Source organism: Coptis chinensis, chromosome 3 (assembly GCF_015680905.1).
Source record: "Coptis chinensis isolate HL-2020 chromosome 3, ASM1568090v1, whole genome shotgun sequence".
In the NCBI taxonomy this organism is placed as follows: domain Eukaryota; kingdom Viridiplantae; phylum Streptophyta; class Magnoliopsida; order Ranunculales; family Ranunculaceae; genus Coptis; species Coptis chinensis.
Genome location: NC_141458.1, coordinates 24,658,073 through 24,786,323, shown reverse-complemented (window position 1 = coordinate 24,786,323; position 128,251 = coordinate 24,658,073). Strand labels below are relative to the sequence as shown.

Below are 128,251 nucleotides of genomic sequence, written 5' to 3'. Positions count from 1 at the left end.
GGTATGCATACGGTTTTTACGGTGGATCATTTAGCACCGTTCATGTAAACAAACAAGTTGAAAGAAGCGCGTATATGCAGCATTCATCGTCAAGTCTTGGCTAGGAACTTTTGACATTTCAATAACGATGATGAAGTCAAGAGGTTGAATTTCCTAACACACTCGGCATCTCGTAGACAACTGGTTAATGGAAAGAAAGAGAAACTATGCTGTATGACTATTAGAACTTTCTTAATGGAGAACAAGTCACAAATAGTGCGGAAACTTCTATTAAAACAAGGACAAAACCGACGAAATAATCACCCCTAGAACCACTTTTTTTTCACTAAGCCAGAAGGATCGGGTAGATGAAATCTCCCGTCTACCCCTAAAACTTAAAAAGCAAACTTAACCACCCACCATTCTTCGTCTGTTTTTCAAAACCCCAAAAAATTGGAAACTCTCCAAAATAGCACCCACAACCCAAAATAATGAGAACCCCAAAGAAATTGATGCACAATCAACTAATCATTCTAAAGTATTCAAATAAACCCCCACATATGGCTGTGCTAACCACTATGAATTCAATTAAGGGTGTGTTTGTTAAATTTTAACTCGTGGAAAGGAAAGGAAATAAAATAAGTGGTCCACTTGGAATGGAATGGAAAGGAAATAATTTTAAATGGTATGTGTTTGGTAAATTGGGGAAAGGAAAGTAAAAACTGTGGAAAGGAATAATCATGTTTGTTTGCAAAAGCTATGGAAAGGAATAATTGTATTGTTGGGTGGGGTGTATTAGTAGTAAGTCCCTATTTATCTATTTCTTTTCCTTTCCTTTCTACAAAATTTTCAGGGGTTAGCTAAAGACACAAAATCTTTTCCATTTGTTTCCATATGGAAAAGCCCGGGTAAACAAACCCCTTAAAAACTATGGAAAAAGTGGACCACTCTTATTTTCCTTTCCTTTCCATAGTGTTTCCATCATAACAAACACACCCTAATTCTTAAAATTGAGAATTTTTGTTGATTTTCCGTTATTATATCACTCGTCGGAGCCGTATTTGCAATTTGCAAGCACAACCGTCACAGCTTTTGGGGAACCAGAATTCTATATTTGAAGGGAGGCTTTTTTACAGTTATAGAGATGATCTTATAGTGTGAGCAAATGTTTTCTTTTCTATAGAGGAGGGAGTTAGTGGCATTTTCTCGCCTAAAGCGAGAAGAAAAAAGAATACACAATGTTTACTTCAATTTGAACATAATATATTTCTAAAAACTTTGTAATATGCTCACTGTCTATTTGGATTATGAACAATGATTGTTAACACTGAACAATCATTGTTCATACTCCTAGTGGACACTGAACAATCATTGTTCATAAGCCTAGTGGACTATAAACAATCATTGTTCATACCTATTGTACTATGAACAATCATTATTCATACCCCCTAGTGGATCAACTATGAACAATCATTGGTCATACCCCTAGTAAACTATGAACAATGATTGTTCATACCTATTGCACTATAAATAATCATTGTTCATACCCGTAGTGAATTGACTATGAACAATCATTGTTCATACATATACCTATTGGACTATGAACAATGATTGTTCATAATCCGAGTGGACTATAAACAATCATTGTTCACACTAAACAATAATTGTTCATACCCCTAGTGGACTGTGAACAATGATTATTCATAGTCCTATTGAACAATCATTGTTCATATCTATACATATTTGACTATGAACAATGATTGTTCATACCCCTACATACCCCTAGTGGACTATAAACAATCATTGCTCATACCCCTAGTAGATCGACTATGAACAATCATTGTTCATACCTATATCTATTGGACTATGAACAATGATTGTTCACACTGAACAATCATTGTTCATACTCCTGGTGGATCGACTATGAACAATTATTGTTCATACCTATACCTATTGGACTGTGAACAATGATTGTTCATAGTCGGAGCGGACTATGAACAATCATTGTTCTCACTGAACAATAATTGTTCATACCCCTAGTGGACTATGAACAATGATTGTCCATACCCCTAGTAGATCGACTATGAATATGCATTGTTCATACCCCTAGTGATTGTTCATACCTCAATAACATGAAGAATGATCAGTAAGAAAACTATTAGATTATGAACAATTATTGTTCATACTCATATTAGACTATGAACAATAATTGTTCATACCTCAATAACATCAAAAATGATCAGTGAGAACACTATTAGACAGATTATTCATACTTAACAATCATTGTTCATATCCATATTGGACTATGAACAATAATTAATTCATACCTCAACAACATGAAGAATGATCAGTGAGAACACTATTAGACTATGAACAATAATTGTTCATACCCATTGTTCCGGCCCCCACAAATGTGGCCCAATATAAGCCCAATTCAATACAAGCCCACGCTCAGAGCCCATGCTCAGAGCCCAACTATAAACAAGCCCACGCTCAGGGCCCAACTATAAACAAGCCCACGCTCAGAGCCCAACTATAAACAAGCCCACGCTCAGAGCCCATGCTCAGAGCTTAACTATAAACAAGCCCACGCTCAGAGCCCAACTATAAACAAGCCCACGCTCAGAGCCCATGCTCAGAGCTTATCTATGAAAAAGCCCATGCTGAAAGCCTACATTCCACGAAAGCCGGTTCTCCCCCCCGGTTCTCAACTTCAATCCACGAACCGACAGCTTCTCCCGCCAGATTCTCAACTTCATCCCACGAGTTGATGATTCCCCCAGATTCTAACTTCATCCTACGAGCCGATAGATGTCCCAGTTCTCAACTTCATCCCACGAGCCGACAGATGTCCCGCCAGCTCTCAACTTCATCCCACGAAGCCGCGGTTCTCCCCCCGGTGAAACTAACTTCATTCCACGAGCCGATGATGTCCCGCCAGGTTAACTTCAATCCACGAACCGACAGGTTCTCCCGCCAGATTCTCCATCCCATCCCACGAAGCCGACAGTTCTCCCGCAAGTTCTCTAACTTCAATCCACGAATCGACAGATGTCCCGCCAGTTCTCCAACTTCAATCCACGAGCTGACAGTTCTCCCGCCAGTGAAACCAACTTCATTCCACGAGCTGACAGATGTCCCGCCGATTCAACTTCATTCAACGAAGCCGATGATGTCCCGGTTCTCAACTTCAATCCACGAATCGACATTCTTCCCCGATTCTCAACTTCATCCCACGTGGCCGACAGAGTTCTCCCGCCAGCCTCTCCAACTTCATCCCATGATTGACAGTTCTCCGCCATTTCTCCAACTTCAACCCACGATTGGAATATTGGAGAACGAGGAAGTAACTATCACAATGCTACCTATAAAATCCAACCTTCGTCATTTTCCGAACTATTTAATCGAGACTTGATCCCAAGCAATATCTTTGGGTACGAGGGCAACTTCAAAACCGAAGTCCGGGCCTCATCTTTCCCCAATCACCATCTCCTTCACCATCTCCAAAAACATTACTCACAACCCTCAACCGGTGTGTTTTGGCAAATCTTCTTCGAAAACATATTTGGCCGCCTCAGGTTCTACCCTCAACCACAAAACAAAAGTTACGCCAATGGCTTCCGAAAAACAAACAACGGTGAAAGTATCCCTTTTACCGCACAAGTTCAAGATTCACCTTCTTCACGCTGCGAATTCATTTTCCAAGTCCGATGGTCCTCGCCATCTCGCGACCGAGAGAGTGGGTATTCACGCATCTGATCCATCAACTCGTAGACCGTCGCCTCTCCGACAATTGGAGAGCAAGAATAACAATCAAGAAACAAATTTACGGCTTCTCAAGATGATTCAGCTCCACTCCACGCAAAAGTGTTTGGGATCGTTTGAACATCAAGCATCTCGTCAAAGACCGAAAGTACAAACTCCCGCACTAAGAGAAACCGCGGCGAAGTCGCTATTTAAAGGCTTCAAGCAAGAAACAAAATGTGCAACGAAAAGCCTACACTTTCCGGTGTAATCGTAGTTTAATCCACAAACTCCTCTCGCCGACCTAGATGCGTAGACCACCCGGAGGGATCACCAACTCACAAAAGATCTCATGACAAAAACCGGTTTTGCCGATTCGAACCGCGTGCTAAGAGAGATCGGCAAAATATCCATATAGGTCGGCAAGATAGACTACCCAACCAACGAAAAACCAATGAAGTTCCTACCCCAAACTCTAGGAGGGTAGGCAAGCTAGTGCAAGTCCTCATCGCATGAATAGCAATACGCCGATCTCAACAAAGAAGACTATTCACTGCAGTTCCAGTTCCACAACCTAATCGCTCAAGTTGTAGTCCTAATCCAAGAGCTCATTGTCGGCCAAAGTATGTTGACAATGGTAGCGATGGAGATGGAGACTCACTTGCAACAGTCAAGAAAATGGTTTCGATACCCAAAGAGACTCGTCCAGATTCTCCGATATTCACCATAGAGAAGAAGGAACCGATCTCCACTATCGCTCGGTCACCTTCACTGCATGGACGGTCGACGGGAACTCACTCCCCTCCTCCAAGAAATCTTGGCCAAAACGCCCACAGTTGGGTCGGGACCATCGCCGAGAATGTTCCATTTTCTGAACGACGCCTCCATGAGATGATATCGGGCGTCGTTAATGATAAGGAGTCACGAGAAAACAAAATTCAAATCTCGCTATAGAAAGTGGTATCGATTCTCCTTTCTCTCTCGAATCCAAACAACTGTTTCATCACAAGGACTTCAAGCGACCGTAATTCGAAAAGTATGATGAGATTGATGGAGATCCTTTGATGCATCTTGTTAATTACGTAAACAAGATGATCTTATGGACTTTCGACGATGCTCTTCTTTGCAAGTTATTCCCGGCCCACACTCATTGGAATTGAGTCGATGAGATGGTTTAACATGCTTCCGTAAAGATTCATCCACAATTTTTATCGATCCGCTTACAAGTTTTGCCGAGCATTTTCGTCACAACCGGAAAGAACCAAACATATTGATTCTCTATTCAGTATTAAACAACAAAAAGAAGAAAAGCTCAGTAAGTTTGTTGCGAGATTTCGGAAAGCAGCTGTTGAAATCCCAGATGCATCTGATATTCTTGTCATTTATGCCTTCAAGGAAGGCATTAATTATGATAGGGACGGCATTTACAACTCTATTGTAAAAGACGTCCCAACAACTCGTTATGAACTTTTCTCTCGAACTCAACAGTTTATTCGAGTTGAGGATGATGCATCGGCACGGGTTCACAGAGCTAGGGATCGAATAAGCAAGCCGCAGGAACAGAGTCAAAAATCGAAGTTTCAACAAACAACCGATCAAAAGTCCAAGAGTGATGGTAGGCCACAACAATGGAACGGCAAAGAACAAAAGAAACTTCCAGAGTTAAAGCTTACCGCCCTCAACGAGAAGTACGCTGTTATCTATGAGAAGATTAAGGGAAAGAATATCTTATCTCCACCTTTTCCTCTCTCCGAAGATACCAAGGCTACACGTGACAAATCCCTGTGGTGCAAATTTCACGATGATTTTGGTCATGAAACTGAACAATGCCGATCTCTAAGGGGTAGAATCCAAGGTTTGATCGAGAAGGGTATGCTCCAGGATTATGTGCTGGGTAAAACGAAACAAGCTTTAGTCGTTACCGCACACAATGTAATCAAAGTCGGTCATGCCAGAGTTGATTCAATGTCTAAATACCAAGTAAGAATTTCAATCACTCCAAGATCATCGATCTCAGCCACCACTATGTTTATAGTGGATATGATTTTTCCACGGAATGGGTAATCAAAACTTATGAGGAAGGACCTCTGTTGACGACAATGACCGATAGGAGTGCACCATCCTCATTATGATGCCGTTGTAATACAAGCTTTTGTTGGAATTCACCGTGTGCAGAAAATCATGATCGATACAGGTAGTTCGACAAGTGTGATCTACAAGCGTTGTTACAAAGGACTCAACCTCCCCGATAAAATGATAGTTCCCGATCCAAATCCTATCATTGGCTTCGATGGGACAGCAGCAACATCAGTTGGTAGATGCTCTCTTCCGGTGACATTAATGAACAAGGAAGTTACAATTGATTTTCTTCTCTTGGATTGTAACTCCTCCTACAATGTCATTCTGGGAAGAGATTGGATTCACTCAATGGGAGCTGTCGCTTCGACTTTCCATCGCTATCAAGTTCGTGTGATGGTAGGGTATGCAAAGTTCGGTGATCAGATAGCAGCTTTGAAGTGCCATGAGTCTGTACTCAAGATTATAAAGATTCGGAAGTCAAGGGTAACACCATCCTAAATGTCGATGGGAAAAAGTAGCAATTACAGAATTCCATTGGCCGGGTAAACGCTATGGAGCAGCGTTTAGGTGGCCCCCCGACCATCGATAGACTCCTCGAAGTACAGATCGGCAACAAGGAAGAAGAAACCACTTTTATTTTCAAGGAAATTTCCAAGAAAGAACAGGATAATCTCATTGAGCTTTTGAAGAAAAATTGCACACGATGTTTGCGTGGACGGTCGAACAAATGCCCAGGATTGATCCTTCACTTGCATGTCACAGTCGGATATCGACAAAACACAAAAAGTCATCGTAAGCCTCGCCGAATGGCTCCCCGATCGAAAAGCTCAAAGTGAAAGAAGAGATCGACAAACTTCTAAGTGTTAATTTTATTAGGCTCGTACTATATCCAAAATGGATATCAAATGTAGTAGCAAATTCCTAAGAAAAATGGGAAACTTAGAATCGTGGTTGATTTTATCGATGTCAATAAAAATGTCTTGTTCACCCGTGATCCTTTGCCTCGTGATTTCTGAAATGGTTGATGCCACTTCGTGGTTTAAACGAATTTCTTTTATGGATGCCTCAACGGGATTTTATCAAATTGCATTAGCCAAGATGAACAAGAACTTACAACTTTCATAACAGACCAAGGCTTATTTTGCTATAAGGTAATGCCTTTCGGTCTAAAAAATGCACCGGCAACATATCAGAAATTCATTAATACATCATTTTCAGACTTCTTAGGCAAATTTATGGAAGCTTATATTGACGATATGGTCATCAAGTCGCATGAAGAGTCATCACACCTTCATCACTTGCAAAAATATTTTGATCGGCTGATACATATTCGAATGCGTCTAAATCCATCAAAATGCGCATTTGGATTAGCATCGGGAAAATTTCTTGGATATCTTATGACCAAACGAGGCATTGAAGCTAACCCTGATCAAATCCGTGTAATTACTGAAATGCCCTCGCCAAAAACCAAGAAGCAAATCCAGCAACTTACGGGTAGGATAGCCGCTTTGGGTAGATTTATCTCAAAATATTCAGATCGGCTCCACCCCTTTTTCCAAGCCATTAAGGGATCCCCAAAATGGACAGATGAGTGTGACGTAGCTTTTCAGAAAATGAAAGAATACCTAGTACAGCCACCAATTCTTGCTAGTCCGACCACCGGACAAACAATTGGCATCTATTTGGCAGCATCAGAAATAGCTGTGAGTGCCGTCTTATTCATTGATGATGAAAATGAACAACCAATTTTCTTCATAAGTAAGACCCTTACAGCTCCAGAAACAAGGTATTCACAGATTGAGAAAATAGCTCTCTCACTTGTCCATAGTGCACGAAGATTGAAGCCTTATTTTCAAGGACGATCATCAATGTCTACACTAATCAATACCCCTTGAGAAAAGTTCTTCAAATGCTGATTCGAGCCGATTAGCAGAATGGGAAACATATTTGAGTGCCTACTTAAATTATCTACAAAGCTCGATCATCCGAGAAAGGCCACGAATGGCATCACTTATGGTCGATTTTCCGTCGATGACATACCGACCATGGAAGAGCAGTTTGACTAACCTCCTCCTAATCCACAACAAGGATCGGCCGATCCATCCACAAGTGCCGAACCCTACTTTATGGACTATACACACGGACGGTTCCAAGAACAAATCAGGTTCAGCCTTGGTTGTGTTTTGATCCGACCGATGGCGAGAAAATTGAAAAATCTGTCCTTCGGATTTTGGCGATCAAACAATGAAGTGAATATGAAGCGGTTCTTTATGCAATGCGAACGGCACTTGACCCGGGGCGACAAAAATCGAAGTTATTCATCGACTCAAAGCTTGTTCGCGAATCAATTTGGCGGATCTTTTGTTGCTCGAAATGATAGGATGGTCGATATGTCCAAAAATGCATGAGCTATCCATTCATTTCAAATCCATTGTTGTTCACCAGAATGATAATCGTCATGCCGATACCTTAGCCTATCTGCGCGCATTGATGTTAACAATGAAAGAAAAATCTATATTGATTTCCAACCTTTTCCAAGCATAACCGTCATAGAAGAACATGTTCAAAACTTATATATTGCTCATCTATGCTATTTCCGCATCGACATCTCGAAATTCGAATTCGAAGCAAGTGAATGCCGTGAACAACAAGGAAAAGAAAGAGAGAAGAGCTAGCTCAATCGCCCGCACAAGTTCAGAATCTCACTCGAGGAAGCAGCTCAAGAAGATTTAGCCGACCATCAAGGTTTGGCCGATCATCGTGTTGAGAGTGATTCTCCACCCACACATGATGCCGACCAAATCAATGTTGATATGGAAGATGAGTCCCCGGGCGGATAATTCTCCGTACCACATTTGGATCTCCAATCTATCAACGGTGACACTTCACCGGATGATTGGAGACCTATTTATTTAGAATTTCTGCAACATGGAACTCTACCCGAGGATTCGCCGCTTCCTACAAAATTAAAGAGATGCCCGGAAATTTGTCATAATTCCAAATTCTAAAGGAAATCTCCTACTTTATAGGAAAGCAAATAATTTCAAGTCCTCTTTTTCGGATGTCTTTCCAAAGATCAAGGTCATCTAGTTCTCGAAGAGATACACTCCGGACTTTGTGGAAACCATTCTGGGGGACGTAGTCTTGCACATAAAGTCATGACTCAAGGATACTGGTGGCCTAGCATGCAAAGACACTCAACAGAATTTGCCCAAAAGTGCATACCATGTCAAAAACATGCAAATATGTGCAAACTTCCAGCAACGGAACTCCACCCAATTCTAAGCCCTTGGCCTTTTGCGAAATGGGGCTTGGATATTGTGGGACCCCTACCAAATGCTCCTGGAAGTGTACGATTTTTATTAGTTGCGACTGATTATTTCACTAAATGGGTAGAAGCTCAACCGCTTGTCAACATCTCAAAGAACGGATGTATGGCGTTTCTTATGGAAAGACATCGTTTGTCGCTTTGGAATTCCATCTAACATCGCTCTCGACAACGGTAAACAATTCGATGCGGAAGAAATTCACAAATTTTTGCCTCACTAAAAATTCAAGATAATTTCTCCGCTCCATATTATCCACAAGCAAATGGACAAGCGTATAAACCAATAAGACGATTCTCTCGACTTTAAAGAAGAAGCTTAATGAAGCAAAAGGAAATTGGGTTAAAGAGTTGCCCAGTTGCTTTTGGGCTTATCGCACCACTCCAAAGCATTCTACCAATCTTTCCCCTTTCAATCTAGCTTATGGCATGGATGATGTCCTCCCTAATGTAATTAATTGCACCAACTACAAGGACGTATAAAGATAAACCGGTAACAATGATGTTTGCTCTAACTTTGGTGGCAGACTCAATTGATAACACTCGAGAAGAAGCTTTACAGTGTCTAATAAAATATCAGGCAGCCATGAAACGCAAATATGATAAAAAGCTTTGCCTTTAGAGTTTTGAACCAGAAGATTGGGTACTTAGCCGCAAACAGAAGCTCATTGAATCTGGGAAGCTGTTAGAGAATTGGGAAGGACCGTTCATTATTGATAGACCAGCATCCAAAGGGTCTTATTTCCTTCGTCGAATCACCGGAGAAAAATTTGCCAAGCCATGGAATGCTTTTCATTTGAAAAAGTTTTATCGTTGAATGTTTGTTTTTCATTCATTGTAATCATTTTATAATTAAATAAAATTCGATCCATCTTTCGTTTTAACTAGAGATCAAATATCCCAAATTATGTTATCATTACATGACTCCCCAAATTTCATTATGTTATCATTACACTATGGGGCGGTGACCCCCAAATTTTATTATGTTATCATTACACTACGGGAAGGATTCCCCAAATTTCATTATGTTATCATTAAACTATGGGGCGACACCCCCCAAATTTTCATTACGTTATCATTACACTATGGGGGGACGACACCCCAAATTTCTTTTTACGTTATCATTAAACTATGGGGGCGACACCCCAAATTTCATTACGTTATCATTTACACTATGGGGACACCCCAAATTTCATTACGTTATGGGGGGGACACCCCAAATTTCTTTACGTTATCATTACATTACACTGGGGGGCGACATCCCAAATTTCATTATGTTATCATTAAACTATGGGGCGACACCCCAAATTTCATTACGTTATCATTACACTATGGGGGCGACACCCCAAATTTAATTACGTTATCATTACAATGGGGGGCGGCGACACCCCAAATTTCATTACGTTATCATTACACTATGGGGGCGGCGACACCCCAAATTTCATTATGTTATCATTAAAATATGGGGGCGGCGACACCCAAATTTCATTACGTTATCATTACACTATGGGGCGGCGACACCCCAAATTTCATTACGTTATCATTACATGGGGGCGATACCCAAATTTCATTACGTTATCATTACACTATGGGGGCGGCGACACCCCAAATTTCATTACGTTATTATTATATTATGGGGGCGGCGACACCCCAATTACGTTATCCTTAATACTTATATCCTACCTCAAAACCAGATTACACAACTATTATATATTTTGACCGACCTATTCTGATTACCAATCTAATAAAAAATAGATAAAAACCAAATATCATGAATACAGTGGAAAAAAGAAACATAATTGAGAAAGAAAAACCGTGAACCTAACCTCACATCATCATAATAATAAAGAATAAAAACTTCACTCAAGAAGTCATGCATAATGCTATCCTCCATCGAACTGGAACACCTAATAGATCTGACGGAGATACATCTTCCAACTTCCTATAACACATAGTATAATAATTTGACAGCTGCTGCAATTTTTCACGTTTCTCAGAATCTCTTGATTTCCAAAGTCCAACACTTGTCGATGCTTCACTAACAACACCCCCCAGATTTCTTAATTTCAACTGCATGCTTCTCAATTATATCATCCTTCTCTTCACACCCTACTCTAAAATTTTCCACCCTCTCATGACATTCATCTAACTCCTTTTCAAAAATGCATTCTCTTCCAATAGTACCTTGTAGTCTCCTCTAATCCCTCACCTCATAAACTTGTTTTGACAATTCCAATTTCTCACATTTTAAAATTGCAACTTCATCACTCAAAACCTTCGCTCCTTGAGAACAACAATTTCTTGATTCTGTTTTCGACACTTCAACTTTCATGATATTCATTTTCATCTCATAGTCGTGCAAAACTACTTCATTTCTCAAAATGACTCCTCTCAAATGTTCATTCTCCGAAGATGAGCTCTCTCTCTTTCCAAATATTTCTCAATCTCAAGATATTCACTGGTTTTAATCTTATAATTTTCTTTTTGCTTCTAAGATTTCTTTGGCACAATCCCCAAGCTTCGGCCTAATAGAAAAAAAAATAATGTGTTACTAAAAAAAAAAAAAAAAAAAAAAAACACACACACACACTAAAAATTACCTCCGCAAGCTTTGAATTCAACATATTAACGGTTTTTCCAAAATCTACGCCGTTGATAATCCAAACACAATAACTCTGGATCTGAAATATTAGACAAAAGGTTTTAAAATAATAATATATAATAATCAGTAAATACTATTTAAATAGCTATTCAACATCTAACCTTCAATTGCCAAGGCTTGACGCCCGAGTGATGAGCATAGGTGTTGTAGAACAACCGCTCATCCCCCGGCTGCAACGAAGAAGGTACAGTTGATCCAACAATAATGTCGGCACTAACAAAAGTAGACACTTCGGTTGACACACCTGCATCAGTGTCAGCAGAAGTCGGCAATCCAGCATTTGTACCAACAATCGTTGACACTTCTGTTAACATACCTGCATCGGTATTAACAACAAAAGTCGGCAATCCAGCACTAGTGCAAACAACGGTTGATACTAAACTCGACACACCAGCAATGGTGCCATCGGCAGAAGTTGCTACACCAGCTTTGGTGCCAACAACAGGTGTTGGAACTCCAATACTACTTCCACCAAAAGAAGTTGGCGGTCAAAATTGATTTTGACAAATGTATTTGAACCCATCAGTATCTCCACCATCGTCAACTTTTTCCATCTACATTACCAAAAGAACCATTAAACAATAAATAACGAATATTATTCAAAATCACAGAAACAAGATCAACACTAACATCAAGTCCAGATATACTGTTAGTCATCGCTTCCCCACCGATATCATCATCATCATCATCAATATCAAGCACATCAGTAGTTTTATGTACAGGAAGACAAAAAACCTGTGACAATGAAACATCATTCCAAAACATATTATAGGTATTACATATATGATATTTTAAAAGAAATATTATATACGTACCAGTTCTCGACTATCAATCTCTTCCTCAATTTTACTTGAGTTATCCCCAGTTTTCTTTTCCTTCTTTTTTGGACGTACATTTCTTTTCTTCTTTCTAATATTTTCTTGTCCACTATCCTCAGAGTCATCTCCTTCTACTTCTTCGTCATCTTCACTGCTATCATCCACAATAATATTCTTTCTCTTCTTTGAGAGCCACGAAGGTGCTAATTCCCTAGGCTCATTCAAAGATCTAGTTTCTAAATCATGATAATAATCTACTATATCGTCTGGAAACGAAAGATCATAGACATCTGCATTATGACTAAACAAACTAACAAATTTCTTTTTTATCATCTCGCTGCTAAACACTGATTTATTTGGAAACTTCAGAAAATCCCCTATAAAAAAATTAAAAAAAAAATAATAATCAAAATGTGATGCTAACTATTTAAAATTATAATTATAAGAATATTAAGTTTATATCTTACGATATATTGTTAGGATAATCAATATCTTGAACCTCCAATTGCCTTTAATCTTAAAACCATACAATTTCAAGATTCTTGTAGTTCAAGGCATCCCATAAAACCGATAATTCTGGTTGTGATGGTTATGATATCCCAATGCATAACTTTTTGAAGAGGCCTTGTTTTGCCGCAGAGGCTTCAATAACTCAAACAAAAGGTCTGACGACATACTATTTTGATAAACCTTACAAATTCTCGCTACACGTGCAAATATAGCCCAATAGCCAGGAGATAATTGTAAGGGATGTACTCTCCATCGAGCTAATAACTCGGAAACTGATTTCCGAAATGGAACACTACAACCAAGCCAAAAATGTGAAAACAATAAAATTATCTCATCCTTTTCACATTTTTGGTCGATATCGCTACCAACATACTCAATTGAAACATCATCTCCGATATCATACATTGCTCTCAAACTATCAGCATCAATTCCCTTCGCCACCCTATTCATATTAAAATCTCCTTATCACCCCATCTCCTCTTCAAGTTATAATTCTTCTCCATTATCAAATATTTTCAATTACTGTCAAAAAAATAGAATAGTATCGATTAATCCTTCTCTTTCTTTGATAATAAGATCTATACACTTGTTTACTGTCTCGCGATCACTACATAGATACAAATCCTAATATACATTTCCTCAAAAAAAAAAAAAGTGTGAACGGTTAATAAAAACATACCTTACTGCCAAAATAAAACAAGAACACGAAGGAGATAATTTGAACTTTTATTCTTCTCTTCTCAATTCTATCTATCTCTATCTTTTAAGTCTGATAATTATTCTACTCCCACGAGTTCTCCTTTTATAGATATTCTAACTCCAAAGCCGTATACCAATAGGACTCTCTTCTCTCTGCTAAAGCCCAATACATCCAATACTTGGTTTACTAGTTCGCCTCTTATTAGCGATCCGTATTCTATCCGCTCCTAATCCTCTTAGTATTCTAATGTGTCTAATCCAATTCATTAACAAACCAAACATTATATAACAGCTGCCGACCTATTAATTTCCTTGCATTGCCGATCAAAAAGAAGTTTGAATTTGGGCCAGAATATGCATGCTTCGTCAACTCCAACTCCAACCGAAAGCAGATCAAATAAAGACTTTGGGAAGGGTTTAAAACATGTTTTCTAGTTGGGAAACAAAGACCACTGGAGACCGAAAAGCTTCGAAAGAAATTACCAGTATGTCACCGGGCTATAGTAACCTTGATTTGCACGCCAATAGAAAACTCGAATTGCCGCTCTTGTTGAATTTGCCGAAAGCATATTCTTTGAAATAGTGGTGGGTCGATGATTTGCATCAACTTAAAGTGATGAGCATATTCTTCAACATAAAGCATCCTTATCGGTTCTAGCATCAGGGGTTTAGATTTTTAGAGTCGCCATTTGGAGTTGCTAGAATAAACCGTGTTTTTAGCTTTACGAACGATAGAAGCAAGACTTTGATATTCATAAAACATAAAGTACGTAACTACTGGATAATAAACCATCAAAGCTAAACTTATATTGCAAATCTCTCTTCATATTGTAATCGAAAGCAATCTCGAAGTCGTCTTACGGTTTTGGAAGAGGAAGCCCGTGACCAAATGATGAAGAAAAATGGCAAGTTGAATCCTAGCAAGCATGTTGCCCTTGACGAGCCTTTGTCCCGCTCCAAACAGTCTTTGATCTTTTCGTTTATCATCTTTCACATTAGGCTTTGTAGTTCCATCACATCATCAAGATAAACGACACTTTCTCGGAAAAACAAGATGGACTTTCGGATGCACTCTAGTTATTTTTTCCACCTTATGTTGTAAAGTGGCATTAGAAAGCGTGTGCTTGATTTGCTTTTTCCTGGATTGCTCGGCATGGAATTCTTTCGGGGAAGCATTTCAACTTCATACAATGTATCGATTCGTCATGGTTCTCCATATTGGTGAAGCTTTCATGGATCAAGTCGAGCTAAACTCTGGACATCTTGGGTACTAGGTAGAGTCGTGGTACCACCAATCCGGTACCTATATTCATTTCAAAACACCGTAAGGCGGAGGGCTCTTATATATTTTCACTCCTCTTGTTTCTAATAATAATTTCTTTTCCTTCTTCTTCTACTACTTGTTTTACTATCCCTATATTTATCAAGTTTACATGCACTTTTCAGCTAGATGTAAGCGCAACTTTAACGGTGTTCTTCTTCTCTAGTCCGCCGCTTCTTATTCTTTCTAGTAAATTATTTGGAAGTGCAAGAAGAACAGAAGATGAACATGTTTGAGGTTTTATTTGGTGGAGAAAGGCATCTAGATGTAAGAAGGCGATAAGACGAAGTTCGATTGTCGATTGAAGCTATTGAAGAACAAAGAGATTCGATTGTAAGACAAATACGCCAAGATGTAGTTCACTCATTAAGGATGGGCATGAGGATTGTGCATTGTCTCGGATTGATCAAATATACAAGGATCAAAGTCTAAAAGAAGTTTATGATCCGCTTGACAATTTTTGTGGATTCATTATAGTCAACCTATCTTATATTCGAAACACGAGGGGATCGCCCCTAACGACATCAACGAAGCAATTGTCAAGTTTATTATTTATTTATACGCAAGATTTGGTGATCTTCCGAGCTAATAAAGCGGAAACTCTTTGGTGAGCGTTATGGGCAAAGGTTTTTGATGGGATCTGCGAGTTGAATTGAGCTATGGAAATTTAGTGAATCCCGGATAATTGAGAATCTCGCACTAAGTCAATACCGGATCATTTGAAGCTCGACTTAATGAAAGAAATAGCGAGAGATAATGGCCTTGAACTAGACTATCCTGAAAATGGAATTGAGTTTGAGAATGCAACACAATCACAATCGACTTTTCTAGATTTTGTACTTCAAGAATCGAATCTTAGAAGATATACTTCTTCTAGATGATATGGCGGCCGAGGAAACTTTACTGTGTTCGAGATTGATTTTGGTTCTTTCTTTGCCGATCCCATAGATTGAATTTCACAGTTATTGGCCCGACCCATTCGAATTAAAATGCCGAGAGAATGTGTGTTGCCGCTGAATCGAATGATGTTGCCATTTGAATGCGCTTTACTTTTTTTTGCCTTTGGATGTGTATATATTCACCGCTACTATGACTCTTACAATTTTATCTTTTCATTTTGCCGCTTGCATTTGCCGATCCCAATGCCGCCGCATTGTTGCATTGCCGAGCCCAACCACAAAAGCGTTGTAACTGTTGGAGGTCCAAAACATTTTAAGTTTGAATCATCGTGGTTTGAAAAAGCGGGCCCGATCTGATCTCGCTATGGTGTATTGGCCCTTTTTCACCACCCTCGAACAGGAGGAGTGATGGAATAGCATCCATTCTAGTGTGCATAAATGCCGCCCTCTCCTATGCTATTTATCATTGTGGTGGAGGGCTTATTAAATTGGTGATCAAGGATGAAGAGCATGTGGAGAAAAAGTGGAATTTGAAGTCGGTCTTCATATGGTTTGAGGTTGTGTTGGTTGGTCCGCATGCAAACTTCGCAAAGAGTGATGTCTATGCAGTGAATCTTCCCTCGATCCGATAGTATAGTGTATCGTTCATTGATGTATCGAGTTATGAAATCATCGCTGGAAGAAAGCCTAGGACGAGATACATTGACAACCCGGCCCGGTGGAGTCACTTTGGACACCGACCCCATTTGGTGCAACAATCGTTGGATTGCTTCCATGCTTTGTAACAGTTTAGAAGATTTTTGCCTTAAATCCAAGCGGTCTTTGTTCTATCACTACGATGACAAGCTTACATTTGTAAAGGGAGGAATAAATGGAGAATCTTTGAAGTTAGTTGTTTAGGATCCGATCTTTCGCAGAACCAACTTATTGTGGATTAGCGAACACGGACTCGGCGTCCGGTTTTCCTTCTTCAATTTCAAATTATTTTTTGTATAGGACTACAAGTACAATGTGATCAATTAGACTCGTCCACCTCAATTTCCACTATCCATTTACTATTTTACCAATCAATATAACAATTTACAAAAAAAAAAAAAATCTTTGCCACCACGGGCTTTGCCCATGTAACAAAGAGAGGCGATGTTAGGCCCCCACAAATGTGGCCCAATATAAGCCAAATTCAATACAAAGCCCACGCTTTCGAGCCCAACTATAAACAAAGCCCACGCCAGAGCCCATGCTCGAGTCCAACTATAAACAAGCCCGCGCCACGAGGCCCAACTATAAACAAGCCCACGCCGAGCTCCAACTATAAACAAGCCCACGCCGAGCCCATGCTCGAGCTTAACTATAAACAAGCCCACGCCAGAGCTCCAACTATAAACAAGCCCACGCCAGAGCCCATGCTCGAGCTTATCTATGAAAAAAGCCCATCTTTGAAAGCCTACATTCCACGAGCCGTTCTCCCCGGTTCTAACTTCAATCCATTAACCGACAGTTCTCCCGATTCTCAACTTCATCCCACGAGTAGCCGATTCTCCCCGCCAGTTCTCAACTTCATCCTACGGTGACAGATGTCCCGCCAGTTCTCAACTTCATCCCACGAGCCGACAAATGTCCCGACTCTCCAACTTCATCCCACGAAGCCGACAGTTTCCCGCCCGGTGAAACCAACTTCATTCCACGAGCCGACGGCGGATCCCGCCGGTTCTCAACTTCAATCCACGAACCGACGGTTCTCGCCAGCGATTCTCAACTCCATCCCACGAGCGGTTCTCGCCCGATTCTCAACTTCAATCCACGAACCGACAGTTCTCCGCGATTTTCAACTTCAATCCACGGAGCGGTTCTCCCCCGGTGAAACCAACTTCATTCCACGAAGCCGACAGATGTCCCGGTTCTCAACTTCATTCAACGAAATGCGGATGTCCCGCCCGGTTCTCAAATCCACGAATCGACAGTTCTCCCGCCCGATTCTCGACTTCATCCCACGAGCCGACAGATTCTCCCGCCTCTCTCCAACTTCATCCCATGATTGGACAGTTCTCCCGCCATTTCTCCAACTTCAACCCACGATTGGAATATTGGAGAACGAGGAAGTAACTATCAGCAATGCTACCTATAAAATCCAACATTCGTCATTTTCCAGAACTACGCAATCGAGACTTGATCCCAAGCAATATCTTTGGGTACGTAGGCAACTTCAAAACCGAAGTCCAGTCTCATCTTTTCCCAATCACCATCTCCTTCACCATCTCCAAAAAACATTACTCACAACCCTCAACTGGTGTGTTTTGGCAAATCTTGCTGAAACACCCATATTGGACTATGAACAATAATTGTTCATACCTCAACAACATGAGGAATGATCAGTGAGAACACTATTGGAATCTTAACAATCATTGTTTATACCCAGAGAAAAATGTTCCAACTACGAACGGAAAGCAACCTTTGTTCACGAACCAAGAACCAAGAACTGACAATGGCTAGCAATAGAGGTTACCACTTATGGAATCTCCACGAAAAACTAGATTCTTCTTTAGAAAACATTGGAGGCCACCATTAAAGGGAGAGAGAGATTTGCTCGTTTTTGGGATGATCAATATGTGGGGTGGTATTTATAGAGCTCTCCCACCTCCTCAAATTAGGCTAAGATAGAGTCTCATACTTATCCAAAATCGGCTAAGGATAGAGTTCTATACTCATCCCAATACCTGGTGGTTATCTTTATTCCGGTGGTTTATCTTTATCTTGGTGGGCGCTTATCCATATCAGGTCTGACCCGGTCTTATTTCCAACATCTAAGAATTACGGCAACTGGCAGGTAACAAATTCAGACGCATGCACTAATGCACAAAGACTATGGAACATTGGAACCTTACATCATTGGAAGTCATGCGTTTTGAAAGTAAGTAAAAAAAATAAAAAAGATAAAATAAAAGTAAAAAAAATAAATAAGAACAGAAATAATATTGATGAGAAAGGAAAATTATATTTCCATGCATTAGAAATACTCCAAGCCTTTCATCAGGTCTTCCCTGGTATGAAAAGCAGATATACAGATACGTGCCCTGGCTAGCGGTAAAACAGTTGCAGGAAAGCCAACTATCACAACAGCAACCTACAAAAAACCAACTAATGTGAACATGGAACCACTTTATGTTCCATTAACAAAATGTGCAAATTGAAATCATTCTAGAGTTTCTCAAGTCAAAATTCATCCCAATTCGAAATGTAAATAGCCCTTTGCAGGAATGATTAGAAACAATCTTAAAAATGCAAAGATGCCTTTGCAAGAATGATTAGAAACAATCTTAAAAATGCAAAGAATATCTGATGGCTTCAAGTAATAGTTTAAGTAAAAAAACGTTGAAACCGGCCAATTGTAGTTAATAACCTAATATCCTCCTACTAGATATTTAAACCTTATTTGAAGGACTCCGTAAAGCATTATACCTATAGTTCACTAATGCATCACAACATCAGTTTGGGCTCAACTTATCTAAAAGGGTTCAACACTTTTCTCCATAATTTATAAATGATGATTCCATTCTTAAGAAAATTCTCAGCATCTCATATAGAGTTCTGAAGTTCCTAGCTGCATAATTACTACGAGTCGATCTGGGAGACTAGGACTAACAATTTTATTAAATAAGTACCACGCAGTACAGTGAATCTCTACGACAATAATGCGGGAGTGCTGATTACATGGTCTTCTTGATCGTGCGCAGGGGTTCACTACCATAAAGCAACATCTAAAGAGTAAAATGAAATGCTACTTAAACAGCATAAAAATAAATTGTACTTACATTCTGTCTGAGACACTCTCGAGAAAATGCAGGAATTTTCCCCGGATTATAAATCATTATCGGAATTACTGGCGAGTCATTATCTCCAAGAACCTTGAATCCTATCTTCTGTACTTTAGACCTAAAAAAGTTGCTGTTCTCACGAATTCGTGTAAGCTTCTGAGCTCCTATACACAACCAAAATTTGTTCAACCTATAAAACATTTGCCAAAACAAGAAGGCAGAACTGCGGAACGCTCACTTTCACACCACAGAAGCTATAAACACAGATACAGTATAAAGTTTTTAGAGAGGAGTGTCATTACATACCTCTACGAGAACCATCTTCTCCTAGAATAACTTTAATGGCTGATAAAATTTGTTGTGCAGCAGGAGGTGAAATTGTCGTGCCATAAAGATGAGCAGGGCAAGTGTACTTCAGGTATTCAATAAGCTCCTAAAATCAAAATAAAAAGTACAAGTAGTCACAAATTTGAACACCACAAGTTCATAGTTGCATACTAACATCAAAGCCAATCCAAAAGTGTTTCCTGTTGCTCTTAAATAAATTACCTCAGCCAACTACCAACCACTTTTTATTGGTTTATCGTTATTCATTACCAATGTGGAAGTAAATAGGCTCAAGGAAAAAGAGAAAAATAAAAAAATAAATATTGAGCAGAGCCAGTGTTTCAGATGGAAGACGGTGACCTGGAGGAATGGGCATGTAAATAAAATTATGAACTAGCATCAGGGAACGCCAATGGTGGGACACTCAACAATTTCTTTGCAACCAGTTAACAAAGCACTAGGTCCACTTTCCTTTAGACACTTAATCTAACCAGAAAAAAAAGGATTGGAATAGTGACTTGCGGACACATCATCGTTCAACCTCACTGCTATGGCATACAGATGGCCCACCCATTATTGGTCTGATATTTAGTTAGAGGGTCAACTCATGATGTTGCTAAGTTTGTTGCCAAAAAAAGGAATTCATTTCGCAATCAAAACTAAATCCATTGTCACCCATTATATGAATTGAAGTTTGCTAAGCAGACTCATAAAACTAAAACCTCGCTCAGTTAAGAAAACAGGTTAACAGAAGATGCATGATCCACCATATAATTTAAGCATTCAAAACACCAAAACCCTGTCAATTATGGGGTCCTGTAAGTATATATATCCTATATCTCCAATAAAGATGAGCAAGAAGATCAATAAACCTTCCGCAATATAGCCACCACATGAACCAAACGATTTCGTGAAAGTTCCCATCATGACATCCACATCAGCAGTATCGACACCTAGGAGCTCACAAGCACCCCTTCCTGTTTTACCAACTGCTCCAATACTGTGTGCTTCATCCAAATATGTATATGCCTGTTTCAAGGAAATATGATTTTAAAAAACACGCAATGAGAAAGGCATTGAGTCAGTCAAATCTATTGTGAGAGTTCTAAGCAAGGACCAAAATATCGCCGATATATATAATATATATCTTTTTTTGGTACACTGGTATCGATATTTTCGATATATATCCACGGAATATTGAACTTTTTTTTTGATATATATTAGAATTTTCGATATAAAACATTATATCACTGATATAATCGATATATATGATATTTACAATATATATCGTTTGACTTTTTGACATTTTTTAATATAAATCTGATATTTCTAATATATTTTTGATATTATATTTCCTGTATATCTGATATTTTAAATAGTTTAGACTGGTCACACAAAAAATAGATATATTTGATATATATTATTTTTGGGTACACCGATATATTTACCGATATCGATAGTTTAGTCCTTGTTTCTAAGCAGACAGAGTAAGCATTGGACCTGCAAAAACATAATAACTTATAAAGTCTACAATCTACTAAGTGGGGTATGTGCTTTTGTACTTTTGTAGAACGTAAAGAGATTTACAATGTGCTGCTTCAAGTCTATGTTATGAAAGGATCTTGGCAGATTCCAGATGCGGGTATGGGCATCCTCGATCCACATTCAACAAAGCAAGTTGCACAGAGAACAAAAGGAAGATTACTATTAATGAAGAACAGAAAATAAACTGGTATAACTTTCTAATATATAATGTAATGTGTAGGTACAGGAGTGAACTGACATGAGAAATGTACTTTAAGCTCCAAAAGCAACTAAATTACAACATATTTCACATTTCTCTACAACATATTTCATATTTCACATTTTTCTTATTTGGATGCCAGGGATGTCTCTCAAACCCATCTTGACTGCCGTTTTCCTGAAAAGTGCAGGAGGCATATGCAAGCCAATTGAGTCACAGTTACGACTCGCCAGTTCTACTAGTGTAGTTTTTTCACGTCCTATCTCCTTAATTGAATTGTAGTATCCAAGCCAAGCGTGATATGCAGCTTCCTTGATGCTAAAATCCATATTCACCAATGCATCCTTGACCTGCATGTGCATGTACAAGCAGGTTCAACAAACTAGAAATCAACTTGGACATGCCCACATCTCTCTTATCTCTACTACTAGTATAGCCTATAATGATCGTGGCCTCTTAAATTCATCCGGGACTTTTTCTAATGCATAATACCCTTGATGAATAATAAAATCATATGCCTATCTATTTATTAATGAGGACTATTTTGTCTTTTGATGTGTTTATAAATTTTCAGTACCAATATTGTCCTTAAATAAAATAATTGCTTAACACCTTTAAATAGGGCCAATTAGTCTTTTCATATGGGAATATATTCTAAAACCAAATCCACGCAATGCTCAATTGTACGCATTACTATAAATGTCATTTACTAATTATTAGTAATAATTGGGTTATTTAATAAGAGTTTTATTTAATCAGCTAATACGAACCGTCTCTTCTCCCTTCTCTCCCATCTCTACTGTTTCTCATCATTTTTTTACCAACAAAATTCGGTCTGCATTTTCAGCAAAACCCCACTTCTTCTACATCTATCTCTCCCAATTGATATAGCCAATTCACTTTGTTCTAATATCAATACCACCCATATTTTCTGTGAAGAGACAACATTTAGTTCGTTTGGCTGCACAAAGGGGTCAAGTACCCGTTCAATTTGATCTTTGTGATATGAAATGCATATCTTTTTCTGATTCTCACAACTTTACATTTCAGTTCTAGCAATATTGACTTTATCGGTGCGGTTCTCATTCCGGTTCTTACGCCTCGATCTCTCTAAAGAATCGATAAAATTTGGGACTAAAATTGCTCAAACAATCACCAAAGGGGCCTTTAACGACCTTGACAAGTTATCCATGGCAAATGTGGAGGTAAGATTTGTTTTCTCCCTTAATCTGTCTTTCATCTTTCTTCGTTCTGCACAGACTAACTAAATAAGATAATTGTTGGATTGAAAATTTTCAGGTCTATCCCTAAAACAATCTCTACGGTTTGGTCCAGAAGAAAGAAGTGATCGAGGGCATCGAAACTCATCTGTAAGTCTTAATATTTCTGTCATCATCATTTAAACATTTGATCTTTTCGAATTTCAGCATATTTCATATATCTAATTGCAATTTTACTCCAAATCCCTTATTCGTATGTAAGCAGATTGACCACGTTGACTAACAGTCAACAAACAAAATTAGGACTAAAGTCTTCATCTTGTAGGTTCTGATCAGCTTCTATATGTGCCTTTAACAAATCTGCTTGAGCTTTTCTTATATTGAATCACATAGTTATTCTTAAAAATTGCTTTTGCAATGTCGATAGAAATTCGCAACAATTGAAAATTTGAGCGTGATGATATAATTTATCCTTTTGATGAGTGAGGAATGCAAAGATACGGAAATTAATGTTGAAATATTTGTCCATGTTTTTTGAGCTTTTGTTAGTTGATTTTTTTAAAAGTTACTTGTATATATAAACAATGTAACATGCATATATGTTGCACTTAATAAGGTTAATGATGGTTTTGGACGGTCTAATTATTTTTTATATATATATTTTTTCAATGCAAGCATTATTCTATGGGAAAATCTACCTCAGTCATGAAGTCAATGGCAGGTGTGACTTTCTTTCTGATTTTATTTTTTTATACTTCATTAACCTCTATCTTCGCGCTATTATGATTATCCAACGTATATCATGTCTATCATTAGTGAAGTTACCCGGTTCTAAGTCTTTGTCCAATCGCATTCTTCTTCTCGCTGCTCTCTCTGAGGTAATCATTTTATTAGTTCGGGTAGCATACTTGTGATAGAATTGGATGAGAGGTGACTTGATTTACTTTTTCCCTCAGGGAACCACGGTGTTGGACAATTTGTTAAACAGTGAGGATATTCATTATATGCTTGGTGCTTTGAAGACTCTTGGGCTACACCTGGAAGTAGACGAGTGCTAGTAATGTGATTGTTGTTGAAGGATGTGGTGGACGGTTTCTGTTGGGAAAGAATCGACAGAGGAAGTTCAACTTTTTCTAGAGAACGCAGGAGGGGCAATCGTCCATTGATCTGCTGCAGTTATTCTTCTTTGGTGGAAATGCCGTACTATGTCTATATATCTAAACTCAATACATGAAATAATATTTTTTTACAAAGTCCCTCAGCCTCATGCTTGGGACTCCCAGTCCCAGGGTACTGGTGTTTTATGAACTGTGATAAAGAATTCTCACTTTGTAAACTTATTTTTGAAACACTGTTGGTTTTGTAATCTAACGTATGGAGACATTTTTGCTTGTAATATATTGAAAGTAGTTGCTTCTTGACAAAGGAGATCCATAAATTTACCGGCTTTGGGCTTCTTAAGTTCACTTATGTGTCTTCTGCAGGCATTCTTTTAGCTGACACCTCTTTTTATGTGACTGCATTCAGATATGTCCTGGATGGAGTCCCAAGGATGAGAGAGAGACCAATTGGCGACTTGGTTGTGGGTTTGAAGCAGCTTGGTGCATATGTTGATTGTTTTCTGGGCACTGATTGTCCTCCTGTTCGTGTAAATGGAAATGGAGACCTTCCTAGGGGAAAGGTGAACTTTTCCTAATTAATTTGGTTTGTTTGGAAATCAACCGCAAGATTTATCATCTCTTAGAACATAGTGGGCTGTCGATTTGTAGTTATCTTCTTTAGTGTATGTAATTATTTTGTGTCTGTCAAAAGAATGAAAAGAAAAATAAATGAAAAAATAAAACTATTTCTTAGGTTTCATTATGATTAGGTGAAACACATGAACCTAATTTAATGGCCCTATTTTTTCAACTGGATTGTTCCTTTAGTTTATTTAGGTATTTGTCAATACTCTTAGATTCACTATCTTGATCCATAAACTGCTCATCCGTCCTGGTCAAAATGCTTGTCAGGCATGAAAATTGCCCATTGATAAAATTTACTAAATAGTCACTGCCTTCTGTTCAGTAACCACTTCTCTTTATTGGGTCAAAAGAGTACCTGTTTTGTTTGGTAGCACTCAGTAATTATTACCTTCATATGTGGGGTACCTCTATGTTGGTCCTCCGATAAACCCATATATGTTCAAAGGGTTTTTATGAGAAAGAATCTTATATTTCGCCAAGTATCTTTGTTCATGCTCAAGAACCCCTTTACAAGTTACAACCTGTGTATAAAGTCTCATTTGTTTTTCATAAAGATAAACTGCATAACGATAAGTTGTTCTCTTCTTCATGCATTTTACTATCTTTCTGATTTTCGTATGGGTTCATTTTTGTTGATTCTTTAGGAAGAGAGTTGGCAATTGTACCTCTAATAATGTCTCCTTCTTCCCTTTTTGTTATTGTTGTTGTTGTTGATATACCCGTTTTCAAGTTACTCAATACACATGTGCTTTTCAGGTGAAACTCTCGGGGACAATCAGTGGTCAGTACTTAACTTCGTTGCTCATGACAGCTCCTTTGGCTCTTGGAGACGTGGATATTGAGATTATTGATAAACTTATCTCAATTCCATATGTTGATATGACTTTCAAATTGATGGAAAGGTTTGAGGTCAGTTTTGAGCATAGCGATAGTTGGGATCATTTCTTGGTTCGAGGTGGTCAAAAGTACAAGTAAGTCTCTCAGATTTGTGATGTGGTAGCATTTTATTCAAGCTTATTTACAATTGATTTGATTGAATAAATTGTAACTCGTCAGGTCTCCTGGAAATGCTTTTGTCGAGGGTGACGCAAATGGTGCATCTGAATTCCATAGTCATTAGAATTTTTTTTTAAATTGTTGATTTGGGGTGCATGCGATCGATCAAAGGATGGTGACTACTTTGAGTTTCTTATGCATGCATGTTTCCCCCAAACACCTAATTTGACCCCAAATTGGTTAGTGTAAAACACCCATAAACTATTTAGAAGCACTACTTTGTCTTTTTAATCTTTTGTAAATTCTCGGTTCCCATATTGCCCTTAAATTGAAGTATTGACTAACACTTTAAATAGAAGTAACTGGTCCTTTCATGTATTAGTGAATTAAAATACTAAACCTACGCATCAATTTTAATTGTACGCCACCATAAATGACATTTAATTAGGAATTTAATTACCAATTTAATTTGATGGTTTAGAAAAATGAAAAGACAAGAGAGAGAGTCTGAAGGGACAAATTAGAGCGACCTACTTCTTATTGTTATTGGTGTACTTTAATTCTTATATTGATGTAATATCCTATGTAGACTGAGTATGCCGTTGTGCCGCATATGTCATTGTAACTCTATTTTGGATGATTGATTAACAAACCAAATGACTTAGCTTTAGGAGGGTATGTCCCATTCTTCCAATTCAATACCTACGGTTGCATATTACCTATTTATCTAATGGTTGGATACTGATTTCAGTGAATAACGTTACATAGATTTTTTTGATGCACTAACCTTTTATCTTTGTCATTTGCAACATGCACTTGCTATGATGAGAGGCTCAAAATACATGTTATTTGGAGCTATACTTAAAAATTTATTGTTTAGGTTTGTATGGAAATCAAATAGGAATAGAATTATATTCAATTCAAAATTTAAACGGCTACCAGTGGGTCTGCTCAGACATAATGTCAATTGTAAGTGTGCTCACCCAAATTATGTTTACACTTTTCGGCAAATTTTGTTTAACATCGCGTGCATAGCACGTGCATTTTGCTAGTCAAAGTAAACCAAATGACAATTAATGACTGATGGCAATTGATAATGCAATCAACAATTTATCAACTCAACAAGATAAAATCCAGTTCATCAAGAACTATGAAAAAAACACAAATTTCCTAATTCACATTCAATTTGCAACTTTAGATAACTAATTAATATGATAAAAATTTTGGTCCATCTATAGAAATTAGCTCAATTGTGTGAAGGAAGATTAACCATATGAGCCGCTCATTACAGCCAAGTTCAATATTTAGGGTTATTGTATAGGACCTATTGATGACATGTGGAGTCAGAGGCAAAAAAGGGTCGTACGCAGTATTGTGAAGAGAGAGCCTGTTGCAGCATATCAAGTCCGCGGAAACATAACTGCCGAGAACTGCCATATAGGGAGTGGGACAGGTGGAGAGCTAAGGGGCGAGGGATGGAGTGGAGATGAACGAACTTGATGAGAGGAGGAGTTGGAGAAAAGGGAGAGTATAAAAAGAGGAGAAGAGGAGGAGAGAAGAGGTCGAGAAAAAAGAGATAGATTGTAATTTTTTGAGTATACATTTTTGGCGCCGTCTGTGGGGAGAGCGAGATAAAATGGCCACCATAACAAAAAAGGGAGTAGAAAGACCTAGAAAAGAAGTTATTCGAGAGGTAGTAGAGGAATAAGTGAGTGAAGAAAGAGAGGTGGGGGGAGAGGAAGACATATCTGATGTGGCGGCGGACGCCACCAGACTTATGCAAGAAGAAATAGTCAGGTTAAGAAATGAGAACGAGGAGTTGAGAAAGAAAGAGACACCGCACAAGATGACATGGAACATGGGGATCGTCGGGGCAGTGAGATGGAAGGGGAGAATGAGGTATACCAGTCTCGGGGAGTAGATACAGTAGAGGGCATCACGCTGGAAGTGGTACAGGCCATGATCGAGAAAGATAGAGAAGCTAACCGTGCGGTTGAAAAAGTGAACCAAAGTACCGCTCAAAAGGAAGTTGCTAACCTCAACAAGAATCCACTGGCGGATTCGATCTGGAATTCAGAGGTCCCTAAGAGATTCAGTCAACCAAGATTCGAAAGGTATGACAAGAAAGGCGACCCAACTGATCATTTGCATCATTTTAGACAACAGATGCCATTGTGGCAGGAAAATAAGTATGACGGACTGCGCTGCATGATGTTCCCTGCAAGCCTTAAGGGGGGCGCCTCGGATTGGTATTACCGCTTATCTTCGCGGAGCATCAGTAGGTTTGAAGAACTAGAGCGTGCCTTCGTGGACCATTTCATCCACCAGAAACGGAGGGTAGTAGATATCGCGGCATTGTTCAACATCAAACAGAGGTCAACGGACTCATTAAGGGAGTTTCTGTGCAGATTCAAAGAAGAGACCCTGAGGGTGGAGAATCTGGAGGAGCATACTGCGGTCATTGCATTTCAGCACGGCTTGAAACAGGGGACTAGGGTTCACGAATCAGTGTCCAAAATCGAAATCACCACTCTGCATGCTCTGTACCCAAAGGTAGAAAAATATATTCGGTACGAAGATATAATGCAAAGAAATGCGAAGGAACAAAAGAGATCGGGGAAGGCAGTGCAGGCAGTGGATAAAGATGATAGAAGAGATAGGGGAAAGGCGTGGACCCGACAGATCGGGAGATCGGAACAGGAGAGATATTCGTGAAAGAAAGCCGTACCGAGAGATAGAACAAACACCTCTTAATAGGCCATTAGAGGAAATATTGCCACTTATCAAGGGGTTGCAGCATTATGAAGGACCGCGGAATACACCTGGAGAGATTGAGGGGAAACCTTTTTGTGCCTATCATCAGGTTAGAAACCACGCCACTAACGAATGTTATGCTTTGAAGTGGCTGGTGGAAAGAATGATTAAGAAGGGGATGCTTAAAGAGTATGTCGCGGAGGTTCGTCATGCGGAGAGAGGACAGGCCCCTGCTAGGATCTTGGGAACAATAAATGTCATTTACAGTGGAGAGACACTCGGGAGGAATGCCCACCGTGACAAGATGAGAAGGACAGCGAGCTTACAACAGGTAAATGAGGTGGCAAGCATGACGCGGTTAGTTTCAGGAACCGCGATTGCCGAAGGGAACATAACGTTCACTCCGAAAGACTTGGAGTCAGTGATTTCGCCGCATGAAGATGCGTTGGTGATTACCATAGCAATGGGTAATTATCTAGTGAAGCGAGTGTTGATAGATCGCGGAAGTTGATGAGACATGTTGTTTATAGGGGCCATGGAAGAGATGAATATAGATAGGGATCAGTTAAGGGTTTCTCAGACTAATTTGTATGGCTTCAATGGAAGCATGACAAAGCCTATGGGGGAGATAACATTGCCAGTAACAGCAGGTCCGACGACGGTATTCACCAGGTTTATGGTGGTGGATACTGGGTCCCAATACAATGCCATTCTAGGGAGAAGATGGATTCATGAAATGAAGGCTATTCCGTCGACCTATTATCAGGTGATCTGCTTCCCCGCGAAGGGGGGGGGGTGTACGAAATAAAGGGGGATCAAGTCGCGGCTCAGAATATACACCAAGTGACGGTGAAAAGTATGGTTCATGGAATAGGGGGTGAAAAACCGACGAATGATAAGGGAGAAGCGTAGCAATTACAGGAGGCGGAACTCACTGAAGAATGCGAGTCTCATCAGATGCCAAAAACTCTGGATGAGATTGAGATCGTGAACCTGGGGGTGGGAGAGGAAGAGAAGTTTACTTCGGTTGGATCGGACTTGCCAAAGGAGTGGAAATTCAAACTGACGCAATTATTAGCAGAGAATGCTGACATATTTGCATGGGCGATTGAAGATATCACAGGAATAGATCCAGAGTTCGCTTGCCATCACTTACATATGAAGGAGAGTGCGAAGCCTGTAAGACAGAAGATGAGAAGCGTGAGACCCAAATACGCGGAAGGGATTCGCGAAGAAGTTATATGGCTTAGGGAGGCGGGTATAATCAGGGACGTAGGATGTACGGAGTGGCTGTCCAACGTGGTCGCGGTTCCAAAAAAGAACGGCAAGGTTCGAATGTGTGTTGACTTTATAGACGTAAATAAAGAGTGCCCTAAAGACTGTTATCCTATGCCGCGAGTGGATGAGTTAGTAGATAGAACCGCGGGTTTCAGGGTATTCTCTTTCATGGATGCTTCCATGGGATATAACCAGGTCACTATGTTTGGCCCAGATCAAGAAAAGACTACATTCGTGGTGGAAGGAGGTACGTATTGTTATACAAGAATGCCTTTTGGGTTGAAGAATGCGGGGGCTACATTTCAGCGGTTGGGGGAAAAAATGTTCGAAGACAAGATTAGGAAGGGCATGGAAATATATATTGATGATATGGTGAAGAAAAGCATGTCGGAAGAGGAACATTTGAAGGGTCTCCAAGAAACCTTTCACATACTGCGGAAGCATAGTCTGAAGTTGAACCCAGAGAAATGCTCATTCGGGGTATCTTCGGGGAAGTTCTTGGGTTATATAGTCACGTATCGTGGAATAGAGACCAATCCCGAGCAGATCAGATCCCTACTGGAGATGTCGTCCCCTCAGAACGTAAAAGAAGTGCAACGGTTGGCAGGAAGAGTCGCTGCATTGAACAGATTTATATCTAAATCATCGGACAAATGCCGACCGTTGTATCGCTTGTTGAGAAAAACGCCAGATTTTCGATGGACCACTGAGTGTGAGGAAGCCTTTCAGGAGTTGAAGGTGTATTTAGGGAAAGCCCCTCTGCTATCGCGGCCAGAGGAAGGAGAGATATTATATCTATATTTGGGGGTTTCAGAGTACGCGATAAGTTCAGTCCTTGTGCGTATTGTAGAGAAGATAGAGAAGCCGGTGTATTTTCAGAGTAAAACCATGCTAGCCGCTGAGACGCGATACAGTTGAATTGAGAAGTATGCCTTAGCGTTGATTTTCTCTGCATTAAAATTGAAACTCTATTTCGAGGCACACTTTCGGTGGTAGTGATAACAAATATGCCTCTCAAGCAAAGCGTTGAAGGCAGAAAAGTCGGGGAGAATCTTTGAAATGGGCGGTGATGATTAGTTGTTACGAAATCCAATATCGAGGTTAGAACGGCGGAAAAAAGCTTAAAGCCATGGCGGAATTCTAGCGAATTTCCGGCCGAGGATCCCACTTGGGGAGAGGAAATGGTCATGGATCGGGAGGAAGAATCTAGGCGTGATCCCTTGGACCCTGGGATACTGCGCGAATGGATGGAGAGTATTAGCGGACGGATCATTCTGAACACGGTAATGGGATTGGCGTGGTTTTGGTGACTCCTGACAACACAAGGTTGGAGTTATCAATGAAACTAGGATTCGCGGCTTCCAATAATGAGTTCGAATATGAAGCAGTGATAGCAGGTTTGAATTTGGCACAGGATCTGGGAGTAAGCGAGCTATCGGTGTTCTCTGACTCTAACTTGGTTATTTGTCAAATGAATGGGGGGTTTGTGGCGCGTTGTCCAAGGATGGCACGATATTTAGAAGTTCTGCGACATAAAGCAAGCAAGTTCAAAAGGATTCAGTTTGCTCATTTGGGCCGCGGTGAAAACAGACATGCTGACGCGTTAGCATTTGTGGCCGCGGTGCTTCCAGGAACAGAGGGTCGTTCTATTGAAGTCAGAGTTTTGAGCAGGCCTAGTACGTCGGAAACTGAAGGTGTGTGTCTCGCCATTGAAAAGGAGATAGGATGGATGACGCCCATTAAAACTTTTCTTATGGGAGCAGAGATAGAAAATACCAAGGAGAGACGAAAGATGGAGCAGGTCAGTCAAAGATATGTTTTGTTAGATGGGGATTTGTACAAAAAGAGTTTCAGCGGACCATTACTGAGATGCATAGGGCCACAGCAGGTGCAAGAAGTGTTGGCCGAGGTACATGAAGGGAATTGTGGAAGTCACTTCGGGGTCGAACCACGACCCATAGATTGATATCGCAGGGATATTTTTGGCCTCATATGAAGAAGGATGCAACAGAGTATGCAACAACTTGTGAGAAGTGCCAAAGGTATGCGCAACTAATCCATTCCCCGGTAGAGCCACTGCATAATGTGTTTAGTCCGTGGCCATTCGCCATGTGGGCACTGGATATAGTGGGGCCTTTGCCCATGGCCAGCGGCAAGAGAAGATTTATGTTGGCCGCCACTGATTATTTCACCAAGTGGGTAGAGGGAGTGGCACTACAGCAAGTCAAAGATGAGAATGTGAAGAAGTTCCTCTGGGACAACATAATATGCAGATTCGGTTTGCCCCATACAATCATTGCAGATAATGGAACACAATTTACTGGGGGAAAGGTACGCCAATTTCTTCAAGCCTATAAAGTGAAACAAAGGTTCTCCGCGCCATATAATCCAGAGGGGAATGGCCAAGCCGAGGCATCAAACAAAATTATCATGGACAATTTAAAGAGAAAATTGGAAGACCGAAAAGGCGCGTGGGCTGATGAATTGAATCATGTTTTATGGGCTTATCGTACTACACCGCGGACTTCGACGAATGAATCACCATTCGCAATGGCATATGGAGTAGAGGCTGTCATACCGGTGGAAATGATAGAGAAAACGACAAGAACCAAAGCCGTGGAAATGGGTCTTAATGAAAATATATTAGCCGCTGAGTTGGATATAATTGAGAAAAAATAGACACGGCTACCGCGATAATTTGGAGGAGTATCATAGAAGGCTACAGAGACAGTATGATAAACGAGTAAAGCCGCGGGGATTCATGGTTGGGGATTTGGTGCTGCGAAGGGTTACTCCGGCCACTAAAAAGGAGAATGACGGCAAACTAGGACCCAACTGGGAAGGACCGTATGTCGTGACAGCAAAGGGAACTATGGGTACTTACAAAATAGAGACACCGGGAGGGGTCACGATTGAGAAACAATGGAATATAAGAATGCGGAAAAAATTCCATGAGAGAAGCAGTGTGTAGCTTTCAGTGGAACAAGCATATTTTGTGTAATGTATATATGTTATGTGCGAAATTCTAAGTCAATGAAACAAAGATTGCATTTTTGGGGCAATGGCATGCATAGTGGTTAATCAAAGAAAAGCGGGGGGGATGAGCCCTTCGCGGACTCACGTCCGAATCAAACCAGGGGCAAAATGAGCTGCCCCTGTCAGGCTTCACAGCCGGTCAAAGACAGCGGGGGGGACGAGCCCTTCGCGGACTACACGTCCAAATCCAACTGGGGGCAAAATGAGTTGCCCCTATCAGGCTTCACAGCCGTCCAAAGAGAGCGGGGGGGACGAGCCCTTCGCGGACAAAACGTCCGAATCAAACTGGGGGCAAAATGAGCTGCCCCTAGCTGGCTTCACAGCCATTCAAAGAAAAGCGGGGGGGATGAGCCCTTTGCGGACTCACGTCCGAATCAAACTAGGGGCAAAATGAGCTGCCCCTGTCAGGCTTCACAGCCGGTCAAAGACAGCGGGGGGGATGAGCCCTTCGCGGACTACACGTCCGAATCCAACTGGGGGTAAAATGAGCTGCCCCTATCAGGCTTCACAGCCGTCCAAAGAGAGCGGGGGGGGACGAGCCCTTCGCGGACAAAACGTCCGAATCAAACTGGGGGCAAAATGAGCTGCCCCTAGCTGGCTTCACAGCCATTCAAAGAGAGGGGGGGGGACGAGCCCTTCGCGGACAAAACGTCCGAATCAAACTGGGGGCAAAATGAGCTGCCCCTAGCTGGCTTCACAGCCGTTCAAAGAGAGCATGGGGGACGAGCCCTTCGCGGACTACACGTCCGAATCCAAATAGGGGCAAACTGAGTTGCCCCTATCAGGCCTCACAGCCGGTCAAAGACATCAGACAAAACGACTCAATAAAACTTAGGGCAAATAACCCACTGGACTTCACGGTTTATTAAAACAGCAAGAGGGGAGCCTGTGCAGACTGAATATCCAAATTTAATTATGCAACAAAATTTGATAAAAAGAACGCCAACGATAGAGAAATAAAAAGTACATTCAAGAGAAAGAGATTTGCTAAAGACTGATATTAAAAGCCTGCTGGGTCTACCCAGAAATACAGGTGAAGTATATCATACAAAAGGGCAATTAGTCATAGTAGAAGGATTACACCACCACAAATACACAAATTTTGATTAAACATGGGCATGAAGCCAAATATGTTACTGCTTCCCTTCAGGTGCATTTTTCGAAGTGGACGCCAAATCCCCTTCACCAGAGGAAGGAGGATCATTATCCAAATCAATGGGAGAGGTAACCACCCCGGCTGTGGGTAGAGTTATCCCTTGAGTAGCAGCATCATCGAGAGAAGGGTCCTGACGGGAGTTGGGCAGGGAACAAAGGTAGTGGCATATCTGGGCGGAAGTGGTAGCCGGAAGAAGACGGCCGACGCAGCGGTGAGAGCTTCTAGTCTCTTTGTTTGAGTTCACGGCTAATCTTCTTCTCGGCTAAACTACGAAACTGATCAGCAACCTCCGCCACAGCCTTGTCTACAGCGGCTTGGATAGCAATCTTACCCGCCGCTTTTTGGCCCTCAAGTTTGGAGGCAACACCGGACACAGTCGCGATGTTTTTCTTCAGCCAGTTGCAGCGCCTTTTGGTTCTTCACAGCTATTATACGAAGATCGTCACGATCTTTCTCCAGAACGGCGTACTTAGCCTTCCACCCATCAGGGCCTTCAACCTCATGCTTCAAGGTCTCCAGTGATTCCAGTGTGTTGGTTAGACCGCGAACCACGTAGCCAATGCCCAAACTCAACTGAAAAGAAGGATTGGTTACTAAACAGTACAAATGAAAAGTTATTTTGCAAAGAAAAATTTATACCTTTTCCCAGCCATGGTAGATGGAAGCTCTGTGCGAAGCAAACGAGCCAGAATCTCCATATATCTTTCGGAAGATGCGAGCTGAAGAAAAGAGAGGCCGCAACAGTGGTGTTTTCTAAGGCAGAGTCACGGGTTGTTACATCCCGTTCCCGGGCCCTGAATTGAGGGCGCCATATGTCCATGGCCCCAGATGGCAAAGACCCAGATGGGTAGGGCTCTTTACCAGAACGTCGTGGAGGACCAGAGGGTCGCAGTGATACAGAGGCAGGTTCAGAGATGACAGGAGCGGCGGTTCTAGCCTTTTTGGCTGGAGGACTCTTGGCTGCAGCTTCGGGGGCCTCCTCACCGTCCGAGTCACTTTCCCAAAGTTTGAGCTTGTTTGTGGCCATGGCAGCGTCGGATACCGCGGACGAGGGTTGAATAAAGTCGTCTTCCCAATCAGCCGTGGCAGAGTAGGAAGAGGGGGCAGTATTAGGTGTAGTGATGCGAGATTGGGCGGCAGCTCGTTGGGCAACGGCTTTGGAGTGAGATATCTTGTTGGTATACTTGAAGGACTTGAAGGCTTTTCTTTTTAGGGAGGGAGGATTTGGGAAGTCTTTCTTTGGGTGGTGCTGGTCGGTAGAGCGGACCTTGATAGTTACCTATGGTTTTCAATGAAGGATCAAGGAGAAGAGGGTTGCCCTTGTATGTATCTATACCAAGAACTTCACACTGGGCACTTCCTAAATCACGGAGCTTTTGGAAAATTGCTGAGGAGACGCCGGTGTAAATCTTAGATCACGAATCAGGTCTCCAACCTGTATCACAGAAGAAAGAGGAGTTAAAAGCTAGTTAGGAAAAGACACTGCGAACCGAAAGAGGTTACGTACCACTAGAAAGGAAACTGAGATGCCGTAGAGAAACGTCAGAGGGAAGATCCGCGGATAGAAAACTACCGGACACATATAACGGATAATAATGTCATACTTTGTCAGAAGTAGTAATGTGGAGGACAAAGGACTTTTTCTGTGGTCGGGTACAAAGGGATTGGTATCCTACGCTACCAAACTTGGTACTTTTCTTTATATAGTAATGAGCTATTATGTCGCAGAGTTGGATTTTGGGGGAATTGGTTTTGTTGTAGAAATTCGCGGCGTATAAGATGCGCCAAAAGTTACCAATGCCTTGGCAGGGGGGGATGTTGAAATGGTTGCATACCGCAACATCTAGAGGAGTTAAGGGAAACCGCAAACCGGCGGCTATCTGACCTACGGTAGCGACGAGACAGCCGGACCGCGGTGTGACTAGATGGGGAAAATGGGTAACGCTAGGCACGTGCTCAAGGATCACTTCGGCGGGGATGCCATAAGCAGTTTTAATGGCCTCTAAGTTGGGTCTGCAGCGATAGGAAGGCGGGGGAGGAAGAGGGGCTTTCCTTCCTGAAGTGGAAGGTTCCGCGGCAGGGCTAGAAATGTCAGAAGCCGTGGATTCAGATCGTTCTGCGGTATGACCGCTAGATCTGGAGGTGGAGGACGCGGATCCCCTGGAGTGAGTGCTTGAGGCACTCATAGATTCGGATTCCGACATAATAGAATCCGATAAGTTGGAGAGCTCCAACGAAGGGAAATGGAGGAACAGTTACACTAAAAAAAGCGTAATCAGGAACAAAGGACAGAAGCAAGGAGGATGAAGACAAACCTGAGATACAAGCAGCAAAGAGCAACGAAAATGAAGAAAACTTGAACCTTGAACGGCCAAAAACCCACCGGAAACGAAGAAACAGTAGGAAGGAGGAGCAGAATGAGAAAATTGAGAGAAGTGAGAGAGTTTAGAGGCAAAAGAGGGGTTTTGAAGGAAGAGAGAGGTTTGAGCGGGATACTAAGCGACAGGGATAAAAGCGTAATATCAGCAGAAAAAAGAACCAGAGCAAAAAAGACACGTGGGTCCTCGAAAATCGAAAGGGCAGGTTCGATGCGCGTGCGCCGAAAAGACAGCTTTCATACACGTGCTATTGGGCCACGTGGATGAGGGCGCATTACGCGCATACAAAGGGGTGCATGCCAGAGATGGAATATTTGGAGGAGGAGGTTTGGGATGATTCTCGGAACCGTATACAGTCCGCGGACCATAAATGATACCGCGGAATGTCAACGGAACCGAGAGGGGCATCTGTGTAGGACCTATTGATGACATGTGGAGTCAGAGGCAAAAAAGGGTCGTACGCAGTATTGTGAAGAGAGAGCCTGTTGCAGCATATCAAGTCCGCGGAAACATAAGCTGCCGAACCGCCGAGAACCGCCATAGGGGAGGGGGAGGTGGAGAGCTAAGGGGCGAGGGATGGAGTGGAGATGAACGAACCTGATGAGAGGAGGAGTTGGAGAAAAGGGAGAGTATAAAAAGAGAAGAAGAGGAGGAGAGAAGAGGTCGAGAAAAAAGAGATAGATTGTAATTTTTTGAGTATACAGTAGGGGTGCAAGTGGATATCCAAATATTCGAATCCGATTCGAATTCGTATTCGAAAAATTAGATATTATCCGAAAATTTCGGATTCGGATTCAGATTCGGATATTTTTTTTATGTCCGAACTGGTTTCGGATACTGCCATATCCGCATCCGATAATATCCGATCCGATTTAAAAAATTAATAGTTATTATATATAATTAATTTATTCATTTTTTATTATATAAAATATTATATAAAATCATAAACTAATAATATAAAACTATAATAACAAAATAATAATAATAAATAACAAATATATATATTTATACTAGTTTTTATAGTGGTAAAATGAATTATTTAAAGCAAATAAAATTTTAATTAATTTTAATTTTCGGATCGGATATTATTCGATATCTGTTTCGGATATCCGAAATCGGATTCGGATAATTTTTTTAATATCCATCAGATTCGGATTCGGATTCGGATATAGGCATATCCGCATCCGAACCTATCCGTTTCCACCCCTATTATACAGTTATCTACTTATCTATGTCACTATGTCCGTCAATAAATTAAAAACAATGTCAAATGAGGACATGCGAAGTTTTTCGTATACAGAGTGGAAACTCATTCTCCACCTACTACAGATTTCTCAGTTAAATCTTTGTAATGTTGGAGGGACTACATGAGTCACTTCATTTCTGTTATATTTGCAATTAACCTTTAGCCAAAAAAATTAATAAAAATTAAACGTGACAACTTTAACCCCAGGCTCCATTGCTCCAAGCACGTTCAAGTGTTCAACAATGAATTTATGAGCTAATGTTATAACAACGAAAAGTTCGATACTATAATATGTATCATCTTTATATATATATAATAGCAGTCCCTTTTGCTGGTCTGTGAGGGTGTCCACGTAGGCAAATTTTAAGTACCCTTTTTACTCACTAGAAATCAGGAAGAGAAACAGAAGGATTACTAAAAAAGGGAAAAAAATTGCGATAGATGTCTCCAACTTATATAATGGAAACCCACCTCAAAACCCACTAATCGTTCCAAAAAAAGAAAAACCCACAACTAAAATTAAAAACAACTCTTGAGATTCTCTCGATGAGTCGACCAATTCTCTGCCGGATGAACGAAACCGTTAACCGAGACACGTGGATTACTGATTGTTGACCAATTCCTCTACCCGCATAAACTAAACCGTTAATCCGAGACCCGTGGATTACCCGAAGTGTGTCGATGTGCAAGACTTAATGATTGTTTACTCGCTTCATATGTCGAAAATGTTAATGGATCATCACAGAGTTCTCGAGTTCTCATCCTACTTAACATTAGAACCGACGCGGCAATTGATGTTCTATGGAGCAGAGCTTCGGTATGAAAAAGAAATTACATTCTCTCGGTTTTATCCTTATTATTGTTTTCGACCGGTTTGAATCAATGGAAGTACCGCGATGCACGCTACATGTTCAACTAATTAAAACCTTCCATCGGGTGTTTTGTCTCTTTTACGAGAGGTGCAACCTGATGGTAAAGAATTTCAGCATCTATCTTTCGAATGAGAATTATTTATCTCCAAATAGGCGTAATCGAACATGGAATTTAAGGACGCAACATTTGCGTAATGTGCAAAACTCTTGAGTCTCTGAAAAAGGGCAAGTTTTGCTGCTAGGGCTGGAGCAGAGCTGTCAGGCTTCGGAAAGCAATATTCCACAGGATCTCACAAGCCATTGATGCAGTTCGTGTATGCTATACCTTAGAATCACATCTCTGCAAATTGAATTTTTTCATCTGTTTTCAATGCATTATATGTAAATATGTTCAAAAATAATCTGTTAAATTTATTATTCGTATATTTTAATGTTTATTGCATGTGATTAGTGTGGATAGAGCACTCTATATTAGTTTTGGTTAATTACTGTTTTCTCAAGAAAACATATGTCATTACTGTTTTCACTTTCAATGCGAACACAATACCGCCATTATTGAGAGCACAACGATGTCAATGGGTTTAAGGAGTCCAAATCCTAAAGCTTCATTTGGGTTCTTGGATAATAACTTATAACAATAATAGGAATTTTAAAATTTGTTTGTGTTCTTGCTGGTAAGTTTTTGTTTTCACTAAACTGTACTGCTAGGTGAAGATATCAGATCGTACACAGAGCTTCTTCCTGTGTTTGTGTCTTCGAAGAACTTATAGATGGTGAAACTTTCTAGAATCAAATTGTCTATGAGACTATGATTATTGTTTGTAATTGCAAATATTTTTGGTGTATTAGTTTGTATTATGTCTTATTGAAGGTCACCCTTGGGTTCGGGTCGATGGTGTAGCTCCTAATGAGCGAGCCTCTTGACTCAGTTGTCTTATCTCGCTGAAGCAATTCTCGGCCATGAACAAGTTCAAGAAATTAGCAATCATAGTAAGTATTCCGTGCCTGTTTTGCTAATGACACTTCTTTGTCAAATAGCTCAAATTAAGTACTGAGATTAAGGTGCTTTGAGGGTCTAGAGCAAAAAACATTTACTTGAAGCATTATATCTATCACGAATGTCTCAAAGTGTATGATATATTCATCTACAATAATCAACTTCTATTGATTTAAACTCTTTCATGTTATTCTAAGTTCAAACTGTTTTCCTTTATGTTCAATATCACTAAACAATCTCATATCCTTTTTTGTGTCTGCCTTTCAATCACTACAAGCTCAATGCTGGAAAAAGTTATAATGTCAGCGATTATACAATGATTCGAACAAGCTTAACACAATTCTTGAAGGATAATTGGTATGTACTTTATTTTTTTTCTTTCTCATTTCTTATGCACTTATTCATTTTCAGCAAATTATTGATGCATCACTGACTGCATAAAATTATAAGAATTCAATTCGAATGATTGCAACCCCGAAAACCTAACAGTGTGTTTCCATTCTAAATTTCTAATATAACTCTTTGATTTTTATTAGCGCAACGCTTAGCTACCTTAACTCTTTAGTGGCTCAAATATTTGTCCTTCCACCAGTAGCTTTCCACCAAAATCCCTTCAAAATAATGAAAACATCTTGATAAAAATTCATGAAGCAGCCACAAAACACAACTGGATGGAGTGATAAGAAAAAACTAAAGAGACCTTTAACCAGATTTTTCTAAAGAATGGATGAGAACACTACTAAACCATTGATCGAATGCTTAAATTACATAGCAAGATGCATGATATCAGTGCAAACTCCAAACTAATTCTTTTATTTTCTTTTTACAAGTAGAAGGGGGGGAATATATATAGACTGTTAAAGTGGGAAGTCTATGGAAGTGTTTTTTACAATAGCACTCTCGAAGTTTTTCTACAATAACACTCCCAGTATTCAAAAACTCAAAACCTTGCCAAACTTACTACACACTACAAGAGTGATATCAGTCGATAAATTTGTAGTACTACTACTTAGTATGACACTTAACTTAAGGAACGTAATAATCATTTGCTTCCAACTGTGTGTGTGAATAGAGATCTTTTATGATTAAGTTTGCTTCAGGAATATATGTTGTCCTTGGGTATTGTCGGGTTTCCAGTTTCACGAAATTTGACTGAACTTCTATTTTATAGTGAAGTAAGTATGCCTCAATGTTCAGATCGTTCTTTAATCATTCACTCTTTTCCATATCATTTTTTTTTATTAGCAAAACCCGCAAAACCTCAAAACACTAACCGCCAACTCCAATTACCCACCCCCATTCGATGACAGTGATGGATTTTTTTTTTTTTATTTTCACGTAGCCAGCATAATCTTTATACTCTCCTAAGCATAGAAGGTTCAAAGAGAGGTGATATAGAATCAATGGACCAAGCCTACCGATTTTTTTAGCAAGGTACCTAAATCTTGCTACAAGTTTTTGAGTTCTTTAGAAATAAAAAAAAAACAAGTTTCAATTTTTTTCCCCTCGAAGTTGAGTTTTTAGTGGTTACTCAGTCACCCTGAGTTCCTCTCACATTCAATCTACATTGGCGGTGGAGATCTACTTTATAGTGCCAGTACTTCCATTTGTAGCTTAAAGTAGCTTTTTGTGCGATATGATAAAGTAGATGGTAACACACACATGGTCCAGTTATAGTTTAACCACATTAATGATATTATAAAGTATCATGTTATGGCTCAGATCTTTATGAAATTCGGGTAAAAAGAGGTGTCTCACGGGTAAGAAAGTTGTAATTTTTCTATGTAGCTGCTCCAGCATTGGTCTTATAGAGGTGTATTTTTTCTAGAATCAATAGAGAAACGATAAAAGAGGCTAATATCGGGTCTATACTACAGTGTAAGAAAGTATCCTGTTAGAAACTCAAATCAAGCGTGTAATCAACCTCCATTAGGTATAATTCAATGACTTTTTATATTACCTTAGTAAAAAGTAAAGAATAGCATGCCTAAAAAAAGTGCTAAAAGTTGTAAGCTATGGGGTCTAGCAGTGGGTACATGAAGAAAAAAAAGAGGTAGTAAACCCATCTCTCTCTCTCACGTTAGCAGTGGGCACTTCATGTGATTTGTAGCTATTCCGTTGTTGTTAAGGTCTTCTACCATATTTTTAGGGGTATAAAAACAACTCATTAATAATAGGCTAGCATAGTTTGGTATAGGAGAAAATGTGTACTTTAGCTATTCGTCCTAATTATTTACATTTTTTTTCCTTAATTTTGGACAAGTCCTCCTACATTGGAGTTGATGTACGACGATGATGGGGGTTTGCATTTAATTTGAGTGGTTGCCTTGGATCACTTCATTCAGGTATGTCTGATAAAATTAATGGAAGTCATACTTGAGCTTATAATTAATTTGCCTGTAGGATGCCCACAAATGGAAAATAGCTTAGATTTCCATTAGTTACCAAAATAAAATAGTTCAGATTGCCATTGCTTTTTTATTTTTCTTCGTATAGTACGCCATGTATCTTATAATATTGGTTGGAAGAGGAAAGTAGGAATCAAATGGTCTGTTCCAGTTGAGTACAAGTTCTTGATGGTGGTAGACCTTATCTCTGAATAATGTGATTACATTAGTCTCTAAAGCTTGGTTCTAACTATCACGATCCCTCCGATTTTTTGCCACACCTTTAATTAGCCAAATACACGTATGTTGTGATTGAAATTTGTTGTTTAAGTTATTTTTTTTTCAATTACCAATTGAATCATGTGCTTAGTTGTGACATGTATATTAAAAGGAGTAAAAGAAAACCCTTTTGTAGCTAATCTTATTGGGAAAAATTGTAAGGCTCAACATGAGGGTAGAAAACGGTACAATGGTAACTTGGTCATGGGGATCTACAGCTGTTTTTAAAAAATATATGGGCCTAGCCTATTGGATAACGCTATGTTAAATCAATTGTCAAATGTTTTTCATAGATTGGAAATGCAATCGATGGATTATCGACAGATCAAGAAATGATGGATTATGCTTGGGTGCATGCTTTAATATCGATGGAGTACATGAAGCAATTGTGAAAAATTGTGATTTTGCTAAATTGGGTCGCCAAAACGTAAGAATGTGAGAATGCCTTGGACGATTATTATGGCTTATATGATATCATGGACATGTATAGTTTGTATACTCCTATGTATCTAGAGGGAAGCCCACTCAACAAATCTTTAATGGTTTCTCAGAGTACTACAACCCCCAAATCATCTAGACTGGTAAGTACTTCACTGTTCAATTATTTACCTGAAAAAAAAATGATGAAAAGAAAGGACACATGTTCTCATTGTATGAAACTTTGAATATAAAATGAAAATAGCTTTCATTGATTTTTTTGCTTCTATGCAATTTCGTAGGGTATCTGCGTAAAATACTAGGCTACCAGCAGGTTATGATTTATGGCTAATGAATTACTCAACAATGTACTTCAACCGTCCAGATGTTCAAGAAGTTTTGCATGCAAATGTTACAAATATTTCTATACCATGGGCTCTTTGCAAGTAATAAAAAGAATATTTGCTTTCTTTTTTAAATTCAAATGTTGGGAACTTGGGGTTGCTTTTCACAAATTTCATATTTTCATCTCCAACATATACTGCAGCTTTGATGTTCTGTATATATGGAATGACTCGGCCGACTCAGTGCTTCAATTCCTATTATTAAAAGACTCAGTGATGGTGGTCTTCTCATATGGATCTATAGGTAAATTAATGTTTTCTTTTGATATATTCAAATTATGTGCAAACTATCCTTAATTTTTACATGTAATAATATATAATGGCACCCGTTCATAGGAGTTGATATTCAAATTATGGACAACGCGTTGTCATGAATGAAGCCCTCTAAAGGTGTCCACGTCGACAGGGGGTCATCTTGGGATATACGTTGTCCATAATATAAACAGCGTTGTCAGTTTTAAATTTTGTCAATATGGTCAAGCGGAAATTTGAAATATGGTTACAAAATTGGTCAATAAGGGTCGTAGATACTGTATCCAACTCACAAAATTCACATTTATTGTTGATATCTAACAATATCCTTTATATTTTTGGCCATGTAATCAATTACCATCCACAAACATCTGTTTTTTATTTTTCATATTTTGGGTAGCTTCCAGTTCTAGCAAATACTTTCTCAACATTACAACCAATATTTCCTATACCTTTATAAGCAGTGTAATCTGTCCATCTCAAATCCTTGGTCAAGTATGCTTTTTCATTTTGAGTTGATTGTTGGTGTTAGTTGGAGCAGGAGTGGGAGATCATAAACGATTTGAGGTTGGACATGGCTAGGCTTCAGCAGGGAATGAGCCACATGCAGAGGATGTTGGAGGCCTGCATGGATATGCAACTTGAGTTGCAACGGTCAGTTAGACAGGAAGTCTCTGCAGCTCTAAATCGCTCAACTGGTGGGTCAAGTCTGTAATGATAAGCGAGTATTTATTTTATTTTTTTGTCCGAACTTTTATTTGCAAATATCCTACCTATATCGTAGAAAATGGTTTCTGAAGTTTCTAATTGGTTACAGAGGTTGGTGTGGAGACATCAGAGGATGGATCTAAATGGGGTCATGTGAGAAAAGGGACATGTTGTGTCTGTTGTGATAGTCATATTGATTCTTCGATTTATGCAGTGCACGATCCTTACCTGCTTCCCGCCTATATGCTATTGAGATTAAAATATAAGAGTAGATGAGTTTTGCCTCTATGTTAGATAACTTGATTAATTTTCTTTTCTTTTTCTTTTTTTAAATTACAGATGTGGGCATATGTGCACCTGTGCAAAATGTGCTAACGAGTTGGTTCGTAGTGGAGGGAAATACCCATTGTGTCGTGCAGCGATCGTTGAAGTAATCCAAACTTATTCTATATTGTAAAGAAGGAATAGGATAACAAAGTACAGGAAAAGAAAAAGAGAAAACGGAAAGGTGAATGTTGGAGCCTTCTCATTTCTGGGCTGTGGAATCTACTACATCTACTCCATGTATTTGTCAATAGTTTGTTTGGTTCTTTTATCGCTATTGTTTTGATTATTTTGGAACATATGCAATGTATGATTTGAATCACAAATGGAATTATGATTCTTCATTCATTTGTCAATAATTATCTTTGAGGTTAAGTTCTTTGCTGTCCTTTAGTTCAAATCTCCGTTTTCAAATGAGTTTTTTTTTTTTGAAGTACTCGGCACAACACTCTTGAGATGGCTTGATAGTTGTTCCGAGTAAGTGTTTGATTTGTAATTTGATACAGGAATGAGATTTATTATTTATACTTAGGAATTAGGATGTTAATCTCGTGCTACATGCAGGATTTTTGGTCTTATTATGCAAGCTTCTTTTCAATTGCATGAAAACTTGAGCATCTGTTGAATTAGGAGCCAAACCTAGAAGAGCTTGATCCACCAAATATATCATCCGTCCATAAACAAGGTTCACAAGAATTATCAGCAATAATGTATGTGAATAACAATAAACATAAGAGTGTTGGAAACAATTAATAGTACTATTCTTGCTTTACAGAGATAGTTCTACTACACTGATTACCAAGCTAAGGTAAGTTAAACATACAATTTTGAGGAATTTGAAAATTATGTTCACATTTTATTACATGGAACTGCAAAGGCTGTTCAAAGTTGGCTGAACACATGCATCTGCATGAACATGCAAAACTATATACTATACAGACACAGTTTTTGAACACAGTTTTAGATCACAAGCTCACAACCGTAGTTTCTATGGGACACATTGTACTAAACGAGGTTCTAAATCCGTTGTGGGAGGATGCTGTCATGGTTAATTAATTTATTATGGGCAAACTACGATTGTGCCAAACATACAATCAAGTTATTTGTTGCTATATGTAGTGCTATGAAGATTACATTCTAGGACAATCAGCAATACTAACATCCGATTTGCAGATGGAAGGTAGGTTCAGAGCAAGAGTGGCATTGACCTTGAGACCAAGGCTTGGATCATTTCGATTTTTAACTAGAAGGCACAAACATTTCTTGCTCTTTGCAAGAACTGTCTTCAAACCCTTGATGGTTGGGAAACAACATCCAAATCTCAAGAGGGCAATGTCTGGGAGATTTCGCAAAGAGAAGAAGACATCCTTCTCCAAGCGTTTGAGCGGCGGATTGCATACAGTAAATTCCAGGTATCATAACACATTTCAATTTTATAAATCTACCGAACATTATGTTCTATTGATGTCTTTAGGAAGGACTATAATAGTTTATGAGTCCCCTAATTTGCAGAAATGTCCCCCTTTTGTCCTCCGTTAACACAAGCCATATCCTACAAATCATATTTACATGATAGTTCTGTTATGTCCGTTGTGGGAGGATGCTGTCATGGTTAATTAATTTATTATGGGCAAACTACGATTGTGCCAAACATACAATCAAGTTATTTGTTGCTATATGTAGTGCTATGAAGATTACATTCTAGGACAATCAACAATACTAACATCCGATTTGCAGATGGAAGGTAGGTTCAGAGCAAGAGTGGCATTGACCTTGAGACCAAGGCTTGGATCATTTCGATTTTTAACTAGAAGGCACAAACATTTCTTGCTCTTTGCAAGAACTGTCTTCAAACCCTTGATGGTTGGGAAACAACATCCAAATCTCAAGAGGGCAATGTCCGGGAGAGATTTAAATAGAAGAAGACATCCTTCTCCAAGCGTTGAGCGGGCGGATTGCATCTGAAGAAATTCCGGTATCCTAACACATTTCAATTTTATAAATCTACCGAACATTATGTTCTATTGATGTCTTTAGGAAGGACTATAATAGTTTATGAGTCCCCTAATTTGCAGAAATGTCCCCCTTTTGTCCTCCGTTAACACAAGCCATATCCTACAAATCATATTTACATGATAGTTCTGTTATGTCGCCGAACTTTCGTCAATTACTTTCACTATGGAAACATAGCACAACAACCTTGGGATAGGAAACTTTTATAACACCAATGAACTTAAAAAATTAAATAAAAGGAGGTGAAATAAACCAACCAACTTGATAAAAAGACCATAATGGAAGGGATTGAACACCTTTTTGTGTGAGCATTATGTGCCTTAAACAAATCTCAGTATTGGATATTGCACTAAACTTAAATGAACTTAGTGACGGAATTGAAGAGTAATGATGTGGTTGGAATGTTGATACCAAGAGTACAAGGTGTGCCTGGAGCCTTACACTTTCGGAGAGTCTTGGAAGTTAAGTTCCAGTAGATACAGAACTTTAATGTGGAAATGAGTTCTTGATCACTCCGAACAATTTTATGGTAGGTGATAGGATTTTTTTAGTAGGATTGGTCCATTATGGAGATTTTGAGATAATGGGAGGGTCGAAGGAGAATCCTTCAAAAGGTAGAGAATTAAAAATTAAGCTTCTTGGAACACTTGTTTCAATATGAGGATACCATTTCCTTTATCTAAATCTTAAAGTGTGTGGAGTTGAGGAACTTTCATGCGGTGATTACAGATATTGGGCAAGACACTAACATTGATCAAATTCAAAGATAGTCATAGTCTAACAAAATAGGAGGTTACCATATAAAAACTATTAAAAGTTGGAGGATCCAATCAATATGTAAATTATCAAAATGCAAAGTGAACTTTTCAATCCCACTAGATGTCAAAGTAAGGCTTGACTGGTAATTCAAGGCACACCTACTACAAACCTACGTACTCGCAAGAATTAGTACCAAGTACTTAACCAGTTAATTTCCTCATCAATTGAAGCCTTTCCAATATGGTACAATAAGTTACTAAAAAAAAACCAGAGAGAACAAAGCAAAAAATGAGAACGAGAGCGAATATATATGATATGATGGTGATGATTGTTTTAATCTTTTTCTTTTTGCACACAAATTCCAATTGTATCATGACTTTCTTCTAATGGCAAATGTCTCTTATAAAAAAAATATAAAGATGGAATTTCAAACAGGATCGTTACCAAAAATCTGAGTGAGTGATTAATATAATTTTCATATTTCATAGCTATTATACACTCATGAGGGGCTAATTATAGCACAAATTCCAATTGTATCATGACTTTCTTCTAATGGCAAATGTCTCAATCTTGAAGGATGAAAGACTTCTAATTTATATTTTAAAATAATATTATTAAATGGTTATTTCTTATTTTATTCTTCTTTAATCCTCTATGATTCAAATAAAAATTGTTTCATGTCACCAAGTTGGTTTGATGGTATCTACATTATAATTTTGATATTGGTTGTTTTGTTTGAATGATTACTCTTGATGTTAATGTGTGTGCGTGTGTGCTATCTAGGTGCTTCTACAACGAAGTTAATGACCAAACTTCGGTTGGAACATGCTTCACCCACTCTCTTTCCTTACAAGTTGTTCATAAATATTTTTTTACTTCCATGTCTTATGTGCATAAATGTTCTCCCTGTTCTTTGGATATTCCAATAGATAACACGCTCAATCAATCATATTTATGGATGAAATTAATAGGCATTGGATATGCAAATGGAACGGGGGTGGCAATGGTGACAATGAAGTGCTTGAGCTTCTTAATCGCCAGGATGGATTTGAAGCGACAAACAAAGGAAAGGTTTTCCTTGCTCTTTTAAGTTTCATACACCCTTGCTTGGTCCATTAGACAAGAAGGTAGTAGTTTAGCACCTTATTATTTGTAACACATTATTGTGTTGTTCTATCTTAGGTCTTAATGGCTACAAATTTAATTGATATATTGGATAAGCACTCCTTTCCTCTGGGCCTAATTGATGGAAGATTGAGTTTCCCAACCCCAATGAAGAGATACCTTTTCTTTTTAACCATTCATCTGAACATCTTATATGGCGCCTTATTATGATGGAACAGTTTACCGAATTTTATTATTATATCAAAAATTTTTAGGAAACAGTAGAGATATATATAATAGCATGCCCGTTATTGAGCTCTTTGGGGGTGTCAACGCCATAACTTTAGATAAGGAAACTATCGTACAAAGGGGATTTACAAGAAATAAGAAAAGGCAATACAATACCCATTAACCCTACGTATTCCCACTTTTCTCTTCTTCCCTACCAAGACAGACTTCTCTCCTCATAAAAAGTTCCTTCCGCCATGTTTGAGCTCTGAATAGTCTTCTTCTTTGTACATATCATGTTTGTTGTAGTTATTAATCTAAAATTGCATCTTTTTAGGCATATGGATAAAAATCAAAGTTTTCCATAATGTGTGCATATGTTCATTGGCGATCTACTTTAGGATAAATAAAATGATACTCTTAGTTTTACTTTTACATTTGTTGCTTTATTAACTCGATTTAAGGATTATGAGCAGGTGCTCTTATAGGTAGAGAGTCAAACATTTGTGTAAATTTAATTAGTATAATTTGTTTACCGAAAACTAATGCTACATATAATAGCAGTCCTTTTGGACGCTCTGAGGGTGTCCACGCCTCATAGTTGATTACAAGAAATCGGAGAAAAAAAACTGCGATGTGAGAGTTCCACAAAATTTAACCTTGAAGGTTTTCTAATCTAAGTCATACACTCCGATATATTTAGAAGCTTGAATATTTACCAAATTTTTCAATAAAGAAAGCGTATCTTCAACAACACAAGTTCGAAAGCCGCTAAATTGATCGGATAAAACCAAATAAGAACTTCGGCGGACGAAGAAGAAGATAGTATTGTTTTTGTGTCGTTCAATTTGCTTCATACATATGTGAGTGGTAGGTGTTTTGTTTTATTTAGTTATATGTGTTATTGTCTTCCTTATATCTGTTGATTGTGTCTACATGGACACACATATCGATTCCATGTTCCCATACAAGATACATTTTCTATCTTCTCCTTTCGTCATCTACCTCTCTCACTAATTGTTTGCACAAAAGAATGGGGTTTGATCAAGATCTATTTAGTGCTTTAGTGGAACAGTGATCAAGTTGGCTAAATTGGTTTCTTACAGTTTTACGTCGATCATTTATTCTGCTTATAATAATTGAAAGATATGTCACGTTTTCATTTTGTAAAGGTTCTGAAAGATGGAGAACCAAATTTTAGCTTTTGGCAGTTGGGAGCGAGATGAGCTTCGTGGGCAGTCAAAAGTTTATGAGGCTCACAAGTTTTTGAGGAAAACAAATGTGAATGCTCCTTCATAAAATGCAAAAGCAAATGGCAAATTTTGTAAATTTTTTGCTTTGCTATAAAGGTCAAAGGCCAATTTAAATCATAGATTTATAGTTATATTTATGAATGAGGTTAGTTTCTATTCTTGATCAGTAATTTTATTTTTGAATCCGACAATAGGCTATAGTTGTAATGGTAGAAAGAAGAACTTAAGTTACAGTGAGGGACAAAACCAAAAGTTTACTACAAAACCTTATTGTCATTATATATGAGCAGAACCCAAATGATCGACTTTTAGGTTTTCCCAAATTTAGCTACATCTTATCCATGCTTCTTCACATTCCCATTCCCAATCCAAGTTTAATTTTAACTGATTGTTTCATTCTTATGTATTACGTATTAACAAAACCCACAAAAGCATTCATTAAAATTCACTCCGTCTCTCGTTTCCCAATTACATTGTTGTTGTTTTGTTTAATGCACCTGAATCTTCTTCTTTCATTGAATTCAGTTATATAAACGTCATCGATGGAGATTCGGTCAATCCATCTATTCACTGCCCTCATAGCTCGATCTTTCATTGAATTTAGGTATCAAGTATGCCTCATTTGCTCATCCCCCGTTTGTTTTTTTGATATATCGTTTGTATTATACTTAAGATTTGCAATTGATGAGATGATGAGCAATCAAACCTTAAGTTACTACATCAAGGTTTATTCTTAAGAAGGTTTTTTTTTATGGATTTGATATAGATGCTGATGATGAGTATAAGCAATCGAGTCATTGTTTGTTGCAGATTTCGTCATACTCGCCCCATCGAATGACACAGTTTCTTCTATATTGATTCACATATATCCATACTCCAACAAAGATATGGATTTTTGTGTTATATTGCAAAAAAGGTATTACAAGAAATCAGGAGACTAAGTAGGAAATAACTAAACCCTTCGTCAAAAGTCAAAAGTTTCCGATTTCTAAGCCTCTCTCTCTCATCTCCCACCATGTCTATCTCTCTCATCTACATGTCACAGGACTAAATACCCCATCTCTTATATGTGATCTATGGAGATTTCTTTATATGGAAGCAATTTGGCATCAATGCAATTACGAGTTCCAAATTATACTTATTAATAATTTCTGAGGAAGGTATATATACTCATATAGAATTATAAATCCTAGATATCGCAATGATATTTAAGTTTAACTTCTCATATTATGATTGTGTATATTATAGGAATTAGTGAGTAACTATAATTTGGGTGTATTAATTGAGTATTTCCTGCACTGCTGCAATTTAAGGCTAAAAAAACTAGATTTTGTGATTTTATAGCACCCGTTCGTAGGACGGGTTCAAAAACTAGTGGAATTACACATGGAACACGATTAGCAAAAGATTCATTCAAATGTAACCAAATGTAATTTGACTTTGTCACTACTGCTAAAGTGCTGATTACAAAGATTTGTTGTTCATTATCTTATTCAGTTGAAGTGTTGAACTTTATTCATTCTAGATTTTATTATTTGTTCATTCAAATTTCCGCTAATCCAAGGTACGCAAGATCTTTTCTGTGGACTGTTGGGTACACAGGCATTGTTCATTACTTACCCTTCAAACTTTCAAAGAACTCGGGGGGTGGGGTGGGGGTGCAAAGTCGAAAATAACCAGCATAATTGAGGAAAAAATAAATAATCCATCCAAAGATCCAAAGTTGTGCCAAAATAATTGGGCTGGATTAAAATCCAGAACAAACTTGGATTAAAGGTACAAAAAACTCGAATTTGCAATTCACAAATGAAAAAAAAAATATCAGCATTGAGCCCAAGAGTCCATGACAACAAACTTAAGCAAAAACCCCAATCACAACTCCAGTTTTAGTTTTCAATCTTTACAGAGATTAACTCAGTTAAAAATCTGTAATGGTTTGTAAACTTTTAAATTAGGTTGAATCAGTTCTACTTTTTCTAACAACAGCCAGATGCCCAAGCACAAGCCCACTTGGTCAAATAAATTGGTTTAGAAACAATCACCAGAACCCAAAGCCCAAATTTAAACACAAAAAATTGGGTAAACTACAATAAGCTACCAGACAGTTTGCTTGAATTGCAGTATTGCAACAGAATTAGGGTTTGTGATTCTACCAAATCCAGCTTAAATTAGAAGCAAATTTCATTCAAGCAGAAATCAATTAATAGTAATATTGTTCAATTGCACTTCATACATCATCACATATCCAACACTTGGAACCAAACATTTCACAACTAACCAGCTTTTACAACCATTAACTAGATTCAGAAACAATAGAAATACAAGAAACAATTTAACTAATTAATATCAACAAAACCCTAACCCCCAAACCCATAAAGAGTCCTTCCCTGCCTCTTCAAAGCATAAACCACATCCATGGCTGTAACAGTCTTCCTTCTAGCGTGTTCGGTGTAAGTGACAGCATCTCGAATCACATTCTCCAAAAATATCTTCAACACACCTCTTGTCTCTTCGTAAATCAAACCGCTGATACGCTTCACACCTCCACGCCTCGCCAAACGACGGATAGCAGGCTTAGTGATGCCCTGAATGTTATCACGAAGGACTTTGCGATGCCTCTTTGCGCCTCCCTTTCCCAATCCCTTTCCTCCTTTCCCTCTCCCTGACATTTTGTTAAAAATTGAAATTTCCCTCTTCTTGATTTTTTAGATTTGTGTTTTCTGGATGAGATGAGATGTTGAAATAAGGTAGTGTTATTTATAGACTTTTTTTGTCTTTGTGAATTTCATGTGTGAGCCGTTGATTCTATTGTAATCCGTGTCTTCTTTTAACTTGAGTTGTAGTGCGCTGGATTAGAAATAGTGGAGTCTCATTGGTTTGGAGACATTGGCACGGATTATGTCATTTGCCCCAGTTAATCCAGTTATTTTGTTTCTTTTTTATCAATCGTTGAATTAGGGACTGATCCGTGTCTTTTGGTCATTTTGGGTTTTGGGTCGTTAGATTAGAATTCTTGCAATTCTATTGGTTAAAGATTAGTAACGCGGATCTTTCGGCTTTTGCAGATTGCACTCACGTGGTATTGGTTAAAGTAATGGGCTGGATGTGAAGGCAGAGATTGGGTCAGGCACTACATGCAGCCCTAGCCCAACCAAGAGAAAAATGTTCTTAGCCCAAGTCCGCCATTGGTGTCTTTTGTGCTGAGCTGACTACTTCGGCTCTAGCTGTTTGAAGCTATTTGTGTTTGCTCATGTGATTGTGATTGCGTTAGGGGTCCCTTCAAATTCTTGTATTGATTATTTTTGGTAACTGAACCGTAGTGCAACCAGGGGCAGAGCCATGTATAGACAAGGTAGGGGTGGCGGAGCTAGGGTACACCCTGGCTCACCCTCAACTTCCTAATTTTTTTTTTTTTTCTATTATTACTTTTTTCAATAATACTCAAAAAAAGTAACTACCATATGAAAACGGTTTTGTTACTAAACCCTCACAGTAACTGACCCAAAATAAAAACTCATTTCCCCTAACTAACATGAGAAAGCTCTCGATCTCTAATTTTATGTATTTTGAGAAACAACACTTTTGCAAGGTGTTTTTTTTTTTATTTGGAAAAACAAAAAAGTTGAAAGAGAAAAAAAGAGTAATAACACTCTCAAGTCTCAGTCCTAATAATTCATATGTATATTTATTGTTATGTTTTCTAAACCTTAATTCCCCCATCTCTTATTTTTTTAGTTTTTTGTTAATGAATTTTATTAATTATAATTCAATTTTAATTTGTTGCATAATTTTTTTTTGATTGTCAATTGTAGTGAATTTATTACTTTTGAATCTACTTAAGGCATTGATTGGAATTTCAAGATTGAATAAAAATGAAAACAATTAAAATAAACGCTAAGGTGGCGACAAAAAAAATGTACTAGTGTCTAAATATGTACAATTTAAAACAATGGTGGGATTATAAACCATGTTGGCGTAACAAACTAGCTTGAAAATCCAAATTTTGCTTACCCACTATAGATTTTTGAGAAAACATAAATATGAGAATTATATTCCCAATCTAGAATTTGTAAACGCTTTGTAAGTCTGTAACACCATTTTTTGCTATTAATATTAATTACCCTTTACCAAAAAAAAAATGTCTAAATATTGTACAATATTTTTTTTTTTTTTTTTTTGGTAAATTGTACAATATTCTTTATTGCGCCTAAGTGCTTATTTGTTTTCCTAATGCCTTTTGGACTATTTTCCTTACATTTCCAAAGATTTTTTTTTTTTTTTTTTTCATTTGTGGAATTTTAAAATAGTTTCCATAAGCATATATATATTTGTAAGAAGCATATATTTCTAGATACTTTCTTCTTAAGTTCTTAATTTTCCAAAGCTAAATGTCCTTGTATTTATTTTTTTTTCTCCTAAATCAATCTATTAAGTAATCAGTCTTTTGGAATTCCAAAATTTACATGTCTTTTGTGATGGGATTCGAATTGTGTTTTTTTTTTATATATACTTTTAAAAAATATGCAAGGAAAACAAAAATTCAACAAATTGGGTGTTATCTTATTTTAGTTTTTTTTTATAGTGACTAGTTGTGGCTCACCCTCACCCAATTTCCTGGCTCTGCCACTAGGTAGGACATAGGCCCCTCCTGAATTTGGGACAAAAATTAACTTAGTAGTAATTGTTCAGGCCCACCTAGTATTAAAAAAATAAAAAAAAAATAAATAAATAAATAAAAACTTTATTCCCACCTAGGCATTAGGAAGAGGTTTGGTTTGCCCGGGTGACTCTATTTATGTATTTGCTGCTGTTATTTCTCGTCAACACTAGGAAATAGTGGACTAAGGCTTGCTTTCCCTAATATTTTTACAAAAATAAACAAAGTCCTTTGTGCTCTAAAAAATTTAAAATAATTTTTAGAGTAAGCATAACCCAAAATTGAATCGAAGAGAAACAATGCCTGTAGACTTTGTAGAGGTCTGTAGTGGAGGTCATTCGGTCACTACCTCAATTGGGTTCTCCTAGCACTTTACACTAGGCCCTCCCTGGAGGAATTTCTTGGCTCCGCCACTAATTGCAACGCATGGATGGGCTATTTGAGCCTACAATTACCCAGCGGACTACATTGTGTAATTTACTAATTGGTATTCTTATTAGTCGTGTGCTTTAAATTATTGTTTTACTGATTAGTAAAAAGCAAATGAAAAAACAACCAAACAAACAAGAGACGTAGACTCTACGAGATGCCCATTCCGGCAATTCGTGCCAAATTGGCTTCATATGCAGTATTGGTAAGGAAATGGAAATTTCCAATCTTATTTTTCAAGTAGAACTATTAAAAAATGTGTGAAGATGTTATCTGACATAGTACAAAATATCATGATATATCGTGATATATTACGATAAATATTGAGATTTCAACAAAAGGTACATAAATATCACGATATGTTTAGATATATATATATATATACAATTGCAAATATCGATGATATTATCGATATTTTATGATATATTGTGATTTTTTGGGATATTTGGTGATATTTTGTGTATATAACAATTTTATTTAATATTTATAATTATATTTCAAATAAATATAAATTATATATCATGATATATCAAGAAATATCCACAATATTTATCGATATTTTATATATATCCACGATATTTGCATATGAAACAATATCAAATATCTCCAAAGAGAGGGATATATCTATGATACACATCCATAAATCAGAGATTGATATTTTGTCATATCTTGATATTTTGTACTATGCTATATGAGAGGCTGTGTTTGGTTTAAGGAAAATGGAGGAAAAGAAAACTCTTTCATGGAATTTGTAATCTCTGGTTCATTTGGTAAACAGTAGAAAACCATAAAACGGAAAATAGATTCTTCAAGTACTAGCTAACAATGAAAAACAACTCACTTTATAAAAAAAATGAAGTTGTTTTCTTCTATATGTTACCTGATACTCTTGATTCCTCTCACCCGCTACCAATGTTTGAATTCTCCTCTACCAAACTCTATTGATCTTTTGTTGGGATAGCTAAAGATATTCCACCGTTGATGTGGCAAGTATAAGACGAAATTGAGGGTTTTGGAAGGTGCGAGCTTCAATTTTGAGAAAATTGGGGAATTTGTAGGATATAATACAGTAGAACGTGGGGTGTGATCCAGTGGAATGCAGGTCTGATCAAACAGTTGTTGAATAGAACTTCTTTTATATAGAAAGTGTTTTCTTCTCTCAAACCAAACAAAGAGAAAGTGAATTTACAAATAAATTCTAGACATATACTTTATAGAAATATGTATTCCACAAGAAATAGGAATCTGTGAACCAAACACAGCTAGAGTGTAACTCAGGTTATATCTAAGTACCGAGGTTGTGACTCCGGCAACTCAGGTTATCATATTAAAACAAAGAAGTCATACTACTATTCCCAGAGGAAACAAAACAAAAACACTCCCTTGAATTACAGGACTTGAAATCTACAAACTTTGGTACATTGAACGCTCAAATGTTATATCATGCTTATACACATATCGTGCCACCGCTAATTAACATGAAATGTCTTTTGTCAACCTGCAAAGTAGTAATACACAACTAAACATGCCTAACAACTAAAACAGCCAAGATGAATAAGAAACTGCTCACAAGCTAGACATCAAGCTGCCAGGTTTCTCCCCTCTGCTAGTAAATAAGGCCAACGAAGTCGTGGTATTCAGGTCATCGATCATCAACAAGAAGAGGAATATGAATATCGCCTGCACAATAACCGCTGAAGTTTAATCCATCAGATTGACTGATACCAATCTTCTGTCTTAGGTCCCAACGAAGAATGAACATCAATGTAGAAACAAGAACTAGAAACAGACACACTCTAGTCCCATATCATTACAACAGCAATCACCGCAATCCCCAACGACACGCCCAGGAACTTGTAAAGCGGTCTGTCGACCAAAACTGACTTCTGAGGCAAGTAACCCTTGGAGAGTAAATGATTTATGGATACATAGATGAAGACTCCACAGGCAAGACCCATTGATATAGCATAGATCCAGTCTGCCACTGATCCCTGAGTAGTAGCATCTATCACTATCCCTATAACCACCCCAATAGGACTTGATATTGCAAATGCAAAAGCATAAGCTGTACAAGATAAGAGTGGACGGTCAGGGATCATTCTCAAGAGAGCTATTCCCATTGCAATTGCAGCAAATACTTTGTGTAGGCTCACTGTCCACAGGGCTCTCCAAGCATCATCTTTGGTCTCTGCAACACCAATTGCTATGCCTTCAAACACGGAATGGGAGCATAGCGCAACAATCAACAAAATGCTGTCTCCCAGCGAACTAGCAATGGCAAGTGAAGGTTTTGTACAGTGGTTGGCCATGCCTTCTTCACGCTATTGAAGCAAACAACCGAAGTGCACTTTATCATTATCGTAGTTTACCAATAAAGCAAAACTAATGCCCAGACTTGTTCATGATCAAACCTAAGATGCTATATAGAACATACATTTTACCCCAATCAAGCAAATGAAAATAAGTTCTTGGTACTAACATGTATACCGGATTGTGAATTTGTACCAATACTTCGCTGCTTCTGCTGCTGGACACCACCTGATCCCACAAGCAAATGATACAAATTATTAATAAGAAAATATCCATATACTAACTGACTAACTATGCTTCATTCACTTCATTTTTGAGAAAAAAGGAATCAACATCCGATTTGAAAAGATTTCGGACTTGATTATCTACCTACGACGTGCAGCTCTATGAATCTGTTAAGAGCAGCTAACTTGTTGTAAGGCTTCTTAAGGATCTTCAAACTAATAAAATATACAAATTCATTTGAATATTTATGCATCTTTGACATACTCCAGAGACTAAACTAATCCATAACCTATTAATACTGGAAGTCAACATATTCAATACACAAAGTCCATTAATCAATTTCGCTACAAAGTTAGTCTGTCTCACAGTAATTTTCAGAGCTCCAAATTAGTATTTGTAATAAAATTCAACACACAAACCTATAACTCAAATATAACGCACAAAATAGAAAATGATATTTTATCTATATATAATAACCGTTATCGGATTATAAACACATCAACAAAAATAAATTCATATATTACAGAAAGTTGGTCCATGTCCCTAATGAATATACAGAGTTCTTCACATCAATTAATCAATATTAGAAACACCCAAAATATCATATTCATTAGAAACACTGAAACACTAACTAAAGAAATTATAACTCAATAAACAAATATAAAGAGGTGCACGGTTGCACCTCTGCAAGCAAAACATATTCAGGTGTATGTATACTGTATAGAAATGAGTGCCAAGAAATACTTAATTAGCACATGTATAGCATCTATGCAACGAATTAAATAATCTGTTTAGAACATTTTCAAAAGGAACCAAACTGTTAGAAAACTCACCTTGAAGCTCAACATCAGCATCCCTACCATTATTCTCTTTAGAATAAACATAAGAAATAACACAATCCGCCAGCATAGTAAGCAAATACCCAGAACTAGCTAACATAAACGCAAACGGGTATTCTTTACTCGTCAAATCCTCAAACTTTTCATTAGAATCACTCAAGAAATGCATTAAAGCAGTTCCTAGAAACACCCCACCAGCAAATTGAGTTCCTAAAACAAGAAAGCCTTCATTCCATTTCATGAAATAAGGCGATATGCCACCGATAAATGTTCCGATAAATACAAGTATCAAGCACCATATTTTGACGAGAATTAATGACTTGGACCTCAAGTTAGGCTGTTCAGTATCAGCATCTGCTTGGCCCTCCTCATCACCCCCGTGGGAGGATACGGAGATTATTAGGAAGAGGAGGAAAGCGAGGGTGATGAAGAATGAACAGGAGGTCATTTTGGAACTTTTGAGGTGGGACTTGGAAAAGTGGGGTGGTTGGGTTTATAAACAGGTGGTTTTGAGAGAGTTTTGTGTTGTACACTTGTACTTTTCTTCTTTGGTTTGGAAGGAGTTGTACACTGTAAATTGTGCAATGGTAAAATTTAGAAATCTGTACGACACTACGACAGTACGACAAAACCGTTTTTAAGAAAAGTCAATGGATCGGGTCTGAATGAGGAGTTGGGTTTTACCCATGTCAGATCTATTCATTATCGCTCTGGATTTAAAGCCGTTTGAATTTGGAATTAGTTTTGGCTGCTTCCATGGAGAAAAATGTGTACAGCCATCAATTTTGAGTGGTTTCATAATTGCTCCTTTCATTTTCAGTTTGCAAGCCCTAGTAGTGGACGAATAACGGTATCTTGATAGAGCAATCCTTTTTTTTCCCGTTCATGAGATAGAACAATCTCTGAAAATGAAATGTACTTTGACAACAAATTTGAAGAATATGACTGATCGGAAACTGGGTTAGAATGCTTGCTTGTGTACCCAAATTCACAGCCAAATTCAAAATATTATTGTCCCTGGCCCAGCTCTCAGTATCGTTCGTCTTCTTGGCTCCACAGTCTGTCATGACTACTGATCGTAGAAGTTACTCCAAATTGACTTCTTGTTGACGCAAATTTGACCATTCATTTGGGTCCAAATATCACAAAGAAACTTATAGGCTTTTAGTACAACTGTCTTAGAGAAGTCCAATGGAGAGCTATTAAATTGGGCTGCTAAAAGGTGTCAAATAAGTTAATTAGTTTGTCCGGTTAAATTTAGCACCCCAAAATAAAAAAACCAATCACATTTTCTATTTTGAAGTGCTAAATGATACGGACAACATAGTTTATGCCGTCTGTCCATTATTTTGTAACTTAAGTTGAAATTTGTTTGGACGGATGACACAGTTCTGCAGTCTGTTGAAATTTAATACACGGACGACATAAACTATATCGTCCGTCTCCCAAACTTATTATAACAGATGTTAGCGAAAGTCTTAATTTTGATTGGGTTTTTACTCTTTCCAAATTTAAGACCCTTTTAACAATCCCATTAGAATGACATTTTTGTAGTTGTGATGCTATAGCCCCCATTAGACTTGGGTGCTTAACTATTTCACACCGTAACACCAAGAAGACTATTGTTTCACACCGCACAAAAAGGTTCGTTATTGGCATTAAGATTCGCATTTCCCAAACACACAAAAAGCTTCATTCGTAGTCTAAGAATCCCAAAACTTCAAACACACACACACACACAAAGTGACAAAACCAAAATTTAAAAAAAAAAATTGTTTGCGATACGGGCTGGATAACCAATGTCGGGATACACTGAGTTATAGGATAGTACAATTGAGTCCAGGGGGTGCAGTACAGTACTTGAGAGAAGAATGGTATTTATTCAATTAATAGTTAAGACTTAAGAGTTGACAAAAAAATAAAATAAAAATAAATAATGTATTGTCTTTTTGAATTTGTTGGCACATCATGGTTCTCACAATGTAGAGTGGTAATTTTTCATTTTCTAATTCAGCGGAACTTTGTTCATATGTATGTTCATGAAGAGTTTCCAAGTCAACTGATAAGTGAGACATTTTATTGTCCAATAGTGTAGAGAAGTAATTGACCCCATATAATAAGGAAATGAGAGAAGGGGCGCAAAGAGGTTAATTAATGAGTGACATACTCACATACTAGCAAGCAAGTAGCAAGAGGGTTGGAGCTCCAATCTACGAAGATTAGTTTTGAGGGACCTAAGACAACCCCGTCCCCAAGTGAAGCTCGAGGCCCCATGGAATTCGAGTGGGGCTTAAGCCTGGAAAGAGTGGTTTTGATTTGAGACACGAACTCACTTCTGTTTAGGTTGTTCCTGTTTTTTCGTAGCCCCGGATAGACACAATCACAATCCTCATGGCAAAACAAATGCATTGATCTTCCTAAGTTCATTTACGCTAGCTTTATATCTCTGCAAATTCAGAATTCCAACTTACACAGGTACTCAATATATCTCTCCAGATTTTAGCTTCATTTTATGCTTGAATTGGTATTCTTATTATGTATCTATATACACAATACTTTGATCATCTATGAAATTTTTTGAAGTCTTAACATGAAGTTGCAATTTAAGTGTTCTGTTGTCCCTATTTGAACATATTTATGTAAGATCTGAGCTCATCATTGTTATTGAAAGCTGCTAAGCTAAGGTAGAATTTGGATGTAGGATGTCGGCGCTTGAACCAAAAATATTTTTATACATTTAAGATTGATATGATCTGCATCTGATTATTCTTCCCATATTATATGGTCCTTTATATGATATTAATACATCAAATCAATATTTCAATCTTGACATGATGTTAATATTATTTTATTAAAATTATGTAAAATGTAAACAATGTTGTAATGGGTCTAATGATATGATGCTCTTTATATCACGCATGTTTAATACATTATGAGGTTAATATGATTCTAATTACGTGAACAATGTTTCGGTTAAATTTATTCTCTATCTAATGATATTTGTTGCATGATTTAATCTTTTTCTGTTCCCTTTTTTGCAGAATCTTATATATCTTCATGTAGTGCCATCTAATTATTTGGTTTTAAACATCTGTTTGTTATCCTATGCCGTTTGCCAACAAATTTGCATATCTTCGATCCTTAGGCCCAAGTTATGTGCATGTTGGCCGTAAGTGATTTACTCTAGTCATCGGTTCATGGCAACTAATGATACCAGACAACCCTTGCTCCCGGGGTTAGTAAGACCTTCTCCTAGAACCGTTAAGAAAAATGATCTGAAAAGAAGAAAATTGTGTCGTAGCAGAAGTGCTCCTGTTGATTGTACTCCATTGGAAAGAAATGAAATTGCCTTGCCTCCACATTCTGCTTCAGTATTTGGAAATCTCAACCCTAGTTTTAAGCTGGTACTCTTGTTCTTGGCCATTTACCTTGGTGTAGGCTGTGTATGTTTCTACATTGTCAAGGATCAGGTAAGAGGCGAGAAAACAAATGGAGTTCTGGATGCTTTATATTTCTGTATTGTTACAATGACCACCGTCGGGTATGGAGATCTTGTTCCTAATAGTGCTGCCTCCAAACTACTAGCCTGTGCTTTTGTTTTTACGGGAATGGCTCTTGTTGGGATGATTCTTGGTAAGTCAGCAGATTACCTCATGGAGAAGCAGGAAGTAATGCTGGTTAAAGCCCTACACTTGCATAAAAAAGTGAGTGAAACTGAAATTCTCAAGGAGATCCAATCCAATAAAGTGAGATATAAGTTTCTTTTGTCCTTGATCCTTCTTGTGGTTCTTATAATTGTGGGAACAATTTTCTTAACAAAAGTCGAGAAGTTGAGCCTTGTTGACGCATTTTATTGTGTTTGCTCCACCATCACAACTTTGGGATATGGGGATAAAAGCTTCTCAACTGAAGCAGGGCGTTTATTTGCGATATTTTGGATATTGACCAGTACATTATGCGTAGCTCAGTTTTTCTTTTACCTTACGGAACTAAACACCGAGAGTAGACAACAGGATTTGGTTAAGTGGGTCCTTTCAAGAAAGATGACAGTCACAGATCTTGAAGCAGCTGATCTTGATGATGATGGGACTGTGACGTAAGTTCTATCCTTTGTTTTTGTTTATGTGTACTTCAAATCTTCAATTATCCTTTAAAATCTTTTATCTCAAGTCTTCGCCTTTAACTTCACAGTGCTGCTGAATTTGTCATATATAAGCTCAAGGAGATGGGAAAGATCAACCAAGAAGATATTTCCCTTGTGATGGAGGAGTTTGAGAATATTGATGCTGATCAATCTGGAACATTGTCGACCTCTGATTTGCTTGCTCAATCCTTTCAAACAGATAAGTAATGGCACCATGGAGAGGTTAATCTCAGAACTTTGTGATATAAGTGCATATTTTTTCAAAGAGCCATTTTGTAGAGTCAAATGCCTAGTATGTCTATTTCTTTTTTTGGTAATGACTCCAAGGAGCTTCTTTTGTTGTCCAACCAATTGTTCTCTCTTTTTGTAATTACAGAGCAGTTTACTTTTAAAGCTTTTGGTTGCCACTTAATTTAATTTAATTATTTTGGATTATAGATTCATAGTAGTCTCTACTCTACACTAACTTGTAGTTCTGTTCTCAGACTTTTTAGAATTGGTATTTCTCGAGCTTCCAGCATGTTTCACACTCTGGTTGTTGAATCTTCATCTTATGACAATAAATGAACAATCAAAAAGTCGGGCTGTTTAGAATAGTAGGAACCAGTCAAGTGCTCTTATGAACCCATAATTACGGCAATCATAATACATAGTTATTGTGGCACTAGTTATATTTGGAACAGCTTCAGACGGGACTTGAGTAGTTGACTGCTTTCCACATTAGGTTTACAACTGCAAATCACAGACTCATATATCTATGGTTATTGGTTCAAAACTATGGAACCTCTTCTTGTAGAATGCAATTTCTATAGAAGGGTCTCGTCTCCAATGTCTAAAACCCTGCTGCAGTATGGTGGGAGCAAACCTATCTGACAATATAGTGCATCTGGATATTAGGGACCAGGCTGTCAGGGGCAAACAAATGAATGCAGGTGAGTAAAGCAGATAGTAAGGGTGTACTCTGGTATTCAACAGAACTTCATGGCTGATTGGAGCTCTTTGTTCATAATTTGTGAGATGTCTTTGTGGGGTATGCTTATTGATGTTCTTACGTACTTTTTTAGTACTGGTGTTTAAGTGTGACCTTGTTACTTTGTTGGTTCCTCTTTTCTAGTCCACTGGTCTTTTCATTGTCTTTGTAATTGCTTTGAGGAAAGTTAATATAATTTTAATTCAATAAACAAAATATAGCTATTAGTCATAGATTGATGTCCCGATTAATAAAAGTGTTACATGATAGGTAGCTTCTCTGCAATGAATTTGATTAAAGAATTTCTCAGGGATCTCCTTAAGCTTAGTTCTTTAGTTTGCAACTGTGGCCCGACCGTTTCTCAATCCTATTGTTGATCTTAGAAACCATGCAGTGATGTTGAGAAGTTTATCATTATGTTCATAGGGAAGCCAAGAACAAACATTTGTAGCCTCTCTTAGGTGGTCTCATTAAAGGTCCTCATTTCCATGATTAGGAATAACGAAGGCGTTAAACTCGAATGGTTAGATACTGACATACACGTTGCTTGTAGCTGAGGGTGAAGCTGCAGCTCTGAAGACGTGATTACATGGCCCGCTAAGAGTTCCCTAGGACAGACATCATCACCAAGCCAGAAATTGCCACGTGACCGTAGTTATTGATTCACATGGTACAGTTTAGGTTTTGTATTCCATCAATCGAGCTGGCCATATTACCTGATCTAAACCAAAGTACTGTTTCAAGAAAGCCTTCTTCTCAATGCGTCAGCGACAATGCAGTATTCAAAGAGAGTCAAGCGTATCAAGGAAGCAGAAACAAGTTTGAGTAGAACCTTCGTGATCTAGTGACCTCTGTATACTACCAATGTTCATACTGCGTATTGGTGTTATAGTCAGGTCTTGCATACCAAATCATCATTAACAGGAGATATGAAACAGTGACATGGGGGCTATAGGCTCCATTGTTCCCAAAACTACAAAACATGCCAACACCACAAAATGAAAAAGGCTTGAAGTCCTCTTCTCTCGAGCCTCTAGTACCTTCTACATACCCTTCAGTAGTTCCATTCAGCATTGCCAAGTAACTATTACGTATTTCTGTTGCCTATATCCACCTGATAAACTTGCTGAGAGTCTCAACTCTCAACTACACCAAGTGATCTCGAAGCACCTTAAAAGCTAAAGACCGAAAGTCCCAGTGTGCATTTGCAGCATATAAACTTTCATAGTTTACCATCGATCATATAAAATTTGGATTCACAGAAGCCCAAAGACTGTTATTAATTCTTTTAATTCAAATTTTAGAAATTTAGTTTACAAACCATCAAAATCATTCTCGATTTTAAAAGACCATCTAAACTTTTAATTAGTTTGGAAGAATTGTAACTCAATTGACATGAGTGTATTGAAACTCAACCAGTGTCCCATTTCTATATATTGGTCGAGATTTGATTTCAGAATTCAGCAACTATATATTAATTTTCCAGGTTAAAAAACAGTTTGATACAAATTAATTAAATGGTAAGGTAGAATTCAGGTACAATCATCAAAAACTCAATAATCAAACCCCAATTTGATTTCATTCCATCATCGATTATCAACATACGAGATACAATACAGAAAACACTAACACTAAAGAAACCAAATACAGCATAGATTCAATAACCCTAACCATGCTTTACCCCCCGAACCCATAAAGAGTCCTTCCCTGCCTCTTCAAAGCATAAACCACATCCATGGCTGTAACAGTCTTCCTTCTAGCGTGTTCGGTGTAAGTGACAGCATCTCGAATCACATTCTCCAAAAATATCTTCAACACACCTCTTGTCTCTTCGTAAATCAGACCGCTGATACGCTTCACACCTCCACGCCTCGCCAAACGTCGGATAGCAGGCTTAGTGATGCCCTGGATGTTATCGCGAAGAACTTTGCGATGCCTCTTTGCTCCTCCCTTTCCCAATCCCTTTCCTCCTTTCCCTCTACCAGACATTTTCTCAAAATTGAAATTTCCCTCTTCTTGATTTTTTAGATTTTGTGTTTTCTGAATAAGATATTCAAATGAGGGGTGGGTGTTATTTATAGACTTTTTTGGTCTTGTGACTTTCATGTGTGAGCCGTTGATTTAATTGTCGCTCCGTGTCTTCTTTTAAGTCGAGTTGTAGTGCGTTGGATTAGAAATAGTGGAGTCTCATTGGTAGAGAGGTAAAGGCACGGATCTTGGTTTTCTTTTATCACAAACAGCACTGCTACTTTGTAGTTTGACTCGCAATTGGGTCGTGATTTTATGGTTTAGGCTCTCTGCTACTGAAGTTGGGCCATATTATGGGCTATATCATTTTTTAGGAGTTTGTAACTCCGTATTCGTAGAATCTTAGGCTAAGTCCAATTTGGTGCGGCAAAACACTAAATATAGTGGAAATTGTGATTCAATAGTACGTCAAAACGCTAACTTGCCAATGCTATCGGTATAAGTTTACCTAGGAGTGTAAAAAAAAAACCGTTGACCTATCATCCGGTAGGGTATCTAGTCTTCACCCGCCACCCAAACCCGCACCGACCCGAAAACAGATTCGCTCCGCCCTGCCCCGCCACCGTTTTTAACGCGGTTGGACTATGGGTGTAGGTTTTATGCTCAAACCCGACCCGTTAAGCCATCCGACCCGTATCGTGTCAAAAGTTGTTGGCCCAACCCCGTTGATCCGCACAATTTCAAGACTCTAACTTTAATATTTTTGTTTTTTGTTTATATTTTCTTTTAACTTTTATAGGAATTTGAGAGATATGAATACAAACTTATGAGTTCAACATCAATTTCACATATTCAAGTTTGAACATTGGGCAAATATCAAAAATTCAAATTCAACTTTCGAATTTTGGAGAAGATGAATCATTCATCCTTGTATTAATTTTGAATTTTTTTAGTTTATATTTTATTGTTTTGTACCATAGATCCTTGCTCCCATCTTCATTTTATCATACTATGAAAAATAATCAATTTACAAATGGTAAATCACGAGAAAAAAATTTCAAATTTATATATATGGTTTTGGGTTCAAGTTCAATTTTTTTTTTTTTTTTTTTTTTTGTTTATTTTTTATTGATTGATTCTATTTTTTTCTCTATGTTGTGAATTGGAAATATATTACTTGCAGAATTTTAAAGTTTTTTTTGGGTGAAATTGGGTTAAAATGATAATTTCTACCCGACCCGAATGACCCGCCCAAAACCAGCCCCATAAGCTAACCCAACAGGCGGGGTGATGGTACTAAGACATGACACTTTAACCCGCCCCGTCGGGGACCACTGGATTTGTATCTCCTATACCCGCTCCGACCTGACCCATCACTATTTGACCCGTGGTTGACTCGCCCCGCCTCGTATTACACTCCTAAGTTTACCTATCTATATCGCTAATTTTAACGATATAACATATGGTTTGCATGTCAATAGAAATAGCGGCTAGAAAATTTGTTTGATCAAATTTATTTTCAAAATCTTTAGTTTTGATGAATTACTTTTGTATCCCTATTATTTTATATTTGTACACTAAAGACAAAGGACAAAATGTGAAAAAAAAAAAATTCCCATACACCTTTGGGGGTGGGGCTAGGGAGTTGTAATTTTATTTTTATTTTTTTACGTCATTGTCAAAGGCGGATAAGGAGTTGTGATTTTGTGTGTGTTTTTTGGTTCGCCATTGGAGAAAACCATTGGGTCTTCAAATGCTTTCCGACTAACCCTATACACTATTCTATTATGCGGTTTGGTGCGATGGCGCACCAAACCATTGGACTTAGCCTTAGTAATGTTAGTATACATTGAGGTATTGAGCTGGGTCAATTTGGGAAATTTTGTTGCTTGTTTTATGAAAGCTAAGAATTGTTCTTATGTTTCATCTTGGCGGGAGTAGTATTGGAAATAGAGATGGTAATAATGCAATCGAGCTAGCTCTACAAATGACAAAACAACAACAAATTAGAAGTATTTTTGCCGAAGGGAATGCCTAAGGCTGAGTCCAATGGCTCCCTATCCCTTTAAAAGTAGTGTTAAAGTCAATACTTTGATTTAAAATAGAGAGTAAAATAGAGATAGAGAGTAAAATCCTTTGATTTTAGCTCTACTTTATTGACTTTTAGCTCTACTTTATTGACTTTTAGCTCTATTTTGTTGATTTTAGCTCTACTTTATTGACTTTAACACTACTTTTAAAGGGATAGGGAGCCATTGGACTCAGCCTAAGTGGCCATCAAAACTTTTGAAGGACAGAGCACTACTGCATAGTGGAGAGTGTTAGAGTGGAGACTCAGACCCTAGTTGGTAACATTTTGGTTATTTTGTGTCAATTTGATGCTTGAAGTTTTAGATGCAATTCTAAATTTGGTAACAGTAGGAACTATGTATCATGTATGTGGGCAAAAGAATTTAGCTTCTTGAAGTATTGTACTTATCCTCTTTTCTTCATAAAACAATTTTAATTAAAAATGTAAAAATATATTCAAGGAACTAAATCATTTGTATGATTTAGTTTGATTATGTAATAAAATAGATTCTTGATTTTTTTTTTAAATATAATTAATAGTAATAATAATAATAATCTATCTGCACAAAGAATCTAGTTTATCTCATCACTAAATCCCGACTTAATTTGATATTTCAAAATGTTATTTTGTATATGCACAACATTCAACATCAAACCATGTAAAGAATTGTAAACACAAGCGTTCATGTTGCACACAAAAATTGTGTGACAACACTCATAGTACATTAATTAATTGCTAATTTCTTAACCACATGCAAGACTAAGATTTTAAGGATGCATATGATCAAATGACCTATTTCCAACAATTTTTCCCATAACAAAATGCCACAATAAACACAAATCTCTACAACAAAAATGTGGTTACTAGAATGTTTTTTTGTGTGTAAATTTATCATAGTAAACATAGCAAAAAAAATCATATGTTTTTTAGGTTAATTTCGTGATCATTTCATCTTAATTCAGTATAGTACCGCCATTGGTATGGTCTTACCAAATTGTGTCATGTTGTGAGTATTTTTATCATTCCTTTGAGTTTGCATATAGAATACTTCAGTTTGCCTTTTGTATTAAGAGAATAGACACGAGAAAATACTTATGTTACACCGTGATACATCATAGAGAATTATTGACATGCTGAAATTTTAGATGTTTGAGACTTTTAGGTGGTTGATTTGGAAGAAATAATGGATTGAGGCACATAGATGAGGGTGAAACTTTTGATGTTTGGTAGAAGCATGTTTGGAACCTAAGTCTAGATTGAGAACACTAAAGTTGTTTAGTAAGTCATCATAACTAGTATTAGTATAGTATTTATCTTATTAAACGAATATTTTATTAATATGTAATGAAATTACACAATGGGAGGGGCAAACGTGCTACAAGTGTTGCACTGCAAGTCTTTTATGAATAACAACCTCAATCCTTCTAAATATATATTCATTTGAACACGCAACCATCACATTATTCTCCACGACCTTATGCAATCTCTTGAGAAGTTCTATAAATTATGACGCTAAAAATTAAAGGGTGAACTAGTATTACCCCCCCCCCCCCCCCACTAGATGAGCCAATTAGGATCCCCCCCCCCCCCCACTAGATGGGAAATTAGGGTCTCCCCCCTAAATATACACAAATTTTTTTCGGTCAACCCACTTTGACTTTTTTTGTGTGTGTATTTAGGGGGGAGACCCTAATTTCTCATCAAGTGGGGAGGAAATCCTAATTGGCTCATCTAGTGGGGGGGGGGGGTAATACTAGTTAACCCAAAATTAAAATCTAAAAGTTTCGAGAACGAAAGGGATCAACCAATGTTAGTTTATTGTGCATATTGCCTCGTGCTTTTTCTACCTTGGTTGTAGTTGCATCATTAGCGGCTTGACCTACCTAAAAAATACCACTGGCCATCCATACCATTAGACAAATTTTTTGATGAAATGAAATTGACCATTTTTATTGATATCTATGGCAAGGCCCAAAATATCGATATCGATGAATATATCGGTGTACCCAAAAACCGATATATATATCGGATATTTTGGATATATCTATTTTTTTGGTAACCAGTCCAAACTATTTAAAATATCGGAAATATAATATCGGAAATATCGGAAATATATTGGAAATATCGAATTTATATTTTAAAATGGTTAAAAAGTCAACCGATATATATCGATTATATCGGCGATATAAAGTTTCATATCGGAAAAAAGGGTTCAATATTCGGTGGATATATGTCGAAAATATCGATATTGGTGTACCAATTTACCGAGATATATCGGCGATATATCAGATATACCATCGATATATCAAATATACCAGCGATATTTTGGGCCTTGATCTATGGTAAATTGTACAAAGGTATAAGATAAGCCCACTACAAATTGCACTGCAAGTCCTTTATGAATAGCAAAACTAATTATTTTGAAGACACATTCATTATAACATGTGGCCATCACACAATTATCTATCACTTTCAGCAAATTCTTGATAATAAAGGTAACTAATTCTACTACTTAGGTCACACTGAGTCACACCGTTTCTTCACCGAGTCACACCGTTTCCTTGCTGTGTTAACCTCCAGAGTTTTGTTTTTCTGTATCTAGATTTTGATAAAGAGAATCTAGGTGTTGATTGCAGTTACAGATGGGTTATAGGCTTTGATTGGTTCTGATTTAAGTTGATTGGGCTTAAGGGTTAATGATAGTTATTTGGGTAACGCATGCAGTTTAAGACGGCGGAATTCAGTTTATTCAGAGATGCATACATTGGAAATGCAAGAAGTGAGTTTTCCCTTGCTACAGGATTGGCTTATGGGTTGGCGATAAGATATCCATACCTCATGCGGAAGTGTTCTGTGAAGCATGGATTGCCTTAACAACTTATATAAATCACTTGTTGGTGATCCTCCCTTTCTCACACTCCCCATAAGTAGTTCTTGTTATCACTACCATGGCATCTGCAAAAGGAAAAACTACTGCTCATATTAACCAAAATCCAATTGACAATCTCTCTTCTGATTTTGCCAGAAAAATCAAAATGTCTTACCGATCAGCCCCATCAATCAACTATTCAGACCGAATGAAAGCTAAGCTGCTGGAATGCAATAAGCTTAGTCGCTTTGTCAGAGTTCTAGAAGGAAAACTTTTGTATGGCACTTTTAAAGTTAATCTTGAAAAAACCTGGGCTCCTTTTAAGATTACTAAAATGCATTTGTACAAAGGGGATATTTATCAAGTTTGGTTAGAGAATCAACATCAAATTGAAATGATCTTAAAGGCTCAACCTTGGATTGTCTCTCAGCATATTTTACAAATTGTGCCTTGGATGGAGATGAAGGATAACCAGGCACCTGACTTCAACAAGTTTTATGTTTGGGTTCAACTAGTTAACTTCCCTGAACTATTCCAGGATAGGGAAATTGTTGAAGGAAACCTAATTGATTCAGCCATTTTTCTCTCCAAATCAATTGATGCATCCGGAGTTGTACCCAAAGTTTAATGATTTTTCTCAGCTAACTTTCGAGTCAAGGCTTTGATGGATATTCATGATCCAATCCCACCGAGGATTCAAGCTTACGGAACCAATTAATGGAGTCGAATGCAAGGTCTCGGCTCATCCATTTAGCGAAGTTAGGGCGGCCTAAGGCCTCTCGATTTGGAAGGCCTCAAAATTTCCTTGTTTCTCCTTGCACATGTTTGATATTACCATTTTTTTAAAAGGCAAACAAAAACAAAAAAAGGACAATGTCGTCTATTTGTTTTTCCAATTCTCCCCACCGCACTAAATTTGGGAATTGAATTGGTTTAAAGGAAATAATATCCAAGTGGTCCACTACATAATTTGTATCTCAAAACTATATGCCAAATCTGATGGCTAAAAACACGTAGTAGTCTAATTTTTTGTGGGAGTGTCCTCATCTAGTTAGACCTCTTAACTAGAAAGAATAAATGGAAATAGAAAATCCCACGGTTAATGCAAAATCTCCACATTCTATGGCACCTTTTCCACTTCTTCTTAAGTTAATTAAAGACAAATTTAATTATCTCTTTCTCAACGTCTCTCTCTCTCTTACTACTTCCATTTTTCACTCCCAAACCATTGATATCTTAAAATCACATTCTCACAATCTCACAAATTGGTATTTAATACTTTTGTATTTGGAAGGTAATCAATTTATACTCTTTAATGTGAAATTGATAATTTCTTTTTTGATATGAATCTATTATTTACATATTATTCTCTGTTGTCAATTTCAGAAATTCTTTGCATTTTGGCGCCTATTAACAGAGTTACACACTAAAGAAATTAAAAGGGCACTAATTTTCTCGTAAAAATCAGGTGATTTTGTTCTTTTCTCTTGTTCATTATTTTTTTTGATGTCCTTTTATTGTAAGTATGTCAAGAAAATTTGATTCTGGATATACCAAACTCAAAAGAAAGAGAAAAGAGGAAGAATTGATTCAATCTTAAAAGGGGCTCTTCTTAAGTATGTCACTAAAACTAAAGAAAATGTGCCAACTAGTTCTCTTGAAGAGTTAGTAAATGAGCCACCAAGCAATTTAACACAATTAGAAAATAACGAAAAGACCGGAACAAATTGATGGAGATGAAAATATTATCGATAATGAAATGCATAGTTCACATATTCCCTGAAGAAAATGAAGGTCTTAATGACAATCTAGAATTTGGACCTTCAAATATATATGATCCAGCTTTTGGGGAAAATGTTAGTACAAACTTGAGAGATTTTTTTGGTTTAAAGAGCTCCAATTAGGGAGGAGTTTGGTTTTAATTATCCTAAAGATGAGAATGCTAGGCATTTTTCCGCAGTACATTACGCTCAAAAACTAAATAGTCGAGGCACGTCTGAGAGGACATGGCTTGTCTACTCAAAAGACTTAGATAGAGTGTTTTGTTTTTGTTGCAAATTGTTTAGTTCTAACAGTAGCATGAGTCAATTAGCTAGTAAAGGAAGTAAAGATTGGAAAAATATTAGTAGTAGTCTCCAAAGACATGAGTTAAATACGGAACACGTTAACTGTATGATTGTTTGGGCAGATTTAAAAGAGAGATTGAAAAAAGGTAAAACAATTGATAAAAAGGTACAAGAACAAATTGAGATAGAGAGGCAGCATTGGAGAGGTGTGCTATTGAGAATTATTGCCTTAGTGAAAACTCTTGCAACAAACAACTTGGCTTTCCGTGGTACAAACGAGAAGCTTTATGAAGAAAATAATGGAAATTTTTTAGGCATGATTGAAATGATTGCAGAGTTTGATCGTGTAATAAAAGAACATATTCGTCGTTTTCAACATGGTGAAATTCATACTCATTATCTTGGTCATAATATACAAAATGAATTGATAAGTCTATTAGCACTTGAGGTTAAAACTATGATAGTTAAAAAAATTAAGGAAGCAAAGTACTTTTCAGTAATCCTTGATTGTACTCCTGATGTAAGCCATCAAGAACAGATGTCTCTTGTGCTACGGTGTGTGGATATTTCATCAATCCCGATAAAAGTTGAAGAACACTTTTTAGAATTTTTAGTAGTAGATGATACATCAGGGAAAGGACTTTTTGATGAACTTACAAATGCAATAAAGAATCTTGAGCTCGATATTAATGATGTAAGAGGGCAAGGCTATGATAATGGAGCTAATATGAAGGGGAAAGAACGAGGAGTACAAAAAATACTATTAGAAGTAAATCCTATAGCATTGTATACGCCTTGTGGTTGTCACAGTCTTAATCTAGTGCTTTGTGATATGGGTAACTCTTGTCCAAAAGCAATTTCATTTTTCGGAGTTGTGCAACGTATTTACACAATTTTCTCTTCTTCGACAAAGCATTGGAAAATTTTAGAAGAAAATTTAGGAAAAGACAATGTACCAGGCTTCACACTTAAGTCATGGTCTCCAACACAATGGGAAAGTCATGTTAACAGTGTTAAAGCAATAAAATACCAAGCTCCTCAGTTAAGAAATGCTTTATTGCAATTAGCAAAAACTAGTGAAGATCCTAAAACAAAAAGTGAAGCTGAGTGTCTAGCAACTTATGAACTTGAAAACTTTGAGTTTTTATTGGGCATGATCATTTGGTATGATATATTATTTGTTGTTAATTCTGTTTCGAAAAGGTTGCAATCTAAAGACATGCAAATTGATATTGCTATAGCTCAGTTAAAGGGTCTTATTTCATTTTTTGAAAAATATAGGGAAAATGGTTTTACTTCTGCTATGATTTCAGCTAAAGAGATTGCACTTGAAATGGAAGTAGAACCTGTATTGAAAAGCGTAAGGTTAAGTAGGAAAAAAAACAATTTGATGAAAATGACAATGATGAGGCAACAAAATCAGCAGAAGAAGCTTTTAGAATTGATTTTTTTTCTATATATAATTGATCGAGCTCTTTCTTCCATTAAAACTAGGTTTGAACAGTTTCAAATGTATGAAGATGTATTTGGTTTTTTGTATGATTTAAAGAAGTTGAAAGCATTGGATGAGACTAGTTTGAAAAAATATTGTCTAAATCTTGAAAGTTCTTTAAGACATGATATGGTTTCTGATATTAATGGCCTAGATTTGTTTCATGAGTTAAACATTGCGAAAGAGGTTTTACAAACTAAAAATAATTTGCCTATCGAGGCTTTAAGTTTTTTCCAAAGAATTAATTGTTTTCCGAATGCTTGCATAGCATATAGAATATTATTGATGCTTCTGGTGAAAGGAGCTTTTCAAAACTAAAATTGATAAAATCTTACTTGAGATCCACTATGTCACAAGAAAGACTTAATGATTTAGCTATGTTATCTATTGAAAAGAATATGTTTGAAAAACTTGACTATGATAATTTAATTGATGTCTTTGCAGCTCAAAAGGTGAGAAAAATAAACTTTAAATGATGCCTTGATTTGCTTGGGTTGGTTCATATTTATTTCCCTCTTCTATTTTGCTACTAGTGCTATGATATGTTTCTTTTTTCCATTTTGCAGTTGTGTTGTTATATGTTCAATTAGACTTTAAATGATTCGAAGTCTTTTATCTCAAAATGATGGGTGATTACCATCATTATCTCATTGAGTTTAAAACCGGTCTTTGAGCGTAAAGAAAGCAATGGCGGATTTGGATACTCTAGGGAGGAGTCATACAAGGACAACACTTTAATTATGCAGCTCTGAGAGATAACCTCACTTTGTGGACCTCGACATGTAGGATGATGGGCGGACGAGATAAGGAGGTAGTTTGTTGTTTTTATGTGCTTTGATTGTCGAGAAATATAAAGCATGTCTAGTTAATTTCTTTGCTTCATTCTTCCAAGCTATTGCTCATCAATACTTGTCTTTTATTAGAATTATTTGTGAATGTATTGAGACCGTGAAATCAGCTTATTATGATTGATTTATGGTGTTTGCATGAATTGGATATGAAATGTTGGAATAAAAAAAAAACTTGTCAATGAGCTTAGAAAAAAAGGCCTCACTTTGGATCGTCGCCTAAGGCCACATCCACCCTTGAGCCAGCCCTGGTCGAATGGATACAATTCTCGTACGAGTTTTTACCAGTGTGTTGCTTCAAATGTGGATTCATTGGTCATCATCAAGCCTCATGCAACATAGCAGATGCTGATCTTGGTTTAGAGCCACAGTTCACTTCATTTGGACTACGTTTTGAACTGTATAATCCAAAAACAAGGCTGTTTCCAAAACTCATGACTGATCGTCCAGTGTTTGAAGTGTCGATGATTAACCCTTATGAGCTTCCAAGAGTGCACCACCCTTTCAGGATTTTTGAGATTCCGAGACATGGCAATGATACTGAATCTGTTCTCGATGTACAGGAAAATCTGGACCTTCATATGCAACACAGGGATGGGAGAGATAAAGGCCCAATGATCATGGAAGTCAGCTCCCCTGGAAGAGATGTTGGAACAACTCTGAAGGCTGGACACAATGCTGGTACTAGTAATGATTGGAATATCAACTCTAACCCAGTTAATCTAGATACCTTTTCCCCAAGATCTCGGGACTCTCTCCGAAATACATTCAAAGAACCCGACCTCATTGCCTTATACTTCCTTCATCGTAATTTCCACAGAAATGTTTAATAATCCCATTAACATACCTTTTGTGGACTTGTCCGATTATAATCGATCTCGCTTTTAGGTGATGAAAATTCCATGCACTACAAGAGACAAGAAATTGAATTTGAACCGCAAAATCTGAGAGTAATTGAGTTAAGGATTATTCAAACATCAAGAGTTTGAAGGGAGCATGTTTGAGAGACAGAGAGCCTAGGCAAAATCATCTCGAATATTTTTGGTGATGAAAACTCCCCTCTTCTAATGGTAATTCCAGTGGCTTTTCCGGTAGGCGTAATCCATACCGGACGGTGAAGGCAGTTGCCCGCAAACAGCTCCCAAAGAAGCCATGAGTTGCCTTGTGTGGAATTGTCGAGGCATTGGTCTCCCCTCGACAATAAGAGCGTTGAATGATTCAATACAGAAACTGAGACCAAAATTTATCTTTTTGTCCGAAACTAAAGGTGAAGTATGACTAAATCTAGTAGATTACTTAGAATGGTTAAAGGTGGATATCAATCTTATGTTTGTCCAGCAAGAGGAATGTCTGGGGGTTTATGGTTTTTGTGGGATGTTGATGTAGACCTTAACATTGTGTATGTAGATGATTGGATCATTCATGTTAAAATTAATGAAATTAGCTCACCTTGTTGGTATTTCTCTGGCATCTACGGTAATAATGATTTTTCTACAAGAAAAGCACAATGGCAAATGATGGAAACCTTAAATCCTGGAAATGATCAAGCATGGTTATGTGCTGGAGATTTTAATGATATTTTGTATAGAGAAGAAAAAAAAGGGTGGTAGATCCGATTGTACCAATGGCAATGCCAACCATTCACTGATATGATACAAAATTGTCGACTGATGGATCTTGGGTTTGTGGGATCAACTTTTACATGGACAAATAACCAGTGCTTCCGTAATAGAGTTTCAAAAAGATTGGATCGTGCCCTGTGTTCAAGCAAATGGAGGGATATATTTCTTAATGCTCTGTTATTCCATAATGCTACTTTTGAATCTGATCACAAGATGTTACATTTGAGTTTAGATTCAGCTAAACAAAAATTGAAAAGAACATTCAGGTTTGAAATGATGTGGACTCAAGATGCGAGATGCAAGAATGTAGTACGCAATGCTATGACAAGAGGTTTTTCGGGTTCTCCTTCCTTCTCTTTCTGTCGAAATCTATCAGCTTGTAGGAAAGATCTTATTGAGTGGAATCACAATTGTTTTGGGAACTTGGATGTGAAATTAAAGCAGCTTGATAAGATGTTAACAGAGTGCCAAGCGCAACAACATAGATGCATTTTTCCCACTGAAGAACAACTCAACCAGGAACAACGCCTGCTGTTGGAGTATGAAGAGTTACTAAAACTAAATGATACACACTGGGGACAAAAGGCTCGACACGATTTGGTATGGCATGGGGCTTAATTGAACACAAAGTACTTCCATACGGTGGTGATAAGCGTGATAAGAAAAGCGATATAAACAGATTAGTGAAGCTGAATGGGGAGGTTTTAACACAACGTTTGGAGATTGGTGATCATCTTGTACAATACTTTTTAAATATGCTTTCCACATCTGAACCTGTCTATGATGGTGAGTTAATGGAAGTGATCCAACCGCTGGTGACGCAAGCAGATAATGACTCCCTAATCAGGGCGGTATCAAATGAGGAGATTTCAAATGCAGTCAGAAATATTGGTTCCTTCAAAGCGCCAGGGCCTGACGGGTTCCAAGCTGTTTTCTACAAGACATATTGGGAGGAAGTGAATGAGAAGATAATCAGCCTGGTTAAACATTTCTTTCATGCAGGTACCTTCACTAAAGAAATAAACCATACCAATATTGTCTTGATTCCAAAAATACCCCACCCTTCAGCGCCTGACCATTTCAGGCCTATTAGCTTAACTAATGTAAGCTACAAGATTATTGCTAAGATTATTGTCCAGAGGATGAGACCGATTTTACAGCGAATAGTTGGCCCTCAACAAAGTGCGTTCTTACCGGGAAGATCAATCCTGGATAATGCTCTGCTTGCACACGAGGCGTTTCATGTTATCAGGGGTAAGTCAAATACAAAGGCAAAATGTTTTGGGCTAAAGCTGGATATGCATAAAGCTTATGATAAAATTGAGTGTCCTTTTCTGGAGGAGGTTTTGAATAAATATGGGTTCAATGATGATGGGATACAAAAAGTGATGTTCTGTGTGCGGAGTCCAACCTTCTCTATTATGCTTAACGGATCTCCTCATGGTTTCTTCTCCCCTACTCGTGGCTTGCGACAAGGCGATCCTATATCGCCATACTTGTTTGTCCTGTGTGCTGAAGTCCTTTCGCTCAATCTTAATCGACTGCAAGAGAAGGGACTAATCCATGGAATCAAATTATCCAGACACAATTTGCCAATCACTCATCTAATGTATCTTGACGACACCATTATTTTTTGGGAAAGGGAAAAATTGAAGAAGCCATAGAAATCGACAAAGTGTAATGCGCAAAGATATTGTCTTGCCTCAGTCAAAGTTTAAATCGACAAAAGTCTCAATTCATTCATAATAAGAGACTACCAAACAGAGAGATTCTAGAATGTTCCACTTTGGATTTTGAGCGCCTTACCTTTGTTCACTTTCCAACCTATCGGGTATTCCACTGTGTTTAATGGCGGAATAAGAGACAACACTTCTTGCCATTAATGCAGAAATTCAACAACAGATTAGCGTCTTGGAAGTCGAGCTTCTTGTCTAAAGGTGGAAGACTTACTTTGATTAACTCGTCCCTTTACGCTTTGCTACACACGTTATGTCATGCATTCAAATTCCGGTGAATATTATTGAAGAGATGGATAAGATAAGAAGAAATTTTCTTTGGGCCCATACGGCGGAAGAAAGAAAGATGCATTATTTCTCATGGGATCTTGCATGCTCACCAATTAATTGCGGAGGGTTAGGTATTAAAGATCTTCAAATGCAAAACTTAGCTTTGCTGGGAAAGAAGGCATGGGAATTATGTAATCCTCAATCTCTGTGGGCAACTCAAATGAAGGATAAGTACTTTCGGAGGCAACATTTTATGCATGCACATTTAACCTCATCTGCATCAACAACTTGGAGGACCCTGCACTACACAAGAAATTTTATTGTACTGGGAAGGAGATGGCAGGTGGGAGATGGCATTTCCATTCGGGCTTGGAAAGACAATTGGATTCCTGACACCCCAATTACGCTGCCTCTAATTGATAAACCCAGGGATTGTGTACAGGATAGAGTTTGCGACTTCATTGACCCAGTTACCAGACAATGGGACACAAGGCTGATTACGGAGGTATGGCCACCTGATTACACCAGAAGAATCATGTCCATCCCACTCACTTCTGAAGGAAGAGAAGATACGACCTTCTGGTGGCCGCATAAATATGGGGATTACACGGTTAAAAGTGCATATAACCTGCTGCAGGATTGGAGTGATCCGACGAGGGAAAAACTAAAGATTTTTGCCAAAATCTGGAAACTAAATCTGCCGTATAAGGTGAGATTTTTTATGTGGCAGTTAGTACATGAGCTCATACCAACTGCGGACCTCCTATGCCGGAGAGGTTTAACGGTGAATAAAGTATGTTCTCTTTGTGAGTGTGTGGACGAAGCACCTATGCATTTGTTTGTCCAATGTACGTTTGCTAGAGCTATTTGGCTGGGACTTGGTTTGTCAGTTTCTGTGGATTACTATACTGCTGACACCTTCAGAGAGTGGTTACAATACATGGTTAAATGTTTAGAGTATGAAGTCGATGCAAGAAGGTGGATGAGTACACTAGGTGATGGGCTATGGACCATATGGTTGGCGAGAAATGATATTATCTTCAATGGAAAACCACAACAGCCTCTCCGTTGTGTTATCAAAGCAAGAAAGATGACGGAAATCATGGCTGCGATTGTTGACACTCGAATTCAAAATGGCTCAGAGAAGATTGAAATTAATGTGAAATGGGACTGCCCACCATCTCATTTGGATTAAACTTAATCTTGATGGATCATCTTTGGGGAATCCAAAAAAGAGGGCCGGTGGGTGCTTATTCGAGAGATGGAAATGGTATGTTCATAATGGCCATTGCTACTCCCATTGCTTTCTCTACGACTTTTTTGGTTGAGGCAATTGCACTGAAAATAGGATTACAAGCTGCGAAAGCTTCAAACCTGGCAAATGTTCTCGTCGAAACGGACTGTCGAATGCTTTACGAGGTTGTAACAAATTTGTCATCCCCATTACCAGCAAGTGCAAAGGAGCTGATAAAGGAAATTCGAGACTTATTTTCGGAAGGAAACTTTCAATTGAATTGGAACTACAGGGAAGCTAATTATGGGGCTGATTCATTGGCAACGTTCGCTGCGCATATGGTAGAAACAATGACATGGGATACTACATTAGATCAAGAGAATAGATTACAAAATGGTTGGATGTTACCTAAGTACTCTTCGGTCTGGAATGTAACTCCACCGCCTTTCTTAGGGAGGTGGCTTAATCATGATATCATGAATGTTTGTAAGAGGAGGATGACTTCAAGATAATAACATATCTTTAGCAAAAAAAAAAAAAACTACAAAGGTGTACAGTACAAGCTATGGAAATACGGATGAAATGGTATTGTTTAGCCATGAATGCTCAGGGGCGGCTCAAGACAATTGGGAGCTCTAAACAAAATTTGAATGCCAATAGATGCGAGGTTTTTTTTTTGTTGAGGAAAAAGCGAGGGAAACGTGGGGTATGTTTAGAACTAATATAATTTTTCTACTTTCCAATGTAAAAACATTGGGTCTGCTTGTTTAGCCCGAAAAACATGTCAAAACTTTGTTTTAGAAAGTTTTCCGGTGTTTGTATTATTCCGAGCGCTTGGTTCAATAGTTATATGGTGGGCCCCGTTGAAAATATTTCTAAAATGTATTAAATTGTGGAGATAATTTTGCAATCTAAAACTAGGCACAAAACTTCCCAGAAACCCTTCGCCATCTTGTTATATGTCTTCTTCCTCTCCATTGATCTCCATCTCGCGAAATTTAAACTGCATCTCTCTTGAAATTCCACTTCCTCCCCTCTCTCTCTCCTTTATTTTTCATGGTTAGGGTTCTAAATCAAATTGATAAAGAACTCTAAAACCTTCAAACATTAATCAACCAAGCATATAGAAATTTGAACAAAATTTTATTTTGTACAACTTTCCAAAGCAAAACTTTCTAAAACAATTATTTTTACATTTGCTATGTTTTGCATTTTACCAAGCGGACCCTTTATCTAACTGTTAAAATAGGGGGTTGAAAAGCAGTGGTGTGCTGACAAACAATCGTGGGCTGAATTATATTGGGAGGCCCTAAGCAGCTGCATATTTTGCTGTGGGATTAAGCTAGCCCTTTGCTGTGGGATTAAGCTAGCCCTGTGTATGCTCCCACATGTCTCTTCACCTTTGGTTACATAATTTATTTATGTATAATGTATAAATCATTGAAATTATGCTTCTAATGTGGTTGATCATTTGAAATAAAAGGAAAAAAGAAAAAAAAAAAGAAATTATATATACTAGCTACTGTGCATGTGGTACCAACATGGGATCCACAGACTTTTTTTTTAAAACTTATAAATTTTAAATTACTATTTTACCCTTCAAAAGTTAAAAATATAATAAAAATATGAAATGACCAAAATGCCCCTACGTCCACACACATTCACTATTCACTTGACCACTCGTTTTTCTATATATTAAAGATGGCAGCCTAAATGGGCGTCCATCAATGTGCGAAAGAAATCAAAGGGAAGTCGGACGCATAGATGAGGACCCAAAGTCCCAAACCATGAAACCATATTCTAGTGCTGGGTAAAGAAAACCAAATCCGTGCCTTTACCTTTAAAGCAATGAGACTTCACCATTTCAATCCATCGTACCAACATTCATGAAAAGAAAAAGACACGGGATCAGATTGTTAAATCAACGGCTCACACGAAATTCTGAAGACCAAAAGAAGAAAGCATTATTTGGTGAACAAAAACTAATGACTTGATCCGTGCCAATATCTCCTAACCAATGAGACTCCACTATTTCTAATCCAACGCACTACAACTCAACTTAAATGAAGACACGGATTGCCAATTGAATCAACGGCTCACACACGAAAGTCGGAAGACTCAAAAAGTCTATAAATAGCACCCCCTCATTACATTAAGAAAAACACAAATCTGAAAAATCAAGAAGAGGGAAATTTCAATTTATAACAAAATGTCAGGAAGAGGGAAAGGAGGAAAGGGATTGGGAAAGGGAGGAGCAAAGAGGCATCGCAAAGTTCTTCGCGATAACATTCAGGGCATCACTAAACCTGCTATCCGTCGTTTGGCGAGGCGTGGTGGTGTAAAGCGTATTAGCGGTCTGATTTACGAGGAGACCAGAGGTGTGCTGAAGATATTCTTGGAGAATGTGATTCGAGATGCTGTCACTTACACTGAGCACGCCAGAAGGAAGACTGTTACAGCCATGGATGTGGTTTATGCTTTGAAGAGGCAGGGAAGGACTCTCTATGGGTTTGGGGGTTAGATTTAGGGTTTCTTGATTTGGTGTTTTAGGGTTAGGGTTACTTAATTGTTAGCGGTGTTGTGTTTGTTGATAGTGGTAATGAATTGGTAGATTAGAATGAATGAAGTAATTAGATTTGTAATCAATGTTAGAATTGAAGCTATCAATGAAAAGTTCTTTTGTTGTTTCTAATTTCTTATTTGTAAAGATTTACGAATTCTGCTTATGTCCATTAGTTTTTATTATGGTTTGTGTATGAATTGTTTTAGATATGTGCTGCCTCAGAAACCGTAATTGTATCCACGAACTAGATCTGAATTGACCGAATAGTTACTTGCAATTCGGTCCAATACCAGTTCCGGTCTAATTTAACACTCTAGAAAGGCATTAGAAGTTGAAAACTTTATGTACACGTTCTTCCTCAGAGCATTATCAGTGCGCAGTTGAAAAACATTGGCTCGATCAAAATTGCTGAAACAGTTTATGTACCAATATTTTTTTGAATTTTTTCAGTTTTTATTTCGGACCGTAGAATTTGTGCCGTGAATTTCAATTTTTTTTATTTAAAAAAAAAAAAAATTCAAATGGGAATACTTGTATTGTCTATCCCTAATTTTTTTTACTAAAAAAAATCAAATCATTGAAACGGCAAAACTTGACCCGTTAAAAAAATAATGATGAAATTTTTTATTACAGCCGTTTTAATTTTTTATTAAAAAAAAATTGAAAAAATTTTGGACGGCAAAAGTTGTCTCGTGCGAATAACTGTTAAATTTCTAAGTATTTTAGTCGAAATCTAAAAATTGTTGAGATAGAAACAAGTGTTTGGTAATGCATTGATGAACAAAATTACCAAAAAAATTGCTATCTGTCATATTAAAAATGGAATATAGGGGCAGTGCATTGATGATGCTTTTATGCTAAATGCAGAACCAACTTGTCCAAATTAAAGCATTCTCTTATAGAAAACTTAGTTCTGGCTACTAAAGTATATACTTCAAAAATTGTCGAGGATGATAATAATTTCCTCCTCTATATTGCACATGGAATTTGGCTTTTTAATTTTTTAGGAATTGGCGTGGAGTTATCATGTATCAAAATGTTCCATGATGATATATTAATGTAAAATTTCAACGTAGAGACGAAATTTTGGAGGGTATACGCCGAGATGCATTCTCTATAATAATTACCAATACATTTTAGATCTCTCCACTCCAATACTTACTATGAATATATTTACCCGGTGTCCACTCCTAGACTTACCATTAGTGTGTCCACTGTGGGCATTTCGCTTTGTATGTATATTTGGGAGCAATGTGTAAATGCACGAACTTTGATACATACATCAAATATGGATGTTAAAATTACTCGAATCGGAACCGGAACCGGAACTATTTATAGCGGGTCTGGTCCTAAAATGTTAGACCCATTTAAAGTGGGTCTTTAAGAATCGACCCGATAAAGAACCGAAACCGTTAGAACCGAATAGTAAAAAATCGATGGGTACCCGAACTGAAATTGGAACCGATCAGTTTGATTTTGATATATAAAATTTAATATTATATTACACTAAATAAAGACAAACCCAAATATTATTATTACTAGCAAGATGCACGTGCAATGCACGCGATGTTAAAAAGAAATTGGCGAAAAGTGTAAACATAATTTTACTTTGCCATTTTTTATTAATTTTCAATTTGGGTTTTTTGGAAGCTAGCAAATTTTGGGAGAAAGCACACAATTTTTTTTTTGTAGGAGAGTGTGTACGTACGTGTGTTGTGTTTTGAGCTCTTAATAATTAGGCCACCTAATTATACGGGAAACCTGATTCTACTCACATGTTGTGACAATATATGAAACTTAAGAATCTCTCGATTAACAGCATGCTAATTGATTTAGATGAAGTATAGTAAAAAAAAAATAGTTATAGAAAGGCACAAAGCAAGGTACGTACAGATTCAAGTATGGAAGAGATTTACTGATGAGTAGCTAAGTAAATGTGCATACCTGTGGTTGGGCCTGTAGCGCAGAGGCCCCTTGCGGTGTGCTAACTCTTTCCCACCGATGGGGACTTGGTGAGAGTTCACAAATGCGTAATTGTTTTCCATAAGTAATTACCCGTTATGTTGGCTCTCCCTGTGATTTTTAATACCAGGAGGGAAACCTTTTACAAAAGATGCATTTTTGTTGGTGCTAGAGAAACCAGTTGATGTCCAATACAATCGAATCGGAACCCATTAATCATATTTTTGACCGTCCTTAACCAATGCTCATGAAACCCCTTTGCTACTTTCTCCGTCACCTCCAATTCCACTACCACCCCGGCGAAGTCATGTCCACGAACCGAAAAGAGTTTGCAAAAGCTGCGAGTAGAAGATGCATGGGTTAAAACAACCAAGAGAATTTCATTTTTTAATCTTGCTTCAAAACTAACATGGAAGAACCTAAGATTTGGAATTTTGCTTCCAAAAGTTTTAGTGTAGCCACCATGAAAATATTCAAAACTACAACAGATACCAGAGGCTTGAGTGATTAGTAAGAATCCCTTATCCTCTTTTTATCTTTATTGATAGATGTCGCAGATGTTAGTACCTCTTTTGGCCTGCCTATAAATAAGTGGATAGCTCTTATAGTTGTCACCCCAAACCATATGAAAATCAATGCATAATTGCACTTTAAAAGGAAAAGATTTTTGGGATGGCCAGATAGCCAGACTGTACTCAACTTGCCTTCATACGGACACCTTAACCTACCCCCAATAAATATTAACTTGCAACTGTGTTTGTTTACAACCAAAAGACGATATCAAACCACCATTCTGTACGTGTCAGAGTTGAGTGTGTTGAAACACAGATAGTTCAAGAGATTTTTGTGTTCAACATTGTTTATTCTGGACATTTGAACACACTATGGGGAACTCTTCGGCTTTTCTTTGCTTCCATGGTAATTAGTGTAGTTATAGTGTTGGGCATTTTTGTTCCTCAGCGGTAGGCGTGCATTTTTGTATTTGGCGATTCACTTGTGGATAGTGGCAACAATAACTATCTGTTAACAACCGCTTTCGTCCGACGCTTTATCCATATGGAATCGACTATCCCACTCATCGCAAGTAACCGCCATTTCTCCAATGGACTCAACATCCCCGATATTATTAGTAAAATATCTCGCATTTTTCATGTGCTGCATTTTATATTTTGAGATTCTTTTGATTGAGATGCGTTTATAGTTTGTGTCTATACTCTATAGTACGCAGACCGTAAAGTTAATGGAAATCTTGCTCCATATTTGAGCAAAGGCCAAGTACTTTAGTAATTTTTTGTTTTCCAATTCCCTTTTAGTATAATTTATTTGAAAGTGCTTTATTACTTAAATTTAGAACTATGTTATATATACTAACACATGCCATAATTATATATGTAAATCAGGCGATCAATTGGTGAAGAACCTACTATGTCATACTTAAGCCCATAGCTAACTGGGCCGGAGACTCTTGGTTGGTGCTAACTTTGCCTCTGGCTGGGATTGGAGTCCTCAACATTAATTGGAATCCAATTTGTAAGAAGCCTCACATTTCAAATTCTAATACCCACACCACCGAACCTTATCTAATAATACTAATCCGAAATGGAACTGTACTTAGTGTATTTACATTATAAATTAAACTTGCTCACTTAGCGCCCAAAAAAACAGCAAAGAGTGGGTGCACTCATTGGCACTGTTCAGGCCAAAAGACTGGTGAACGAAGCACTTGTTCTCTTCACTTGTGGTGGAAATGACTTTGTTAACAACTACTATTTAGTCCCATTCTCTGTAAGATCTCGCCAATTTGCGGTCCCAGATTACGCTCGCTATGTGATCTCCGAATATAAGAAAGTACTACTGGTAATAATTCAATTATTGGTGTTTTTTCTTCTAAATTTTGTCGGCATCATCTCTGGATCCTTGGTATGCCATACTTAGAGGGTGCCTGCGTGAATGAGTGAGGACCAGTTGAGTTATGAGCATAACGTTATTCATCTAGTCTAGCAAGCTGGTGGGATGACATATGATGAACGTCTATTTTGCATGTGCATCACAGCATTTTTATGACTATGCATAAATTGAATTTACTCTAAAGTAAGTAGGCAACTGAATAGGGAGAGTTCCAACCCCTACACGTACCTACTTCTCAAGGCTTTCTCATCTACATGCCGGGCTTGTCGAAAACAGCTTCAACATCAGCTGCTCCTGGGGCAACAGTAATGATTGAATTTTCAATATCGATTGAAAGAATGGCACGAAATCTTAGCAAAACAGTTGTTTGGTTATAGCTGGAACTTTGGTCCACTAAAGAAAGGAGAAAGAGAGAAGGAACTTCTGGAGTACAACTAACTGTTGGAGGACACTCAGCTTACGCGATTCGTAATCCCAGCACTGGTTTGACAAGAGAAAGAAAGAAGAATCACTTGAACGATAAGGCAGAAGGTCAGAGTCGAGGATCAATAGGAGAGTCAAGCTAAGAAGAACATAGCCCTAACCCTGTCCTCAATAGCGACCAGTACAAAGACTTAAGCAGAAAGAGCCGGCAGTGAGGAAAGTGAAGTACGATAGAAAGAAAGGAGAAAGCAAGAACGATCAAGTCGAGTAGAAGCGCAAGCAAAGAACTGAAGTTCCAACTTCCAAGACGAACTTGATTTAGTTTGAATCCCCAACCTTGTGTCGACCCTGCTGATGTTTATCAAATGATAGATTTAGCGACACCGAATGATTTAATGTAGACGTTTCCAATTCCGAGTGACTAACTCACTTGCTGAAGACTGGTCAGCTGACATTGAAAATGCCTCGAAAGGGACAGATAAAGGGTTCAAGACTGTGCCTGAGTGATGGTTTTCCCGACTTTCAAAACCAGAGGCGCAGATGATAGTTTCAAGGATAGGACAATGGACCATATGAGTTCGAGACCGAGAGGATAGATTTGACTTTGAGCAAGGTGAAAGGCGGAATGAAAGAAAGAGTCAGATAAAGATGTGAGCATGAAGAAAGAGGTTACCTTAGCAGGAAACGAAGCTCGTGGAAGTTTCCCATGGAGCGGCAATCTCCTGAACTCCTTTACCTGCCATATCTCCGTGAACAAAGTAACACAGTAGCAATTGCAGAAATGCATTGCAATCATTGTTGTCTATTGTTACTGCAATAGAAATTGCTTCGACTATACTTTTGACTACATCAACTTCATACGGCATTGGCTAACCGTTTTGGGCTGGAACATTAACTGAAGCTTAAGCCAACTGCTGGCCGATTCTCTTAACCAGCGCGTTCCTGCCCATTTCTCCAAAATCGAGTTAGATTGCAGTTTTTTACATTTTCATATATAGTTATTCAATTAAAATAACATATTCATATATAGTTACTCAGTTGGCTAAGACTGTTAGCAGGAGCTCCTGATTGTAAGACCTCATCTTACCCTGAAAAATGAGGAAAATCAATTGGCTAAAATCATTAATCATTAAACTCTGAATATATTGGGTAGACCGACGTTCAGGTGGAACCAGTAACAGTAATAGCACATTAACGGTCTTATTAAACAGGTCCAACCAAGTGTTAACCATGAATTGACATGAAACTTTGTAAATTGTACCTCAGTGTTGATTTTTGACCTATGCGGTCTTTGACCATCTTCCGGCCCAAACAAAGAAAGTGCATCATGAACCGATTCAATTGATTTTGTATCAATTTCACCCATAGCTTGCTATTTTAAGTTCAGTATGAACCTTGCGGGGTTGAACTTGAACGGCAGTGTGAAGGCTGTAACACATACAAATAATACTGAGTAGTTTGGACAGTCCTGAAATTAATCCGATAAAGCTTTTGACTGACATGTACTTTTTTCATAACCCTTTCTTCTAATCTCACGTAGGTCCCTTGGTCTGATTTAGAATGATAAGCAACTGGTGAGGCTTTATAAAAGGCAAATCCAACATCATATTCATCATAAGAAAGAGCTGAGTCCAACTAAGAAGATCGGCCAAACTTGTAGGCTGTCTAAGTCAATGTGCTTTCAGGTCTAACACCTGGAGAGGTTACTTAAGTTGACGCGGGCGAAGAGGAAGAACTCGTAGCAAGGGGTGTCCATGGCCTTATGACCCTCGTTTGAGCCTCCTTCCCTTGCACATACATCTCAATCCAAGCTCCATGTGTACTGATAATTCTAGGAAAAAACCTCTAATGCTAAACATCTGCTGAAATCAGTCGACATCTTCAATTAGAAGTTCCCCCATGAGCTTAAACGGGCTTTTTTGCGCCAAAGCAAGTGCCACCACTAACTGACCAATATGGATAAAAACACTGCGGGGACGTGGAGATCAATTTAAGTGACGTCCATAGCAGTTGAAAATGCTGCGGCTACTTTCCTCAAACCGTATCTGGATCGTTGCAGTGACAAATAGCAGTTGACGTCAGATCCGTTCTAAGCTGAAAGTTATTCAGAAATCAGTTGACATCTACAAAGTGTAAGGTTCCGCTGAAGATAAGCTGGGCAGTTCTACAACGAACCAAGGGGTGCTACCATATGACCAAACCGGTACAAAAAGCGTCGAGTCCTTGGAGAGCAACTTCAGTGACGTCCATATTTGATCATTTTTAAAACTCACTTACATTTTATCATTATCTAAACCCTCCAAGTACGCATCCATAAAGTCCAGCCATCCAGCAGCATGGCAGCCACCATACCTTTTGCAACAATGTGTTCCAGAGTCGTTCTTTCTGTGAGCTTTTTCTTAAATAACTCCTCTCTATTTTTTTTTTACCGGCATTGTTTTGTTTATTTTGTTAAATCGGCTGGCTTAGGGGTTCCAACATCAAGGCGAAGGAGTGCGCCAGGGGTGACTCCTCTTAATGCTGACCTGGCATAGGTGGGATGTGCTGCAGTGATAACTGATTTATCTGCAGCTGTTGAAGGTGTGTGGGTTCCATAACCTTTATAGTGTTTTGGTTTAGCCTTCAATGACAGACGCATGTCCGTATCCCTAGTTTGGAGTAGTTTGCTGAAGGAGCGACCTCTGGTGAGCTTGAAGTCACAATTGGAAGGGGTGCATTAGATCAACGAAGTTGCTTGAACGATCTTTCACGTTCTGACCATATAGTAAGGCAAGTGGAATGGACACCAGAAATGCATGAGCTGCGTGGCCAGTGGTTGTTATGAGCTAACAACAAAACATCATATCACCATGAATTCTTATGTCTGTAAAGCAGCTGAAGAGCAACTTGTAAGTCTGTAAAGAAGGTTGCAGTTCCCAAAACCAACATACTCTGAAGCACTTTGTAAGCTTCAGGGAACCGGTGTGCCCGAAGGAATGCAGTAAGAAGAGAATTGCATGTGGGAACATTAGAACACCGACTTGCGTCAACCATAGCTTGAATAAATGGGAAGAGGGTGAATACCAAAAGAAGGTAGAAACAGGCAAATGATCACATATATTCGCTTGCATTTATACCCGACACTTATCACCATGAACACAAAAAAAGGGTGTGTGTATATAAACCGTCATTATTAGTTGCAAAGGTAATGGAAATATCATAGCAAATTGGGAATTAAGCATGATTGTGTTGTGTCTTGCATATATTAATAACTACATTATCCATAAAAAAATTAGTGTTTTAACTTTGTATAATCATTATTGGTTGCATCCCTTGAGCCAATAATACATTCTATAATCAATGATAGGCAGCCAATACTAATGAGTCATATTTTTACATCTATATTCTACTGGTAAATATATATCTAAACGAAAACCCAACTTCTGAATCAAACCACTCAAATTAACAAATATACTTCAAACACATAATCTAATTAATCCCTAAAACACCCAACTGACAGATAGAACGACAAAAAATGGAGTATCCCACATAACAATCACGCAAAAAAACTCAACTCTCACATCAAAGTTAACATAAAAAAAATATGGCGGAGAAATAATGGTTACCTTAAGATTCGGAAGAAAGAGCCCTGACAACACCCCTATGACCGTGAGGCCTAGTAATCAATTATATAGTATTAGTTATCTTCTCAACCCTTTGAGAGATTTCACAGACTCACCTGATCCCGAATCTTATATTAGAGTGAGGAAATCAAATCCTTTGCAGGAAGACAAAATTCGAAGCCAAAACACACTGAGGATCCTAAGTTAGTTTCCTCATGTTTCGCGTAGAACAAATTACTTCATCCACAAGTAGCAACTGGGGGAAGCAATAACAGGGCTGCAAAATAAACCAAAATAGTTATTACACATTCATAGTAGTATGGTACATACACATAGTTGTAAAATTCCAAGCGATATGTTTCACAAACCCAGAGTTAATAAGTTTTCTTTTTTTTTTTTTTTTTTTTGAAATAACTAGGGGTTTTTTTGGACTCCCCAATCTTTATATATGGGACTATGAAACTTGCAGATACATTTTCCCTACCTTATCCGCCAAGATCAAATCATTAAGTTTGAGATCCAGCGGTGGTATAAAGTACACACACTCATTACAAAAGTTCCTACTTAGCTTAGATAGATAATCTGCGACTCGGTTACCCTCGCGAAAAACATGCTTAAAAGTGACCATCTCGAACTTCAAAATCTCAGCTTGTATATGAGCAGCTATGTTCGGCAAGTGCCATGGCACTTCTTCCTCCTTCGCCAAAATCCGCGATCGCCTCGAGGAGAATCCGACCGCACTTGAATTCTCGCTTAATCCTCATATGTGCCGCACCTTCTAGCCCTTTCTGAACTCCCAATAACTCTTGGTACAAAACTGACATTCTCGTTGAGCTGCCATTATACGCCATTAGAGCATCTCCATTCCAATCCCTTACCGCTCCACCATAGCTGGCCCTTTCCTTTTGTACCGATCCATCTGAATTCAGCACTACTAACCCATCAGGTGGTTTACTCCATTTTACCCATACCTCATCTCTTTGCTTTAGAGTAACTCCTATTCCCAGTTTCGCTAGCAGCACTTTTGCAGCCTTCTCCTCTTTTACCTGCTCCAGTGTTTTACCCATATAGATCTTCATGCTGCTCAAGACTTTCTGGCTCACAACATCAGCTGACCGAAATCTGTCTTTCTTCAGCCTCCAGTTTCGCTCATTCCAAATGGATTGGACTGCCGCACAGGTAAAGGCTCTTATCACTTCAGAAGCTAAGGTATTTGCTCGCAAAGCCTCATCAAGTAATACCATTCAATATCGATGATGCTCGCACCATCTCCGGCAGTCCCATGGCTATCTTGAAATTCGCGGACCGCCTTCGAACGGACAATCAAAGAAGAGGTGTCTTTGAACTTTTTTCGTGACACCCACACAAGCAAAGACTTTGATTGCTTATCACCCGCTTGGCCATCAACCTATTCTGAGTTGGGAGAGTACCGAAAACAAGCCGCCAAGTGGTAAAGGAGTGCTTCGGCATCTGAATATTTCCCCACACAATCTTAAACCATTTTACCTTACTTCTCACTTTTTTTCAAGACAGAGTAGCCGAGGATGTATGAGAAATTTTCAGATCTTTGCTTGGGGTCCATGTCACCGATCCTCATCGATGTAGGAGTTTATCTCAGTTCAGGAATCCACTCCTTTACCTCACCTCCCGGCATATCATCGATACAATTTGGACCATCTCCCCTCTCTTAAAGCTGCGAAACCTTTCTCAGATCCTCTCGGGACGATGTTGCCTAACAAGCTTCTAGCTTGGTTATTCAGGTATAGAGGCCCCGAGCACCATGGATCATGCCAGAAACTAGTACCATTGCCATTTGCTATACAATGTTTGACAAACTTCCATGCGATTTCTCGATGTTTCAAAATCCCTCTCCACACCCAGGAGCAATCCCTCGGCACCTTCATCGTCCAAAACTGTTTGTGCTTTATGTGTTGCTGCCATGCCCATCTAACCCACAAACAATCTAATTTCTGCGCAAGTTTAACCACCAAACCACAGTACGCAGCTTGATTCCAAACTTTTGGATCCACAAGACCAAGCCCTCCCTGATCCTTGTCAAATCTGAGCGTAGCATGGCTAGCATGATGCATTTTGCTCTCCATATTTGGCCCTGCCCATATGAATCTATTACACAGCTTCCCCACTTTCTCAATCACTGTTCTTGGCAACACAAATGTCTTCGCCCAATAGGTTTGGAACGATGCTAGGACCGACTTCACCAATTGTACTCTTCCAGCTCTGTTTAGGTCCTTATTCTTCCAATTTGAGATACGCTCCGTGATCTTTTCGATAAGAGGCAAACATTCTCTTATACCCAGTCTAGTGGCCGTAAGAGGCAGCCCTAGATAAGTAACAGGGGGGGCTTCAAGAGAAATATCCATAGCGCCGCTAATTTCGCCCTTCTTCTTCCTCGACATGCTACCCGTTAGGAGAGTAGTCTTTTCATTGCTAAACTGAAGCCCTCAGAGCACGAGAGAAGTCCTGCAAAATGTCTTTTATAGCCTCGCATAGATTCCTTATTACCTTTGCAGAATATTAGGACATCATCGGCAAAGCATAGATGTGATATGTCCATTTTCCTACATTTGGAGGCGATCGATTTTTTTTTTCTGCTTAAGCCCTTTGGAGAGAAGAGCACTCAAGATCTCCATGACCAGTACAAACAAATAAGGGGAGACTGGATCACCTTGTCGGAGCCCTCTTTTCCCTTCAAAATACCCTTCCGGAGTCCCATTTACCAGTATTGAGTACGAAGGAGAAGCATAACACATTTGTAGCCATTCAATGAACAAGAGGGGGAACTTAAAAGTATGCAAAATAGCTTCTACTGCTTGCCAAAACACCGAATCATATGCTTTCTTTATATCGAGCTTGATAGCACATCTCTTCTGACCATGTTTCCTAGAATACCCCCTAAGAAGCTCATGAGCTAATAGCAGGTTATCTTGAATCGACCTCCCCAGTATAAAAGCTGATTGTGTACTTGAGATTAAGGAGGATATACAAGTCTTCATTCTGTTGGTTAGAACCTTTGATACACACTTGTAGACAATATTACAGCATGCTATGGGCCTGAAAGAGCCCACGGTCGTAACATTCTTCTCTTTTGGCACAAGGCAGAGGAGAGTGGAATTTATCCCTCCTGTCATTTTCTTATGAAGAAATGTGTATTTGATTGCACTGGTGAAATCAGCCCCAATAGTAGCCCAGCTGTGTTTGAAGAAACATGCGTTGAAGCCATCTGGACCAGGCGACTTATTATCCTCCATGGCAAAGAGAGCTTCCTTTATCTCCATATCAGTGATCGGAGACTCTAGAAATCTGCTTGTACTCTGATTAATCTCCTTCACTTGCAAATTACCTAATAAGAGAACAACCCAGAGTCACAGGAGGCAGCAGAGGGGACTCCCAGTAAATTTGAGTAGTACTGCAGAAAAGCATTAGCTACTGGCTCTCTTCCCTCTCTTCGAATACCATGCGCATCGATGACATCCCATACATGGCTTCGAGACTTCTTTTCCTTTAGTGCATTAAAGAAATAGGCACTACATTTATCCCCAAACGATAACCGATCAATATCGGGTTCTATGGAAAAGATCCGCTTCCTCCGTTTTTATCAAATAACAAAGCTTTTCTCTCAACTCAAACTCCTTTGTACTTGAGGGAGCAATCCGTAGGTCCTGGTGAAGTGTTTCTTGGACTTGCTTCAATTGGACTCTCGTTTCATCACTATTTTCTCGAAAGTATCATAGCAATAACTCCTTGCCCAACCTTTTCAAAACTAGCTTCAAATTTTTCAGCTTTCTAGTTAACATATACGGGGCTGCCATGGTTTGTTATGTCCCAAAGACACTTTTAAGAGTTTCTTCAAAATCTTGATGCTTCAACCGAAGTTGCAAAATCAAACGGGGTGGTTTCAAGGAGCTTTGGAACGTCATCAACAGCCGGACAATGATCAGAAAATCCTTGGCGTTAAGACTTCCACTTTTGTAGCCAACACAATAGCCGACCAAGCTACATTGACAAGGCATCCATCAATTTTCGACCATTTCCTAGAATTTCCCCCATCGCTCCACGTGAAAAACACCCGATGCGAATGGTCAAACAACCCTCGCTACATTCAAGCAACTTGCAAAAGCTGCGTCTCTCTAGGGTGAACTGCCGTGTCGACAATTCTTTCATGTGAGAACAAGACGTTATTAAAGTCTCCCATTACACACCATGGTCCACGGATCCCTCGCACTTAAGGCTTTTAACTCGTCCCATAGAATCGGGTCTTTCATGGTCGCTATTCTTCGTGATAAACCGCGTTTAACGGGAAGGACAACCCATAACGCCTACTAGTAACCTTACAATGTATGAATTGATCCCCTTCCACCTCCTTTTGAACTTCCAAAACATTTCTATCCCATATGATCCGATTCTACCATATTCATCGAGGAAGAGTAATTATGCTCAGAGCCCAAAAAAGGACATACCAAACCTGCAATGGTTCTAAACTTCTCCATGCGTACTTTAGTTTCCAAAATACCCATACAACTAATCTTATTCTCAACAAGAAATTTATTCAATTGTTTTGCCTTTGTGAAGTCATTTAACCCCCTAACATTCCAACTGCTTATTTTAATCATTGGAATTGGTTACCGTCTTCCCCTTCTTTCCACTCCCCTTTTGGTCGGGCCCCTACCTTTCTTTTTCGACTATTTCTTCGTTTCAAAGCCTCATTTCTCCGAGCTCTTTGTGCAGACTGAAGTTAGTCACACCAGATTCTAGTAGTGGTCGTGGGGTGGAGTCGTTGTCCCCGAACAGTTCAGGCTCGGCATCCGAGAGATCATCATCTTCCAAATCAGCAAGCTCCTCGAAAAGGTTCCTTTCAGTGCAGAAATTACCTTCATCGGGGTGCACTGGTCTTATTTGTTGAATCGGTGTTTGCACAACTGCTTGAGCTCCTTCAGTATTAAGATTTTCAAAAGTACACTCAATTCGCCCAGGGGAGACCAGAGATATACTTGATGACAGAGCTGTCTCACTTGGAAGTTGATTATGTAGTTCAGCCTCTGCACTATTATAAGCTTCGAGCTCATTCTGATTTCCAGTTCTGATAATCATTGCTTGCTCATCACTTGCTGTTGCTATCTCTAGAGCAGTTGCTCCTTCGCATACTGCTTCCTGTTCTGAAATGTCCCCTTGTGCATGCCCTGACCCTCTACCTTCATTTCCTTGATGTGGAGGTGCCTCAAAGACCACTATCCGCTCTCTCCTCCTCCTGTTGCCATATCCTCATTGTTCGCCAGAGCACTTATCATTTATCATGTCCAAACTTTTGCACTTTGAACAGACAAAGGCTTCCATGGATACTCAAGTGGGATTTCTACCTCTCGATTTCTGCCTTTAACCTTTTAAAGAGTCTTTATACTCAAAGTTCACTGGGAATTCGATACTGAGAAACCCGAAGGATAATCTTTTCCTCTTCGCTATTGCATCGTCCATAAACATTGGCGGCCCCTCCAACCAAGCTTGCAAGGTAGGAAAGCCCATCAAATGTCCACATTTCTTTCTAAGACATCCATTAGCTTCACACGAGAGAGGGATTGAAGCAACCTTGTTTTTGTAGTTCCCTACCTCAACTGTCCATGGTTTAACCACAAACACTCGGTTCGCAATAAAGATAGGTCCTTCATCTAGCACCATCTGTCGGTCCTCGGCACTCGTAAAATTTATATAAAAGAGCTCCTTATCGCTGGTGATGTCAAAGGAGCCTTTTAATTTCCACTTCTCCGAACTTCCTTTCTTGAAGAAAGGATAGCCTTTTGTCTAGGAAATATCCAACAAGATACTCATCCCAATGTTTGATACCTTGCTTAATGAGATCAGGGGGGAACTGAGCTACACCATCTATGTAGATAGGTGAAAAAGATTTGAATGCCACTGTGGTTTATGACGAACCAGCTCGACCAAACAATGAACTCCATGAGTTGTTTGTCGTCCCCCCATTACTAGTACGACTATCAGAGGGTACCGGATTGCTTGAGGAAGCCATAAGTTCTTAACCTAGGAAGGCAGGTTAGATATTCCAAACTACACTGGATTTACCTTGCGAACTCACACTTTTAGAAGTGGAGGATTTTACCGTGAAGGAAATCAAAGAGAGTGATAGCTGTCTTGGCCGAGCTGACACTGTGAAAAGAGAGGGTTTTACCAGCCAGAGAGAGCTTTACAGAAAGTCTTCCGAACGCGCAAGACTCGAGGGAGTGTGGGATTTCACCGGGAAAGACCAAGCTACTAACGAAGAGGTGAAGAGCTCGATATCACTTTTTTGTTTCCTGAATTGGAGGGAAAACGGCCTGTTGAATGGATATGTGCTATTCACCAACTATTTTTTTTTACTAAAAACGGTAAAGAAGGGGAGCACAGGATCACCAAAGAAGGTTATGTTATCTCGCTACCAAGTTTCCCAAATTTGGTCCCCATTAGCAGATCTAATGGGTACTCCTATTTTTACTCCTTGAGAGTTAATATGGTGCTTCACAGAATAGTTGTCAAAGATTCCCTCCATTTCGGGATTCAGTGGTATGTAGTCGGAATTTCATAAGAAAATGCATTGTACAGTTGCAACAATGAAGTCTCTACATAATTTCTTCTCAACAGTAAAATTATAAATGCTATTATATCCTCCAATGAAGCATGCTAAGCATCAACAACTCAAAACATCTTTTGTATTGACAAAGTTATTGATCAAATAAGAACATTAATAGGCACGAATAAAACTGAAACAATGGGTAAGAACTAAATTACAAAATGAACAAATGGATACTAATAAAAATGAAAGATAAAATTTGAGTGGTACCTGTTAATGGATCGTAGTAACCCAAGACTTCAAGATGTTTGCCATCTCTGCGACAAGTACTATCAGCAACCATAACTCTGTAAAACGGTCTGTTCCTACATCCCAACCTTGCTAATCTTATCTTAACTGCCATTTCAATAAGCTTCAGTTTTTGCTACTTCAACGATAGTGAAAGGATCGGCAGTAGAGAGACAATCAGGGATATATGTTTGTTTGTTTTTTTTTTTTTTTTTTTTTTTTTCAGGTTTAAGTTTTTCTAAGAGAGAGCAAATGATGGGAGATTTGGGAGAGAGAAATTAGCATAAGAAGAAGATGAAAAGAGAAAAGAGACGGCTGGTTTTCTCAGTATTTAATTTCGCATAAATGGTAATTATTTGGGCAATCAATGATGGGTAAGTAGCTTAACAATTGAATAGGTGCGTATAGTTGATTTCCGACCTGAATTTACACATACGCCCTTAAATTACTATATAATCTTGAGGGTATAGATGGTAGTAAATTATGAAATGACTAAGTAGTCCTTCTCAAAGGCATTGAATAATTGATTTTAATATTTTATTAAGGGCATTTCATGGTAGAAAAAAGGTTGGTCTAATTTAAAGGTCCATGTTAATTATGGTATACTATACTAATAGAGATATATAGTCTATATTTGTTAGGTGTAAAATTATACTAAATATATATAACATTTAGTATAATAGTGAATGTGTGTTATTAAATGCATATTTTATAATATTACATTAAATATGTGTATTATAAATATTAATAATAATGTTTACTTGTCTACGTCTATATGTATAGTCGTATACTATGAATTAACTAATGCACTGTCTATATTAACTAATGCATGAAATTGTACGTGCTTGATATATTATATGTATATATATTAGATAACGAATACGTGCAATGCTAACTAACAATTGTAGTACATGTGATATTTATTCTATATATAACGCATTACATATAGTATAATATACATATGTTCGATTTAAAATATATACATACGTATAATGTATGAGAATGTATTTAAAATTTTTAGATAACTTTCACATATTATTATTGAATTTAGGACCATTACTTCTTATGAGAGGACAAAAATATCGATGACAAGTGTTATAGTCGCCGTAAACCAACTTTTATATCGGTTATATAACTAAAAAAAATAATTTTAGCAATAAAAATATATAACCTGATAAGGAATCGAAACCGGAACCGAACCGACTTAATTAATGGGTATGGGTCGGGTTTTCAAAATATAAGAAAAAACCCAAAAGAACCGAACTTGATATGAACCGCTAAAAATAGACCCAGAACCGAAACCGATAAGAACCGACCCATGAACACCCCTAATGTTAACCTTCACAATGAAATTAACATACATGAAATAAATTGTATTTGCTTGTGGTAGAGTAGAATAAGTAGATACAAATATTTAACGTGATTCGGCTATGATTGAAGCCTACGTCCACAAAGGATGGGTTGATATTTATTAATAGAGGTTGTTGTGGTAGATATTACATTGATTTAGATGTGTATGGAATGAGTTATAATTCACCTAATTCTATATTTCTATGTACATATGAGGAAACTGAACAAAGAAAAAGATTAGGAGACTATTTATAATTGATACCACTAAGGATTGAACAATTTCTATTTACACAATAAATTGGAAATCAACTATTTACCAAATTTAGTTCTCTGAGATTGCATTTGATTCAAGAATTTTCACTTTTAGGCATGTGTTCAATGATGAATACTTTTCTTGATTTCAAAGTCTGGATAAGAAGCATCGAGTTGGCTTGACGCCTAAAACTTGATCCCAACACTTCAGTGAACTTACATTGAGGCTGTATTGAGATTGTGGAAAAAGCTATTGAATTGGGATTGAATATAGAAATTCCCCAAGAGATTCTACAGACCAATGAGTAGGTCTTCCACAAAGGGAGATAGTTTAATTAAATTCGATAATGAAAAAATGGTTTCTGCAATTGAGGTGATTCATGCTAGAGTGCAGAGGGTGTTCCTTTTGATGTTGAATCTGGAATGTGGGAAGCAAGGGTTGGTCAGGACTAAAAATGCAAAAGTTTGAGGACTGGTGTAGTGATTAGATATATTAATATTGATGATACTATTTCTAAACCATGTCATAATACGGCTTTATATTGGTTATGGATTTCTTTTTTTCCTGAGATTTTGCTAATAGCATAATAATATTTTCTCTACATGTCCATACTAATATCATGTCTTACCAATTTTGCTTATAACATAGAAGAATCTGAATTAAAGCTGAAGGAGGCACATAATTTTTTTTTCCCACCATGAACAATTTTTCATTGATTTTATCTTATAATATAACTGTGCAATCTCCTATCTCGATCTTAGGTTTTGATCAATTGATGGAGTGTCTTTAATTTGGAAATGGATTGATTCAATCTAAAAGAATGGTATTGTATATATGTGATTCCTTTCTTTGTTCATCCATTATCAAAATTTTAAATGAGGATATATAATCTTGAATAAGTCATTTCCTTTTTTTTTAGGGTAGTAATGGATTCTTGATATGGAAAATATTATATAAAGGACAATTCGTCTTCTCAGAGTGATGACTTGCATTGTTTGGTTCCTAAGTGTTACTATGGAGGATCTTTCAATTCAGATAATAAAAAAAAGTTTTATTTTAGTGAACTTTAGTGTAAATTTCTTCTTAGTTAGAGCAATCCTTTAGGGAAGGTGACTACGGTTCATCGCCAAATAAAAACTTTGTCGGAGAAAATCACCCAAACTTGCGTAATCTATATAGTCACCAGGTGACCCAAAATATGGATTGTCCCAAGGCGAGTTTAACCACTTGGACCAAATGAAAGATTCCGTTCATCATCAAACTGCACAGGAGTGAAAATTTCAGTTCTCCAAGTTGTGACTGTTTCAAGTTTGTATGTGGGGTGCCAAACATGATTGACACAATTATAAGTGGTATTAGAAACATAAAGTCAAGAAGTAGAAATACAAAATTGCATGTGTGTTGGGTGCCAAACATAGTGCATGCAAGTTGACTTGGATGGTGGGATTGGCTGGCGGAACAGTTTGGCTACAACAACTTCAAAAATCTTGAAGAAGCAGTGAGACTTGGAAGAGTAAGTAGTCCTTTGGTGAGACAATTCGTTATGGACTGCTACAGTAATAGTTGGAAGGGTTGAGAGATGGAAATCAAGAAATAAGAGAGTGTTTGAGGATAAAGTGTTGAGACTAGCTCAAATGAAATATATTATGAGAAGGCACATACACAATGCTTTATGGCAATATTCTAAGCCGTCAGATATGTCTATTGCATACTCAAACATCTTGAGAAAGTGGGGACTTCCAAGTAGACCTCGTAGGGTGCTAAGAATGAAGAGTTGCAAGTGGTATCCCCTAGACCATGGGGTGATCAAGGTGAACGTCGATGGAGCAGCCCAAGGGAACCTAGACAATGCAGGTTTAGGGGATGTGTTTTGAGATGAATACGGTGAAATTGTATTGGTGATGTACATAAACATTAGTTTCAATACCAATTATATAGCTGAAACTCTAGCAATACTAGAAAGTGTAGATATGGCTTTGTCTAAGGATTGGACAAGGCTTTGGATGGAGTCAGATTCCACAACAGCTGTTTGAGCTTTTGGAGAGTCTACACTATCATGGTGGTTGAAATAGAGATGGGAAAGATGCAAGAAAAGGCTTCACTCATGTATGATATCTAGTGCTTGGAGAGAGGTGAATTTTGCAGCGGATCAAGCTGCTAATTATGCCTCAACTCTACCGTATAGTGATGTAGTTATGTACAATGGGAAACCCACTTTGGCTTGTCAAATGGGAATCACCATATATATTATATTATAGGTTTACTTAGGTGTTGGATGAAAGGCCTGACAGGGTGATCCATCAATCCTGTACCCACCCCCATCTTCTTCTTTTTAGCCTTTTCTTACTAATTCAAAATTGGCTTATACAAAAAAATAAAAAAATAAAAAAAAATTGGACTTAGGATTCGAAGTATACATTGGAATAGGCATTAATTAAAGCAAATCACTAAGATAGGGTATCACTAGCAAGATATTGCTATACTAGACAAAGGGTGAGCAAAGTGGTGATGGGATAGTTTCCACTGCTTGCTAAAGGATTTACCCACTTTGAATGAATTACAACAACAAAGAGATTAACAAAAACTGGAAAAGTCTTTGATGAACATGGTGCAGGAGAAGCACGTTCATATGCGACAAAATGAAACCACATATGGGTGACCGAAGATATAAACAACAAAATGGAAATTGATAAAACATTATGAAGAATGGCTAAAGGTGCAACAATACCAGATGCATCCTATAATGAGATTGGAAACACTAGTAGAAGGAAATAAGGTGGTTCCAACAACAAAGATCATGTAGAAGCAAGGAAGTAGATGATGTGTTCAAGACAGATTAGACAAGAGTAGCAGTCTAGCAGATGCGGAAAGAAAACGGATCTCACAATATATGATGAACCGATAAATAAAAAATAGTATAAAAAAAGGGTGGACTAAGAGTGCTCACGATGGCGGAAACAACCGTCGCCCGTGAAAGAAGGCCACCAAGAAAGTGCTCTCAAAAGAGCATCCACTTTGATACCATGTTAAGTTTGGTAGAGCTTGAAAGTAACACAAGAGAATGCTTATTTCTTCTTCTCAACTTAAGATTGAAGCACAATGATTGTTCTTTATATAGTAGACTAGAATTGTTCACAATCATAAATGAGTTACAACTCACAACTAAAGGAAGGAAACAAAGTCAAAATATGAATCTACAATTGTAGCTCCGTGCATGTTTATGTGGTGTTGAGTATAACATATATGCTGGTGTTGTACTACATTTATTGTTGTAGGAGCAACAACTAATATTGACTATTATACATATGGACATTCTATGTGGCTTTCATATTTAGCATACTAAGAATATGCATTCATATTTCAATATACATACTTATATTGCACGGACACGGGCGGGGACACAGACGCGGCGATTCGGTTATATTTCAAAAAAGTGGGACGCGGACGCGGCAAAGCACACGGAAATTAATTAATATTTATAATTTTATTTTATATAAATACAACATTAAAACTAAATTAAATGTATCAATATTTATAAATTCAAAACTATTCAAGATAAATAGCCATAAGATTAAGTTTAATATTTCATAATCAAACTTTAAAAACATGTTATAAGTCTTACCAAAATAAAAACTTGAAAAATTAAGTTTTTTAGTATTATTTTGATTTATTTTATAATTTTTTGAGTCAAAATCCGCATCCTGACCATGTTGACCACGTCCTGACTACGTCTTGACCCGTGTTCGATTTAGTTGACCGCGTCTTGACTGTGTTAACCGCATCCAACACGCGTCCATGCCGCGTTCGTGTCCGTGTCCGCATCCGACGCGTGTCTGACGCTGACACAACCCTTTGGTAGGTGTGTCTGTGCTTTAAAGATATGTACTGATAAAAAAAGTTCTCTAGTTATAGTAGAAATGTATTCATTATTGCATGGGCTATGTTTCCAGAGAGTAAGGAAGATTCTTGTATGTTAATTTTCACGCACTAATATGGAAATACAACTTTATTAACTTTCAATTCTCATGCTTCTCACTATAAATACCCTTTTCCATTCTTCACTTCTCACCCAACATGACTTCATCACAAAACATCAACATAGATGGTTGACATACATACAACTCACTTTATTGTTGGCGTGACATCATTGGTATAGTACTACTAGTTTTACATTTAATAGATCTATAAAAAAAATCCTTCTCATAGAATCTTCAATAATTATTTTAGTCATTATCATCTCTTGTTCTAGTAAATCAACTAGTTTCACAAATTTTCTTATGACTTGCAGGAAATATTGCTACTATTGGTCCAACTATATAATGAACTATGCTATGAAATACAATGGCATGTCTTTTTCTGAAATTTTTGGGTGGCGTGCCTAAGTAGGTTCTTACAAGGAATGTATCAAGACACATAACACTTTGATTTTTCCACTTAAGTTTGCTAACTCTAGTGTGTAGTGGGCACACATTTTCTCACAATCTCAATGACAATCCAAGGAAGCCAAGGTCAATCAAACAAATCTACCACCTACTATCACACCAACCTATTCATAATTAAGCTAGATGTCTTTATTATGTGATACGGGACTGAGGTAATGGTTTAAAAAGGAAGAAAATGGATATTCAAAATAGACAAGTCTGAGATAATAGGGTCTTCAAAATATATAACTAGAGAAAACCTTGTTCTTACTTTGCTTCTACACTTAGTTTCCATCCTTAGCTCTTTTGTTTTGGCTTTTGACTTTTTTGATTATGTTTTTTGGAGTTATAACTTTTTATTTTATTTTATTTTATTTTATTTTATTTTCTTTGGATGGAAACTTCTTTTCTAAAGCAACTAACTAATTTTGGTTTTTCACATGTCTTTCTCTTTATTTTCCTTACTTATCCTATTCTCAGTCTCATTCAAGATGGGTAGGCTTATTTGTTTTTATTGGTTTTAAAGATGGGTAAAGGGTTTGTGGTTGCGAAAAGGCTAATGAAAAGGCTCAGTGGGGCGACTAGCGAAAAATATATTTAGGTCAGAATTTCTGGCTATATCGATCCAAAGAGGGCCTAAATTATCACTTAGGATATGATATAATGATCAAGTAAGTAGATGTGTGATTTCTCTACTCGGATTTTACTTCTCCCTTATGTCATCACTCAGATATTTCACTCTTATGAGGCTTTTAGGCTAGATACTCATAGGATATGGATTAAGTACTCTAACCTAGGTCTCAGAAAAATACTGCCAAATACAATCATAGATGCTCATGCAAGATGTTCATGAAAAGATGCAATGACTATTACCTACATATTAATCTAAGTTTCAAAAATTAAATCCTAATTCAAGTACTACGTGAGATTTCTAGACTAATATAATCATGGAGAATGGAACAATACCATTATCACTAAGTGCATATTATAAACTATATTTATGATTTTAAATTTTTTATAAAGAAAATTGAATAATATACAACCTAATATGTGTTTAAACATTTACAACATGTTTCTATACCACCCCTAAACAGAATCATGTTTTGTACCCAAAGTATGGAATGTAAATAAAAATAGAGAATACCATAGAAACGTGTTTGTAATGGGAGTACCTGTAAAAGAAGGTTAATCTATACTAATATAAAGAAATAAAAACATACAAAACTCTGATATGAGTTACATCCGTTATGCATGGGGATAACATGAAATAATTAATAAATAGTGCTTGGGACATAAGCGAATTCTAACAGAAATAAAATAATACAATACATTCACAAATCAAGCATGCACATATCATGGCTCCTATAATATTAGCTTTCAAAATTCCGCTAAATAGGGAAATTCTACGAAATTAAAGTACCTAATTACATTATGCATTCCAATTAAATCAAATTTCGATATTTGTACATACAATTTTAATACGTGAACGTACAATGTGCTAAAATTAAATATACCACCCCCAACCAATTTTGGAGAAGGGGGTTCATGAATTAATTTAATAGCATAATTAAATTACGTAACTAACTAACCTATAGAATTCAATAACATAATTTAATAGACTCGACTGGAGTAAACATGAAAGGAAAATGGTGGCAAAAAGTTTTGAAATGAAAGACCAAAATACGCTACCCCCAAACAAAATTTGAAAACTCTTTTTAAGTTTGAATTTTTTTGTTTAGCCTGTACTCCATTAAGGTGGTATTTGACAAAAAACTTGGGTATTTTAAAGTCAGATTCCCTAGACTTACTAATACATGTTTATGATTTTAATTTTTTAATTTTTAGAAAAACAAAATTACGATGAAGAAATATAAATGGAACTCATGGTGTACTCCCATAATATAAGATTAGAATGGAGTACACTGAAAAATATTATAAGTATTTTATAGGCAGATACTCGAGACTTTATCTAAAATATATATTAATCTTCAGTTTACCATATATCAACAATCTAAAGAGTTGCGGGTCTTTTCATAAATAAGTATCACAAAAACACCCCCAAACAAAATTAAGCACCAAGATTTTCTGCGACGCAACTTAATGGAATAAGAGTGAGATCTAATGGACCTAGAACGTAATTGAGCATGCAATTTCTTCTTTTTCCTCCAACGAAAGGGTCGCCAAGTAAATGATAATGAGAAAAAGAATGGTTGTGGAAAATACGTGGAATCTGGATAAGTGTTAGAAGGAAAGGATGGAAAAAATGAGAATGTGGGTTTAGCACAAAACTCACAATCTCACAACTAAGGTTTGATAGTGTAAAAATAGCAGTTAAAATAGTATTAAATTATGCTAATCAATCATAATAATACTCTCTAAAATAGTTGTTGTATGGGAATAATCGTTTTTGATCCACTCTTGCTTGCACGTACTTGACAAGAATTTAGACTAATCAAACTATTCACTAATGAGAGTAATAATATAATATGAAAACAATAAATCTCTCTTTGATGGTGGCTATAAACTCTAGTTCAACTCTGATAATTTTTTTTTCTAAACAATCATAAGAATCAAACTTGAAATGCTAATACAAAATAACAACCATACTAATTAGCTATCATCCTCACGTGGCTTCATAAACCCTCTAATGGAGGTTTAGCTTTGTTTCATTGGATGTTCTAAAGTAAAACAATAAGATAAAAACATTAAAATAAAGATAAGAATTGAAATTGAACTAAAGCTTTATTGAAGAAGGTTTATTGGAGGCTACAAGAATAAACCCTAATTACTTAACCCGAAACTATTATATTCTAAACTATACTAAAGAAAGAGGTGCTAGAAGAGGAGTATTAAGTTTAACCTTAACCCTCTTTATATATGAGAGAGTTAGGGTTATATTTTCGTGCATGGTCCAAAAAGGGGGACTTTGCACCTCTAATGTGAGCACACAGTTCATTAGGTTAAGTCTAAAGAAGCCACAATTGTTGGAAGTTCCTTTAGTGCCCATTTTGTCCACTTTTACAACTTTGATTGGTCCAAGGCTAGGTCTATTGGAAAGCTTATTCCAAGACGGTCGTTTTGACATAAAGTAATCCCACTTCCGAGGCCCGAGTCCAAAGATACGTCTTTTTGAAGTTCGGATGACTTTTTGTTCTTTTTCTATCCGAATTGACTTTGACTTCCTAGCTTTGACTGGGCTTGAAAAGACTTTTTCTTCTTGATTCTTGGGCTTTAAACATAGAACTCTCTCAGTAATCATTTTGACTTGTTTTGCATGCAAAATGACATCTTTAAGTGCATAAACAGCTTCAAGACCTGAAATACACAAAAACTCGTAAACAATACTAACTCTTATTTATTATAAATATAATTAGCCTAAATGTAATACTATTAAGGGGTTTAAACTATAATTTTGGATGCTTATCAGTTTAATTTTGTCACCAATATAATAAATTAATTGAATTCTCATTTTTCAAAGCAAATTATATTATGAAAAGTTGAGAGCATATTACTAACGTTGGATTAATTGTTGTAGGCCTACATTTCATAAGACCGTGAAAAAAAAAAAATCAATGGGAGAGTTCTCACCAAGTCCATATTTAAAAGGGATCATGTTTTCTTTATTGTGGTTGCTCTATGGACTTCATATTGTGAGATACAAGAACAGAATGATAAAAATCTACTAAGCTTTTTTATTCATTAATGGTGTTACAATGTTTCACTGTTTCTCTCTCTTTATTACAAATAAAAAAATGCAGAGCTTATCCCTCCTAAAAGTGTTATCTTTGGTGGTTGTTGTGGAATGAATTGGCCTCTCCCTTTTTCAGCATATTTCCCTATTTTATAGTTGCTTCCACATGTGTTTCATCCAATATTTAGCTTTGTGTCATGTGTCCTGTAACGCCCGTATTTAAAATACATATTTTTTTTTTCTATTTATTAATTAATTAAATTATTTATTTAAAAATCGGCTGGATTAGATTTGGGATACGCGGGCCTGATTTCTGGGCCCGAGTCTGCGTTGGGCTTGTGTTTCAAACCCAAGTATATATTCATATTATTATGGAGAATAGGGTTCATAGAGAATAAAATATATTAAAAATGGAGGCAGAGCTAGAAACTCGTTTGCTGGAGGGTAGAGCGCGACGACTCGGACTAGGAAGAATTTGTCGAGCTGTTAATAAAGGTGAGTAGCTATTTTGTTATTTCACCGGATTTATAGTTTTCGTATATCGGTGTATACTGTCTAATGTTTTTTTTTTTTTTACTGCTCATTATCTTGTTTTTATTCGACGTCGTCGTGTTTGTCGGGTCGTTAAAACTCTAGTGAAACTCGGATATTGAAATACCGCGGTTTCCGAGCTTTTAAACCGGCCGAACTGGGAACTGTGGATTTGGGGTATTTTGTTAGTTTTATATGGGTTGTTTGAGGTCGGGGTGTGACAGTTTGGTATCAGAACATTTGGTTAGCTTAGACTTAGGTGAGTCTAGATGATTCTCGGATCGTGGTTTATGGGTAGTGTTTAAGAAGTTTTATTTTCAAAACTATTTCGCTAGTTGTTTTATTTTTACAAAGAAAATGAAAGAGATATAGAAATAAAGAGAGTCAATATTTTTCTTGATTTGATTGTATGTGTAATGTGTATATTTATATTAGTTACTTGTGGAGTGCATATGAAATGCTTTTATTTTTCCTTATCATATGAGGAGTGGTTATATGTGTAATATATTAATTATTAACGGATTTGATCAAAATGATGTGTACTGCTATAATGTTGTTTTGTTGTTTTGTTGTTTGTGTTCATTTTCACATAGATTATGGATTAAGTGTGATAACCTGTCTGTGAACTTTGTATTTGAGAATTATGTTATTATTCAAGAAATAATAAGATATTTTAATCTATATTGAATGAGCTGCATTAACTGTTGAATGAGTTGTATTATCTGATGACTTTGTGACGTACTAAGTAAGGAACTAATTGCCTCGGTGTTGGAGGAACTATCTCGCCTCACTCGTACACTTTGATGGATGAATAATATTTTAAAGTATAAGAGATTAATCTGCTAGAGGTAATTAGTTAGAAATAGACCGAATAATAAATAAAATATACATGTATTCTTTTTGAGATGTGTATACTTGCGTATACACGCTTTCTTATATTATTGTATATGGATGAACTATTACCGTGTATATATGATGATAATATGATTTCACCAATAAGACATGCATGTGTAGGTTGTTTTCTTAATGCTGCGTTATTAATGATTAATTAAACTAGTCGTGATACTTAGTAGTCGTAAACCATAATTAGATTAATTGTTCTTAATTTATATATTGAACTTTGTTCATGCCGATATAAATTGTTGTTGCTGATATATTAGAAGTGAGTTTATATTATCCTAAATTTTTTAAAATTCGTGTTATACGGTAGCAAGCCTTATGTTAATTGTCATTGTATATGGAGATTAATTTGTGAATCTTTTCACCGGTTAAAATAATTAGTAAAAAGAATAATAATAGCAATGAGCGTCAAGTATTTATTCTTAATTGTTTTGTTTCAGTCTATATGATTTTGATAGAGGGATATGGAAAATTATTTTTGGATCCATGCTATATTTGATCCAGTTGCAAGCATGAATTAGGATTCAATGGTTGTTTTAAATTTAATATTTCTCAAAGCATGACTAAAGTAAATATAAAGTTTTATTGTAGTATCAATGACATGAGTGATTTTTGTTTTAAGTGTATTAGGGCACTAATTTTTCTTTGGTGCACGATAATGAAAGACTCCTATAATGTTTTATGTAGGGATGAACTTACCCCATGTTATTGATTAGTTAAGTAGAATATTAATTTTCGTAGAGTTTACTACATGTCAAGAAACTACATGCTAAAAAGAAATGGTGTATTTATCTTGCGTTTAAGTGATAATAATAATGTGTTTTAATATAGACAATTAAACTATAATAGATTTTGTAATGGCATGAGGACATATATTTTGAAATTATTTAAAAATAATTAATACCAATGTTATCTTGCTTAAGTTTAATCAACGTGCATTCTTGGGTATGTTCTAAGTTAATAACCAATGTTATTTGTTCGTATAGCTTTACTTCCGAATCTCGGGACGAGATTCTTTTGAGATGTGTATAGCTGTAACGCCCGTATTTAAAATACGTATTTTTTTTCTATTTATTAATTAATTAAATTATTTATTTAAAAATCGGCTGGATTGGATTTGGGATACGCGGGCCTGATTTCTGGGCCCGAGTCTGCGTTGGGCTTGGGTTTCAAACCCAAGTATATATTCGTATTGTTATGGAGAATAGGGTTCATAGAGAATAAAATATATTAAAAATGGAGGCAGAGCTAGAAACTCGTTTGCTGGAGGGTGGAGCGTGACGACTCGGACTAGGAGGAATTCGTCTAGCTGTTAATAAATGTGAGTAGCTATTTTGCTATTTCACCGGATTTATAGTTTTCGTATATCGGTGTATACTGTCTAATGTTTCTTTTTTTTTTACTGCTCATTATCTTATTTTTATTCGACGTCGTCGTGTTTGTCAGGTCGTTAAAACTCTAGTGAAACTCGGATATTGAAATACTGTGTTACTAAGCTTTTAGACTGTCGAACTGGGAACTGTGGATTTGGGGTATTTTGTTGGTTTTATATGGGTTGTTTGAGGTTGGGGTGTGACATGTCCTTTCCTTCCCATTCATTTCTACTTGCAATTTAGACAATGATTAAAATAAGGATAAATATCATTAGTGTACGATATTTGGCCACCACATCGCCCCTTCTTAAAATTTTCAAATTTTTTAAGTAAAAATTTGAGGATTTCGAGAAGCAATAGAAAGTAAACATGAAATTAATTTTTTTTACTGTTCATCCGATAATGCTTATAGATACTGCGCATCAACGCTGTACACCCTAATACTGTTTATCGATACTGTTAGCCCGATAATATTTATCACCATTGTTCATCCGATATTGTACATCGATACACTATTTGTCACACTCCGAATTTCGACAAAATTCGGAAAAACAATATTTGTTCCCGACTCTTCGATTTTCGAGGTGTGATGCACTCTCAACTTCCAAAAACCCATAATCAGTTTAAATATGCGGATAATTAAAAATTAATAAAAATTTCAAATTAAACCAAAGTCTTCTTCATTACAAAAATTAACAAATATGATTAGGTTACAAATCTCTTTTCAATAACTCTTTAATTATAATTACAAATGAAAATACAAAAACACTGTCTCAACTGAAAATCTATTTCACCTCAAGAGAAAACAAAACATATCCTGAAATGCAACGCTAACGCAAAACCACAAGCAACAACCAACCTTCTTCAACATTAAACTTGTCAAGACTTATCAACTATGTTCATTTAATGAACACACCCGATAAGCAAACATACAAATCGGGTCAGCATTATAAACAATGCTGGTGTGAGTAGCCCTAAAATACAACATATACTTATACATATATTTACACAATAAATAAGGCAGTTAGTTCCTCCACCGAGGCGCCTTAACCTCCAATAATAAAAATAATCATATCGATATGTACATGCAACATGTAAAGCAGTTAGTTCCTCTACTGAGGAGCCTTAACTTCTCACTAACCACACAACAAACCATACATAATAAAAAGGCATTTAGTTCCTCCACTGAGGCGCCTTAGGTTCTAACTAAACTAATAACCAGCCAAGCATATTCTATACTTTCTTGCATTTCTGCTTTCAATTACAGAGTGGTCGCCTCTCGCACAAGTAATTAGTTTGACCCTACCCTTCTGCAAAACCATATACAATCATAAATTTAAAGATATATCATTAACCAACATATTACCATAATTATATTATTTAAGGCTTTCTTTGCGTGTCCATAAAATCACGTCGTATCTATGTCTTACCTAGTTTTCCTAGCTACCACAATTGCTACCCAACGCCGAACATGTACATCCACATGCCTCCCCTCACATAATGAACCACTTCGTGCGTAGCTACCCTAAGCGGGATATCGCATACCAGGTAACCCTCACACGGAAGCCATTATGTGAGTACTGCCACTATTCGACATAAAATATCGCGCGACTCGTTCTAATTTTGCGAACGGAATAATCAAGCCACTATTCGGCTACGCCAGAAGGGCCATTCAGATTCATGGAAACGCCATAAGGGCCAATCAAATTACTTACGCCCGAAGGGCCATTCAAATTCACTGAAATGCCAGAAGGGCCAATCATATGACATACGCCCATCACAAGGGCCAAATCACATGAGTTGTGGTAGCTACGTTCTAGGATTTTCGTTACGTAATTTATTCAGGTGTCATACTTTAGTATCTCATAACCATTTCACTCTATCACGTGCCAAATAAATTATTGCACTAAGCCACCATATTTTGAAAATCTCAATAATAATTCTTGTTCTATCTCATGCCAGTATACTTAATTGTACTGAAGCTCAACGTTTCTCGTTATAATAAAAATCCACATTATCACGTGCCAATACTATTCATTACACGATATCCAAGTATCTCTATATCAAATCTTAAAACTTATTATTTCACCTGCCGATCATATATTGCACTACACCATATGGAATATATCAAGCCTTCATAAATACTACAACTCATTTAAGTAGCAACTCATAATAGTAATCAATCATGTAATGTATTCGTTCAATATAGTTATGTGAACCCAATATTTATATGTTTTACACACTACTCACGTCAAATCTTAATTAGATAATGACAAACAAGATTATACAATTTTCGACAACATTTTATTATTACATTTGTCCATAACATTAAATATGTGAAAATCTGGAAAAAGTCAACATTCCACCGTCAATGGTCAACGGTCAAAGTCAAACAACACGTCATTTCCATATTCAACAGGTTCATGGTCATAGCCATGGTTTATGGCTAAGGTCATAGTTCATGTCATGGCTAAGGTAAAGGTGCATGGCTCATGGCTAAGGTCATGGTTCGGACCCAACTAGCCAAGCCTATGACTTAACCAAAGATTCAAATAATGTTAGCCGGATCCAACATAAAAGCCAAACCAGAAACCGGCCCAATAATAGGTTAAGCCCAACTAGAAATATCTAAAAGAAACAGATCCACTTAAAACAATAATGGCCTAGCCTACAAAAGTAAAAGAAAACCGGCCCATGTAAACAAAATTAGAACTGGCCCAACTCAAAACTAAAGACTTTGGCCCAAAGCCCAAAAACTAAAACCGGCCCAAACTAAACAGATTTCGGCCCAAGGCCCAACCGAAATAGACTTCCACTGGTGAGCTGGGGAGCACTAGATCCAAATCGCAGTCATCCCCTCCACCACACCAGCCACCACCAGCCACCACTCGTCCTCCTCTCTCAACCCAGCGGTTTCCCTCCTTATCAAAAACCAAACAACTTTAATAAAAGAAAAATCCACAAATCATTCAATATATATTCTTCATTAAAACTAGATCTCGAATTCGCGCCGACATTAATGCCGGATTCAAAGCTTCAATCCACCCAATCTCCAACACGCCATCACCCCACTACCACCAAACCTAAATTAACCAACACATAAAACAAAATAACAGCTTCAAACTACGTATCGACACCACCACAATATCACAGTATCACAATCGCGCCCCCATTAACGCTCCTTCAAGCTTCCATAGCCCCATTCAATCGACTAACAACCAACAATACGAACCATACAAATAAGAGTTCAAACAAAACATGCAGGATGACTTCTTTATTTTAGTTTTAGCCGCCATTAACGACCTCCGGAGTTCGAGCAGTCCAACAGTTCCAACAAATCCTACTGCCAAAGTTTTAGTAATTAAACAAAACAACACCTAACGTTTAACGAGTTAACCATTTAATGGGATGAGAGAAAAATAGCCTAGAAAAACAGTACAAAAACTGAACGGAAGAAAAAAGATCAAAAACATATATAACTTCATTTTTTTTTTCGATGAAAACAAAAAATGTAACTACTCACCTGTATCGCGAAAAAGAAATATAGAAGAAAACTACGCGAGAACCAATCCCAAACTAGCTCGCACAATCCCTCATAATCTGAATCGTTGTGCTCCAACTCTCTAGCAATCGAGCCGTTTCCATTTTATTTTCTTTTAATCCCAAAACCCTATTCTCTGGAAAAATATGAATATATATTTGGGTTTGAAACCTAAGCCCTCTCAAAAACTCTAATGATTGTTATGGAATGAATTGACCGGGCCCAAAAAATCGTGCCCACATCTCCCAAATCCAATCCAACAAATTTTAAATAAAAATAAATAAACTAATAAATAAATAAATACGGATTACAAATATTGAAAGACTGCTCCCAATTTTCTAGTTGTTTCTACATATGTTTTATCTTACACTATTTATCCGATACTGCATATCGGCATTGTTCATCCCATACTATTCATCGATACACTATTTATCGATCGTAACTTCTCAAAATTTTTAAAATTTGAAATGACATTTTGCATCAATGCATTGTTCCTCGATAATAAAATCGCTTTTATTCATCCGAGATGAGATTTTTTGTAAGTAATTTTTCAAAATTTGAGATGGCATTTTTGTCACCAATGTAATAACTTGATTGAATTCTCATTTTTCAATGCAAATTATATTATGAGATAATTGAGAGCATATCACTAACGTTGGATTAATTGATGTAGGAATACATTCTACAAGATCGTGAAGAAAAAGATTAAGTGGAAGAGTTCTCACCAAATCCATATTTTGTAGAGATCATATTTTTCTTTATTGTAGATACTGCATAACTCTAATATTGCTTGGTTTGGAAAATAGAGCGATATGGTGAGAAGAGAGAATATTCATGAGCTTTTATATATATTAGAAAGTAGACCCATTCATACGCACCAGCTCTTTTAAGAACTTGCTCAACAATCATAATTATACATATAGAAATTTCCTAACAAATTATGATTCTTGCTTTTGTCGCCTAACCCGTTTTAATTTCCTAACAAATTGTTTTAATCAAATCTTAAAAATCCATTTTAATTTCTCAACAAATTGTTTTAATTAAGTTTTAAAAACCCGCTTTTTAATTGGGGAAGGAATCCCATTTTAATTTAGAAGTGTGATTTCCGTTTTTAATAGGAAAGAATTCCCGTTTTAATTAGAAGTGCTATGATTTATTTTTTCAAAAGAAGAGGAATTCCCATTTTAATAGGAGTTGATGACATGGAAATTTAAGAGAGTTAGAAAAATACCTCTTGTGGGAGATTTAATATTAATATATATGTGAGGGAGTAATATTCACATCCAATGAATATTACACACGTGTCCAACATATACAGAACTACCAACCGACCCAGTATCCTCATCCTCCGAACTCACTCTATAGTGACTTTACTCAGGTAAACGACCTACATAACTCGCGCTCAAAGCGATATCACCACCAACTGACCTCAGGTACTCGTCCTGTGAGCTCGCTTCAAAATGACTCGAGCAGAGATGGCGATCTCACTAAGCGGTGATCTCCTTAGCACTCACTCTCCTAGTCTCACAACGGCTAGTAACGTATGACTTAATGACTGACATCAAGACCGACGCTTCAGGTGCATATCATAGTAAATGTCCATAACTCGCCATCATGGTAGGCGAGTGACTGAAGACCTGGATCTGACCTGACGCGGGAGTGAAAGAGGCGCGGGCACCTTGCCTATATAAAGAGGATGAGGAACTACGTCTGACCATATTCATGTCACCCCCCAGCAGAGAGAACTTGATTTGTAGGTAGTTCGTCCAAACGAACTTGGTTAAACCTAATCAACCAAATCATCTCCCCCAAATTGTCTACTCCAGTAAGGTTAAACGAAATATAACCTTTACATTAGCGCCATCTGTGGTTCGATTTCTTGAGTTCACAAACCATCAAACAAAAAACCCTCGAACAAAAACTCAAGCCCACGAAGCATGGAAAGCCTCCAGGATCAACTGAAGAGTATGGCCACCCAGATGGAAGCCATGAATAGTAGCATCACTTTGCTCCGGCAGGAGAACGCAGCACTAAAAACCCAAGTCGAGTCCCAGAACCTAAATGGAATCACCACTGAGGACGGAATTAATGAGGTCAACCAACAAATCAACAGCCTCTCCCAGCAGATCGAACAAAGCACTGGCAAAAAGGATGCCACTCAGGTCATTCAGAAGATGTTGAAGACATATCGAGTGTCCCCCTTCACAACTGAGGTACTCAATAAACCCTCCTCCTAAGATTTCATTCAGCCTCAGTTTGCAATGTACGATGGCAGCACGTGCCTTGGTCAACATGTAGCTCGCTACATTCAGAGCCTCGTGCTCTATAGTGCACAAGAGTTCGACCACCTACAGTGTCGCTTGTTTCCAGCAAGCTTAAAAGATGGAGCTCTTGATTGGTTCTACTCGCTAGGACTGAACTCAATCAACAGCTTCGAAAAACTAACTGACCAGTTCATCACCAAGTACGCCCACAACAGATGTAAGAAAGCTGACCTCAATTCACTTTTCCAATTGTCTCAGAAGAATGGCGAACCAATTCGTACCTTCGGCCCAAAACATGGCTCCTCAGCCCATGCACGAAAAAGTGGATCTTGTCTCCTCCATATGGGAGATAAAGACTTAGCTCTTAAGCATCTAGTTTTTTTAGTTAGCAATGATCTAATAACTTGTTTTTGAGATCTAGTTTTTACTTCATAGAATTTGTTTTCCATTCCAATAGATTAGTTAGAACAAAGAATGAATATTATTTAGAATCAGATTTAGTTTTATAATAAATTATTAGTTTTTCATTTCAATTTAGTCTATTGATTCAATCCTTATTTAGTTTTAGTTGTCTTAAATTTATAATTAGGTTGTCTTAATTTGATAATTAGTTAATCATCATCTTAGTTCTAGATTAGGTTTAAATCTTGTTTTAATTCATTTGGAATCATTATTATTATTGTTCAATTAGATTTATGAGTTTAATCATTTATTCAATAATGGGTTGTTCTATGTGTTCTTGTGTTAGAAATGATAGTGTAATGATTCAAGGCTAAAACCTCTATTAGAGGGGTTTGAGGAAGCCTTGATGAAACTTGATTTCGATTAGCGTAGAATAGATCGTAATATTCTATTCTATTCTAGAAAGTAATTAGTTCACCATGAGAATGAGTTTGATTGCTTCACATGTTAGTTGTTAGTTGGTAGAGATTACCATGAACAATTAGGGATTAGAAAGACCCAATTGTTATGCGAAAACATTGCAATTCGGATTACGATAATTCTTCGTTAGTAAATTAAGTCGAGTTAAGATGGAATCAGATTTCCCTAATTCTTTATCTAGATTCAAACCTTAGTATTTAATTGCCATCTTATTATTTAGAATATTTCGATTACGTTATTTTCCATCGTTGTTAGCATAATTATATAATCCATACTCTTAGTGACTTTGATAGAACTGATAATCTTAGTTAACGTGAATTCTAAAGAACTAGGAGTAGAACGAATTTTCTATTCCAACTATATTGCAATAGTATCGAGAGTAGAGAACTTTGATAACATAACCTGAAATTAGTTTTAGTTTTACTTACGTTTGAGTTTCATCGCTTATTCGTAGGTAAAACTATTGTTTTTACTTTTATCAAATGACACCGCTGCCATCTTAGTTCTGTTTAGAATTTTTTTTTTATTAGTATTGTTAGTCTTCCCAAAGTCCCATTAAACCCACCCACCCTTGTTTGGTTCTAATAGTGATTGTTTGGTTAAGTTTTTTTTCCCAAGAACAAGCCTGAGCGCGCCTCGCGCCCATACAAGACAAAGTTTGATCACCACCTGCGTTGAAACTCCTGTAACTCGAGCTAGGAAGGAGCGCGACCCGCGCCCATACAAGGCAAAGTTTGAGCCACCCGCTTTAAAACATCAGAACTCGAAGTTCCACCGAAAGCACGACCCAAGACCCTACCTAGGGTTATTTCTGGTAGCGACCAGCCCTCTTGAAACGACGATTTTCACCGGTTAGTACAAACTTCTATTTCTTCAAGTTATTCAGTGTTTCTAACTTGTTAAATACACTGATCTCGCATATACAAGACGTTATTCATAAGAGAAGCAAAGAGGCATTCAAGTACTTCCTTCTTCCACTCCTCGCATCTTTTGTTAGAGGTTTATACTAGCATATCATGATTGTTTTGATGGTTGTCGTGTTTAGTTAAGATTGGTCTTAGCCTTGTATGAGATTAAGGTCAGGTAGAAGAAAAACGCCTAATGTAATCAAACATCAATGTCAACAAATACACCTTTCTAGTATACCACTCACTACACCTCTAGCTAGTATACCACACACTACACCTGATATAATGGCTAAAGAAAGAGAGTCTCCTCTCTCTGACTTTTATAAAGCCTTGAACGATAGCCCAAAATCATGCATCGTTTTTGCAGACCCAGTGGGGGATTTCCGAATCCCCCCAAATATATTTAATTTGTTACTCGTTTTTCATGGGTTAGATCATGAAAAACCTTATCAGCACATGCGTAGGATTGAACAAGTCCTTACCACATTCCATCATCCTACGGTTGGTGCTGAACAAATTAAACTGAGGGTGTTTCCTTTCACCCTAGCCGACAAAGCGGTGTCTTGGTTAACTGCCAAAGCGCCTAATTCTGTGGACTCATGGGCCAAACTTGTTCAACTATTTATGGAACATTTTTACCCACCACTGAAGACAGATGAAATGCTTTCCAAGATTCATTTTTTTCGATAGAATCCTCATGAATCATTTTCAGAGGCTTGAAATCGTTTCACTGACCTTCTTATAGAGTGTCTGCATCATAACCTTGCGAAAGACATGTTAGTTCGTGCCTTTTTCAAGGGACTTTTACACCACCATAAAGAGGTCCTATATATAATGAATGGGGGCAGTTTCCTCAGTAAAAGAGCCTCAGAGGCTTATAGGTTTTTAGAAGATCAAACAAAGCATAATAATAACTAGAAGGGTAGTGACGATATCCCCCGCTCCGCTAGTTCTTCTTTAACAGTTAAGGCTACTAGCATGTTTGAGGTTAAATCTGATTCTGAGCTTAAAACTCTAATTGAATTCCTCACTAAAAAGGTAGAAGCTATTTCTGTTCAACAAAAATCTACACCTGTCATGAATATCAACTCTATTCCATGTAATTTCTGTTTGAGTCCTGCGCATCCTGACTCTTATTGTCCTATAGTCTATGAACAACCATCCCGCAAGTCGGACAATGTTTGTTCCATTAATAGCAAACCTAACGCACCTTGGCAACAAAACCTCAACTACGGTTGGCGAAATAATCAACAAGTTACACCTCCAGTGTATAATAATCAAAATGTTAGGCCAGCAAACAATTATAATCAAGCTCCACTGAGACAAGGACAAAGGACAAGGTCAGTGTAATTATAATAATTATAACAATAATAATTATAATGCTAATAGAGGTATCATTCCGATTAATCATAACTATCACAACCCACCTGTTAATAATCAACGTGACATAGTTCTTGTCACACAACCTGTAACAAACACTCCTCCACAACCGGATTGTTTCGACGCCTTTATGCAAACCCAACAATAGGTTTTACAAGCCATCCAACTTTCCTTACAGCAGTTAGCCCAAAAGAAAGTACAACCTAAAGGTGTGTTTCCAGGTCAAGCGATACCTAATCTTAAAACAACAAACATAGCCTTTGAGATAAACGGTAATACTAGTAAGGACAATGCAAACGTAGGTGAGCTAAATGCCATCACCACTCTCCGTTCTGGTAGAGTGGTTGATAATGCCGTAACTATGCCTATAGTTACCCCACTAGTAGTCCCTACACCGGATATTGAACTAGATACCGAAATAGAAACTGAATATCCTACCCCTATAGATGTACCAGTTAAACCACAACCTAAGAAACAGAAAGCCAAGGTTAGACATCCTATTAATCCATCCGCTAAATATAAATAGAAACCACCTTTTCCCCAGAGATTAGCAATGTTAAACAAGGATACGAATTTCGATGAGATTAGGGAAGTTTTCAAAAATCTAACGATAAACCTACCTTTTCTTGAAACAATTAAAAAGTTACCTCACCATGCTAAGTTTCTTAAAGAGTTGTGCACTATTAGGCGTAAGACAGATATTCCTAAAGACGCCTTTTTAACTGAACAATTTCCAACTTTAACCGAACATAATGGAATCGTTAAGTACAAGGACCCTGGTCGTCCTACTGTACAATGCACCTTAGGAGATTCCCACATGACGACCACGCTATTAGACTTGGGGCGAGTGTTAACTTACTCCCATATTATTTATATAAGCAAATAGGTCTACAGGAGATGCAACCTACTAAAATGACGTTACAATTAGCTGATCGGTCTATTAAGTATCCTAAGGGTGTGGTCGAAAATGTGCTTGTTAAGGTTCATGATTTCTACTATCCTGCTGATTTTGTTATCCTTGATACAAAAGTCGCTAACGACTCTGTTTCGATCATCTTAGGGCATCCCTTCTTGGCGACTGCCAACGCGCTTATAAATTACCGCAATGGTTCGATGTCCCTATCTTTTGGTCATCTTTTTGTTGAGGTAAATGTTTTTAATCCCTATACAACAACTCAATATCACATTCTAAGAAGTAAGAGCATGGGGTCCTTGACGATTCTCCTGGCAGTCTCGCTCTAAAACATACATACCCTGCACCAAGCTGGCAGCTACATATCTTTGGTGATGTGCATTTTTCCTTCATAAAAAGAAAAAAATTCATTTCAACTAGACCTTAGTTAATACAAGCTAAGGAACCACTAAAACAAGCTATTGATTAGTCAATATACACAATTTTCACTAACCGCAAATCAAGAACATAATATGCTCGTCCACATGCATGATTTCACAAAAAAGAAGTTTACTAGCATTTAGACTATTAAGAGTAGAACCTTTTCAGCACTCCTAAACCTCGGCTTCCAACCACAAGAGAATCAAGCTTCAAGTCATCAACTGCATCACAAGAGAATCAAGTTTACTTCTTGTCTAATAAGAGACTATGCACTCTAACCTTCACCTACAGAGAAATTAAACTCAGTTACAATTTCATTTGAAAAAATATTAATCGTTGTGTCGAAGAAGATGCACCTTTCAATGTTTGTTTACTACAACACTATCTAGCTTATAAAGAACAATTATGCTAATTTAAAATTTCTAAAATTATCATTGAACCACGAGAGCGGAAAAAAAAACACCCAACTCTTATCAATAGTACAACATATAAATTATTAGATTATATCTAAAATGTATCCATGAATAACATAAATGATGTGATCTAGTTACCAAGACAACAAGATCATAAGTAATTAAAAAAGTAATAGTTCAATTTCAAACTACTCATCTTTCAAAGCAAGAATTCTAGAAGTAAACAAAATGGGCTATAGTATGCTAAAAACAGAATTCTGACCTTCACTTTCTTGAATACATCTCTGAATCCTAACTCTCTAAGCACTTGCTCGTGAATTCTGCAGAGAAGCTACAAAAATCCAGAAAATACAACTTTAGCAACTGAACCTTATACTCCTAAAAACTACCAAGTTTTACTCACAACACAATCAGGAGGCCTGCCATGGCTTTCATGATCTTTCTTTATGTCCTCCACTAACTCTGTATACCTAATAATACACAGAATTATCATAAAAAAATCCAACATATATATTAAGCAACACTTGATAGTAGTACCTTTGAGCAAACTTTTGAGCCTTAGCAGGAGCATCAACAACACTAGTGTCACTTTCTGCCCTTTGTCTGCCAAGAAAATAATTAGGATTCATCAAAGCGGAATCAGCAGTAATAGGCCTTCTCAACGGCTAATTAGGCATACTCATATCAATAATAACAACACTATTTTACGGTGATGTTTCTCGTACACATATATACTTATCTGATTCCATCGTTACATGTGTAATTCCAATACTAGGCAACTACAAATCACATAAAAACATAATCAGCTCAACATTCAATAATTCAGATCCAACAGATCTGAAGACTAACTAAACTTTAATCAATTAAATCGATATTGAAACTAAATAGATCACATCAAAATGCCTGGTTAACAAATCTCTTCCGGAGTTGTTGCGCTAAAAGAACGACATCAATCTGCAAGAATTGGACTTATTTTAGCCCTAACAGTCCCATATAAAATAGAAAAGGTAAGAGATTTCATTGAACTAAATAACAACTAAATATATACACCTGTTCACTTCTGTTGACATTTTTACTAACAAACGCCAGTTCTAGTGTTAGCAAGGCCAGGTTGAAATCATCTGGTGGAACAAATCTATAGAGGATAGAATGTAATTATTACAAAGGTAATAAAAGACAATGTGGTAACACATCTCTTTCCCCAACAAACACACACACACACACACACACACACAAACCCAAAAAGTAAAAATGCCCTACCTGGTCAAAGCAACGGTGTCTCTAGTAGAAACCTTTGCATTCCAACGTTGTATGCCATTCAAGGCAATATGACCTTCAGTAATTCTTTCATGAGCTGTATTGTCTTGGTTAAGGAAACAAGGATGGATGGGCCCTTTCATCAAGTATAATTAACGCCACTTTATGTCCTGCACTTCTCCCACTCCCACTTCCCTCTTTCACTAACTTTCTATGCCTATACAACTCAATCGCTCGATGACACATCACTAAAAAGCCACTAAAAATCCCCATCGACCACTTTAAAAATAACCTACTTTAAAAGCATCACTACATTTCATTTACAAGCATTCAATCAATTGCTTAATCATTCTATAACAACTGCTATATAAAAAATAACTAAAAATATGAAAACGAAGAATAGAAGAATAAGTTACCTTCAGGAAGCAAACTATAACAAGGACGAGAGATTGTTGAAAGCATAGAAGTCAACAATGCATAAATAGATAGCGATGAGCAGTATGAAATGGCATTAATGATTCCACAGCACAACTCATTTCCACAAGTGCCCTTCATAACAAAAACATTAATAAAACCCATTAATAACTAATTATTAAAAATATACATATATGTTGTCAATATGGGTATTGAGATTAGACCTGAAAATGCAATTGGTGAGAAGTGGTAAGCTATATTCGTTAACGCTAGATCTGTTGACGGTGTAGTAGTGAGTACAACCAAACTGTAAGGGGATGGCTGCCATTCTCTAATTTTAGAAATTTATGTCAAGTGTGGAATAAATTATAAGCATATAAGGAACAAAAGGAGTAGGACAATAGGTTCATTGTTGCTCTCATGACGTACTTTCGAGACATGAGAAATTAGGAACGTAAATCATAGTTTCTTTCTCAGACAAGTAGCAAGTAATAAAAAACTTCCGCTAAGCAACACGCATGCACATAATTGAACCACATTACCACAATGACGTGAAGATGAGAATGCTTACCATTTTATTAAGATCCTCGGGGATTGGTAAAAACATTGCTTGGAAAAGCATGCTGTAGAGAAACTGGACGGTCACCCAATATTACTTTGCCACCATACTTCATTGCTTCTTCAAATGCCACAAGAAACTCAGATCCAGGAAAAACCTCGAGCTTATTAGCAACCTAAAATCCAGGTCCATAATCAATCAAACAAACATTTCTAAGATCCAGATCATTTGCACTTGAACTGATGAGGAAGAAATGTAAAACCCATGTATTCTAGAAACGCTATAAATTCATTAAGTTTAGGACATGCCTTGGCAAGAAACCAACTGTAAAGAACTCCAAATAAGTTCGTGTTCCTCTTCTTCCAGATAGCTTCCTACCCTTAAATCGAGCAGCAGCACCAACACCAACACCTAAATCAAGCAGCAGACATATAGAAATTCTATTATACTCAATGGCTCACTTTAAACATTGATGAATTAGAAAAAAAAGTTTTCGCTAATTACCTTTTCGATAAAAGATAAAATTGATAGCTTACCTACTTAAAATGAAATGAACTCAAAACGTAAGTAAGTAAACTAAAACTATTTTATGCTCCTATTTGCTTATCCTCAATCCTATGAGATATAGTGGAGTAAGTGATTCGCTCCACTCCTAGTCCTTCCGCATCTTGGTTTATCACGTGTAATTACTCTACTTAAGGTCTAATGAGAGATTTATTTAAAAGGCAACTAGACTACGATGCAACTACCCACAAGATGCAACTAGTCGGTTATCAAAATAACTAAGGAAATGCTACGTTGATTCTATGATAAGGAGTTAAGGGGATTGATTCCACCTCATTCGACTTAATCCTATTAACTCACATTTAAAGAATTGAATTTGAAAATGAATTTGGTTCTTCCTAATCCCTAATTACACATGGCATAATCCTACCACATTCATATTTACCAATTCATAACTAGCATGTGAACGATTAAACCCATTCTCATGGTGAACTAATTGTTTCTAGAGTGGAAAGGAAATTACGACGATTTCTACGATAGTCGAAATCAAGCTTTCATCAAGGCTTCTCAACCCCCTCTAATGGAGGTTTAGCCGAGAATCATTACGCTAATCATTTTCGATTAAATTTAAACTAAACATGATATAAAGAATTGAAATTTACTAATCTAAATTAAACAATAATTAAAATCTAATTAATAACTAAGAATTGAATAACAAGTAATAAATGAATCAGATCTAACACAAATGTAAATGACAAGAATCGAAATTTAACAACTAGCTATTTTATTAATCAAACTAATTAAGAGTAATGATTCTAATAGTTTAATCTAAAACAAAAATTGGATTTAAAATTAACTTAATTAAAACAATTAAATCTAGATCTAGAAGCTATTCTAATGACTACTTTCTATTCTAAGCTCCTTTATTTTCTAACCTAAAAATCTACTATTCTCTACTAAAAAATCTACCATTAACTAACTACCATTAACAAAGAGCTAAGCTTTTGCTTTTATACTTTCAGATCCAAAAATCGTGCATAGGCTTGGAGCCATGTTTTGGGCCAGAGAATCAGGCCCAAAACCCAATTCTTTCAGTCCAAAAAGGCCTCTTCAGCTGCAGTTAGCTTCAACAGACTTTTAGTCCATTTCTGCTCCTATAATTGGATCACGTCTTAGACCATTGGAAAGCTCTTTCCGAGCCGGTCGTTTTGACATAAGGTAGGCCCCATTCCGAGGTCTGAGTCCAAAGATATGGCCTTCGGAAGTTCTCACTTTGACTTTGTTGTGGCTGTTTTCGCGTCGACTTTTCAGCTTTGACGGGGGCTTTAGAAAGGCTTTGGGTTGGCACATTTTCTGCACATAATGGACTTTGAAGCCTGAAATGCATAAAACACGAATCTGTTAACTCTTAATTATTACTACATAATTGGTCTAAAAATACATTCATGTGGTTAAAACTATAGTTTTGGGCTCTTATCAAAACCCTCAAACTTCTCCAACCTTGTCCAAGAACTTGAAATGATATAATAAATCAATCAATCCATGGTAGTAAGGAGCTATTAGGGCTTGACACACGCAAATATAAAGTTAAAAAGGGTTAGTCCAATTAAACCTGCAAAACTAAACAATATCCATGAACAAAAGGAGCATCCATAAACAAAAGAGTCCATTCAAACTAAACATATCCATGAACAAAAGGTCCATACAAGACGCAAACCCTCGTCCTCGCGTACTTGAGTTTCAAATTAAAACATAACAAAAACAAACGAAGTTAATCTTCATATTGCAGCCTGCCTCCAGCCTAAATCAAGAAGCTTCCATCAGCTATATCTCGTATATACAAAATATCATCTTGGGGACCATCATACACAGGAGCATCACCAACCAAGACATTGGTAATATAGACAGCCTTTTTATCTCCCATAATATCTCTAAAATGACATTTTTGGATGTTAGTCTTAACATACCAATTAGCTACGTGTTCACGTTTCCTCCCCAATATCTTCACATTCGGGTAAGAAGTGAATCTAGAAGGAGGGTTCAAAGACCCATTTCGATTAATCAAATTTGGAGCTTGCTGAGTACGAGGGACAGGGACAGAAGTAGAATCAACTTCAATTGTAGGTGTAGATGGTTGGCCATTTGCCGATCCATTAAGTCTCACATGTTCAAGAATACCCTATACACAGTGAACAACAACAATTACATAAATAAAAAGAAGTTACAATTATAGCAAAACAAGAAATAGCACACGGCACATCATAACTTACCGCCATCATATTCTCCATTCTCGTTTGGCCAGCCAAGAGGTTTCCCACTGTAGACTTCACCTCAGCTAATTCATCCTCAAGCTTCGATTTACTTGAGCTTTCCTGTTCAACTAGCTCCTCTGCGATAGCAAATTGTTGCAGTTGTTTGTTGGACATGCAAGAGCTCAATCCACGAGTACGACTCCCTTTATCCTTCCCAAAAACTTGAGCCAGGGGATCACATGTGATGTCGTAAACCGCTTCACCCCCATGTTCACTTGCTTCTTCAGCCATCTGTTCTTCAACACTTGTAATTTGATCCTGAAATTTTTGGGGCATATATTTGAGTATGGACTGCAAGACTTAATTAAGACAAATTTTTTTACAAACTCACATAGTATTCTTGGGCACGCTCCAAAACAGTCCCATCTCGATGTTTATGACCATATTTCCAACTATCCGTACCTATGCTTCTTCTCTGGATTCGCTTCATCCTACACAAACAAGTATACGTAGAAAGTTATTACGTAGTAACATAGCAAATGAAAGGAAGATATGCAGTAGTGATAATGATACGTACAAGTTCCTCCAATATTCTTCCATAAGGTTTCCTGCCACAAGTATGGCCAATTAAGTTCATACTTCTATTCTCAGCATTCTTTAGCGTACATATCCTTTACTTCTTGTCTGTTCTCATGGATTGCGAATACTTCCCAATGAATTGGATCAAACCCCATTGGACATGATGAAATAGCTTCTTGCTCAGATTCACAATTCTTCAATATTTTACCTTGCAAAGCATATTTCCAATATCGAAACTTAGGAGCAAACCATTTCTCTATATTTTTCCGTGCCCCCATTGTTGGGTTCACATTGAGTTGGAACTCCTCCTACAAATCACATATATACATTTATATGTATGTTATGACTAGTATGGTTATGGAAACAAAAATAATAATAAAATAAAATAAATTGTTACCATTAACTTTAACCAAACTTCATATTTGAAAAAATCATCTACTTTATCCCAACTTGCATAAGAAATTGGGACAACAGCTCGTATCCAATAGCCGACTCTACTGCTCCATTTGGCACTATAAACTCCTGTGACCCTACCGTCGGGGTGCACTATGATTGGCAGCTTACCATTACTAGATTGCAAAGTATCATCTCCCGCTGATTCAGATGGTTGGGACACATTAGGTTGATGTGAACCTGAAGAAGATGACTGGGGCATTGTATGGTGTTGTGAACCTGAAGGAGATGATTGGGGCAAAGTACGGTGTTGTGGGTGTTGTGAACCTGAAGGAGACGACCGGGATGCACCACGGCGTTGTGAACTTGAAGCCATTATATTAAAAATAACCTAATAATTGAAGAAAATGAAATAAGTTCATCAAAAACTAATATAACAAAACTTGTCACATGATAAGAGATATTGGCACAACATATAATTAATCAACCAAAATGAAAAAAAATAATAATAATAGAAAAATAGAGGTCGTGAAGTGTACATTACCAACAACAAAAAATAAAGTGCATATTATAACTATTATCATTTGCGAACTTTCTGCATCAGGGGTAGCAAATTAGGTTGGTCATAAAAAATAGACTGGATTTCAGTTGACGCTTCTAGATCATCTACGTTACTACTCAATTGAGTAGGAGGATGTATGACCACCCACCAATCAGGATTTTTCAAATCATTTGAATAGAACACTTGACTAGCTTCAGAAGCAAGAATGACTGGCTCATCAAGTTGATGATGGACACTCTTGAACCTATTAAAGTTGATTATCACCAAATCAGAATCGGGACAAAGTTTACAACCATTAGTTTTGTCCTCAACCCTCACCCAATCGCAATAAAAGACCATTTCATGGAAAGTTGTGTAGTCCAACTCCAAAATTTTCTTGATAACCCCATACCACATGGTTCCGAGTCGACCAGATTTTTGTCTTTCCTACTTGCCATAAATGACCTAATAACCTTCATACAAACACCACTGTTTTGTGTGACAACAGTATCATCATGAGACTTGGTAGAAAAGACAAATCCATTAATGCGATACTTTTATATGATTTAGCCTTGTGCATTGGCCCTTTAACAAACTACCACAAGTCGCCTTGCGTGTCTTTAGCCTTCAACAACTATACAACAAAGAAAAAGAAAATTAACAAAATACCAACAAAACTAAAAGGCTCACCCTAGCTACTAGAAATGTAAAGTAAAAGAATACCTTATTGTATAACCAGACAATGAATTCTGTCTAAATCTCCACTTCTGACTTTGCTATTCCTCTTCCTCTACCACGAGTAGTGGGTTGCAAGTTATGATACTTACTGCAATTCATTCATGGAAGTCCATATATACGTGATTATTCATAAATTATCAAAACTAGTCAAATTCAAAGCCAGAATGAACAACCCACTTGTAGAATTCATCAAGTCTTTCAACTTGTAATAAAAAAATAAGCCATATTCATATTTGTATCCATTGTGCCATTTCTAGCATCACAACTTTGAAGTCGAGCAAAGGCCCTTCATCAATGATCTTGCCATTTTCGTCAAGGTAGCGCTTATGAGTCAATTTTTTATTTCCTCCACGTGGCATGTACTCCATGGCATATCGGACAGATTCAGAAACTATATAGGACTCTGCAATTGACCCTTCAACATATCGTTTATTGCTAGGTATGTTTTTACACTATTTCATCGCCCTGTTAGTATTGAGAAATGCAATAAGTATAAGTGTGTTGTTAATGCTTATCTTTATAAAAGAAATTGAACTAAAATATATGACATTGTTGACTTACTGCTCAAAAGGATACATCCACCTAGGCCACACAGGTCCACACATCAACGCTTGATCGGCTAGATGTACCATAAGATGGATATTAATATAAAAAAAAGATGGTGGAAGATGCTTCTCCAGGACACACAACGCTTCTACAATCATGATTTTGGCACCTTCCATATCCTTACGACATAAAACCTTCAAACACAAGATTCTAAAGAATAAGCTGATCTATTGAAAGGCTCTTCGCAAGTCGCAGTTTTTTGGAAAAGCATGTTGAAGCAACACAGGCAACACATATTGCATTATAACATGATGGTCATGAGACTTCATCATGAGCAAAGAAGGTGGGTTGGAGCCGACAATGTTGCTCAGGTTAGACGAAAAGCCCGAAGGAAGTTTCAAGTTTTTCAAAATTTGGAAAAAATGCTTTT

The 128,251-nt window shown here is 37.4% G+C and overlaps 10 protein-coding genes and 1 long non-coding RNA gene across 12 annotated transcripts; 6 read left to right on the top strand and 5 right to left on the bottom strand.

The window, feature by feature from the left end:
* Nucleotides 1–12,324: 12,324 nt before the first annotated feature.
* Nucleotides 12,325–13,567, bottom strand: LOC147508791 (uncharacterized). The gene is made up of 3 exons (XM_086597635.1): nucleotides 13,483–13,567; nucleotides 12,605–12,984; nucleotides 12,325–12,524 (listed from the first exon to the last, which is right to left on the bottom strand). Exons 1-3 carry the CDS (start codon nucleotides 13,565–13,567, stop codon nucleotides 12,330–12,332), a joined length of 660 nt encoding a protein of 219 aa, XP_086453761.1. The 3' UTR covers nucleotides 12,325–12,329.
* Nucleotides 13,568–18,855: 5,288 nt separating this feature from the next.
* LOC147508790 (long chain base biosynthesis protein 2d-like) lies at nucleotides 18,856–22,713 on the bottom strand. Its single transcript, XM_086597634.1, has 8 exons — nucleotides 22,690–22,713; nucleotides 22,040–22,269; nucleotides 21,624–21,675; nucleotides 21,112–21,204; nucleotides 21,048–21,068; nucleotides 20,155–20,281; nucleotides 19,846–20,012; nucleotides 18,856–19,157 (listed from the first exon to the last, which is right to left on the bottom strand). The coding sequence occupies exons 1-8, from the start codon at nucleotides 22,711–22,713 to the stop codon at nucleotides 19,041–19,043; spliced, it is 831 nt and encodes a 276-aa protein (XP_086453760.1). The 3' UTR covers nucleotides 18,856–19,040.
* A 1,020-nt stretch (nucleotides 22,714–23,733) lies between these two features.
* LOC147508789 (uncharacterized) lies at nucleotides 23,734–24,188 on the top strand. The gene is made up of 3 exons (XR_015216442.1): nucleotides 23,734–23,860; nucleotides 23,956–24,017; nucleotides 24,096–24,188. It is a non-coding gene; the product is annotated as an uncharacterized LOC147508789 (long non-coding RNA).
* Nucleotides 24,189–24,334: 146 nt separating this feature from the next.
* On the top strand, nucleotides 24,335–26,299 carry LOC147508788 (3-phosphoshikimate 1-carboxyvinyltransferase, chloroplastic-like). Its single transcript, XM_086597633.1, has 4 exons — nucleotides 24,335–24,339; nucleotides 24,667–24,820; nucleotides 25,641–25,855; nucleotides 25,941–26,299. The coding sequence occupies exons 1-4, from the start codon at nucleotides 24,335–24,337 to the stop codon at nucleotides 26,002–26,004; spliced, it is 438 nt and encodes a 145-aa protein (XP_086453759.1). The 3' UTR covers nucleotides 26,005–26,299.
* A 4,952-nt stretch (nucleotides 26,300–31,251) lies between these two features.
* Nucleotides 31,252–31,878, top strand: LOC147508787 (uncharacterized). The gene has a single exon (XM_086597632.1). The coding sequence runs from the start codon at nucleotides 31,252–31,254 to the stop codon at nucleotides 31,876–31,878; it is 627 nt and encodes a 208-aa protein (XP_086453758.1).
* Nucleotides 31,879–51,888: 20,010 nt separating this feature from the next.
* On the bottom strand, nucleotides 51,889–52,499 carry LOC147508786 (histone H4). The gene has a single exon (XM_086601167.1). The coding sequence runs from the start codon at nucleotides 52,392–52,394 to the stop codon at nucleotides 52,083–52,085; it is 312 nt and encodes a 103-aa protein (XP_086457293.1). The 5' UTR covers nucleotides 52,395–52,499; the 3' UTR covers nucleotides 51,889–52,082.
* Nucleotides 52,500–56,178: 3,679 nt separating this feature from the next.
* ZIP11 (zinc transporter 11 precursor) lies at nucleotides 56,179–59,192 on the bottom strand. Its single transcript, XM_086601166.1, has 3 exons — nucleotides 58,180–59,192; nucleotides 57,291–57,349; nucleotides 56,179–57,132 (listed from the first exon to the last, which is right to left on the bottom strand). The coding sequence occupies exons 1-3, from the start codon at nucleotides 58,631–58,633 to the stop codon at nucleotides 56,608–56,610; spliced, it is 1,038 nt and encodes a 345-aa protein (XP_086457292.1). The 5' UTR covers nucleotides 58,634–59,192; the 3' UTR covers nucleotides 56,179–56,607.
* Nucleotides 59,193–60,053: 861 nt separating this feature from the next.
* On the top strand, nucleotides 60,054–63,532 carry LOC147508784 (two-pore potassium channel 1-like). 2 transcript variants are annotated; one of them, XM_086601165.1, is made up of 4 exons: nucleotides 60,054–60,660; nucleotides 61,227–62,281; nucleotides 62,377–62,551; nucleotides 62,815–63,532. In XM_086601165.1, the coding sequence occupies exons 2-3, from the start codon at nucleotides 61,383–61,385 to the stop codon at nucleotides 62,534–62,536; spliced, it is 1,059 nt and encodes a 352-aa protein (XP_086457291.1). In that variant the 5' UTR covers nucleotides 60,054–60,660; nucleotides 61,227–61,382; the 3' UTR covers nucleotides 62,537–62,551; nucleotides 62,815–63,532. The 2 variants fall into 2 exon arrangements, with proteins under 2 accessions (XP_086457291.1, XP_086457290.1); XM_086601164.1 differs by lacking the exon at nucleotides 62,815–63,532 and having other exon boundaries at nucleotides 60,085–60,660; nucleotides 62,377–62,764.
* A 1,324-nt stretch (nucleotides 63,533–64,856) lies between these two features.
* Nucleotides 64,857–65,365, bottom strand: LOC147508783 (histone H4). Its single transcript, XM_086601163.1, has one exon. It carries the CDS (start codon nucleotides 65,286–65,288, stop codon nucleotides 64,977–64,979), a length of 312 nt encoding a protein of 103 aa, XP_086457289.1. The 5' UTR covers nucleotides 65,289–65,365; the 3' UTR covers nucleotides 64,857–64,976.
* Nucleotides 65,366–76,283: 10,918 nt separating this feature from the next.
* Nucleotides 76,284–76,853, top strand: LOC147508782 (uncharacterized). The gene has a single exon (XM_086597631.1). The coding sequence runs from the start codon at nucleotides 76,284–76,286 to the stop codon at nucleotides 76,851–76,853; it is 570 nt and encodes a 189-aa protein (XP_086453757.1).
* A 4,770-nt stretch (nucleotides 76,854–81,623) lies between these two features.
* LOC147508781 (histone H4) lies at nucleotides 81,624–82,167 on the top strand. The gene has a single exon (XM_086599167.1). The coding sequence runs from the start codon at nucleotides 81,685–81,687 to the stop codon at nucleotides 81,994–81,996; it is 312 nt and encodes a 103-aa protein (XP_086455293.1). The 5' UTR covers nucleotides 81,624–81,684; the 3' UTR covers nucleotides 81,997–82,167.
* Nucleotides 82,168–128,251: the final 46,084 nt, after the last annotated feature.

Bases quoted from the DNA above. Each gene is read 5' to 3' on its own strand.
- LOC147508791 (XM_086597635.1), bottom strand. From the start codon at position 13,567: ATGAATAGGGTGGCGAAGGGAATTGATGCTGATAGTTTGAGAGCAATG. The intron at 12,985-13,482 runs GTAGCGATATCG...ATTTTTTTATAG, and splicing joins TGTTTCAATTGAGTATGTTG to GGGATTTTCTGAAGTTTCCA. The intron at 12,525-12,604 runs GTACGTATATAA...TCATTGTCACAG, and splicing joins AGATTGATAGTCGAGAACTG to GTTTTTTGTCTTCCTGTACA.
- LOC147508790 (XM_086597634.1), bottom strand. From the start codon at position 22,713: ATGGGAGAGAAGGGAGAAGAGACG. The intron at 21,205-21,623 runs GTAAATATATCG...TCCTTGAAACAG, and splicing joins GGACTAAACTATCGATATCG to GCATATACATATTTGGATGA. The intron at 20,013-20,154 runs GTATGTAATGAC...GGTTGTGTATAG, and splicing joins AGAAGATGGTTCTCGTAGAG to GAGCTCAGAAGCTTACACGA.
- LOC147508788 (XM_086597633.1), top strand. The intron at 24,821-25,640 runs GTGAACTTTTCC...TGTGCTTTTCAG, and splicing joins GAGACCTTCCTAGGGGAAAG to GTGAAACTCTCGGGGACAAT. The intron at 25,856-25,940 runs GTAAGTCTCTCA...GTAACTCGTCAG, and splicing joins CGAGGTGGTCAAAAGTACAA to GTCTCCTGGAAATGCTTTTG.
- LOC147508787 (XM_086597632.1), top strand. From the start codon at position 31,252: ATGAAACTAGGATTCGCGGCTTCCAATAATGAGTTCGAATATGAAGCA.
- LOC147508786 (XM_086601167.1), bottom strand. From the start codon at position 52,394: ATGTCAGGGAGAGGGAAAGGAGGAAAGGGATTGGGAAAGGGAGGCGCA.
- ZIP11 (XM_086601166.1), bottom strand. From the start codon at position 58,633: ATGACCTCCTGTTCATTCTTCATCACCCTCGCTTTCCTCCTCTTCCTA. The intron at 57,350-58,179 runs GTGAGTTTTCTA...TTGTGGGATCAG, and splicing joins TGCTGATGTTGAGCTTCAAG to GTGGTGTCCAGCAGCAGAAG. The intron at 57,133-57,290 runs GTTAGTACCAAG...TTGCTTCAATAG, and splicing joins ATTCACAATCCGGTATACAT to CGTGAAGAAGGCATGGCCAA.
- LOC147508784 (XM_086601165.1), top strand. From the start codon at position 61,383: ATGGCAACTAATGATACCAGACAACCCTTGCTCCCGGGGTTAGTAAGA. The intron at 62,282-62,376 runs GTAAGTTCTATC...TTAACTTCACAG, and splicing joins GATGATGATGGGACTGTGAC to TGCTGCTGAATTTGTCATAT.
- LOC147508783 (XM_086601163.1), bottom strand. From the start codon at position 65,288: ATGTCTGGTAGAGGGAAAGGAGGAAAGGGATTGGGAAAGGGAGGAGCA.
- LOC147508782 (XM_086597631.1), top strand. From the start codon at position 76,284: ATGGATCTTGGGTTTGTGGGATCAACTTTTACATGGACAAATAACCAG.
- LOC147508781 (XM_086599167.1), top strand. From the start codon at position 81,685: ATGTCAGGAAGAGGGAAAGGAGGAAAGGGATTGGGAAAGGGAGGAGCA.